Source organism: Pelodiscus sinensis, chromosome 7 (assembly GCF_049634645.1).
Source record: "Pelodiscus sinensis isolate JC-2024 chromosome 7, ASM4963464v1, whole genome shotgun sequence".
In the NCBI taxonomy this organism is placed as follows: domain Eukaryota; kingdom Metazoa; phylum Chordata; order Testudines; family Trionychidae; genus Pelodiscus; species Pelodiscus sinensis.
In genome coordinates, this window is record NC_134717.1 from 64547608 (window position 1) to 64658652 (window position 111045).

The 111045-nt window shown below is 47.8% G+C and overlaps 2 protein-coding genes across 7 annotated transcripts; one reads left to right on the forward strand and one right to left on the reverse strand.

Annotated features, from left to right (window-relative positions):
* Window positions 1-8911: 8911 nt before the first annotated feature.
* Window positions 8912-15179, forward strand: LOC102443979 (UDP-glucuronosyltransferase 1A1). The gene is made up of 5 exons (XM_006123654.4): window positions 8912-9803; window positions 11416-11547; window positions 11869-11956; window positions 12460-12679; window positions 14882-15179. Exons 1-5 carry the CDS (start codon window positions 8940-8942, stop codon window positions 15177-15179), a joined length of 1602 nt encoding a protein of 533 aa, XP_006123716.2. The 5' UTR covers window positions 8912-8939.
* A 21649-nt stretch (window positions 15180-36828) lies between these two features.
* SH3BP4 (SH3 domain binding protein 4) lies at window positions 36829-107174 on the reverse strand. 6 transcript variants are annotated; one of them, XM_075934102.1, is made up of 7 exons: window positions 107031-107174; window positions 102424-102503; window positions 64201-64343; window positions 53255-53516; window positions 48492-50854; window positions 38863-39051; window positions 36829-37370 (listed from the first exon to the last, which is right to left on the reverse strand). In XM_075934102.1, the coding sequence occupies exons 4-7, from the start codon at window positions 53370-53372 to the stop codon at window positions 37146-37148; spliced, it is 2895 nt and encodes a 964-aa protein (XP_075790217.1). In that variant the 5' UTR covers window positions 53373-53516; window positions 64201-64343; window positions 102424-102503; window positions 107031-107174; the 3' UTR covers window positions 36829-37145. The 6 variants fall into 6 exon arrangements, with proteins under 6 accessions (XP_075790217.1, XP_075790215.1, XP_075790216.1 ...); XM_075934100.1 differs by lacking the exon at window positions 64201-64343; XM_075934101.1 differs by lacking the exons at window positions 64201-64343; window positions 102424-102503 and having other exon boundaries at window positions 107031-107170.
* Between the last annotated feature and the right edge of the window lie 3871 nt (window positions 107175-111045).

A 111045-nucleotide genomic window follows, 5' to 3' on the forward strand; every position in this document is an offset into this window, starting at 1 on the left:
TCATTGCTCATTAAAAGTGCTGCCATATGGGTGGAAATCAGGTAAATATTGCATTTTATTAATAATCAGCAGAACTGACTTAGATGGGGCCTGTGTGTTGTGTAGTCTTGCCCGTCAGTGTGAAAGAAGCTATTTGCATATATATGCAACCACACTTAAGTTGCAGCCCTCGGCATGTGCTACGAGTATCGTGGCCCCAGGGGCTTCCAAAGTGGAGTAGCCCTAATCTAGGCTACTGGGTATTCTTAGGTATCTCTCTCCTAGTAGAGCCATTTCACTTTGCATAATCAAATTACAGATTTCTCACAGCATGGAACTTGAATGTGACTCTCTCACTTCCAGTGTGAGGGCCCTCACCATGACCTAGAGAGCATCCCTCTGGCACAGGGGCTTTTCCTGAGAATGTCTGGCCTGGGTACCAGATCTGGGAGAGGATCCACACCTGTTACTCCTCAGAGGAGAGAGGCATCTTCCCCCCAGCCTAGATGTTGATTGGTGGGGCCTGTCCTACAGGCGAGCTTGGGGCTTTGCCCACACTTGCACTTTCGTTGGTCAGGAGGTTAAAAAATGCACACCTGGCTAACATACATTTCACCAACAAAAGTGCTGGTGTGAACAGTGCAATGTCAGCAGCAGGGGAGATACTGCTCGGTAGGGGTGATTTATTATACTAGAGGGACGGTGGCTACATGACAATGCAGTTCTGCTGCTCTAAGTGGAGATGGAGCCTAAGGATCTCTCAGCTTGGCTTGCTGGTTTCTGAACATCCGTTGCGTTGATGCCTAATGCTTCCTCCACACTTCCAGGGCACCTCACTCAGGGCTGCGAATTCCACTGGACACCTAGCATCGAGGCATTATGCGAGGGCCCAAAAGCAAGCTATTCCAATGTGTCGGAAAGATAGAAAATATGGCAAAAGGCCTCATTGGCTTAACCACGAGGTCTTGCATGATCTAAAAATAAAAAAGGAGTCGTCATAAAAAATGGAAGGTAGGACAAATTACAAAGGATGAATATAGGCAAACAGCACAGGAATGCAGGGGCAAGATTAGAAAGGCAAAGGCACATAATGAGCTCAAACTAGCTACCGGAATAAAGGAAAACAAGATGACTTTTTATAAATACATTAGAAGCAAGAGGAAGACCAAGGAGAGGGTAGGCCCACTGGTCAGTGAGGAGGGAGAAACAGTAACAGGAAACTTAGAAATGGCAGAGATGTTCAATGACTTCTTTGTTTCGGTCTTCACCAAGAAGTCTGAAGGAATGCCTAACATAGTGAATGCTAGTGGAAAGGGGGTAGCTTTAGAAGGTAAAATAAAAAAGAACAAGTTAAAAATCACCTAGAAAAGTTAGATGCCTGCAAGTCACCAGGGCCTGATGAAATGCATCCTAGAATACTCAAGGAGCTGATAGAGGAGGTATCTGAGCCTCTAGCTATCATCTTTGGAAAATCATGGGAGACAGGAGAGATTCCAGAGGACTGGAAAAGGGTAAATATAGTGCCCATCTATAAAAAGGGAAATAAGAACAACCCAGGAAACTACAGACCAGTTAGTTTAACTTCTGTGCCAGGGAAGATAATGGAGCAAGTAATTAAGGAAATCATCTGTAAACACTTGGAAAGTGGCAAGGTGATAGGGAACAGCCAGCATGGATTTGTAAAGAACAAATCATGTCAAACCAATCTGATAGCTTTCTTTAATAGAATAACGAGTCTTGTGGATAAGGGAGAAGCGGTGGATGTGGTATACCTAGACTTTAGTAAGGCGTTTGATACGGTCTCACATAATATTCTAATCAATAAACTAGGTAAACACAACTTAGATGGGGATACTATAAGGTGAGTGCATAACTGGCTGGATAACCGTACTCAAAGTAGTTATTAATGGTTCACAATCCTGCTGGAAAGGCATAACAAGTGGGGTTCTGCAGAGGTGTGTTTTGGGACCGGCTCTGTTCAATATCTTCATCAACGATTGAGATATTGGTATAGAAAGTACTCTTATTAAGTTTGTAGATGATACCAAGTTGGGAGGGGTTGCGACTAATCTGGAGGATAGGGCCATAATTCAAAATGACCTGGACAAATTGGAGAAATAATCTGAGGTAAATAGGATGAAGTTTAATAAAGACAAATGCAAAGTGCTCCACTTAGGAAGGAACAATCAGTTTCACACATACAGAATGGGAAGCAACTGTCTGGGAAGGAGTACAGCAGAAAGGGATCTAGGGGTAATTGTGGACCACAAGCTGAATATGAGTCAGCAGTGTGGTGTTGTTGAAAAGAAAGCAAACATGATTCTGGGATGCATTAACAGGAGCGTTGTGAGCAAGACGCGAGAAGTCATTCTTCCGCTCTACTCTGCACTGGTTAGGCCTCAGTTGGAGTATTGTGTTCAGTTCTGAGCACTGCATTTCAAGAAAGATGTGGAGAAATTGGAGAGGGTCCAGAGAAGAGCAACGAGAATAATTAAAGGTCTAGAGAACATGACCTATGAGGGAAGGCTGAAGGAATTAGGTTTGTTTAGTTTAGAAAACAGAAGATTGAGGGAGGACATGATAGCAGTTTTCAGGTATCTAAAAGGGTGTCATAAGGAGGAGGGAGAAAACTTGTTCATTTTGGCCTCTGGGGATAGAACAAGAAGCAATGGAGGGCTTAAACTGCAGCAAGGGATGTTTAAGTTGGACATTAGGAAAAAGTTCCTGTCAGGGTAGTTAAACACTGGAATAAATTGCCCAGGGAGGTTGTGGAATCCCCATCTCTGGAGATATTTAAGAGCAGGTTAGATAAATGTCTATCAGGGATGGTCTAGACAGTACTGGGTCCTGCCATGAGGGCAGGGGACTGGACTCGATTACCTGTCGAGGTCCCTTCCAATTCTAGTAGTCTATGATTCTATGATATTTGGTCTCCTCGGGGCTCTGGCTGTCACCCCATGCACTACACCCTCCAAGCACAGTCTTTCAAAGGGTTCAAGAATTCTAGTATGGACATGACCTCCCACGTTGCCTATTTTAGACCTCAGGATTGAAATGTTGCTGGGGCGGTAGCATTCGGGATTGGTACTTCTCTCCCAAATCCCTCCTTAGTTGTAGCAGTCACCGCTGGCTTGCTGATGAGGAAGAGTACAATCGCTTCAAGCTTATTTGTGATGAATGAGGGCTAGTTGTCCAGCCTTGAGCCAGGCATAGAGCGGACAACTGTCACGCTATGCTGCAGTTAAACACCTACTGCTGCCATATCTTCTCCCAGAAGACAAACATCTACACTGCAATTTCACAGCCCACAGCCTGAGGCCCAGAAGCCTGAGTCAGCTGACATGGGGTTTAATTGCAACACTGACCTACCCTGGGTTCTTGTATCAGCACCAGCCCACATCAGCCCTGCCATGAAATCCTGAGACCTCTTGCTCAGAGGCCTTATTCGTTATGCTGACTCATTGTATAATATGGAATGCTGATGGAGGTGCTGTGTAAGCACGTAACAAACTCCACCAGGATGGGTTGGTATTGTTTAATATCCACCCTTTCATTACAGTTTAAAGCAGTATGCATGAACTCTAGAAACCCTTCTCAGCAAATATTTTACTTGAGAATTAATTGGGCTGAAAGGTCAGAGACTGCTACAGTCCCAGAGATCCTTACCTTTAAATGCTGCTCCAAAAGTTTGCCTGGGAGAAAGGTGGGTTTTTATCCCTAGCAGCACGACAGTTGCCATGTCAGGATATCCAGGAACCACTGGGTTCTCTCTCTTTTTCTCTTTGTGGTGTTTTGCTGAAGGTGGGAAATTGCTGGTTGTACCTCAAGATGGGAGTCACTGGCTTAGCATGAGTGCAGCAGTGGAAATGCTTAGGGAAAGAGGACATGAGATTGTAGTTGTAATCCCAGAAGCCAACTTGCTCATGGGAGCGTCAGAGCATTATACTGTGAAAACACATTCAGTGCCTTATACACAAGAATCATTGGATGAATTTTACCGTTCAGTAGGAGAGAGCATTTTTGGCAAACTGCCATTTCCAGAGAAAATAACAATGCTCCTTGGAAACATATTACGAGTTTCAACCATGTTCTCCTCTGCCTGCAGGCATTTCTTATATGACGAAGAGTTAATCAGATACCTTGAGGACAGCAAGTTTGATGCTGTCCTTATGGATCCTGTGTTACCATGTGGACCAATACTTGCTGAATATCTCTCAATTCCCTCCATATACTTCATGCGTGGACTCCCATGTGGCTTGGATTTCAAAGCCACTCAGTGTCCCAGTCCTCTTTCTTACGTCCCAAGGCTTTTCACATCCAATTCTGACCATATGCCATTTACACAGCGCATGAAGAACCTATTAGTCACTGCTACAGAAAATTTCCTTTGTTACCTGTTCTATTCAGAATATGAGAGACTAGCTTCTGAGTTTCTTCAGAGACAGGTAACAGTCCTGGAACTCTTCAGCAAGGCATCCATTTGGCTCCTGAGGTACGACTTTGTGTTTGAGTATCCCAGACCTGTGATGCCCAACATGGTCTTTATTGGAGGCACCAACTGTAAACAGAAGAAATCGTTAACCAAGGTTTGTAAATTATTTTGAAAAAGCTGAAAATATTACAAGGTTTACCAAGAGATTATTTGATGGTGTTTTTCTGTAGGCTCAATTACTACCTTTGGTGAGAACATCAGCCTTATGACTTATTGCACATGAGCCAAGGTCCTGATGACCTCACACGTGTTGACTCAAATAATGATGTCAAGCAGAGGTGCGGGTGAGGAGGAATGGTCCTTAAATCATTTGTCATCACCTCAGGATGACTTCTGCAGCATGGAAATAAAAGCCCTTTGAGGCCTTGATGGAGAATGGCTTTCCATTACACTGTGCTGTAGCCTGTTACTTTCAGTGTATTGCTCTTACAAGGAAGCTGCTGGGGGCCCATGGTGCTGATGATCATGTCTGGTGCGCCTGTACGTTGCCTTCATATCTGAGAAGAGGCAAAAGGGTTATATGAGACAAGTTAAAAGATTAAAACTTTATCCTAGGTTACTTGAGCTTTCCATGCTGTTTAGAACTACGGGGTTCTAGTCTCCCCACCGCCCCCACATACACACACACACGCTTTAGGTTTGGGAGCCTTGCCCCACCCCTCTGGGATTGGCTTAGCTTACGGCTTGTGCATCATGGGTTTTTTAAGACATCATGTGCTGCTCTAGGTGTCTGCAGTGGCGATGTAGGATTACTGCAGTGAGACAAGCAGTAGGGACTTCAAGCAGCCTGAGGGGCATTTGGAGACTCCCTCAATGCTGCAAAGCCAGCATGTCTGATTCTATGATGCCTGCTTGGAGCTAGGGACATGTCAGGGATGGGAGAGGAATATGCTACATTCTGTTGGTCCTTGGTAGTTTAAAAAAAATAATAAAAAAAAATAGTCCCTACAGAATTGTTCCAGCCATAAGAAGTTACCATAGTGCAAGAGCTGCTCTAACTTGAACCCATGGGTGAGACTAGCCCCCAGTCCAAGCATGTGGGATGGGGGAGGGAAGTAAGGGCAAAAGGCTGGATTCAGACCTGGTGCACTCGAATTCCCAGTCAAGTAAGCACAAGAGATGCAGGTTTCAGAACTACACTGTGAAACTCTGACTGCCCTAAAGGTAGTCACCATGGAAATGAAGAGGGACACAGCTATGGGAACACATGGTATTTCAATGGACCTGCCAGAAACTCATCTCCCTTACTGAGCATACAACAGGGCAGGTTAGTTTGGCTGCTAGCCAATGCAGATGTTCTGGCATCAGCCTTGCAGGGAGCATACAGCTTGCATGGGACCATACAACTTCCAGATGTTCAGGTAAGTTTTGTTCAAGGACATCAAGGCTATATAACTACCACGTAGAAACACAAACACTTGGCAAGATCAAGACATTTACAACAACAGTGGACTATCTAAACTAAGATCAAGCTGTACTGATGCAGATGCACCTCTAACTTTGCTTGCATTGGCACTATAGGGACAGAGAGCTCTTCTGTCAGTATAACTAAGCCATCTTCCACAAGCAGCAGTAGCTACATCAGAAGGAGAACATCTCCCAGCAACGTAGTGCTCTCTGCACCAGCGCATCTGTCAGCGTAGCTCAGAGGAGGGTGCCTTAATCACACCCCTGTGTGATGTAAGTCATAGTAACAAAAGTGCAAGTGGAGACAGAACTGAATAAGCCAGTTTTGAGACATGAGCCAGAGGCAACGAAGAGCATTTCTAAGGAAACAAATATACCTAATTTTTGAAGCCACGCCTTGTTCATTTTGTCTCAGACTTTCAAAAAAATCAGCCAGCTGAGAACAGAGTCACGGGTGTGACTTTTTAAAGTTTAGGCAATGACTGGGGATGTGTGTCGTGATCAATGCTGGGATATAATGGAAGTCTAGTTTCACCTCCATAATGAGAATATTCACCACTCTCATCATGGTGCAGCTGTGTCTTAATGTCAGACTCAAGGAGAGGGAACCTAACCCAAACACTCAGGCGGATCCTGAAAATTAGGTAACAAAGTTAATATTATTTGTAAGCCAACAAAACATTCTTATGGCTTTGATCACTGCCAAACTACTCCACTGAGAGCTCAATTTGACGGAGTATGTGGTGGACAGGAAACAGTGAGTAAGTAAATCTTAATGATTTTCAACATCTTTTTGTTTAAAGCACAAAAGCAATACCTTGGGAAGCGGTATAGCTTCTTTACATGTCTGTTATCCAAGTGACTTGCACAGAGTTACATCCAAGAGGAGATAATTTGAGCTGGGTGACAGGGTGAATAGTTTATTCACCAACAAGTTAAAAATCACTTAGGAAAGTTAGATGTCAGCAAGTCACCAGGTCCTGATGAAATGCATCCCAGGATACTCAAGGAGCTGATAGAGGAGGTATCTGAGCCTTTAGCTATGATCTTTGAAAAATCATGGCAGACAGGGGAGATTCCAGAAGACTGGAAAAGGGCAAATATTGTGCCCATCTATAAAAAGGGGAATAAGAACAACCCAGGAAACTACAGACCGGTCAGTTTAACGTCTGTCCCAGGGAAGATAATGGAGCAGGTAATTAAGGAAATCATATGCAAACACTTGGAAGGTAATAAAGTGATAGGGAATAGCCAGCGTGGGTTTGTGAAGAACAAGTCATGCCAAACTAATCTGATAGCTTTCTTTGATAGGATAACGAGCCTTGTGGATAAGGGAGAAGCGGTGGATGTCATATACCTAGACTTTAGTAAGGCATTTGATACGGTCTCGCATGATATTCTTATTGATAAACTAGGCAAATATAACTTAGATAGGGCCACGATAAGGTGGGTGCATAATTGGCTGGATAACCGTAGTCAGAGAGTTGTTGTTAACGGTTCTAAATCCTGCTGGAAAGGGATAACAAGTGGAGTTCCTCAAGGGTCTGTTTTGGGACCCGTACTGTTCAATATCTTCATCAATGATGTAGATATTGGGATAGAGAGTACGCTTATTAAGTTTGCAGATGATACCAAACTGGGTGGGGTTGCAACTTCTTTGGAGGACAGGGACATAATTCAAAATGACCTTAGCAAGTTAGAGAAATGGTCAGAGGTAAACAGGATGAGGTTTAATAAAGAGAAATGCAAAGTGCTCCACTTAGAAAGGAACAATCAGTTCCATACATACAAGATGGGAAGCAACTGTCTAGGAAGGAGCATGGCGGAAAGGGATCTAGGGGTCATAGTGGACCACAAGTTGAATATGAGTCAACAGTGTGATGCTGTTGCAAAAAAAGCAAATATGATTCTAGGTTGTATCAACAGGTGTGTTGTAAGCAAAACTCGTGAAGTCATTCTGCCGCTCTACTCTGCACTAGTTAGGCCTCAGCTGGAGTACTGTGTCCAGTTCTGGGCGCCACATTTCAAGAAAGATGTGGAGAAATTGGAAAGGGTACAGAGAAGAGCGACAAGAATGATTAAAGGTTTAGAGAACATGACCTATGAAGCCAGGCTTCATGAACTGGGCTTGTTTAGTTTGGAAAAAAGAAGATTAAGGGGGGACATGATAACGGTTTTCAAATATCTAAAAGGGTGTCACAAGGAGGAAGGAGAAAATGTGTTCCTCTTGGTTTCTGAGGACAGGACAAGGAGTAATGGGCTTAAAGTGCAGCAGGGGAGGTTTAGATTGGACATTAGGAAAAAATTCCTAACTGTCAGGGTGGTCAAATATTGGAATAAATTGCCAAGGGAGGTGGTGGAATCTCCCTCTCTGGAGATATTTAAGAACAGGTTAGATAGACATCTGTCAGGGATGGTGTAGACGGAGCTTGATCCTGCCTTGAGGGTGGGGGGCTGGACTCTATGACCTCTCGAGGTCCCTTCCAGTCCTATTATTCTATGATTCTATGAAATGCAATTTGGTGAGTTTGGATTTAAATCTGAATACTTAAAAAGGGGGGTGGGAGGGAATTCAGAAAAAAAGTTGAAATGTTTCGCTTCAAAATGCTGTTTCGTGTTTTTATTTTAAAAAAAGCAAACGAGTAATACACACCTGGAAACAAACCCAAAAGCTGAAAAATCAAATCAGCACTGAGTTCTGTGCCTAAGTTAATAATCACATGAATTGTTAGCAAAGCATCCTCTTAGATTTTCAGCATCTTAATGTTGAAATGATGCACAAATCCAGGAAACCAACTTTTCCCTACATTGCTTCAGTTTTTTGGTGCTCCCCTGTTGGCCAGTAAGATTGCGTAAACAACCTTTAACCAGCTAAAGTTAAAAAATACCTTGTGTGCGCTTCTGTAAACATTTAATTAATTGTAAACCAAACATTAGCTTAAGGATGAAAGGAATAAGGGTTGGAAGGCCAGCAGCAATGCAATTCTCCTGTGTTGCCTGCAAATGGTTTGGCACACATCTAAAGCCGCCTCTGCTGCACAAGTCATCTTTGTCTAGCAAGATGGTTTCTCTGTTTCAAGGGGTTCATCACCTACCTATCTGGCTTTTGCTTTTTATGTCCTTCTGGAGCCTTTCTGAAGAGGGGAAGCTCTTGGTGATTCCTGTGGACGGAAGTCATTGGCTCAGCATGCATTCGTTAGTACTGCAGCTTCAGCAAAGAGGACACCACATAGTCGTGGCTGCGCCGGAAGTGAGTGCTCTGATAGAGCCCTCAGAGCATTACACACTGAAAACGTACTTTGTGCCATATACCAAGGAGTACTTGGAAGCAGAATTTAGAAGGCTGGGCCATCAAGTATTTACCCCTCAACCTTTCCTGGAAAGGGTCACTCAAACATTCGCAAGAATAGGAAATATTACAACGTTCTTATTGAATTCCTGCAAACAGCTTCTCTCCAACAAAGAGCTCATCATATCCCTCAAAGAAAGTGCATTTGATGCAGTCTTGATGGATCCAATATTTCTGTGTGGACAAGCTGTGGCTGAGTATTTGTCACTACCTTCAATTTACTTCTCCAGGGGAATTCCATGTGGGTTAGAATTTCAGGCTGCCCGGTGTCCAAACCCTCCTTCTTACATCCCCAGATTTTTCACCCGCTATACAGACCACATGACATTTCCCCAGCGCATGTGGAATATCATAGTCAGCTCAGCCCTATTCTGGAGCTGTTCCCTTCTTTATTCGTCCCATGAAGATCTGATCAGGGACTTCCTTCAACAAGATGTGACCATGACGGAGCTTTTAAGTCATGCATCTATTTGGCTGCTGAAATATGACTTTGCGTTTGAGTATCCGAGGCCTGTGATGCCTAACATAGTTTTAATTGGTGGCGTGACTTGTGGCCAGCAGAAACCATTATCTCAGGTTAGTTCTTTTTTACAGCTAAAATTTGGACAATCCTACTAGTGCCTACTATTTGATAAAGCTTCCATTGGTTAAAACAAAATAAAAGTAAGGAGGCGATAGCATAGTATAAAAGTAAGAAATGTGATAGCATTATATAGATTTAGTATGCAGCTTCCAATCAGCTCCCTATTGTGAGCGTAGCTTTGGATGGGCCTCTTATGGCAAGTCATGCTCTGGAATTAGAGTGACCACTCACCTTGTTGCAGTGGGGGAGGTTCTTGGTTGGATATTAGGAAAAACTATGTCACCAGGAGGGTGGGGAAGCACTGGGAATGGGTTACCTAGGAAGAGTGTGGACTTTCCATCCCTAGAGGTTTTTAAGTCCTAACTTGACAAAGCCCTGGCTGGGATGGTCCTGGGGTTGGTCCTGCTTTGGGCCAGGGATTGGACTCAACCTCTTGAGGTCTCTTCCAGCCCTATGATTCTAGCTTGTTTGCCCATGGTCCAGTGTCTGGACTGCTGACATTCGCAAGTTCTTTGCCCGCTTGTTTAGGATCCAGTTGTTAACAAAGGTCAATAACAAAGATCACCAGAGTTTAACCATTCAACAGAACATATAATACATCTGATACAGAAGAATGAAGACAGCCAATCCTGGCTGCCCCTGAGAAGCCAGGGATTAATCGGGCAATGTTTACAAAGAGCTTTTCCCTGACAGTTGCATGAGCTTATTTAACAAGTTTGCCTTTCAAACCCCATGTTCAGTGCCTCCTGGAACATTTTTTAAAGGGTCTATATTTAAATTCACATCCTGGCATTCTCTCTTCCCCAAGGTTTTCAGGAAAATATAGTGATAAGAAATGGGACATTTATTCCTTGTTTGACTTACCTATTGAGTTAGCTTTTCACTAGGTCCAAATCCTTCATTTATGTCACCACAGTTCATTGTACCTTTCTGTGTGGTATAAGTCTACAAAATCTTCCACCTGTCCATGTCTAGGCAACTTTTAAATATCTTTTTATTCATTTGAAAAAAAGGAAAAATTATATGATTTTCAATATTCTCAAGATCCAGACAGAACTGATAAATCAGGAAAGGTAAAGTGGCTCATTTTTCAGGCTATTGTTTACATCATTAAGCTTTAAAAAAAAAATCCATGCTTCCACAATTGTGTGATCTGGAGAAACATCAGACCTAAACCTGAAGTTCCCGACACCTTCGGGGTATCTAAAGAAAACAATGTATTTAGCGGTTTTGGGGTGCCAGAAAATATATGACCTTGGCTTAATAGAGCTACTTGATTTGCACTGCATCTTTCTTTCCTGAACAGAACCTGAAAATGTTTCATATTTATTTATGACACTACAGTTTCTACTATTTCCACACTGAGTCTTGAGTTATGACCCAATCCTGCAAACACTTACACATAAAATCTTTACTCTGGGGAGTAGTCCCATAGGTTTTGACAATCATATGCCTATATTGTTTTTTAACAAGCATAAATGTTAACATATTTCCTTTCCTGGCTTGTAGAAGTGAGATCCCTTTGATTGCACAGCCCCCGAATTACAGCCCTGTGATGTGGATTAGAATGAAAAGCACTGACTAGAGGTTTCTCTCTATTTGCAGGAATTTGAAAGCATTGTGAATGCCTCAGGGGAACATGGCTTTGTAGTCTTCTCCTTGGGCTCAATGGTCTCTGAGATCCCCATGAAGAAAGCCCAGCAGTTTGCTGAAGCCTTTGGAACAATACCTCAGACAGTAAGAGGAAAAGAATATTTCTAGACCAACTGTTGTATATAGTCACTGGTTACAATCTGGTATTGGATTTTTCTTAACTCCTACTTAAATGTCTGCTATAGCCCTTAAAAATGTTTTCAATAACAAAAGTCCTGTCCCATCCCCTTTTATGTCAAAACAAAACCCCATCTCCACTGCTCAGCACACACCTGGATGAAACAGAATTTGTCCATCAAGGGTTCATCTGCTCTGCTGTACAGCACAGTTTACAGGAAGAGGCAACAGCAGAAGAACTAAAAGAGAAGTTCTTAATATTAATGATGCATTTATTATTTCCCACAGATTCTTTGGAGGTACACTGGACAACCACCACCCTATCTTGCAAACAACACAAAGCTAATCAAATGGCTGCCACAGAATGATTTACTTGGTAAGTCTGGGCAATTCTTGTGCCAACATTGTGTGATCATCTCATCTGACCTCTTGTGTCGCACAGGACTTCCTAACTCAATTAATTTCTGTTGGAAGCCACAGCAGATTTTTTAGAAACACCTCCACTCCAGATTTAAAAATTGCCAGTGATGTAGAGGTCATGAAGGAGGGAGAGGACATATACTGGGTCACATGCCCCCTACCAGTCCACATTTGTAGCTTGGCTTATACCGAGCACACTCAGTAATGCTGCTGAAGCTGGTTGCCCTCACTCTGTGCCCTCCCTATCAGCAGAGTCATTGAGACTCAACATTTTCAGCACAAAATGTGGATTTCTGGTGAAGATGCTAGTATGGTTTTAATGCAAAAACCCAGGTTTTTGTACAAAAATGGGCAAGTGTAGACATAGTCTAATAATGTGCCTCCTGAAGCTTAAAGAATTAACCCAAAATGTCTGAACAAACACTCTGCTACAGTCATATGTCTACCATTCCCTCCTAGCTCATCCCAAAGCCCGCGCCTTTATCACTCATGGAGGCTCGCATGGCATCTATGAGGGAATATGCAATGGAGTGCCAATGGTTTTGATGCCATTATTTGGAGACCAGATGGACAATGCTAAGCGGATAGAATCCCGGGGTGCGGGAGTGACACTGAATGTACTTGACATGACTTCTAAGGACCTATCGGCTGCATTGAACACAGTGATTTATGATAAAAGGTTAGTAACAGCATCTTCACTGTAGCATCTTCACTTTAGGGCTAGTGAATATACTGTTGGCTTCCAGTTAAATTGAACACGGCGCACTACCCTCGTCACAGTAAGGATGTTACATATCACTCAGCAATCAGAGTAATATACCAATGTGTTAGTGTAAGGGGGCTAGTATTTTCCCCATTATTACAAGACTTTTCTGGTCAGGGTCTCTAATTAAAGGTATCTAGAATGGGCTTCAGTGTGCAAGTGAGACCATGCAATGCTAGGGTGGGTGTGGCCTCTATATGATGGAAGAAAACAAAATTTCCAAGGTACATTGCATGTTTAAAGCCAAACGTGTCCAGCTTCTTGGAGAATGTCAAGATAGCAATAAAAATGTGCTGTTTTCCTCCTTTTGTATCCTCTTTTTCCAGGAGGTAAAGGGACAGAAAAAAAATCAAAAGCTAAAAATTTTACATGAATTTTCATCAAAGTCTAAGGGATCTCCTGAAAGTTCTAAAACAAAAATGTATTTGAATGTCTTTTTGAGAGAGGTTGACCCTTTTTCTTGATTTACTGTAATGTACTGTGAATGTGAGCAAAATGCTGCAGAATGTCAAAGATGGCCAAGCCTTATTGACTGCCTCTCCCATATCAGCTTTGCATCTCATTTGCATAACCACTCCCATACATGGGCTTAACCTGAGCAAAGCTATGATTGTGCTGCAGAATGTCACTAAAGTATGATCTCAATCACCATGGTTTACAGAAGTTAAGTATAGCATTAATTTACTATATTGACCATGTTTGCTCAGTCAACTTGTCTTTCTTTCTGTTTGGTAGCAGCAGCATCAGACAGTAAAACACTGCTTGGCTGGGCTTTACAAAGGAAATGCAGGTCATTGGGGTCTCTTGGCTTTCATAGTAGCTGTTATGGAACACACACAAAAAGGAACTGGGAAAGGCTTTTGAGTCACTCATTGCCAAGGCCCCGTTGGGCATTCACTCACCCTGCCAAGCTGGCTGTACCACACACGATTTGGTGGCCATCTGGTATGCCAGGGAAACTTAGACCAATCCCTTGACTTCAGTAGGAAGAGAACTTGGCCTTTTTAAATAGTTTGCCAATAATTCAGCCACCCACTTTCAACCATCAAGGCTTCCAAGAGACCCTGTCTACTTCTGCAAGTGCCTCCTTTATCTTTACCTAACAGAGATTTACTGCTACTGTCTTGGCTTCCTTTTCTGTAGTCCCCCCACCAGTCTGGCATGTACCCTCTCTGCTCCATTGGAAACTGCCCTCCTCAAGACCTTTGGGGATCCCCTTCTGGCCAGGTCTGGGCCTGACACTCCATCCTTATCCTCCTTGAATCTTCTCTTCTTTCAGTTTCACTGGCCAGTCCCTTCTACTCTGTTCTCCGTGGGCTTTCTTGGTACTGATCACTCTTGGGTATCTTAGTACATTATTACTCTTTGTTATTTGTACTGTTATAGCACTGAGACCTAGCTGTGGGTCAGGGTCCCCTGTAATGGGTGCTGTATAAATCCAGAACAGAATGATGGCGTCTCGCCCCAACACGCTTACAATACAAATCTGAGCCAAGAGACAGCAGGTAGCTATAGCAATGTGGGACGCACAAGGAAATAATGCAATATTATTACCAGGCAATATGAGAGACAGCTACTGCCTAGCTATTCTCAGCTTTTTTAGGCAACCCAGCAAAGGCGAGTTTTATGGATTGTCCTTCTCTCCCACAGAATACACAGAACTCAGTCCTGGACCTTCTCTTCTATGCCATTTCCTTGGGTACCTCTTCTGCTTGCGTAGCTTCAGCTACCATCTCTCAGCTGATGATTTATAAATAGGGCCCTATGAAATTCATGGTTCATTTTGGTCAATTTCATGGTCACAGGATTTTAAAACTCATGAGTGTCATGATTTCAGCCCTCCTCTTCCCCCATGGTCATTCTTCAGTACAACAGTCCCCCCACCAGACCCCTCCCCTTCCACTTTATGAGAAACAATCGAATCCCAGGCACAGCCCATTGTCCTGGCACAACCAAACCCTGATCTTGCTTTAAGTTATGATAAGAGGAAGCTGCATGCCAAGTTTGGTGGTCCTAGCTCTTACTGTTTAGGAGGAGCTCTTGAACAAATGGACACAGACACATATTTCTAAAATACATAGTAAAAGATTTAAAACACTTAATTTCTTTTCTTTGCAGCTATAAAGAAAATATCATGCGCCTCTCAGCCCTTCACCTCGACAGACCCATCCATCCTCTTGATCTTGCAGTGCACTGGATCGAATTTGTGATGAGACACAAGGGGGCACCGCATTTGCGGCCTGCAGCCCACGATCTCAACTGGATCCAGTACCACTCTTTGGATGTCATTGCTTTTCTCCTGGCTGTGGTGCTCGTGGCCATGTTCATCTCTTGGAAGTGTTGCCTGTTCTGCTGCCGGAAGTGTTTCTGTAAAAAAGGAAGAGTGAGCAAATCAAGCAAAACAAAAGCACAGTAACAAAGGGGTAAAGATGGGGCTTAGCTCCAGAGCTTTGGGAATGTAGAGCTCCTCTGAGCATAGTCCCAGGAAAGTAATTTCCCACAGTGAGCTCAGTAATTGTTCAACACATATTCTGTTTAAATAGCCACACAGTGTTCCGTCTTCCCATGTTTTGATTTTGTCTCCCATTAATTCAGAATGTTTGTGAAAACTTTGGTTAAAGCTTGTCTGATTGTTAAAAATAATTCACCCTGTAACACTATGGGGTGGTGCACAGAGTACTAACAGGAGTCCTCGGTTCCACTTCTGGTTGTGCTGGTCGCTCACTAGCTGACTACGGCTCTGTATCTCAGTTTTCTCATCTGTGCAGTGCGGGTAACAAAACGTCTACTGTGGCACTACTAGGGTGCCCATCACTCAGGTGAGTGTCTGGTGCATCATATTTATGAAGCATTGTGAGCGCTTTGGGTGAAAGTTGTTCCATAAGTTCCAAGGACAGCATGTCATCCTAGCAGCCCGTCGCCTGGAAATAGAGAATGGTATTTGTTCTGAGCAGTTTCAAAAACACTGAATATGAACAAATTTCCCATTTGAAGGTATTACTGAACCAGCCCCACCTAATCAAGTTTCATTCCAGCTGGAGCACTGAACCGTGGGCATCGGAGTCTAGTGATTTGATCTTTGTTATTGATACTCTGTTAAAAATAAACACAACAAAAATCAGTATAATTAAAGGGAAAAGAAAACAGCTTTTTTTCCTCATTTGTGGCATGATCCTCTCCTCTCATCTTCGTTAGAAATACTCAATAGGGTTGAGCATGCCAGATCTACATCCTCAGTTAAAACTAACATAAAAAGACCAGCTCTTAGAGCTACTGAAGTCTTTGCCATAGGGAAAGCAGGAAAGACCAAAACAACATAGTTCTACATGTCTGTTTCATTTTAAGGCATGCACAATAAAATTAGATAATCCATAAATCATCTTGTTGGAAAGCTTCAATATAAGACTTTTTTTTTTAAATCTGGAACAAAAACACAAGAACACAAAAACAGAGAGAGAAAAAGCAGACTGCTCCCTAATGCAGAGGTACAGCTTACCCTCTTTGCTCCAGGCTAGCTCCTCCTAGCTGCACACTTCCCTAAGAGTCCCTGGCTTGCAAGCAGGACCAGGAAACCTCAGAGTTTAAAGTTATGGCATGTGAAAATTGTGATCTATACAAACATATATATGTGGGTGAGGTAGGATGCACAACACAAGGAGCATGCAAAGTCATAGAATCATAGAACTGGAAGAGACCTCAGAAGGTCATCAAGTCCACCCCCTGCTCTAGGCAGGACCAATTCCAACTAAATCAACCCGGCCAGGGCTTTGTCAAGCCAAGGCTTAAACACCTCTAGGGATGGAGACTCCACTACTTCCCTAGGTAACCCATTCCAGTGCTTCACCACCCTCCTAGTGAAATAGTTTTTCCTAATATCCAACCTGGACCTCTCCCACCACAACTTGAGACCATTGCTCCTTGTTCTGCCATCTGTCACTACTGAGAACAGCCTCTCTCCATCCTCTTTGGAATCTCCCTTCAGGAAGTTGAAGGCTGCTATCAAATCCCCCCTCACTCTTCACTTCTGCAGACTAAACAGACCCAAGTCCCTCAGCCTCTCCTCATAAGTCATATGCTCCAGTCCCCTAATCATTTTGGTTGCCCTCCACTGGACCCCTCCTCTTCTTCTTGTTAACATGCCTGTAGAAACCTTTCTTGTTATCCTTCACATCCTTAGCCAGTCGCAATTCCATTTGCACTTTCGCCTTCCTGATAACCCCCCCGGCATTCTCGAGCTAGACCTTTAAACTCCTCCCTGGTCATTTGTCCAAGTTTCCACTCTTTGTAAGCTTCCTTTTTATGCTTAAGTTCACCAAGGATTTCCCCTGTAAGCCAATCTGGTCTCCTACCATGTTTGCCTCTCTTGCTACACGTCGGGATGGTTTCTTTCTGTGCCTTCAATAAGGCTTCTTTAAAATACTGCCAGATGCCCTGGACTCCTTTCCCCTTCATGTTAACATCCCAGGAGATTCTGCCCATCAGATCTCTGAGGGAGTCAAAATCTGCTTTTTTGAAGTCCAAGGTGTGTATTTTACTACTCTCTTTTCTTCCTTTGGTCAGGATCCTGAAATCTACCATCTCATGATCACTGCTTCCCAGGTTGTCACCCACCTCCACTTCCCCTATTAGTTCCTCCCTGTTTGTGAGCAGAAGGTCAAGCTGCGCACGGCCCCTGGTCGGATCCTTCAGCACCTGTGTCAAGAAGTTATCCCCAACATTCTCCAAAAACTTCCTGGATTGCCTGTGTACTGCCGTATAGGTTTCCCAGCAGATGTCAGGGTGATTAAAGTCCCCCACGAGAACCAGGGCCTGCAATCTGGAAGCTTCGCTCAGTTGTCCGAAGAAAGCCTCATCTACCTGATTCGGTGGCCTGTAGCAAACACCAACCACAACATCAAGGCTATTTGCTCCTTTAAACTTAACCCATAGACTCTCAACAGGTTTTTCTCCCTCTTTATACTGGAGTTCAGAGCAATTGTAGTGCTCTCTTACATATAGTGCAACTCCTCCTCCTTTTCTCCCCTGCCTGTTGTTCCTGAACAGTCTATACCCTTCCATGACAGCGCACCAGTCATGCGAGTCATCCCACCAAGAATCTGTTATCCCAATTAAATCATATTTCTTGGTCTGGGCCAGGGCCTCCAGTTCTTCCTGTTTGTTGCCCAGGCTTCTCGCATTAGTGTACAAACACTTCAGGTAACCAGTTGATTGTCCTATCTTCTCCATTCGAAACATGGGTCCTCCTTTCTTGCCCCTTCCTCTCTGCATTTCTTCCCGGTATCCGACTTTCCCACTCCCCTCAGGGTTTTGGTCACCGTCCCCCGACGAACCTAGTTTAAAGCCCTCCTTACTAGGTTTGCAAGCCTGCCCGCGAAGATGCTCCTTCCTCTGTTTGTTAGGTGGATCCCATCTCTTCCTAACAATCCTTGCGCCCGGAACAGAGTCCCATGGTCGAAGAAACCAAAGCCCTCTCTGCGATACCATCTGCGCAACCACGCATTTATGTCCTCAATTCGATGATCTCTGCCCAGTCCTTTCCCTTCAACAGGGAGGATGGAGGAGAATACCACTTGCGCTCCAAATTCTTGGATCCTTCTTCCTAGCGCTACATAATCTGCAGTAACGCGCTCAAGATCATTCTTGGCCGTATCATTAGTTCCCACATGGAGAAGCAGGAAGGGGTAGCGATCCGAAGGTTTGCTCAGCTTGGTAAGCCTCTCAGTGACATCCTGAGTGCGAGCTCCCGGTAAGCAGCACACCTCTCGAGATTCCAGGTCCGGACGGCAGAGGGATGGCTCAGTCCCTCTTAGAAGGGAGTCCCCGACCACCACCACCCGTCATTTCCTTTTGGGCGTGGTGGCCACGGAACCCCCATCTGTAGGACTATGCATCCCATGCCTTCCAGTAGATGGTGTTCCCTTCTGGTTTCTTCCTTGTGAGGTCCCTTCCAGGGCTTTCAGCACTGCAGAGCCTGTGGAGAGAGCTTGAAAGCGATTGCTTACCTCTATAGCATCGGGGGATTCCTGTGCTGGCCTTTTTCCCCTTCTAGAAGTTATATGCTGCCAGTTCTCTTCTTAGTCACGTACTGCCCTCTCTGGCTCTTCTGCCTGCCGTGCTTGAAGGATTAAATGCTGCCTTCTGTCGAGGAAGTCTTCATCCTCTCTGATCAAGCGTAGGGTCGACACTTGGGCCTCCAGTCCTCTAATTTTTTCTTCCAAAATGTCGACCAGCTTGCACTTGGTGCCGATGAAATCCGTTCTTTCTTCCGGGAGGAAGACAAACATGGCACACGCTGTGCAGGTAACAACAGCAGACCCATCACCAATCATTGCTGCTGTCCTGGAAAAGGGATTTAAAAAGAAAGGCAAAAGAACCTCCCGCCCTTCCCTCTCCCCTTCCGAACTCCCTCTCAAAACTCCCTGTTAGCAATCACCTGTTCGCAAGCTCCTTGGTAGCTTGCCCACTGCCTTATAGAGCCACTCCCCCTACCACGGTTCAGCCAATCAGCAGAGGCTTCTAGAATTCAAACTAATTAGAAGCCAACAGTTTCCACCAGCCAATCACAGCACAAACTCCATCAAGGGGAGGTGGGAAAAAAAAAAGCCTCACTCTCAAACACAGGGGAAAATAAATAAATAAATAAATAAACAAACAAAAAACAAAAAAGAACACACACCAACCCTCACTCACAAACACAAGCTCAGCTCACAGCAAGAAAGCCCCAAACAAAACACCCACTTCCCTCAAGACTCCTGTATCTGCTTCTCCTTCACCTGGAGAACTCCCTCTCAAAACTCCCTGGTAGCAATCACCTGTTCACCCCACCCTGGTTAAGGCTCTGTCCTGAGGTGGTTTTGGTCTGATCCTGCCCCCCATTACCCAGCAGAGCTTAGCTTTTCCCTTGCTAGCATAACCCAGGCCTCTGCTACTTCTACTGTATGCGGGGGAAGTTTCAATAGACTTGCCCCCCGAAGTGTTCTAAATGGCAGTTTGTAAAGTCCAACACCGTCGCTTTAAAATAGCAAAACCCTCAAACAATCACCATTGTAGGAACACACAACAGTGAACAAAGAAATATTGTCTCAATGCCCTGGGCCAGGATTTTGCCAAGGTTTACAGGAGGAAGTTAAGGACAAAAATATAAGCTGTCTTCAAACCCCCTCCACCCTTTACATGACAGGACAGATTCACCACTTCTCTGTCTCACGCCATTGTGCCAGATTGTGTGTACTAGAGATACAACCACAGACACAAGTTAATTGTAGCTATCAAATTCTGAACCTTGTGTGCATGGACATGAAGTTAAGAGGCCTCCACACAACTTCTGGAGACTCAACTAGGAGGAACCATTTGGAGACTTAAGTCCCTGGATCATAACTCCGATAGCCTGCATTCCTCTCTCTTCCTGTTAAGCGAAGAGCAGTTGAGTTTATCAGACAGGCATTATGAATACGCAGAAATAACACAGCCCCCTCTCTCACATGAGGGACAGAGAAGTGTGGAATTTTTTTTAAAATCAATCTGTAGTGCAAAAGGTGACTTCCACACAGACCAGAAGAGATGGACTGACCAACACGCCACAGGGTCTATTAAGGATGCGGAGTGTTTCACTTACAGCCAGTAGAGAGCATACTGTCCCTGCAAATACTTTCCCCCATTAAGGAAAGCTGCATGTGCACTGCAGAAGTGAAACCTTGGCCACAAAATAAAACCAGGAGTGATGGAAATCAAGTGTTACCTGAACAGACTGAAGCTGACAGGAGCATCATAATTCAGCCTTGCCATTGAACCGAAAGGCCAAGGCGTGTAATGGAAGTGATTGCTTTTGCTATCTATGCAGGTGAGGTTCCCCTGGAGCACCCTTTGCTCTGGTATCTATGCGTGTTCAGAACCTCCCTAAGAAAGGCAGAGCTAACACACTATGCCTTTGTTATTATGTGCATTAGAATCACACCCAGGAACTGCCTGAGAGAGGGGTCCTTCCATTGTGCTAGATGCTTCGCAGACAATGACAGGCCAAGCACAAAGGGGAAACAAGCACAGAGGTGAACTAACTTAACCGAAGTGACAGGACTAGACGGCTTGTGCCCTCTCTGGGGGGCACTGCCTCACAATCATCCATCGTTGATGCTTGAGATTCAGTGCCGTTCCCTAGCGTGCTCTGCACCGGGACAGAGAGGAAGCTCTCTGGTGGCGGTCTCCTTTGTGTGGGGTTGATGCAGACCGATTCAGCCCCCAGGTAGAGAAGAGCCAGGTCTCTAAACTCACCTCACTGCCCAAAACTCTGATGGGCTGTTCCATAGCCTGGAATGAGGTCAGCCCTAACCGATGAGCAGAAGAATGTCTGGGAATGATCATAGACAGTGTTGTAATCTCCTTGCAATATCTACTGCTTTTGCCGAATCCCCAGCTGCTGGAGCCATGTTTTTGCACAAGATTCTTAGCTTGCTTTTTTTAAAGACATTTTTAGCCCATGCAACGGGGAACAAAAGCTGAATGGTGACCTGCAAGGCTGAGCCATCAGAGGACACAGAAAATGAGCCGTGTCTTATTTGGTAAAAGCCCGTGATTTTTAAGCCTGACTCAAGGGGGATTAGCAATGGTACAACTGCAAATTGGGTGCATGTGGTGAGGGAAGTGTCCCTTACCTCTTTTGCCTTTTCCTTAAAGGCCCAGCCTGTGTGTTTGTCTGGGGAGCGGCAGACCTCCTAGTCCTACCACCAGCCTGGGGAGGGGAGACAGATGCTTCTTTGAAAGAAGTGCATATGCTGGGTCCTGGGACTTTCTCTCTGCTGGGGGGAACTGGGTTTCCCTCACAGTAACAACTGAGTTGAACATCTGCATTTTCACATAAAAAACTAGGACTGGGACACATCCAGCCTGCTTAATTAGCTTCATTCATATGAGCCCTACAATTGACAGGTGCTTCTGCTGCTGCTTATATATCCAGCTCATCTGATGAAGGGGGTTTTACCCACAAAAGCTCATGATCCTATATATTTTGATTAGTCTCTAAAGTGCCACAGGACCACTCCTTTTTAAAGTTACAGACGTAACACGGCTACCCCTCGGATATTTAGAGGCTGCCCACTGTATTTTGGTGAACACAGGTACTGCAGGAAGATTGCTCTTGCATATGAAAGCTCAGCTAGATCCCAATCCAAAGGCTACTCAATCCATGGAACCCTTTCCATTAGCTTAGGAGGGGATCATGGTGGACAAGGATACAGCCCCTGCTGGTCTTTAGAGGAGATCACTGGTTACAGGGAGCCCTTTGAAAGTTGCCTTGTCAAGGTTGCCTTAAATGAGAAATCAGAACTAGTTCTGTGGTTTGGCTGGAACTGGTATGGGCAAAGGTTTCTGGGTTGCTTTGGTGGAGATGACAGTGTGAATGGGTTTGGGGAGCATCTTCACAAGAGCTTTGAGCTGGGATGGGAGGCTCTGTAGAGGTTTAGTCTTAAAGGCTGGTCTACTACCACTTAAGTCATTGCAACTTACATGGCTCAGGGGTGAGAAAGTCAAGGTGTGTGTAAGCCAAAGGACTTGTCTACATTTGGAAATATGCTGGAATAGCTATTCCAGCATAACACATCATCATCATCGTCGTCGTCATCATCAAATAATTGTAATCATTCCTAAATAGTGGATTTGGTAACGTTCCAAGTGTTGATAAATCCATAGACTTTGCCCAGCCTGAGATTTAAAAGTGATCATTAAAACTGATCCCAAGTCTAGTGCAGATGAGCAGCAGATACTGTGCTGCACTATGCTAGGGCAGTGGCGGGAAAAGGAAGAGATTAGCAAATGCCCAGGACTCTGGGAGTCACCAAACTCTTATCTCCCTGATAATGTACTGCAAGTGCCCCGAGAGGCTGCAGTGTGGGGGAGCAGGCTGGTACAGAGCAATGTACAAATGCTGACCCAAGCTGCTCTGGCCTGTTTCTGCCTCTTATGAAACTAGGGAGAGGATTGAGAAACACCGCACTCCCTCCCACTGGAACCGTCAGGGCCTCTACTCCAGACACTGGGTACAGACTTTTGAGGTTCTGGGCCTAACTCCCCCTGTGTACAAAGTAATATGGCTTTGTCCTGTGTACCAGGGCTGCCGTGAGGACAAATATATGAAGAATAATAAGACACTTGGATACTGTACTGACAAGTGCCCCAGACGCCCTGGATGCAAAGAAGTAGCAACAGGCTGGAGTGCAACTTCCCCTCAATGAGGGATGCACAGTGAAGAGGTGGGAATTTGCACAACGAAGCTACAGCTGCACCTATGGACATGACGGGGCAAACACCTTGACAAATGGAAAGTAGTGGAGCAGGAGGGTGCAGAATTAAATTGAAAGTTTACCAGCACACAGTGGCCAAAACATAGAAACCTTGCACCTCACCTACCCTCTGGGCATTTGTTGTACACCCCACTGGTGTGGGTCCAGTTCTGCCCCAGGAGAAAGGCACTGCCCCCTGACTCTCCCTCACTGCTGCTAGCAGCAGCTTTGGGTTACCTTGGCATTCTCCCCTCCACGGCTCAACTTGGCAAAGCTGGCATGGCCCAGAGGAGCCTACAGGATCAGATGAGACCAGTTATCCAAGTGGCATGGCTGAGGCAAGACATTTGTAAAGAGGGGCTCTTCTTGGAGAGGAGACAATCCACCAATCCTGCCGATCTCCAAGCCCAGCAGAATGCCTGAAACCCTCCAAACCCATTCCCCAGGTGAGGGGAATTAGTGGGAACCTCATGCTGTGGTCTGTCTCAGGAGGCAGCTTTCATAATAAAGGACATAAGAAAAAGATTTAGAAGGGCAATATTGCCCCTCTGTCACTTGTGCCACTCTTAATCATCTCAGTCTCTCATCCTAGCCTCTCTGGCAGTGAAGCTTATGCCCCAGATTATCTCTCAGGCTGAAGTGTTCTTTGAGGTCCAGCTGGAAACAGATTTGCAGAGGAAGGGGGCTCAGTGCTTCCTGAAAATCAGGCCCTTTACCATGTCTCAAAGTAGGCATCCTATCCAGAAGTAGCCACAATCACTAAGCATGCTGGCTAATTTAGGCTTCAGTCTTTAGCCCCATGACTCTGGGTTATAAACCACTACAACCTCCTTGCAGGGTAATACGAGAAGAGAAGAGCTAGGAGGCGGAGCAAACACTAGCTAACTGGTAATCACAATGGAAAAGTTAAGAAACATATATTAAAGAAATAGTGAGATAGAAATCGGCCATGCAGAAATTCTCAGATGGAGCCATCTCCTTGCCTCCATGCAGTCTGACATGCCAAAAGCCCTAACAAATGTAGGACAAATATCACATGCTCACATAGAGCTAGTGAGGATCCCAAATAACCTCTGGACAAAACAATTTGTCACTCCATCGCTCTGAGCCTTAGCTTCCCTATCTATAAAATGGGTTTGAGAAGCCTCTTCTCCCCAGTCCTTGTCTGTCTGGTCTCTGTCAACTTTAAGTTCTTGGGACTCTCCATTAAGCTCTCCATGGCTAGAAGGGACCCCTGTGATGAGCTAATCTGACGCCCCCATTCTAACATAGCCCCAAGAACTTCTCCAAGCCAAGATGCTGCACAGATGCCTGGTGGGACAGCCGTGTTCTACTCAAACTAGTGATCAATAAACTGACGTTCCTGGGTTGAATCAGAGCTTTGGGACACATCCCTGACTGGTGTAGTACCCCTGAGCAAAAATAGTTCTACTGTGAGGGCTTTCTTCACCCCACACTGACCCATACAAGACCTTTGCTGGTATCTCTGCTGCTGATTCAAGCCCTCAGGTATCTGGCTGGGGTGAGACACATTCCAATGTGATGAAGCATTCCTGGGGGTGACTATGCAATATAAATCACCCAGGCTCCAGGGAGGGAGTCTCCAGAAGTCATACTGCATCTGACCTCAGGAACTAGCACGGCAGAGCAATGGGGCCAGATCTGGGTGTTGGTAGAAAAGTCATTCCCATGCAAATTAGGAGGCTGCATTTCACACACTGTTCGGAGAACTGGGATACACCAAAACTGGTTTTGGAGAGGCAAACTGCTGACCCTGCTCTTACAAGCAACTGACCTAAGAACACAGCTGTATCAGAGATCCAGGCCAGCCTAGCACCCTCCAGAAGATGCCAACTGGTGCAGCTATGCCAGCAGAACTCTGTTGCATAGACCTGGTCTCAGAAACGTCAGTGTGTCTGCAGTTGAGTAGCGCCCCACTGATGCTGGAGCAGGTCTGAGCACTACATCACTAAACAGCAGAACACGTCCGGGTGCTCAGGATTGCCGAGAATAAGGCCAGTAGGAGTTTAATTTCCTTGTCTGCAAGTATTGGGCTAAACCCAGGAGGCAGCATGATCTGTCAGCCAAGTGATTGTATGGCTCCTGATCCCAGGGGCACCCAGACAGATCTCTCAGTCGGGAATGTGCCAGTGCCCTATGCTTTTCCCAGTCTCTTGCAACAGTGCAGGATGCCGCTCCCACGTGAGCCCTTCCCAAGCTTGGATCTTGACTCTGAGGGAGCATCAGGGTGGGGCATCCAGTATCTATGTTCCTTACCAAAGCACTGAGGTCCAGCCCCCCCCGACAATGGAGCTTCGGGCTGGCCTCAGAACACATCACCAAGCCAAAACTTTGCAGCCCGAACACCTTTCGCCGAGCTTCCGAGGGCTTTGTTCAGCAATCTGTTTCCTGGTAACAGCTAAAGCAGGACAAACAGCAGAGCCAGGCATCGGCTGTTGCTGGGGAAACCCAACGCGGAGGTCAGCTCTTGGCAGGAACAGGAAGGACAAAGAGAGCTGCAGATTCTTTGGTTAATGCCGCGTGAAGCCAGCTCGAAGCTACCCAGGGATGGAACCGTTAGGGGACAGCTTTCACTGTTTGATCAGACCCAGATACCAAATGGGAGCCGCAGGGCTGGTGTCTGCTCAGAGCCACAAAGCATAAGACACTGACTGCCATGTGATGGAGCCACTTGACATGTGACCATCTCAGATCAGTTTCATTGTATTCAGAACACAAGCTCTTCAGACTGGGAATTCTTCACTAAGCCTCAGGGCCGGAAGATCCTGGCCCCTTTTGGTGTTACAAGGGCTTTCAAGTGGAAAAAACCTTCCACAAATTCACGTCATTTCCCTCTCCTATAAAAGCCACAACTGTGACAGCATCGCTGAAGTTAACATGCAACATGCAGTCCCTATGGCTGCTTGCCAAGCAAACCCAATAAAAAACAGTGATAGAAACGTAGCCATGTTAGTCTGGTGTACCTGAAGCAAAATACAGGACTATGTAGCACTTTAAAGACTAACAAGATGGTTTATTAGGTGATGAGCTTTCGTCCCACTTCCTCAGATCAAATAGTGGAAGAAAATAGTCACAACCATATACAGGCAGTCCCCGGGTTACGTACAAGATAGGGACTATAGGTTTGTTCTTAAGTTGAATTTGTATGTAAGTCAGAACTGGCTCCAGATTCAGCTGCTGCCACTGAAACTGACCAGGGGCTGACTACAGGAAGCCGGAGGCAGAGTTGCTCTGCCCCCAGCTTCCTGGAATCAGCCTGATCAGTTTCAACAGCTGCTGAATCTGGAGCCTAGGACAGAACAGCTGGGGCGCTGCCCAGTAGGTTCCCACAGGACCAACCCGGCAGCACCCCAGCTGCTCTACCCAAGGTGTCCCGCAACAAAAGCCTGGTCTGCTGGGGGGTGGGGGGGGGCGCACTAGCTGCACCCCCCCCAGCACACCAGGGAGACCCGAGCAAAGCCGCACAGGCGGAGGGACCCCGCCGCCCATGTGGCTTTGCTCTTGTCTCCCTGGTCTGCTGGGGGGGGGGGGGGTCCAGCAAAGCCGCTAGACCCCCCCAGCAGACCAGGGACACCCAAGCAAAGCCGCCACCTGGGCGCCTGGACCCCCCCCCGCCACCTCCAGAGCTGGCACGTGGCCTGGTCGATACCCAAATCACGAGTGCAAATGCAAAACCGGAACTAGTTCCCAGAACAGGAACTGCAGGATCAAGTCTCGTTATGGGTTATGCAACAGAACAGCTCCAAGTTCGCATGGATGACTCACTGTCTGGGAGGGCAGGCGCACCTGACAGTAATGAGCAAGATATTCTTAACCAGACTACTGCAGAATGCAAGGCAGGGATTAATTATCACCTGCAAATGAGTGTTATTTATAGTGAAGGGAGCAGGTTTGGAGAGAGCCAGGGGCTGACACAGACCCGTCACAAAGTCAAGTTCTGCCAAGGAAAAGAAACTTCCCAAGTGAATCTATAAGTACTGGGAGCAGAAAGGTCTGTACAGTTCTAGAACTGCCAGTCCTAGCTGGAGTGGGTGTGCCTTAAGTTACCTCTAGCTTTTTCCATTCATATGCAGAATACATTTTGTTCTGTTCACCAAAACATGTCCTATGTGCACCAATAGAAACACATGCTGCCAGCTCTAGGCACTCTGCTAATCAGGTAGGCAGCATTTGAATCTCTCCTGGGCAGCTGCTCAAGTGCTCAGCTTATAGGGAACACTGGACATGACCCAGGTCTACAATGACAAGTTATCACACAACTGTTTTCCAGCCTAACTGAATTCTCAGTGCAGTTCCTAGTGCACAAGGCTTTGTCTATATTAGAAACCAGCATCTCTTTTCCAGCTGCCCCAGCACCAACTAGAGTGTTAGGTGCTTTTAAAAATTGCTCCCAAGTAGATTTTGACACGTGATGCTGACTATGAGAGTTTTGCCAACCCCAATCATTTTTGGCGTAGTCGCTTCGCACGTAGCCTTGGTTAATTGGCATAGTTGCTTCGCACGTAGCCTTGGTTAATTTTTCCTCTCGCTCTCACACACCCCTCCCCCCCCAGCCACTTCAGACAGACCAAGAGCTGGATGGTTATGGAAACATCTTAGCTGACAGAGATGCGTGAGGAGGCTGTGGGTGCTCTGGTCTGTGTAGCTGAAAGCAGATTAGGGCTCTAGTAACTTGAGCTCTCGTCTGGGCTCAAGAGATCTGGGTTTTGCCACTGGCCTTCCAGGTGACCATGGGTGAGTCACTTGACACCTCTGTGCATCTGTGAAATGGGAGTGATGCTACGGACGTCAGATCTCCAGGTGAGGAGCGCAATCTACGAGCGAGGGGTTAGCAGCCTGGTGCCAAGGGGCAGCACTCGAGTTTGCTGAGTAGAAGGAGCAAAGCATGCTTTACCAACAAAACCAAACTACAGCCCCTTCTCTGCTCCTCTCGACTTCACTGGGAATCCTCTTCCATGCACCTGTCACCACGCTCTCAGGAACAGCACGCCGAAGGCAGAGCGCCCAAAGAGCAAGGAGCGAAGGACACAGACTTCCAGAAGGGCAAAGATCAGTTTACACCCATCACATCTGAGGCAGAACTTCCACTGCCAGACAAAGGGCTTTGTGCGCTGGCATCACAGCAGCCAGAGATCAGGGTGGAGTGGAGCCAGACAGTACGTTAGGTCACATTCGTGCTTTCGTTCATCGGTAGTTACAAGTATTATTGCATTGCTTCTCTGTCCAGCAGAACAATAAGGCCACAAACCCAGGATCTGTTGGCTTAAAATTCCAGAACCAAGGACACACCTTGTGGTCAGTTCCCCTCTTCTGCTGGGCAGCACGTCCTGTTCAAACCCTTCCCCACTACACACCAGCCAGCACCTCGACTGCACTACCTCTCTGGGCTGCTTGGATCAGGAGCAAGGCACTCCAAAGCTTTGGGTATCCTCATAAAAAACATCCTGCCAGCCAGCCTCCCTCTGCCCCCACCTATCACATCCAGGGGGAACTAGCAACCTGTCCCCACCTCCCCGGGTTCGTTGCCTAAGTCAATGTATCCCAGGAACGAAGCGAGAGAATGGAGGGTGTGTTAGCTTTGCAACCACAGAAGCCCAGATTCAAATCTGGCTTAAACCATCAGTGAAAATACCATATGGTGGGTTTGTCCTAGTGGCCATGAGTAACACATCACTCCCTCAACATAGTGAAAAAGCCCAAGCAATACCCAGGTTAAATGAAAGTGATGGTACAGCTGGGGGACAAGGTTGAGGGACCTCAGTAGTCACAGAGTCTGAAACTCTCACCTGGCCAGTCTGCAAGATGCCTGATGCACACTCAACCCCAGATTTCTCTTTACTAGCTAAGGCCATGTCTATATTTAACATATCAGATCGAACACCAGAAGATCAATTTAGTTGGCCTAGTTAAGACCCGCTAAATCGAACACTGAGGGTGGCTCTGGTCTGTGCCAGTACTCCTGGCAGTTATGAGGAGTAAGGGAAGCCAACGGGAGTGTTTGCTCCCATAAGCTTCCCTCTGTGAAAAAGGCACCAAGCTTGGCTTAAGGTAAGCTAAGGCTAGCTATGTATTTTATGTAACAAGTTGCATGCCTTAACCTGACTTTTCCAGGTCTAGTGTAGACCTGGCCTAAGACACACAGACTAGGCGTGGAAATGGGCAAGAAAATATTCCCTTCTGGATGCCAGTTTAAAACACTATCAAAATCCTTCGAGTAAATAACTACTGCACTAAGCAACCGATGGCCATTTTACATAACACTTTTGTTACTGAAGTGACATTGGCACACACAAAGGCTCTGAATCCAGTTACACGCTCGTCCTAGTCCCTTCAGTGCTCCATGCCAGCCACTCAGCTGAGGGACTGAACTAAGGAGAGCCCAGTGACACATATTTGGTAAAGCAAGTAGCATCTGTTGCTATGCAACCTTCTGTGGTTCATTTCTCCCTCGCAGCTGGTGACCAGAATGCGTCCTGGAGACTGAGTCTGTACCAGACACAACTTCACAATGCAGTTGCTGAAAGCTTTAATTAATGGTCAGCAGGGGGGCATCCAAAGTGGGGCACAACCCATGGTTAATTGCTCTCCAGAGCTACTCTTGCACTGTGTCCAGAGTTTGTCAAAAAGGCTCCGGGTCCTTATTTTTTGGAAGGGATGGGGGAGGAGGGAGGTCAAAGTGAGTGTGTTGCCTGCCATAGATGCTTTGGAAATCTGCAGGCCTGAGCAGACTAGATAAGGGAAAGCAGAGTTTAAAAAAAAAAAAAAAAAAAAAAGGCTGGGTAGAGTAAAACCAAGCAATTCACTTGCTCTGGCTGAATTCTCACAAACTCCTTTTTTTGGCAAAGCGTGAATAGCTGTGTAGGAAAGCTTACTCATATGAAACATCGGGAAAATGTTTCCCTACATCACACCCTTTGCCTTCCTTTCATTGAACATGGTGATTCTAAGATGCATACAGCTCAGGTTTTTGTCCCTTCCTCCAGTGCTTCCATGAATAATGTTTACGTGTGTTACACTCTATTATGGTTCTTTTATAACCCTTGTAATGATCATATTGTTCACCACTTGCGGCTAATTTGCCCCTCATGTTTTGCAATTTAATCCAAACTTTTGGTTTTCTGCCACTCAAGCAACATTTCCCATAAAAACAGGTGGCCATTTACAGCTCAGCAAGCCCTGATTCTTGTAGTCAAGTAACACAGACGGTGTGAAAGCCGACATTGCCAAAATACCATTGCTAAAGAACTCAGAAAAGCCTGTTATCTGAGCAAGGAGGCTTGATCCTAGCTGTGGCTGGGACGTAGTCATGCATCAACCGCGGGCGCTGCAGTTCAGACTAGGAGGATGGGCTCTGGTAATTCACAGGCACAGAACCCACATTTTACAAAAGGATCAGGGCTGATTATGTTGATTTAGGTCATTCGGACCCATGAGAAAAGAAGGGAGTTCCTGGCCCTGACAGGGGGTTGGATGGTCTAGTAATTATTGGCCATCTGTCTGTGCCTTGCTGCAACCAGGAACGAAAACCAATTCGAGCTTTGCAAGAGGCATTCTGTGCAGTCATAGCAGCATGTGAGTGCAGAATATGTACTGGGCTCTCACCATCCCCTCCCCCATTCTCAGCACAAGGGAGAGGGATCCCCTCCCCATCATCTTCCTCTGGGCTGCTGCTACTCAAAAACATGGAGACAGCACCAGCCACCAGGGTAAATCAGCTGTCCTGCTGGAGAGGAGACCGCCCCCTTGTGGTAGGCAGGGAGAACAGCACCTTTCACACAGAAAAGGGAGGTAACCAAAGGATGGGGGTGTCCCATTGAAGACGAGCACCGCCTTGCACCAATGAGAGTGTTGCCTCTGGTTGGCTGGGGCTAGGACACCGGGTAACTGCTGGGCACGGCAACTAGACAGACTTTCTGCATCCAAGTTCACATTCCCAGCATTCCTCAAGCATTTGAGTTTAAAAAAAATAAAGATCAAGCACCAACAGCCTCTTCAAGTGAGGGTTGGGAGTGCCCACCCCAGCAGCACAAAGAGGGAAGGCAAGATTAGATACCCCGGTTTCCCTGACATGGACTAACGGACATTTGAATCCCAAACAATAGCAGAGCAAGCGGACTGAAATTACCTGCAAATCATTGGCCATAGCAGCTGGCAGGGGATGGACATTCATAATGGAACCTTTGATCTTTGCCCCTAATTCCAGGGTTTCATTTCAAACGTTCTTGGAGGGCTGGACTTCCAGTGGCCAGAAACTGTGGAGGACAGCCGGCTTTTCAGAGATGTAGGTTTTTCTAGGAACACTGATAACCTAATGGGGACCAAATCTCTCCCTTCTCCTCCACCCCCAAATAGGTTCTTCAATCCTTTGGAGAAGATGAAAAATGATGTAAGAATCATTTTGATGGCTTAAGTAGAGAAGAAAGTTGTGAAATTCCATTTAGCTCCTATGATAGGTCCTGAGGGGGAAAAAATAGCAAACAATTCCTTGGAAGTTAAGCTATAAAAGAGCCAGAGAAACTTGTGATGGAGAGCTACTCACATGGAACAGATAACTCTCTAAGGCTGTGGACCAGGAACCTACATCAATTTTTCCAGCCCTTGTCCATAATCAGGGGACTCTCATGAGAGATGGAAGACGACAGTAAGGAAGTAACTAGGTGCTCACAGATGGTCGTAGAACGGAAGAAAAAGTGCAGCAATCCAAGCAAGATGACAGCAGCATGGGGCCCTCTGTGGGAACACTGTTTCCATACTACATTGCTCTCCGGTGCCCAGATACCTCCTGATTCCCACAGTGCTTTTGCACTTCAACTCACCAGCACACAGTAGAACAGACCCAGGGCTGCTCATGCCCCAGGACCGAATTCCCATTGGGAAGCAGTGTAGTGAGCCACAACCTCACCCCAGCAGACCACAGTGCTGCGGTGTGGGAGGGCATTCAATGCAGGAGCCAGCTACACCACTTCATGCCAACTCAGGGCTCCCCTGCACTCTCATCTGGCCGGCTGCTGGTGCAAAATAGCCCAGAGGGGAAGTTGTGGAGCATGGTGCTTTGTATTTCGGAGGCAGGGCACTGTACTCATTTTCCTAATTTTCTCAAGTTCTTGTTTAGTCCTAGATTTGAAGGCCAGAAGGGTCCACTGTCACGTAATCTGACCACCTATCATCTCTCATCCCTCTTACCTCCCCAACAATAGAGACTGTGCCCTACTGCATTGCCACTGCCTTCATCTCATGCCATTGTGGACACCTGTGTAAGCCCCAGGCATCACCCCTGAGCCTCTGCAGTGGGAACATCAGTAAAAGCTCAGGAGTGATGCTCACAGGGAGAACAGAGAACGTACCCAATGTGTACCCCCAGATGTCAGGATGTAGCCAAGTGCAAACACAGTTACCACCGGAAATCTGGCCTTTATAACCTGTTAATGCATTCTGCCAGCTCGGACCTCACAGCCTCATGTAAGTGGATGTCTTACATGGACGGGGTGAGTTTTCCTGTGGCCTAGAACTGTTCAGTTTTGCTGAGGTCCCGCTAGCTCTTGGAAGGTATGCTCCCTCAAAGTCATGGCCAAGGAAGGGTCAGCCAAACAAACAGAGCTGGACCCAACATACAGGGTCATCTTGCAAACATTTCAACTGAGTTGTGGCTTTGCAAAGCCTTCGATTTGCAGCAGCTGGATTTGGGGAATTAATGCTCACGGGAGGCTGGGGGGGTATATTAAATATCCCTGCCTCTTCATTGCCAACACCCACCAACAAATACCAATTATTCTAGCTCATGAGTCCAGCCTCCCTCTTCCCCCCACCCAAACCCTAAATTTGGCTTAAAGATTGTGAGATTGACAAAAAGATGTGGGTTCTTTTCATTTGCCAGCTGGCTTTGGCACCTGTAGTGATCACATTTTCAAGATTTCCCCCTTGGGCTGAGAAACAGAAACACTAAGTGCCCAACTGTTTCATTTCAGTGAAGAGGTAAACAGATTCTCATATGATCATCTGACTCTAGGAGCTGGGGTTTTAGGCGCCTCCGATATTGCTCGGGCCGCAATGCAAGGCAGAACACTGGGAAACTCTTTAGAAGTAGGCCTAACAAGCTGGTGCTAAGCAAGGGACTCCTAGATGGCACTGTGTTGGCATATGCCCAATGCTGGGACTCATCAGCAACATCTGCCATTCGTGCAAAGTTGAGCCGAAGGTGGGGTGGGCTTTACTGGGTGCATGACCCTCTGCAGTCACATGCCATCTAGCACAGCAGGCTGAATCCAACTCAGGCTGAATCCAATGCACTTGCCATCAGAAGTCACTATCAAGATAGTCCAGGTTCCAGAACACAGCACAAGGTCACTTCCTATATCCAAAAAGTTCTGCAAATGCTTACACCAGGCTCAAATTTGGCCAGATGATGAGCTCACCAGCTTTCTTATATTAACCATCTTACAACACGAAGGTCGGAAATGGGAAGCTGTTCTATCCTTGATGTCACAACCAATGATCCTGGATAAGTTAACACTAACGAAGGTGAACCTTGAGGAATTGCTCTGTTTTGATTTTATTTAGTTAGTTAGTTAGTTAAAACACGTGCAGTCCTCTTGGGCGCTTTTTAGGAATATTCCAACCAATGATTAATTACCTGCTCATTTTCTCCAGCCAGAAAAATGCAAGAGAAGCAGCCAAGTAATAAAAACGTCTGACAAAATACTGCAACACATACGGTCATTTCTCAGCCAGACAAACTACCTTTCATTTTTTAAAAGTAAAATGTTTTAGACTTGCCTAGTATTTAAATGCAAATACCATCTTGGGGCTGGAGAAGTGCAAATGATTTTAAAGCTTGGGAAAAAAAATTAAACCTATGCAGATATTTGCCTGTAAAGTTGTAGCCCTGCTTTGATTGTGAGGAGTTGTTTTTGAAGAGGGAAGTAGAATTTATCTGAGAATTTGACGAAAGCACAAAGCTTCAAGGGCAGTTTTCTAGCCATTGATTTTGTGTCTGTAAGGCAAGCCCCGGGGGGGGGGGGGGGGTTATGGGTCAACCAGTCACTGGGGGGGATAAGATCATTTAGTGGAAACCTAGAGAGATATTTCCATGTACTAAAATAGTCCTATGACTCAAGCAACTTCCCAGGAAACAGAGCATATCGAGACCTCGCAGGAGTGTTCAAACAGCAGCTTTAATTGTAATATTTTTCCCAATGATTTTTTTTAAACATTAGCTGTTAGTACAATAAGTGATTCCTGCACACACCCAAGTAATGCAGTGTCCACTCCCATGTTCCAGTGGTGGGTGAAAGGCATTTGAATGGACACCTGGACTCAACATGTGAAAGGAGGCTGATTTTTAAGTTAAAGGAGGGGAGAGGGAGGGAAAACACAGTGATTATGCAGTGATTACGCTGACATGGCAGCTGCTTGGGCTCAAATGATTCTCAAGGTAGGGGAAAGAACAGACAAGGCTGGTGTGGAATGGCAGGTTTCGGTTTCTGTGGAAGTGTTCAGCTGGGCATGCAGGACCTGAGGTAGTGAGAAAAACTGGACACACAAACTAGCTGGTCATTTCCCATCTTGTAAGACTCCCAGAGGGCTAAAGCATCTGCTCTGTAGCTGAAACTTTGCTACAAGAGTGATACGGCCACACAGCCTCCCCACAGTCTTCATTTGCAGTGTGTTAGACCCTCACTCGCCAACTACATCTCTAGGGAAAGCCCTTATTTCAGCAAGCTCTGGCCAGACCTCTTCAGATCCACTGGCCGGGTCAGGGCCTTGTACAGCAGAAGGCTTTTCAACAGCTAAAGCCAATAGCTTAGTGAAAAACGGAAGTCTGTGTTTTGACCAGCCATTTGCAAGCCCTCTGCTGGTGCACATGGTGTCATTTGGCAGTGTAAACCCATTAGCAGGCCCGTTCTCTTTGGCATGCTGAATGCTGTCGGAAGGCACCAGACTTCGGCGACGTAAGGTATTCCAGCATTTCCACCTAGCGCTCAGGTTGGTACACAAGGAAAAAAACAACCCTATTTAAGGTGGTTTGTTCCTTTCAGAATGAGGACCCCACAGGTGAGCATGACTGCCAGGTTTTGAGTGTGCTATGATGAGTTGCATAGGAAACACCTTAAAGCCCCTGAGGAGAAAATGCAGAATGTGAAAGGTGCTACTTTTCATTAGTGAGACTTGTTTCTAAGGGGAATTCTTTCAAGGTGAAATTAGAGGCACAAGGTCCATTAAACTGTCTCTCCATTCTTTGGAGAAGTGGGGTTTCCTTCTACTATATGCATCTAACTTGTCACTCTACTCTTGCTAGACTCCGGCAGGGCCTTTCCTGATACACGAGTCACTTGGGGTCACAAATACTTTAAATGTCCACCTCTTGGGGCCCAGGCGGACTTCTTTGAGCAGTTTTATTTCAGATGCAGGACGAGCCCTGTGACTCAAGCCAGCTCAACCGTTCAGAGCAATCCCACTGGATTGATGACTAACGCCAGTTGTAGGCCTCCGTGCCTGCTGGGAACTAGATAATGGAGTTAAAAAAATAATCGTGCCACTTTCTCCTGGCAACCTGTGATCACGGATCAGTCACTACAGCACCATAATGCTTCTAGCAAGGTCTCACCAACCTCTCTCAATATACAGATAAAGGAGTAAAAATATACTTCCCTTCTCGGTGATCAACCCAGCGGAAACGTCTTTCATAGGTAATGTTTTCATCAGTTTTCCATGCGTGTGGCAGCTTGACTTCCCACTTAAAAGTAATGTCTTCATTCTGTGCAAAGATACCTTTTCTGCCATGTAGAATATTTCAAAGAGAGGGAGAGGGGATCACTCAAAAGGGGTGCAGCTGCTAAAAAGGGTTGCAGACATCGCATGTGAAGGAACCCCAGACAGGACAAGATTTCAGCTTGGTGGTTCCTCGGACCAACAGGTATTTACGTGGTGGACTGGAACTCAGTGGCATCAACAACCCAACCCAAAGCTCAGGAAAGTCACAGGCAGTTTCACCACCAACTTTAATGGGCTTTGGCCCAGAGCTCTAAAATGTTCAGGGCTTGACTGAAAGGGCACCTAAGACAGTAATAACTCCCACTGACTCCAGTGAGCTTTGGGCATGATCCCATGGAAAAGGACTTTTAACGCAGTTCTCTCTTGACCATTTCTGGAGCATGCAGGTCCCCAGCCGAGATTGCTCTGAACTGTAACAAGCAAATCTTGGCAGTCAAGAGAGGGGAAGGTTACCTTCCAGGAACCTGGCACCTATCTGGTTAATGTCCCTCAGAAGCAAGAGAAGGAAGAAGAGGCGGAGGGAACACCATGGAAGCAGAAATCTTTTCAGCTTCTTCCAGAATGCTAAATGTAACAGCAGGCAGGAGGGATGCCTCCCTTTGCTCGAATACTAAAGGCAGCACTGACACGTCAGGTTCAAAACTGAAGTGGTACATTGTGTATTGCCAGATCTAGACATTAGAAAAGGTGTATATATAAAAATCCAGATCACAGAAAGCTATTGGAACAAAAACAGTACAACCGCTTCTCTTTGTAACACTTTCTCAGGGCACTAGGAGGTTCAGAGTTTCTGCAATGGTGAATATAAAACAGTGATCTTAGAGTCTCGCTATAGACAGTCAAAAGCCTCAAGGGGTAGGGGAGGTTGAGAGAAGGGAAAGGAGAGATTCACACTGTGCTTTGTTTTAAATACATATTTACATGACTCATGGTAAATTTTAGAAGTGATCATTTTAAAAAAAAGTTTCTCCGCAACTTAAAAATTCAACAACTCTCCCAAAGTGGTTTCAACCTTCGCTTCTCATTAAAAAAGTAAATATTTATTTGCAAATGCCTAAAAATGTGCGAGGTCTCCCTCCCCAATGGTTAAAATTCACAAATAGAAAGCTGTAGAACTCGTATCAGCCCCCAGCAGAGAAAGCCAGCTTTGATTCTTTCAACACGAGGGAGAATGTTCGAAAGAGGATCCACTTCAGTGTGCGATTCCAGTCCCAGTGCGAACCTTCAAACTTTGGTCTTCCAAAACTGTCAGCTCCCTCCCACTTCTTGTCCTCTGCTAAAAATCAGGAAGAGTTAAAACCTGCCAGGAATTCCTGCCATCAGATGGCAAAATCTTCATGCTCTGGAGGGCTGAAGGCAGCTGCCCGGAGAATGTCCAAGGAATTGACTAGGATCAGGGTCCCGGTTAGATGCTTCCAGCGCTTGGTGATGGGGCTCTTCATCTTATCCAGCCCTGTGTGCAGCTCCTGGATGACATCCCGGTAGCTGTCTCCAATCTGGCTGCTCCAGGTTAGCAGGAAGTCATACGCCGGTTTCCACATGGCCTGCATTCCGTGCCAGAGAGAAAGAGAAAGCAAAGCCAAGCAGAACTGTTACTGGGTCGTGATAGTTGCCCATTCAGGCCCTACCTCTGTAAAGCGCTTATCTCCATCCCTATTCCTAGAGCCCTACCAAATTCACCCTCCATTTCGGATTTTAAAAGTTGTCCATGTCATGATTTCAGCTAGTCACATATGAAATTTCACAGTGTTATAATTTTAGGGGTCCTGATGCAAAAAGGAATGGGGAAGACATATTGCTACCCTTACTTCTTGGCTGCCACTGGGGGTGGCACTGCCTTCACAGCTGGGTTCCCAGTCAGCAGATGCCACTCTCTGGCTCCCCCAGGTATGAAGTGCAGAAGTAAGGATAGCAATATTGCAACCCCCCTTAAAATAACCCTGCTGCTCCAGGACCCCCAATTTGAGAGATGCTGCTCTTCCCCATGAAATCAGTATAAGGAGAGGGGAAAAACCACTCAAACTAGCAGCTCTCACGAGGACAGGCCAGATTTCAGAGTCAGAGATGCATTTTTATGGCTGTGAATTTGGCAGGGCCCTATCTAATCAGCAAGGGACTTGCAAGAGGTAAATGCCATCAACTTCAATGAGGCTCAGCAGGCCTTTTGCTGAATCAGGACCCAAGTCCAGATTCAGGCTGTTTGCTCACCACCTCCAGATACTCGAGTAGCAAGGCTTCCCAGCCGCACACTCAGCCAGGTTGTGCAGAGCTGAGCCGGGGGAAAGAGGAGGACAACTGTCGGAGCCCTGCAGTGCTCAGCGCCCACCCCAGAACACAGGTCTTGATTTACCCCGACAGAATGTGAACAGTGATCCCCACAAAGGCCACTGGTTTGGGGAAAATTCAACTCCAGTAAGGATCAGAGGACTGGAGAAACAGTTACTCAAACCGGAAGGGCCCCAGGATTTCCATCGTCATGGACATGCTATTTATTTTTAGAACAGCAGCAGAGAGATGATTGAAACTGACTGTCCTCTGGCCCACCCCAAGAAATATAGCTACCAAGCCTACCCTGGCAGGCTCACTGCTCCACTCCTAGAGAGGAGACAGAGAGGGAGTCGCTCAACCACACACCCAAGGTTTCCGCTTGTGATGACTGACACTGTGCATGTGTGTCTGTCACACACAAAGTGTCAATCATCACAAGCGGTCAGCAGAAACATACTGTGCTCTGCCCCCCTTTCGGAAAGGGGCCGTTAGCTGTGAAGACAAGGAAATCCTCACTCCCCCTGCAGCACAGTTGCTCAGACTCGAGGCTCAATGGAGGTTCTCCTGCAGAGGCTGCTTTCAGGCAGCTCCATCTCGTAATTGAAGGGAATGTGACTAAGGCTCCCATCACCAAAGGGGCATCATTTGCGGACACCTCAGCCAAGACGTCCACACAGGCGGATCAACCAGCCCTCAGCACTGGCTTCCAGGCCATGGGACACAGCCAGGCACAGCAGGACTTTAAGGTCATGTCCAATCTAGTCTCACCTCACTGTCCACCACTCCAGTCTTGTCTCGGTGGGGGGCTTCATAGGCGTCCATCTGCTGCTTGGAGACCTTGGCTAGTTTCTCTGCCAGCTCCCTCCAGCGCTGCGCCACTTCCACCGCTGTGGTCAGGAGCACAAAGTCCTGAATGAGCCTCACCACCAGCCCCTGGCAGTCCATTTTCAGCAGGGCCTGACAGATGACAGAGCAAACCAGGCCAAGGTCAGAGCACACTCACAGGTTCCCCCCCCCCACAGCCATCAACAGCGTACTCCTGAGCTGTTGCCAGGCCAGACCGCTGAGACCAGTGACAACTCATTACAGCGATGGCCAGGCTTCATTCTTTGCTCTCAATTGTGGCAGTGATAAAGCCTATGAAAGAAGGAAGCCAAGACCTTCCCTACCAAAACCCAACTCAGCTGCCCCGTCTCTGAGCCCGTCATTCAAACCCCCTCAGCAATGTAAACTGACATGTCCCTTTCTAGCCACACAGCCCTGTCTGAGTATGCAGGAAAATCTCTTCAGTGCAGCATTAGCTCCCCTCCCCCATATGACAGGTGGTGAAACAGGGTCGCTGGACCAGCAGGAAGAATTATATCCTTAAGCGGATAAAGCACCCTGCCTCCACTTCAGAGGCAGGCCTGGGAGTCCCAGCCAGACCTGCCAGGCACACACATGAAATATTTTGCTCCATGCTGCAGTGTAAGCCTATAGGAACTGAGAAAAACAGCAGCCCATGATAAACACAATTAACTTAAGATGGTCAATATACCTTGGGAGGGATAACAACCAGAGAAGAACAGAACAGGGCTTTTGCTACAGAGAAAAGGGGACACACAGAATCAATGCACCCAGGCACTTGTTAATAACTAGAACATCTGCCAGCCAAGAGCCGCATGCCAGCATGGGGAAAAGCAAGCACAGATCTGATGCCAGTGCCAGCCAGCTGTATGGGCAGGTCAGAGACATAGGTGGTGTGATGGAAGCAGTCATGCTACTTTCCTTCTGCACACCCCACCTTTCAGTTCTTCAGACAGCCTCTAATCCCTGGAAAGAGGAGAGTTCACGGATTTAAGACCTGCCATTCCTGAAACCCTTCTCTGGGGGCACTGCAGTTAGGGCCTCCTGGAGTGGGAAGTTTTCTGGCTCTCCTACTTTGCCATACTTTAACCAGTATGGAACCAAATACTGAAGGAATCCAGAATTCCAGTGAAAGACTCAGCAGCATGTACCCATAACCTGATACTGCACAGGACTGAGCAAAAAGGGATGCAACCTGCAGAAACAGACCTACAAGTGTCAAGCAAGAGTTTCCAGCTGGCCTAAGAAATTAAGGGCTTACACAGTAATGATCAGAACACAGAATCACAGGTTTGAACAGGACCTCGAGGGCACATCTAGTCCAGTCCCCTGCATTCATGGCAGGACTAAGTATTATCAGCCTCACCCATATCAAGCATCTGTTTAACCTACTCTTAAAAATCTCCAGTGATAGAGATTCCACAAACTCCCTGGGCAATGTATTGCAGTGCTTCACCACCCTGACAGGCAGGAACTTTTTCCTAATGTCTAAACTAAAACTCCCTTGATGCAATTTCAGCCCATTGCTTCTTGTGCTCTCCTCAGAGGCTGAGAACAATTTATCACTCTCCTCATAAACTTATGTACTTGAAAAATCTTATGTCCGCTCTAAGTCCCCTCTTCTCCAAACTAAACAAACCAAATATTTTCAGTCTTCCCACAATACTCCAGTTGAGGCCCAATCAGCAGAGTAGAGGGGAAGAATTACTTCACATGTTGCTTACAACACCCCTGTGAATACATCCCAGAATGATGTTTTGTAAGTGTCACACTGCTGACTCATTTGGCTTGTGGACCCCCAGATCCCTTTCCACAGTACTTCCTAGGCACTCGTTTCAACTGATTGTTCCTTGCTAAATGGAGTACTTTGCATTGGTTCTTATGGAACAAAGAAATACCAGCCCAAACCAAGTCTGTGCTCCATCTAGTCCAGCATGCTGGCCAATATGAGATGTTTCAGAGATTTTTGCAATAACCCATTCATGGACAATTACCTACCTATGGGGAATATTTCATCAGAGACTCAGGAAGTTAGTGACAGGTGTGTGTTCTGAAGTAGGAGCGAGTTTTACCCCTTATTTACACAATTAAAAAAACAACTTCAGATGAGAACATCCACCAGCATGTAATTACTCCTCTCCTCTGACCTCAGGAACCTCTTGTGGCAATGAGTCCCCAAGGTTGCATAAATATTAATTTCCTTTGCTCGGTTTTAATGTTTGCTGCCTTTCAGATTCATTGGGTGCTCTGCGTCCTTGGGATAAAAGGCAGATGTTTCCAGACAGGCAGGGTGAAGGTTGTGGTTTCAGAGCTCCCCACAGACACATGGCAAAGAATTTTCACAGGGCTCTCAACTCAACATTACTGTGAATACCGAAATGCGACAGACAGGCTGAGAGGTGAAGTGGTAGCAACCCGCAGCAGCATTTTAACTTTAATAGTCAGGTATGTGCATGTGTTACAATTCATAAAATACTTCCCAAAAGATTTGTTTCCTTTACATAGTCAACCCCTGTAACTCCATCCAGCACCCTACAAAGAGAGAAGAGCAATGTCTAGTTCCTAATCTTAAACTCCCACCTCTCTCAGGGCGAAGTTTCCAGAGACCCACACATACATTTATCACTTAAAAGGCTCCTGTGCCTGCCCTTTGACTCTAGAAAGCAGCTTGGGAATGCCAGCATTGTCATGCCCTGTAGCCGGCAGAGGCAGGAGCAATCCAGCTGTGTCTATGGAATCACACCAGAGCTGATGCTGTGTTCCTGGATCAACAAGAGAAGCAATCAACGCTGCCGATAAGCAAACACAGTAAGAGATTAAGGGATGTAAAACTTTAGAAGGGTTATAAAAAGGCTCAGATAGGAGAGGAATGAACCACAGGAAAACACTGATGTGTCCTGCCGCCAATGGCCTAGCCCAAGGTCTGGAGTGACAATGCTGTATTAAGGATATTGGTCAGTGCCATCGTTTCCTAAGAAGAAAATTCAAAGCCAGCGCAACAGGAACTGGAACCAGTGTTTTTGACAGTTTCCAAAAACGGGATGGGAGGCACGAGGCAAACAAAATGGTTCAAGCACAAAGACAGTGCACTGAACAGGTGTGAACGTGAGAAGTTCACTCACTCCCTCCTCCCCCCAATCTCAGCCGTGACTGCTCTCTACACAGTCTCCTCTGTGCAGCGACCCTTGGAAAGGCCAGCTGCACCCAGCAAACACAGACCACAGCATCAGAAGCAAGAGCAATCTATCCCCTCTTGCAGCCCAGCCCCTCCACAGGCACACTGTGCTTGTCACAGCACTAGGGGGTGACAGAGCCCAAGGTACCTGGTGTAGGAGGGCATGCTTTATGAAATTGGCTTATGAATATGCATAACTTGAAAATGCTTTCCACAAAGCTGGTCATGTAATCTGTGTATCCCATTTTTGTGCATGTATCATTCTTGTGTGTGAAGTTAGACATATGGATCTGGTTTTAATTCTCAATGTGCTAATGAGGGCCATTTATGATGTATTAGGAACTTAATGGCTCAGTACTCAAACCAACAACCCATGAATGGTTTTAGTCTTCCTGTGAGCCCAAACTGGGGTTGGTCCCCGGAGGACATGTGCCCATGCCTCCTGGTAGTGGAATCCATCTTCAGTCTAGTACTTTCCCACGGGGATGGAGTGATTGAACAAAGGGTTCCTGCCTTGGAATGTCTAAGGAATGGAAAGCAGTCAGGTCTTTGTTTTCAGCTGGCCTTTGAAACTGCCTCGCCCACCCTAGGAGGATACACATGAAGAAACCTGAAAGGACTCTAAAGAATCTTGAAAAAAGCTGCAGACACAGGCCAGAGTGAAGATCAACAACTCTGACTTGAGGCATTTTATCTGAGATAGGAGCAACTGTTTAGGGTAAGAATGTGCATGTAACATGTTTCCTAGTGGAGCAGAACACTTGCTTATTTTAACTTAGTAACATACTTTGATCTGACTGTTCTCACTTGCAATCACTTACATCCTACTTTTTTATACTTAAAAACACCTTTGTTTATTATCAAGCCCAGTGTAAATTTTTTTTAGAGGGGCGGGGGTAGAACCACTCTGCATCTCTTTCATTGTTAAAGTTGGTGAACATCTTTATGATCTTGCTGTGTAGAACTTGCATACAGAGGAAGGAGGATTTGGGGTTTTGGTTTCCTGGGTGCTGAGCCTTCCCAGAGCTGAGCTGGTTCAGTGTCTGCTGCTCTGCAGGGGGGTGGTGACCCCAGCTCTGCGCTGTGACTGGGAGAGACCCTGACCCAGCAGGGCAGGGTGACGGGAAGCCCCAGAGGGCAGGAAGGCCGGTGTCAGTGGCATGAGCAGCATGCTGGGGAGAAAACCCAAAGGGGATTTCTGTGTTTCACCCCAACACAGGCAGGTTCTCTTCACCTTTTCAGGGCCCAAAGGCTGAAAAGATGCTGAGGGCTCTGACTCCCTGATCCTCTCTGCTGCGACTCAGCTGGGAAGAAAGGAGGCCTGGCGTTGAGTAGCACAACTGAGTCCCTAATTGTGCTTGAACACAAGTTTCTGCTGTGCTCCCTCGCCGACTGGGGTTAATTTGATAGGTACAAACACAGGAACTACACAGGCCTTTGCCAACCCTGCAGCAAGCCACTCTGCTTCTGCTCCCAGCAAGCCAGGCTGGTCCCCACCCCGCCCATTCTGCAGAACACTGAAGGGAATGAAGCAATAAGCAAAAGAAGTTGCTAGTTTAAAAAGATGAACAGAACAAAAACCTCTGATGCCCAGAGTGGGACTGGTACTAAAACCAGGCCACGTCCCATGGGGGCTGTGCCTGAGCACTGCTTCAGGCCATACGGCTGGGAATCCAGAGCCAACGAAGGCAACTCCAACCCTTGGGGTGAATCCCAAGTGCGAATGGCAACGGGCTCTCTACATAAGCACCCATTCTCCATGGCCATCACACGGGAGCGGGAGGACTGCAGGGGACGCACGATGCTCCCAGCAGAGAAGGGACGAGTTTTACACCCATTATACTTGGGCACGCTGCAAGGGAGCAGGGAATCACACCTCCAGCTCAGAGCTAGCCCTTGTGCTGCAGCCAGCCTCCTTCGCCTTCAGTCCCTAGCACGACGCAAGCCTGTCGACTCCTGAGGAACAGCGAGGGCCTGCGAAGCAGGTGGTCTGCAGACAAGATGGGCATGAACGAGCAAAGGAAAAGGATGGAGAAGAGCGTCAACAAGAGCTTAACGGAGCATCACAGAGGCCACCACACTGGCCAGCCATGTGTGAGAGACTAGACTGACAGGTGAGAAATAGGAGATGAACAGGAAGATTTGCTGGCACCAGACACGTTCACAGCAGCTGAATGGTTCATCCTCATGCACCTACATCTGTGAGTCCATTAGCAACAACGCACATGCCTCAGGCAGCGCCCACAGTGCGGCAGGGGCTGCTCAGGGCAGCTAGCGCAGCCACAGTACTCTGGATCATCTCTGGCCTTTGCACAACTCATCCAAACAATTCAATCCCACAGACACTGGCTGCCGGGATTAGTAGGGTCACAATGGCCCTTAATCCTGCATTCGGCTTCTGTAGTGATGCTCACTACCTCCCCTCCACCCAATGCAAGGCAGCAAAATCACGTTGAGTCGCCTCATAACTAACACTCCCATTCAGCAGTCCCATTTCCACTCACATCGGGGCATGTTGCTCTGAAGCCTGGCCATGGAGGTACTATTCTTACCACTGCTTGAAAGCACTATCTTGAAAATGGCCTTCCAAGTATTCATTAACCTCGGAGACACTTCCAGCCAGCCAAGAGACTAGCTAGCTTGGGCACCGCCCAGCGCCCGCTTTGATATTCAAATGCTGCTATTTCAAAGCCTTGCCAAGGCAAACCCATTGAAAATCCAGCTAGAGACCCGGGATTTGCATCCCACCTCAGAAAGGCAGAGAATCCCATTTCCAATCCTCGCTGGGAGGAAAATAGCATCTGAGCAAAAGGGGAGGAGAACTCGGGCCAAAGCTTTGGCTGCTATGGAGTGACAATAGCAAACACCAAGCTGTCTGCAGAATCAGACATCTCACCCCTCCTTACCCCCTCGCCCCCCCATTAACTTACTGATTCTCCTTCACACGCAAGTCTCACTTCAGTTTATAGAAAATCCATCAGTATCCCCAAAGGGAACAATGCTGATTGCAGATGGTGGAAAGCCACGGGCCCAATTCTTTGCCTCGGCTCATGTGGTCAGCGAAGCGGCTGGCATCCCGACTAGCAAGTGAGAAGTTGCACATGGTGTGAAGTTTGCCACACAGCTGACCCACACGTGCTTGCTGAGGCCCAGTGTCCTGCTCATGGCTCTGACTAGGGATGTGAATGGTTAATGGGTGATGCTTACCAGCTACAGGTTAACTCGTGGCCCAGGCAGGGGGAGAAGGCGCGCCAGTCCAGCCGGCTTGCCATACCACACATCGGGGGGCAATCTATTCTGATCTTCTGCATAGTACAGGTCAGAGAACTCCCCACAATAATTCATCAGGAGTCAGGGGATTCTGGTGCCCCCCGGGTAGAAGGAAAGGGGAAAATACAGCTGCTGAACATCTGCGAGGGCCCACACTGAGGAACAACAACATCTGGCCCAAACGAAAGACCCCACGTACAAGTGCTTCCCTGTAAGACCACAGGAAGAGGGCAGCCCATGGATTTTTCCCTCTTCCATTTTTAGATGCTCATTTGCCTGAAAACGCCACCCCCAATTTCAATTGAAGAGTTCTTTCAGCAGGAAGGAGGGGGAACCCCCCAAAAAACAGGCTTGCTTTTGAAGCAGAAGAGACTCTGGGGAACAGTCATGACTGCCAGACAGCACTGAAATTATGGATGGGTTTAACAGGCCTGTATCCGGGAAACCCAGGGTCACCCTTCCCTCCAACATCTGTTCCCTTTGAATTAGTGGGTCGGTCTCTCTCTCTCAGTACTGCCCCACGACATCACCACATTTCTCTTTTCAGCTATAAGAATAGCTCATGGCCCTTTAACAGCCTGCCCCATTTTGCGCTCCCCAGAAAGGGTTCTGTCTGAATTCCTTTCTACCTGTCCCTGCCTTAAAGTAGAATTCAGGCTTTTTTCTTTTAGGTGACACCAGGATTTTTTTAAAATGCTTCCATACCTCTGCTTTTGAGCAGAGCCCTTCTCAGCAAGAACCCTTTGGAAAGGTTGCTTCCTCTCTGAGTAAGGGCCTGTCTATTGACCATTTTCATGATCTCTGGAGACACATCAGCATTTGGGTTGCCATTTTCCATTCCTAGCACTGCGCTTCTGCACAAACATGACCGGATCTTCATGTCCGGATCTTCATGTCCTGGTCACAGGCCCATTTCTACAGGCTCTAGCAAGACTGCTGCCTGCATTTAAAGACACAAATGGAGGAACGCCACAAGCAGACATTAAAAGGATCCTTTCTCCAGTGGCTGGCAATTTAAACTGTTGTCCAAACAGACAGTGATGAAAATGACAGAGCAGTCAGTCAGTGGAGATGTTAAAGAGCCTGTGAGACAAGCACCTGTGAGGGATGCCAGTGGTTCCCAAACTTTTCGGCATCCCGCCCCCTTTTTGATTTTTTGAGAAACCCTCACGCCCCCTCATCCCCCATAATAGCAGCAAAACTTGAGGGGAAAAAAAAATCGCCTTGCGCCTCCTCCCCCCCTCCCCCCCCCCGAACTTCTTCATGCCCCCTTCCCCCAGTTTGGGAACCCATGGTCTAGACAATACTTAGCCCTTCCTTGGGTTCAGGGGACTGGACTAGACGCCTACTCAAGGTCCCTTCCTGTCCTATGGTTCTAGGATTTAAATATAAAGTAGCACCTGATCTAGATGCAACAAATAACGGACAAGGATTCCAGTGGTACCTTGAAGGCTAACGAGATGTATTTGTGCATAAACTTTCGTGGGTAAAAACCACTTTGTCAGATGCATCTTTTAGTCTTTAAGGTGCCACAGGACTCCTTGCTTTTACAAAGATGTGAGATATTACACATGGTGCTGCCTCCTTTCTACACATTTTGGCCTGAAACAACCAAGAAAAGATTTTGCTATTCAGTAATGAAGCTGCCATTTTAAAAACGTGATTTGATGTTGCCCAGTTATTTGCTTTTCTGAAAGGCACCATTTAAAGGACAAAAAATGCCACAGCGCTTGTCTAATAAACAAGTACTGAATGTCTGTGGCTTGTATCCCCAGAATCACACCGAGATCCACTCTGCAACAGCAAATTGTCAGTGGCATTTTTTTCCTAAGCAAGAAGCACAGGATTCAAGGTTCCCCAGAATACAATCAGAAATTTATTCAAACACTACTGATTGAGTCATTTCCAGATGTTCTGTAGGAGCAACCCATTCTTCAGGATGAGCTGCCTAAATTCAAGCTGCTCCAAACACGATTCAGCGGTTGCGTTTGATGATGATCAGGGAAAGGGAAGCCAAAAACAACATTAAGGATTTTCCTGCTGGTTATTTTTTTAAAGTCTGTTTTTTGTCCCATAAGCAAAGATGCAGAATTCTCTTTTCCCAGTAGCAATCTTTACAGCAAAATCTTTGCTATACCCTCCCTTGCAAGAGATGGTATACATTGGTTAACAGTCAATTAAAACAAGACAAAAATCATTTTTACATTTCTTGCTATGTCAGTTTGTCGTCTTTTTACAAACTTTTGCATAACCCCCTCCCCCCCCCACACACACACGCACACCCACCCCAAAACGCTTGATGCCTAACAAGCTTTTAAAACTGTTTGCTTTGAGTTGCTTACCCTCCATGGCTAGGAACTCATGTTCTTTCTTAAGTACATATTTATTCTTGCCCTGAGGGTATAATTAAACTCCCCATTTTAGCACTAATGGCCACTTTAAAGCCAGAAACTACTGAAGCTAGTGGAACTGCCAATTTCTTCAGCGGGCTTTGGATCAGATACCTTTAAAAAAAACACACATGCCCATGGACCTTCCTAAAACCCTGCAGAGGCTCTACACGCTCCCACCACTCAATGAGAGAAGGCTCATGAAGGGTGTCTATGACTTTGTAACCAATGCTCCTCCCTCCAACCGGGAGGTGACGCTTCCTTTGCATTTTCGTTAATGATATAACGGTGGGAAAGAGCCTGTGGAGGATGTTTTCATTGCCACCATGGGGCAGTCCTCCCCTATGCTTTACTGATCACAGTAATTCCCTAGGCTACCCTCACACTTAAGTCCTTTTCACTGGAGCCCACAAGGAGGCAAAGTTTTCTATTGGATGATGCACTGGATAGAATGCCTGGTTGTATTCCCAGGTCAGCCCCTGACCTAGGTGTGACTTGGACACATCATTCCACCTCTCTGTGCTTCCAGGCCACATTAGCTCTTCAGGGCATATGTGCTAGGCACTGCATATGCATATTGGGCCCCTGATGCCACTGGGGGATTTCTAGGCATGCTGTAATATGAATATAGTGAAGGATGGCCAGTTTCCCATTCAAACATTGCTGGAAAAAAAAACCAACCAGACACTTATTTGTATGGACTGTTCTGTTCTTACCGCCATGAGCTCCTTCTGGAAAGATTTCCTCTCCTTGTTTTCCGTATTATTGCAGTCTTCCTTCAGCTTCTCCAGCACTGAGGCAACCCGTTCCGACTCACTGTCCAGCTCTGCTCGACAGAAGAAAGTGAGTGGCAAGTTCGCATATCCTAAAGCGTCTGCGAACGAGCGCCAGCTGCTGATGTTCTCCATAAGCAGAGTCCTAACCGAGGCATAGATGTAGGTCAGAAACTTGCACGGCCTCAGGATTTGCTCAAGCAATGTGCTGGTGGTGAGATCAGGTCCAGAAAAATAGCTAGGCCTGACCTTCCCAACCACTAGCACGTTTTTGGCATGAACAAGGCCAATTTTCCCTTGGTAGTAGCCAATGTACCATTCCTTTGTCCACAACTGGCCTTTCAGTTTGATCTTCTCTTCACTGAGCAGCGCAATGACATCTCCTTTCTTGTACTCCAGCAAGTAATGGTTCTTGCTTTGGCGCACCACGGTTTTAAGCAGTTTGCCATACTTCAGGCTTGCCACCGGCCGCTCCTGAAAGACAGGATATTTGCTAGTGGCAGCCAGGGAGGACAGAATGATCTTCCCAACCTCATTCTTCTTGAGGAACCTTCTTTGCCCAGTGGACTTGATGGCACTTTTTGGAGGCGGCTGTGGCGTTTGCACGCAGAACTGGGTCAGTATGGCATCCTCGTCATCCTTGACCTGTATCCTTAATGTGAAATCTGAGAGCTCGTTGAAGTCATGGGACACGATGGGGAAGATGAGGCGGCTGACCTTCCCCAGCTTCATCTGGAAGCCTCGGACGATTTTGGCTTGCTCGCTGGCTTTCACCTCATAATTAGACATATTGGAAAACATGCAGAGTTTCAGGTCCTGCGGTCGGGACAGAGAGAACTGGTGCTTGCCCCACAGCTGCAAGGCCACAGGCGCCACACCGTGGATTTGCCGCGTCACCTCGGTCACTAGGAGAGTCTTTGGCGCACACTCATGTCCGAAAATAGCCACAATGGTTTTAAAAGAAGGATGGATGTGTTTGGGGCCATAGACCCCCACGGTGATCTTTTTACTGATATAGTCCCAGACAGTGCACGGGTAGACGACATTCTGTCCTTGGGCTACAACAGCCACGTACATACAAGGTTCCAGGTTATCCAACTGCACCTGAATCGTGTCTCCATAGGAATAGCTGAGTTTCATTGGTGTATAGGGTCCTTCCTTGGTGTCGCTCCGCAGGCACTGTAATCCCACCAGGCTCTTGCTCACCAGGTCATTCTTGACCTCTGCTGACACTTTCACCTCCAACATGATGGACGTTTTCACCTCCATGTTGCTCAGTTTAATCTCTAGCACGGGGCTTATGGTGCTGCATTTGTCACTGTTGAGCTCCAGGGGAGGGTCTAACAGGGCTTTCATGGCGATCTGCTGCGTTTCCCCAGGTGAGACATGTCCCTCTGGCACGTGGATGCTGATGTTGGTATCTGGGAGCTGAACTGCTCCACCAGAGCTATCCAGCTTGCAGACAATGTTGGTCTCCACAGGTTGCGTCTGACCCCAGCCCGGGCTCTGGCCAAGCAAGTCCAAGTCGTGGCACGACCGTGCCAGCTTCCTGTGGCTCAGCCAGGCAGTTCTAAAATCTTCTCTGCTCTGGAACTGCTCCGGGGTAGGGGACTTGAGCCCGGTAAAAAACCCCGACGAGGCTGGCATTTCTGATTTAGCTTGAAGAACTGACAGCTCTGACAAACTGTACGAGCGTTTGCTTCTGAAGAAGGGGTTGTCTCGCCGAACAGGTGGCTCGAACACCAATCCATTTGTGGATGAAAGTTCATCCAAGATGTTGCCTACACTGGTGTTCGTTGTGGAACTGGCCCCCGTAAATAGAGGAGCTGCCGTCTCAAACAGCAGTAAGTCCACAGTGGTTTGGGGGGTGCACTCTTTGTCTAAGCTGGGTGCAGTTTGCAAGTTCCCATTCAGAAACGGGTTTGTTTGGACCCCATTGAAGAAAGGGTTGTTACTGTAGGCATTGGAAGAGTTTCTCTTGACATCAGTCCACTCTCCAAGGAGATCCAGTTCTCGGACTCCTTCATCAGGGCTTTCGAGCAGATTGTCTATCATGCCGCTGTCAGTGAAGGAAGAGTTGCGGTAGTTTACAGGCTGGACGTAGGAGGAAGGTATGTAACCCATTTCCGTCGTATTGTGAGCATACCACCACTCGCCTCCCGAGGTATCCAAGACATAGAGGTGGTCACCCTTGGAGAACTTTAAGGTGGTGAAGTTAGTTGGGCAGTAGTCTTTGATTGCTACAACTTCCTTGGCATTTCCAAAAGGTGTGGGATTGTCTACCAGCAAGGCACTAGGAGAAGGCACTGCAAAATGAAAAGAAACAAGTGTCACAAGCAACCTGCAAAAGTCGTAACTGTTTTTCTAAGATGAAGGTTTAGTGAATAACTATCCAATTACTTTGACCAGCATGTTTTATCATTTTTACCCTCGGATAATTTTTTTTTCTTCTAATATCTTTAAAAACCACTCACCTAGTAGTTTGGATGCTTTGATATTTAGTGAAAGTGCTTCTGCCCTGCAGGTCTTACAAAGACAAAACAGTCAAAGGACTGGAAGGAAACAGGAGATGTGATTGGGCCAACCTCATCAAGCAGCCCACTCATCCAGATGAGAACCAGGGACTCCAGACTCCACATCCAGGATCTTACCTCCTGGACCTCACCACCTCCCTTTTCAACCAGGGTCCCAACAAGCTCCTCCAAGGGAGAATTTGGCCACTCTGCGCTCTCAATTTAGTGTGTAAAAAGAAGAAAAGGGCTCTGGGGAATGGCACAAAGGACAGGACTGAATGGGGCTTTCAAAGTTTTAAAGGATTCAGACACTGGGGATGTCTTTGACAAGCAGAATTGGCCTGTCCAGTCGATTTCTTAATCTGCTATTTCTTAATCTGGCTAAAAACAAACAAGCCTTATAGTCTGCACTCTGCTGCAGAGGCTCAGCAAACTCCTCAAATGCTCTGGCTGATCATTCCTTGTAACTACAGATTGCTCCCAAGCCTCCATTAAATAGTATCCCGAAGGGAGAAAGTCAGGGTGGAGGAGAAAAATCTGACAGGGAGAAGCTTTTGAGCTGCATGTCTCTGATCATCAAGAGTGATGTAAACAAAACACCAGCCTTCTAAAATTCCTGTCCCCTCGAACTGCCAGTGCGGAAGGAGAGTTCTTGTTTAACAAAAGATTTTAGGATTTATTTTCAAGGATACATATCTACAGATGAAAAAAAAAAAATCAGTCCTTCAGCTAGGCCTCTGATCCAGCAAAACCAATTAATGTGTCTCCAAACGTGTGCTTAAGTCCTCACTGCCTTCAGAGTGCTTTTCTTAAAGCACTAGTCACCTGCTACAGAGTTTCGTGCTCCAACTAAAATCAGCATATTGTGTGCTTTTCCCTCTACTTCCCCAGCTTTTGCTTTTCAAGGCTATTTAACGCAAATTAACTCCATATCCAAAGAGCAGTGGATGCAGTGCGAGCTCCCAAAATAAACTCTGCACCTTGCCCACTGCTGTACCATCAACAATTAGCCAGAGATTCAAAACTCATTTGCCATTGGAGCACTCAGCTGCAAGCCAAACTGGGTGTTATTCTCCAGATAAACTGAAAGCAATCCAATACAACACACAGATGGCCCGTCAGACTTCAGCTGTGTCGCACCCACGGATAAACCGTGTTTGCTGCAAGAGATGCTTGAGTAAAATCTGGCTCTCTCAGCAGTGTTCAAATATTTGTCATCTTGCTAGATGATAAACCAAAGAGATCGTGCCGAAGAGGGAAAAAAAAGTCTGTTTTCATAAGTACACAAACACAGCCCCAAAACAGGGGCTTCTAATATCTATTTTTAAAAAAGATATAGATTGTTCAAATTGGATTATCCTATTATCAAGGCTGAGGTAGAATCAAGATTCCACCCCCAAAAGGGTCATAGCCGTGACTGCCAAGGATGGGTGTGTGTATAAAGTCACTAGCCCAGTGTAAGTCTATGCCGCCTGAATAGAATGGCTCAAGGACAGGGAAGTCACTTCAGAGGCTATTTTGATAAGCCGTATGTTACATGACACTGTTAGAGCAGCAAAGAATTCAAAAAGTAAAGCCCCAATGGGTCTGTAAACTTCTTGGCAAAGACAGTAATCGACATTATAGACTGATCGGACATTCCCTGAAGTAACACAGGAACAAGTTTGAACTGTACATGTTTGTCCAGCCCTTGCAGAAGATGACCATGGAAATCAGTCAGGGACCCTAGCCTGTTCTCATTTGCTTCCACCATACCAGTTAGGGTCTGTGCCACACAGCCCTTGAACCCAAACTGACTTGACACAGAGTACTCCAGTCAGATCAGGCCATTTCTAAGCACTTACAAACCCTCCTCAGAACTTGTACCCCACAAGGTGGTGACATTTTAAACTCGAAAATTATGGAAACCAAACTGCAAGGGAAGTTCCCAGACTGGACTCACAAGAGCAAGATTCAATTCCCGGCTCTGCCAGAGACACCCTGTGTGACCTTGGACATGTCACTTCACCCCTTCACTTCCCACCTGAAAAGTCAATTACTACCATTCCTTTCTCCTTCTGCCCCCTTTATACGTCTTGTCCCATACTGTCTTATATGCGTATACACAGGCTTATGTCCAGAGCTACTGATTTCAGTCAGGGCCTCCACCTGCTGCCACACTACAACTATCAAATGCTGCAGAACCCCCCGCACCTTTGACATCGCTAAAGCTGGTTTCCGAAAACCCTTCGCTGAGGTCGATCAGCGTCCCCTCGGACTTGCACCGTGGGAGGCCACTGGAGTTGGCAGCACGAATCCTCTGGGCTGCCATCCCAAAAGCTTGCCCTGGCCTTGGAAAGGCTAGAGGGTCATGTTTCCTCCCAAGGTCTTGCTACAGGCATTAGACTGTCCAGCGTGGGAAATTCCAGCTTCCACGAGGGCTGCGCCCAGATGCAACTTTTACAGCTCGGCCAACCTGAAGGGAGAGTAAGAGAGAGAGGATTAGCGTGGGGGAGTCATGGCTCGCTTGCAGAAATGATCAGGTGACTGTAGAAAGAAGGAGTGTCTGGTTACAGCACTGAGCTGCAACTCACGAGATTTTGGTTTAAGTTCTCATGGATAGGGATGTCTCTCTCCATGTGTCTAGCACAACAGAGCTCGGCTCAAAGGTGCTACCCATAACATTTGCCAACAAAAATGGTTCCTGAATTCTCCTTGGGCATCGAGAACCAACTCCTATACCACTGCTAGTGCAAGCTACCCATCCCGAGGATCTAAAAGCTTTGTGACCAAGGACAACCTGAGTTTGGGCCTCTTCTCTTGCTGCTAATTACGGAGTCTCCCCCCCCCCCCCCCCCCGCCCGCATGGCAACCAGAGCTACTTCCTCTAAGCACCAGTGCAGGCTGTCAGCTCCGGGCTCTTTCTGCTCACTCAGAGGCACTGTGCAGGAGGTACATTACAATCCCATCGTACACATTGGTGCCTCTGATCTTCAGCTGTGGGTCCCTGAAATGCCAAATTGTTAAGAGTCAACTCACGGAGGGGGATACAAGGGTCATCTGCTGCGAGTTAAACTTGCCTGTTCCTGCCTCCTATTGAAGTACCCGGATTTCCTTGGCATTTCTCATTAAGATTTCATTACCAAGAGTCCCAGGGCTTTAGAACCTATTTTAATACAGGTGCCGGAGTGCATATAATCTTGTGCGCCCCACAGACCAGATAATGGCTAAGTGTCACAGGTCTTCATCAGCCAGCTCATGAGAGGACATGGAAACAGCTGACCCTAGAGACTGCCTGTCAGTGGTGCAGCTGCACTGCACTTTAATAATCAGTTAGTAACCCTCTGCAAACCCAACAGGCAGGAGTTAAAGCTGCCATGTAGGTAAATACCAGCCATTGGCACCACACACACTGGCACGTTTCACAGCATCAGCTAGATCAGTCGGAAGAGGGATTAGTATGCACCCAGGTCTGCGGTCGACTCAAGACAACTTGTTGCACATAATGCCCACAGATTTTTGGCAAGTTCGGTGCTTGTGCCCACGACAGATAAGAACTACCTCCCTCATCTCCCACCTGATCACTCCAGGTTTGCAGAGACGCTATCAAGCATTCTTTCCAACACAAACCTGTGACCATTCTGCCCTGGGCGGGAGTGTGACTCCACAGATCTCCACTTTCTGACTTGCGCAGAGGCAGAAAGTTTCTCTGCACTCAACCTTTAACTCCAGAGCTTGGTTAATTCTTTAATTTCCTTTAGGCTAAAATTCTGATGTCCTCAGAGCATTGGACAAACAAAGATTTCCAGGTATTTCGCATGAAAATGTCCAGCACTCCTGTAACTAAACATGCCTGGAGGTCCCAGATTAGAGTGCATTGTTCCCAGAGCAAACAAGGGAAATAAGTGACTCTGCCCACTTCCCTTAAGGCTGCAGCACAGAAGACTTCAAACCCTTTTCTGGCAGGACAGCTACAAACAGTCTTGTTTTTCCTTCTCTCAAAAGGAGTTTGTTACAATTCAATACTTGAAAACTCCTGTTTCTGTTTGGGGGGGGGGGGGATGCACACCTAAGGGAAGGGAAAAATGCAGAACCATCAAGTTTTCATTGTCTACCAATTTAATACAATCTAAATCTGCCCCCAGAAAGAGATACTGAAGCAAACAGTCAATAGTTACTTCTTTAATCGTAGAGCGCTAATGTTTGCTGCAGCTGACATTATTACCTGCTTATCTATGCTAAGCACGAATATCTGTCCTGGGCTTAAAAAATCCAAACCTACTCCAGACGCTTCCATAGCAAGTACTGGAGCCTCAGACCCCATTTTTTACAAGGTTTAAACTCTAATGCAACAGAGCTTAAGGTCTAACCCTTGGGATTATAAAGAATCTCCCTCCCAATTGCCCCGCTCGCTGCTTAGAGCCAGAACTTCTGCCAAAGCTCATAGGTGTCACAGAGTGAAATTAACACAAGAGTCTGGTCAGTTTCACTGCTCTATACCAAACCCTTTGAAAAGCAGTAAGAATCATTCATTTTCCAGCAGGGTTCAGAGACAACAATCTGATAAAAATCTCTGCAATGTCCCCCTTCTAACAGGCAGATAATGGTTGGGTTTCTAACATTTAATGCCCATTGTACAGATACGTAAACCGAGACACAGATCTTTTACCACCTGCCCAAAGACAAAAGGTGTTAATGGCAAAGCTGGGAAGAAAACCCCAAACCTCACCCCCAAATACAGTCCCTTTCATAAGGCTCACCGAAAAGCAGACTATCAGGTCCAGACATCTCCCCCAAATGCCACAGCCATCCAGGACTGGCTGGCAAGACAGCCCAAGCACTCTGCCAACCCCCCAGGCTCACACCACTGCTGCGCACACTGCCCTTGAGCACAGAGCGGGAAACGCAGACAGCAGAATCCAGCACACATTCTGAGCGCTCTCCAAAGAGACCGCAGAACTGAAACAAAGGGTAAGAGTTCAGACTTACAGCCCTCCGGGTGCTGCCAGGGAAGGGAAAAGGCTTACTGGAGAGCGCCTGCTTGGCTTCTGTTTGGGCGGAGTAGCCTCATGCTTCCTTTTCTCCCCCTCCCTTCACTGGGAGGCTGCAATCAAAGCAGGTGGAGCAATTCAGCCCCTTCCTAAGTGCACATCCCCTGGCTGCTAACTGACTTTAATGCCATTGCTCCCCACCTCACCCGGCAGGCCAGAGAGGTGTTGGCAAGATGCCCACTGAACAGCACTGGCCCTGGCACAATGAGAAACTGCTTTTCACAGCTCACCTGAGCAGCAGTGGCCCAACTTAACGCAGAGATCTGGGTGGCCTCCCCCAACTCAAGATTACCCCGTGCACCTGGGCCCCTAGTATCCTGGGATTGACCCAGCAACAGCTACACTGGATTCGGTTCATTACAAGCACAACCCCACCACCCAAAGGACGTTTCCCCCTCTCCCTCCCACCCCCAGTAATTGCCTTAGTTTCAGCCTTTCTGCGGCTTTTTGGGGATGGGAGGGGATTGAGCAACACCAACTCTTAATGGGAAGCAGCGCATTTCTTATCTCCCAAGGACTAATCTAAAGGAGGCAGTAAACAGTCCCCCCCACTCCGCCCTAGGCATTTCTGGATTCCCTCTGAGGGAATTCAAAGGCAGATACCAGTGGTGTCCTGAAAAGGATAACGCAAAACCCAGCCTTTCCGTTCTACATCTGCTTCATCATGCTTGTGCTCATCTCCCAGAGATGACAGGTGGCTACTCCCCCTCCTGTTGGTACGGCCATCAGTTTGGCACTGCCTACAATGAGCCAGGTCATCAGAGCAACATTTCTCAGGGTGTGGATTTTTCACACCTCTGCGAGATGAACTACTTCCAATGCACATTCCCAGGGTAGACTAGCCCTTAGCAGAGGGCCGAGCAACTGGCCGGCCTCAACTAGCCTAATTTGGGATGTAGAGCAACCAGCGGGGGGAGAGGGGAAGAGCTTCATAAATATTTAGGTTTGGAAGAGGGATGGCCAGCTGCAGCATTGGCAGCGTATGAAATAGATTTTCCTCACTTGCCCCAGGCAGCCACCGTGCATATATTCATCCCCTGCCCTGCCTAGCACCACACAAATCAGTTCTGCTTATGCTACATTTCACCTGCCCATTGCAGATGCGACTTGACTTAGTGATTTCACTTGGGACCCCAGAAACGCTAGACTATCCCCCACCACTCCCATTAAATGCTGTCTCTTTGCAGCCAGATGTCTTCGTTATTACACCGGTACCCTGGAAATGCAGAGGCATCCTTACCCAAGGCTGCAGCCCTCTGTTGTGGGTGCTGCACAAACATCTAGGAAAGGGCAGTCCTGGCCCTGAAGGACATATGCTGTAACGAAGAAGGAAGGCACATGATGGGAAGGGGGGCTTCAGTGTCTTGCCCCAGGTCACTGAGCAAAGCTGGGAGCAGAGCTCTTCTTTTCTGAGGCCCAGTCGACTAGACAACGCTGCCGTGCAAATAGCTGCCGAAGGTAATTCTATGGTGCCCGTCACCCTAGCATCTGGGCACCTTTCACATATTTGTTCTCAACACTTTTGTGGAGCAGGGCAGTGAGATTCTCTCCACTGTACAGAAGGGCAACTGAGGCATGGAGCGGTTAAGAGTCTGTCTACAGTACACCATGAAGCTTATGTGGGCCTAGCCATGTGGACACAGCCCGCACGGGTAGACGCAGACTATGCTTACAAAGGAGATGTTCCGTCAGAGGGCCACTGCAGAAGTACTCCTCTGTTGACAGAGGTGTGTATTGTTGTAATGCAGAGGTGTCTGCATTGTTACGTCAGTTGGGGGGTGATTTTTCCCCTCCACCCCCACCAATAGGTCTGAGCAGCCATAGCTTTACCAATGCTTAAATGTTATTTGCCCAATTAACACAAGAAGTCTGTGGAGGAACAGGGAATTCATCCCTGGTCTCCCAGGACCTAGGCGAGAGCCCTATAGACCGGACTACCCTTCCTCTCCTCTTCCACCAGCACGAACATGAGAACAGTTTGACATGCGGGGAATCAGCAGCCCAAAGCTAAAGCTGCTTCCAATACTTTTAAACTTTCTGCTCACAGAGTGGGGAGGGAGGGGAAGAAGAGAAGCGAAGCATCTTGTAACTTATAGGAAACACACACAAATCAGAACTCCTTAGATGGGGCAGGGCTTTGATAGGGGCGGAGGGGGAAGAGAGAGAGAGAGAGAGAGAACAGGAAACATGAAGATAAGCTGGCTCAGGGTGCTGTTAACCTGTCAGCGTGTCCCAGAGGGAAGGTGGTGTGTGCAGGCGGAGGACCCCATGCTTTGGCTGGAATGCAAGGAAGGGAATCTTAGTTTTGAAACAAAATACTTGTATTCAGTACATCTCCTCACCATCCTTCCCATCCCAGCATGTCTGGAATGCGGTTATCAAAAGGGGAGGAAGAGATGCATTAGGTTTGGACAGAAGATTACCCCGAAGTTGTGTTTAATTTTTGGTTTAAAGACACTGTTTCTGGCCATGTCACCCACATTCCAGATAGGACTTTTGAGATTTGCAAATAAACTGGGCTTGAGTGGGAACAACAGACTGTATTGATCCAAAGGTTTGGGTCAGGCAACAAGACAGAAAAGTAACTCCATTGACAAGAAGAAAAGATGGAGGTTGCTGGGGAAAAGAACTGGGGGGAACCTATTCCTTTAGAAGAGTAAATTTAACACACTGCTAATGTTTGGGATGTGCAATTAATCCAAACGGTCCTTGTATCACCTCCAATAATTAAATACAAGCAGAGGGGTTAGTGTTTCACAGCAAGCAATACTACAGAAAGCTGAATTAATAGTCCAGCAGTGAGACCCTTCAGTGAACAAAAACAATTGTTATAGAACTCTCTTGTTCATGGATCTCGCATATAAAAGGAGAAAGAGAAACATCTTCCAACAGCTTTATGTCCCTGTACTAACCACATCCTGGGTATCATGACAAGCTTGAGATCAATTATTCAACTAGCACCCATTTAAGTAGCAACCTAGAGAAGCATAAGGATTTTCCAAAAGGGAAGGGTAATTTACAAACATACTTTACATTCAGTCAGTTGGACTCTTCCATTCACCAATGTTCTCCACCAGCACACATTAGCCTCCGAGCCAGGAAAAAAGACAACCCTTTACTTTCATGGACACATGATCTGGAACACTAAAACCCAGCATAGAACGGAAGACTACCAGACCCAAACAGAAGCCCAGTTTACATACACTTCATGCTCTACACGGTTACTCAACAACCTTCCGCAACAACGCACAGACTGACATTCGCAAACAACAACAAGCGACACACAATCTCAGCCACGCTGAACACCATGCCATCCAGAGTCTCAAAAACAACCTGGACATTATAATCAAACCAGTTGACAAAGGTGGTGCTGTGGTCATTATGAATGAGGCCGACTATAACCAGGAGGCAACCAGACAACTCTCCAACACCATATTTTACAAACCTCCGTCCTCTGATCCCACCTCAGAATACCAAAAGAAATTACACTGTCTCCTTAAAAGCCTCCCGGGAAACAAATCTCGGGAACAAATCCACACAAACACCTTCTGACCCCCGACCAAGATTGTTCTATCTGCTTCCCAAGATCCATAAACCTGGACACCCCGGACGCCTCATCTCTGGTATTGGCACACTCACTACTGGTCTATCCAGCTATGTAGACTCTCTCCTCAAACCCTACGCAACCAACACCCCCCGCTATCTCTGAGACACTACTGACTTCCTAAGGAAACTACAAAACATCGATAACCTCCCTAATAACACCATCCTTGCCACCATGGATGTAGAAGCACTATACACCAACATCCCACATGAAGATGGATTACAAGCAATTAGAAACACTATCCCAGAGGACACCACTGCCAACCTGATAGCAGACCTATGTAACTTTGTTCTCACCCACAATTATTTCCAGTTTGAGAACTTATACCTCCAGATCAGCGGCACAGCCATAGGTACACACATGGCCCCACAGTATGCTAATATATTTATGGCTGACCTAGAACAACGTTTCCTCAACTCCCGTCCCCTTTTACCCCTTCTCTACTTACGCTACATCGATGACATCTTATTGATCTGGACGCATGGCCAAGAAACACTGGAGACATTCCATAGAGATTTCAACAACCTACACCCCACCATCAACCTCAGCCTGGACCATTCTACACGAGAGATCCATTTCCTGGACACCACAGTACAAATCAACAATGGAAAATTAGACACCACCCTCAACAGGAAACCCACTGACTCATACAGTTACCTACATGCTTCCAGCTCCCATCCAGCACACACCATACGATCCATCGTCTATAGCCAAGCCCTTCGATACAACCGCATCTGCTCTAATCCCACTGACAGAGACCAGAAACTTCAGGATCTCTACCAAGCATTTATGAACCTCAACTACCCACCTGGAGAAATAAGAAAGCAAATTGAAAGAGCCAGACAAATACCTAGAAACCATCTACTACAAGACAGACCCAAGAAAACCAACAATAGAACACCACTTGTCATCACCTACAGCCCCCAACTTAAACCTGTCCAACACATTATCAATAAACTACAGCCTATACTGGAATAGGATACTAAATTCCAAGAAGCTCTGGGAGACAGACCCATCGTCTCCTATAGACAACCACCTAACCTCAAGATGATTCTTACCAACAACCACAGGACATACCACACTAATACCAACCCTGGTACCTTCCCTTGCAACAAACCCCGTTGCCAGCTTTGTCCACATATTCACTCTGCTGATACCATTATTGGGCCTAACCAAGTGAGTTATAAGATCAAGAATACATATTCCTGCGCATCCAGAAATATAATTTATGCCATCATGTGCCAAAAGTGTCCGTCTGCTATGTACATTGGACAAACATCTCAGACACTTCGCCAAAAAATCAATGCCCACAAAACAGATATTAGACAGGATCACAAAGAAAAAGCAGTTTCTTGCCATTTCAACCAGAAAGGACACTGTCTCAACGATTTAATTACCTGCATCCTGCTCCAAAAGCCTTTTAAATCTGCACTTGAAAGGGAATCCTCTGAATTGTCATTCATGCTAAAATTCGACACTCTACGTGTCGGTCTCAACAAAGACAATAACTACCTTACCCATTACAAAAATAGCTTCCCCAATTATCACCTCTAATACCATTAGCTCACAGACATTTACCTTTCCCCACCTCTAGTATCATTAGCTCACAGACATTTACCTTCCTTCCCCTCCACCCCCGCATCCCCCTTCTGTTCTGAAATGTGATTTGTCCTTTTCATATGTGTTCACTTTTTTTTTTTAATTGTATCCTTTGACATATATGGCTGTGACTATTTTCTTCCACTACTTGATCTGAGGAAGTGGGTCTGGCCCACGAAAGCTCATCATCTAATAAACCATCTTGTTAGTCTTTAAAGTGCTACATAGTCCTGTATTTTGTTACGGTTACTCAAAGACACTGCTCCTGATTTAAGTACAGGGAGGGAGACAATACAGCTATCATTTTTTCCTCAACAAGAGCTGAAGCCAGTTTTCAATTCAGGAAAGGATCCCTTCCCCCACGGGCTATAATTATAGCTGTATAGAGCATTTTTACCTCTGTGTAGCAGATGCTGATGAAAAAAGGAAGGAGGGAGAAGTTTGGTGTAGAGGCCACAGCACTGGATTGGAATCAGGAGACGGGGTCAATCACATTGCTAAGTCATCATGCCTCTGTTTCCCCATCTATAAAACGGGGAAGATACTGACTTCCTTTGTAAAGTGCTTTGGAGAGCTACGGATAAAGGGCCACATAAATACTAGCACCTTAGGACAATGACTCAACATACCCAGTGGGGTACACAGAGCTCTTCTAGCAGGTGCATCAACTCATCTAGCATTCTGCCTAGTTTACAACAGGCAACATAAAAAACACTAGCAAAGTCAGTAGTAACTCAAATTTCAGACACTGACTTGTGTATCTTGCTTTAATACAACTACAACATTTATATTCCAATTGATGTATTTTGGTTACATGGTAAAAGGAAGTCAGCAATTTCTCAGTAGAGGGTGCTGTAACACCCGTGTATTGTGTCTGATTTTGTAAGTAAGTAGCTGAAGTGAGGTGAAACTTAGAGGTACACAAGACAAATCAAACTCTTGAATGGGGTACTGGAGTTTGGAAAGGTTGGCAGCCATTGCCTTCAGGTGATCACTTACAGCAGGGGTCGGCAACCTACTGCACGCTTGCCAGAGCCGATTTTCACTGGCACGCAAGGCAGGAGCTCAGTCCCACCTCTCCTCCCCAGGGCACCTAGGAGCCTGCACCACTGTTCCCTTAACGTGTGCGCCTACGCAGCAATGCACAAAAAATTCTAATCTAAGCCCGCCCACCTCTGCCCCTGCACTCCCTTTCTGCCTGCTCCTGGAAGGCGACTGTCACGGCTGCTTCCACTGGGGGGGAGGAGAACAGTCCAGGGCTGTGATGGGCATGGTAGCTCGGCCAGGGCCGCATCGGAGGCCAGCTGCAATGGGGGCTGAGGATGCAGTGTGGGGCAGCTGCTGCCGGCATTTTGGGCCAAGAATACGTGGTGGGCAGGTGGGTTGCTGCCACGGAGGGTGGGTTGAAGCCACAGCAGATGGGTTGCTGCGGGGGGGGGGGGGGGGGGGGGGGGGGGGGAGAGGCTTGAAGACAAAGGCAAGCAGGTTGGAGCTGCGGGTGGGTTAGAGCCAGGGATGGGCCCGCAGCCACATTGGGGGGCGGCTGCTCTGGCATGCCGTAGGTTGCGGAACTTTGACTCAGTGGCTTGTGTTCTGCTTAAAGCATCAAACTACGAGGCCAAGATCAGAGAACTCAGCAAGGAAAAAAAGCAAGGCCAAGGATCACACTAAGCGGTAAGTTCTGCATCTTAATTTATTTATTAATGAAGCTTCTGTGAGTAGGACTATTATTGACTTGACAAAGTATCACCAGCATGCTGACCCATAAATAGAAGTGAATAAGTTTAATCTTGGCATGCCACTTCGGAAACGTTGCTGACCCCTGACTTACAAGCTACTGCTTTGCCCCACAGAGACGAATAAGCAACAAAAATAAAGGGGCCATTCTTTAGCACCCAGATAAAATGTCCTGTTAATGCATGGAGGTCTGAAACAGTGACACGTTTCCTCATTAGGGGAACGTGTTAGCTATATCTTCCACAGTCCAGCAGTTGCAGGCTTCCCAAAGTTAGAACCTTCATGCACATTCTTGCATCTCCCAAAAAAATGCTTCCTAGAAAAAAAAAATGTTTAAGCTGTGAAGATGGGCATGTAAATTCTTCTGAATGGGAGTGTGAATTTAAAGCTCACACATGCCACATCAAGTCAAATGCAGCTTCTGTCTTGAGTCTAACACCCTTCCTCAATGCAAAGTACCTCGCTGTGATCTCAGGGTTAAAAGACTTGCACAAAACCCCAAATCCCTCCAGTCACAGTCTGTAAGCAGCCTTGCAGATCAGTTTCATTCAGTTGCTCCTATTCAATATAAATAACTCATTAATAACCCTTCTGCTTAGATCAAATTTCACAATGTCAATTCATTTGTTTCCCAGCTTCTAGACAACATACGTAAGCACATGGGAATCTCTGCTTTTGTCAACAAATTTCTAGCCATCGTAATAGCATGGAGTGGGAAAAAGCCCAAAAATGTGTTCCACTGGCACCCAAAAGACACGATAAAGGCGGCAAACCCATTTAAGAATCAATCCTTAAGCCCATGTCATGTTTGGGGCAGGGGACTTGGCCCACGAACTCCAAAGGTTTGTGAATGGCAATGTTGTGAAACTGAGATCAGCTCGATGTTTCTAAACACCAATGAAAGCAAACCACTCTAGAATCAGGTTTTAGAACTCCAGCCAGAACAATCAACGTGCAAGAACAAAAAGCCGACAGCCTGGGAGCGGGGGAAGCCAGTGGGGGAAACCAGTTCCACAGGTGGGCTTGCAAACAATTGTGCGTGTGGGACTTCAAAAGAGGTTAAAATAGAACAGGAAAAGCAACCCCATTTGTTTACCCAGAGTGAAAAACAGCATCCTGAATGGATGTGGGAAACAATGGATGCTACATAAGAAACCCGATCTACTCACAGAGCATGTCTGACCATTGCCAATGGGAGACAAGAGGTGGCAGAATAGTGGTAACTCAGACTGCAGAGAGGCACATGGACATGAGACTGGGGCCAGTTCAGAAACACCTGAAACAGTATCATCCTCCCTGGAGTGAAAGGAAACTGTAGGGTGAAAGGAGAGGGAAACGCATTAGCTACAGGGATCTGATCCATCTTCTCAAATTTAACGGCTGGTTTCATGGACAGCACATTTCATTCATCACACCCAAGAATATACTACATGATGCCACAGTACTTCTGCAGTAGATGAAGCCCAATTAAAAAAAAACAGTCCTGTTCTACAAATAAAGCATACCGGTTTCCAACAGCTGTCATCTGAAGAAGTGGGTTATGCTCAGGAAAGCTCACGATACCATCTACATTAGTGATAGAAATGTTGCCGTGTTAGTCTGGTGTAGCTGAAACAAAAAACAAGACTATGTAGCACTTTAAAGACTAACAAGATGGTTTATTAGGTGATGAGCTTTCATGGGCCAGACCCACGAAAGCTCATCACCTAATAAACCATCTTGTTAGTCTTTAAAGTGTTACATAGTCCTGTTTTTTGTTTCAGATACCATCTACATGTTTTGTTAGTCTTTAAGGTGCTAGTACTAGTCTATTTGTTGTTTAAGTTTTTCCGGTTTCCAACAGCAATTCTAGCTCCAGCTTGGTCAGTCTGTTTACCAAGGGCTGTGCTTTATCCTGAACGTTATGCAGAACAGAGACCTCTAGTGGTTGAACAGTACACTGCAAATAAACAATTTTACACAAAAGGACACACAAACAAGGACTGGATTAACAACCTGGAAAAAAAAATCAGTAATCAGATTATAGCAGGAGTTGGTGATGTTCTCAAGGGACCATGAGAACTACCTGCACACTTTAAAGGTTTGCTTAATACTGAGCTAGCACCTGAATAAACGCTAGTCAGTACACAGCCCAAACAAATTAAAAGTGCAGAGGTGAGATACTTAGTTGTACTATTCAAATTCACACACCTCGATTTAAGTGACTCACAAAAATGTTTTGCCCCTCCCCCACAGTTTGCTTGTGTTAGATTCTTTGTTTTCGCCAAGAGTCTGCACCCTGGTAGAAATCAGCCTTAATTTTAAAAGTAACTTACAAGATAGTTACAGTTTGGCACCAGTTTGTGCGGTCTAAAACCAACACAGAGGAAAAACAATCAGTGCTCTTTAAGTAACCTGAGAGTGACAATGCTTCTCAAAGGGATCTCTGTCTTCAACTAGAACAGCTGTCACAGAACACATTTGCGTTCCCAAAAATACAGGGCTTTGGAGAAAGCAGATTACAGAAATGAAAGCCCAAAGACAGCTAAAACTATTGTGTAAACAGCCACACTGTGCTTTGAGATGCACCCACACAGGCCTTGGATTTGCAGGGTTACATGTTCCACCACTGCGAATCGACAGCTCTACTGTAAATCAGCATAACTCTGGCTTCCATCAAGGAGGGTCTGCCCCAACAACTTGTGACTACAGATTTCCAAGGAAACGGATGAGCAATGTATCAAGCAGATCTTTTCTTTGGTTTATCTGTTTGGATATTAGTAATCAAGTTTTGGGGTAAAAGTTTGAGAGAGAGTTGGTGGTGAAAAGCAAATATATCCAAGAGTGGAGTTTGTCTCTCTCAAAGTCAGAATTCAGGGCAGGTATCGGCTTGCTGAAGACACCTAGTGAGAAAAAAGCCTGCTTCGGCCTGGTGTGAAATCAGCCAATTTAGTCAGGCTTTGGATAAGATATCAATGCTGCTTTAAAAAGACTCCCACAAGGGCAGCTGCAGATCTGGCCCTAAAACATTGTGTTTACTGGGTAAAAACTCCCAGGGCCTCCATGTCAGAGTTCTCTCATTTTTCTGTGTGGGGAATAAGTTTTATTCTGTGCACTGAGGCATGTAAGATGTGCACCACCCGTAGAAACACATGCTGCTGGCTGTGAGCATTCTGCTAGTGATCAGCATAAGGGATCCCAGAAAGCGGTGTTTTTCTGTGGCAAACAACATTCACATTTTTACAGAGAACTCTTCATTTTCACGTGTTCTGAAAAAACAAGCATTTTGCAGCAGAGCCTCCACGACCCCACCTAACCAGGATCAAGGCCAGCTCAAACAATCAAAAACTCAGATCATCAGGAGAACGGGTCTCGCGCTACCAGTTCAAAACCTGTAAATCTAACAATAAAACATGGCGGTCAACGAATACCAAGATATATTGTGACTAGGGACAAAGTTCGCTGTTTCATTTTAATCATGGAAAAATGTTAATTTTGGGGAAGGGGTTTAAAGTCAGAGATTGGGGGGGAGGGGTTATCACAGGAAAATTAGGGGAGTTAGGATGTGAGGTGTTCATGATACAGCAAAGCCCAGTTTTTACAGGACTGGCCCTAGCTCCCACAGAAGTTTTACTCTACAAAAGAAGTCATTATCACGAGCTTTGTTTTACTGCAAGCAAAAGAGGGGAATGGCAGACAGTCCACCAGTTGGGGGGAGAAGGCAGGTGTCCCAGATACCAGTTTGGTGCTCTAATCATTAGCCACACTGCACTTAAAGAGCACAGCTGGAGCGACTGGTGTTAAAGGCAGCAGAAGAGCAAGAAACCTTCTCCCCCATGGTGCTATAGCTCAACTAATTTCTTTCCACACCACTACAGGGAGAGCACCAACAGCTGCAATGAGGCAGGGCAGAGGGACATTAAGGAAGCAAACTGCCTAATTGGAGGAGAGAGATGGCCAATCATCACAGTTCTTTGCAGCTTTGGAGGACAAATCTCTTTTATAGACTAATTAAGCCTCAGGGCCCCATGAGATAAAAGCAAGAGTAACCAAAAGAAACTCACATGCCACAGCAACATTTTCTCTTGATGACAGTGCAATTTGTTGTTACACAGTGTTGTATCCTCTGGACCGGGGGCGGGGGGGGGGGGGGGGGCGCATGTCAGCTGGGGTCAAGCCCCCATCCATTATAAAAAAATGGAATAGCTACACAGAATCAGACCAGGATTTGTGTAGTCCAGGACCTCATCCCCAAAAGCTGTCAGCCCCAGCTGCTCCAGAGGAAGGCACAACACACACTGCAGTGGGCAATTACCAGATAACCTGCCCTGAGGGAAAGTTTCCTTCTGACACACCCCCCCCCCAATAGGCAGTGGTTGTTGGCTTATGCCCTGAAATAGAATGATGTATTTACTGCGCAGCCCTGTTTCCTTCTAAGAAATACACACAAAGTACCACCTGCTGCAACCTGAGGGCATTTTATTCCCAAAACGTCCCACATACCAGAAGTGAGGAAGCCCTGAGTTTGAGAACATCGAACCATGATTTCTAGATGAAATATGCACCATTACATTCTCGTCAGTTTAGCTGCTGCTCGGATCCACCTTGCATGTGTGACTATGAAGGATAAAGAGATGTACAGGCCGCGTGGGAAGTTAAAGCAATGCATAAAGAAGAGCAGAACAATAAAAGCAAGGGGGCAGAATTTGGTCCTGAACGACCCAAGCAAGAAACAGAACTATTTCTGTATAAAACATGGGTGTCTACATTTTAGCTTGATTGGGCAGCAGACTTACACTGCAGGAGCCAAGCCAGCGCATGGCTGGGAGATGTATTTGTAAGAACAAGCTGTTCTGCGGAGTGAAAACAAACAGCGGATGGGCATTGTAACCCAGTGCACTGAACAAAGGCCAGCCTGAGCCACAGATCTCAGCAGGTCAGAGAACACTGATTTCCTTTCCTTCAGAGACTCCCTTTTCACAGGTCAGGCCCATTTCTAACAGCACAGACATGCTGCCCAGACCTCTGCAGCTCACCACACAGACCACGCGGCCCTAGAGGAGAGGGCTAACCAGCGTTTTAAGCTGGCTCAAGGCCGGACAGGCCTCTGGTGTATTTTGCCAGCTGAAAGGCCTATGTTATGATGGCCACCTCTGGGCAGATTCCCCACACACCCCTCTTCTTCAACACGCCACTTTGGCTGGAATTGGGGGGGTTATACACATGCAAAGGGAACACCCACCTTATAGAAATAATCTGCAGCACCTGTGCCAGGGAATCCCCCAGATACGGGCCTTTCAGGACCCCTGCATCCCACAAAAGGGACGAGGCAGGGCTAGGGAGCCAGGAAAGGAGCGGGGATCTCACCCTGGGGGTGAAGCTAGTCTCCACTCACAAATTTTATTCTGTCAGCGACTGAGCCACGTCCCCATGGGGGCTCAGGTCGGCTTCACAGCCACGCTCAAGGAACTGAGCCTCTGTCACAGCCCTCACCAGTGTCAGCCTCATCTTTAGGTGGAGACGAAACTGGAGCCTTACTCCCCTGCCCTTCTGAGGCTTTAGAGGCCATTCAGTAATCCCAACTCTTTAGTTCTATCAACAAAATCAGCAAAACGTCTTCCCCACTATTAGCCACCAGGAGCCATTTGTTTTTAGACACCATCTGCCTGCCTGCGAGCGCAGGTCAAAACAATGACTATGTTCTGGGGAAAGCAGGGGGATGTAAAAGCCGCCTACAATCGTCAGCCAGTTAAACAGTTTGTCTAACCGGTTAAACTCTGGCCCGAATGCAGTTGCCCTACTCACCCCTGCAAAAATGCAGCCAGCTGCCCTACTCACCCGTTTCTGAGCCTTCTATTCATTAAGGGTACATCTACACTGCACCCTGAGCTCCAAATAAGCTACACAATTTGAGTTATGCAAATTGCGTAGCTTATTTCGAGTTAATTTTGAAAAATTGCTATTTCAAAACGTCCCTTAATCCTCACGGAACAAGGTTTACAGGGACGTTGGAATAGTGAGCCTGTTTTATTTTGAAATAATGGGCTTGTTTCAAAAAGACACGAAATAGCTATTTAGGGATACTGGAAGTATCCTAAAATAGCAATAAAGTGTAAACGTACCTTAACATTCCCAAAGGAAAGGTAAGAGCTCCCCCATCTCCAGTAGCACATATTTTATTACTGTAACCTGAGAGTTGTGAATTGCATTCTTGTCCAAGTCATTTGATTTCCCCTTCCTTGAACCTCTGGTTTTAGGAGATTCTACACCAAATTGTACCGGACCCTTCCATGTGTCCAGGAATCACCAATTAAATTAATCTCTGGCAGGCCACTCTGAAGCTAGTTCAAAGGTTTAAATTGAGACGCAGCCAGGATGTGTGAATTACAGGGCTCCTTGCGACCAAGTGCAAGTGAGAAACACCTACTCAGTTCTGCATTCCCAAGCCAAACAGATAAGGAATGAAATGTTTCAGAGATGTTTGACTGAGAAAGGAATCCAAGTCCCATTTGCACAAGCCATTCACTGAGACCTCAGGCCATGTCAGTTTGGAAATGGGACATAGGCCCTTTGGAAAGTTTTACCCGACTTCTCATCTCCCAAAAATCTCTCACTCTAAATTGCCAGAAGGGATTAATCTTTCCTCACGCTGCCCCTGACTTCAATGGATTTCACCTAAGGCACTTTTACAATGTTACACAGACCTATCACATGCTCTAGAAATAGGCTAATGTATACTCAAGCCTCTGAGAAGTCAATCTTTTAATTTCCTCCTCCCCCCTTCTTAGACCTCAAGGAGCCACAAGGGCCATTTATCTATATGACATCACCAACTGGATTCTGTAAGTTCATGAAAGAAACCTGCATTCACCATTCATCATCGAAGCTTCTACAATGTAGTTTGTTTGCTCTGTACAGCCTGCAGATACCACATCTAAGAGTTGTGTGTGCTCTCAACAGCTCAGGTGACCTAGTACATAACCCAGACTGCTGGACAGGAGTTTCATCCCTCCCAGATTGATCGATACTGCTAATTTTCACAGGCAGATGGGAATTCAGTTTGCCTGAGAGCAGGGAAACACGTCACCAAGGTATGTACAAGGATAGGGTTAGAAAGGGAGTGCGGATGGACGTTACTCTATGATGGGATTCCCACCTCCTTGTGGAATCTGTATGTCCTCTCAACTTTCCAGCCTGGGCTCTCACATCATCTTGCTAGCAACCAGCAGCAAACCCTCTTGGTGTGGATCTATCACAGCCCACACCCAGCCAGACTGCAGGAATGTTCCTAGAACCACACAGAGAAAGGCACCAGACAAATCCCACCCCCCTTCCAGCTCCAAGCACTAGACCTCAGGAATAAACTATATTAATGTATTAACTGGTTCACCTCTTAATCAGTGGCAAGTGGACACACCAGCTTTTGTCAAACCTGAGCTGATTTGCCACTCTTCTTACAAATTCACTGGTAAAGAAAAACAAGTAAGTTTGACTACAGAGATGGAATTTTATTAACAGTGTTAGGCAGAAGTCAGAGCAGCTACCAAAAGAAAATCTAAACTCTCAACCCTACTACACTGGGCAACAACTATCCCAAGCTGTTTTTCTCACCTCACTGGCTACTGCAGTCCATAGTACACAGAGTTCTGCCTTGAAACGTGGGCCAATTCCTTCTGCTGGAGTCTTCAGAGTGTCCTGCTTCCTTGCAGCATGGTGGGGCAGGAGAAAGGCCAAACATAGGTCTGCGTTTGGGTTTTATACCTTCAATCCCATGAGCTTGGGAAGGCCAAGTCCTGACATGTCTGGGGCACTGCTGAGTTTCAGGGGAAGTTGAGCAGTTCCCCTGGTGTGGCCAGAGGTAGGTGAGTCATTGCATTGTAGCTCTCTTGCTGGACAATGGCTACTTAGACCCTGCCCAGGTGTTGGCTGTTGTCTCTGGGAAGCAAACAGCTGGCTGATGTTTTAGTGACAACCACACAACAGAGTTCTCATGACTTCGTATGCATTAATGACATGTATATGGAGAAAGAGAAGTCTTTCACCAGACCACAACCTTTCCCGATTCCTTGACATGGCACGCTTTATCTGTGAGATTGCAATGATATAAAATGGAGGAATATGGGGGTTACAAGGCGCTCACCCCCCAAGGTATAAAAGGTCAGATATTCTATGGCTTTAAACAAGTAGCTTTGGTGAGGATGATCACCCCTAGAAGCTAAGAAGATACGCACAAGTTTCACATTCTTCATAACTGATTGGAAACCTCACACTAGTGAAGCTCATTAATATTCAGTGATGCTTGGATAACAAAGCCAAGATCAGGAGACTGCCGTTGCAAATGCCGTGGATACATCCAGGAAGAGAATGCCGTCCCCTGAGGATTTTACAGTCTGCATAGGTTGGGCAGCCAAAAGGGCAGGAGGAAAAGCAGCACCAGTTCCTGGTTGCAGATGGGGAATTGCGGAACAGTAAGATGAAGTGACATGCTCAAGATAGCACAGCACGGCTAGTCACCGAACCCAGCAAAACTCAGGATCTCAACCCCACCATGGCAGGCAGGAAACACATTGATCAGACAATTCAATAATAGGAAAAAAGGGAAAGTAGCTCAGACAATGCATGGAGGAGGTAGCTCAGATGTACAGGTAGATGCCTAACTTCTGAAGAAAATGCTGGTGTGGGCATCTACAAATCACTACTCCATGATGCCAGCCATAATGAATTTCAGGGCTGGAGCAAGACCACAATTAGTACGTGTTTACTGATGATGTTTTGAACAAACTCACTCCCCTGAATTGGTGGAAATCATTACCCAGGCACTTTGAAACAGAGTCCTTCAGAGGCTAAGCCAACTTTTCATGGCAGCAACTTCCTCTTCAGACACAGAGAGAATATTGTCATCGTTTAGTAACTCAAAGGCAAGAAATCAGCCGGGTGTCGAAAGAGCAGGGACACTCGTATTTCTGTTTCAGTCTATGAATAAAAGTGATAGGGGGAGTGGGAAAGATGAGAACTAGTTGTAGAAGTTAAGGCCATTGAATTTTCACAAGGGATATTAAAATGCACTTATCCAAGTAAACATGTAACCACTGAAATTTTCACGGTTACACTAAGGGCAGGAGACAGCTCCTGCCTACTCCCTGCACTGCACTTTCACACCCCTGGTTTTCACACAGGTTAGCAAGTTGAATTAAAGATTACCAGACTCAAAGGGTTACTTCAACTTCTGGGAAAGCTACCAACTGCCTCGTCTCCCCCCCAGATTCTCTCTCAAGTTAGTGAGCTCTTGGTAAGACCACATCTTTTTTGGGCAGTGAAGACAAAACCTACATGATACAAGTGAATGGGGGAAAAACCACAAGCAGTTCATTTTTTCATCCTTTGTTCATAACATGCAATTCTTGTAATGGATGATCTACTACAGACAAGGATCCTAACATCATAGCTACTTCTTTCTGCGCCAGTGGAATAGAGTTCATCTTGGGGGGGAGGAGAAAGGAGGGGATGAGTGTGTTTATTTTTTGGTTGGTTCCAGCGTGTCAGTGGAAGAAGCTTTCCAGTAAAATATGCTTTTTCCAGAGCAGTGGATCCACACTAAGACACCAGAATTACAGCTTAGCAAAGTGCTATGGCCTCCCCCTGGTCTCCTCACATATGGAATCATTTGGTTTTTGAAGCTGTGTAGCCTACGAGCCAAGACAGACAGATGGGGCCAGGCATCTGTCAGAACTTAAGTGCTAGATCAGTCTCTCCAATTGTACATATCAAACACTAGTCCATCTTCTGTTGGCTCTAAGTGACTCACGTGGGAACACAGAAAGCCTGTTTGCTTTGCTGCCCTAGATATAAGGAAGGGGGGGGGGTACCTTTTAAACTCAAAATGCACTGTTCAGCTACAGACGTGATGATGCCATATCCACAGTTAGTGCCTTATTTAAGCAATTCTTAACTTTTTCACTCAATGTGAACCCTTTGCAAGGCTGCTTCTCTATTAATCTTTTCTCTTGCTTAAAAATCCCTTAAAAGCTGGCCTGAAGGATGGGAAGATGCAAACGCAATGGTAAAAACATAATACATGTTAAGCAAGAATGTAGATAAGCTTCAAAATGTAGGCAATGTACAGCAAAAGTGTGAACATTTTAGTTGGAATTAATTTTCTGAAATAACATAATGACTTCTGACTTCATCTCAGAGCATACATTCTCATCAATATTTCACTTGAAGACAGTTGCATTTTTACTTCAGTTTTCAGTTACAAAAATTCTAACTCAAGGTAATACGGCTAGTCACAGAAAGTGTTTTTCACTGAACTTCAGGTTAAGTTGATAAAGGCCCTAAATTCCCTAGATAGAGAAGCTTCAACTGTCAGCACCATTCTTACAGAACTACCTGTGATAAGCAGGTCATCATACTTCATCTCAAGAGTTTATTGTGTAAAGGCTAGACTTCTTGACATTCTACCTTAGTCCACAAAATTTTCAAGCAAACACAAAAACACTCATTTTCTGCACCGAGGAAGATACCAGTAAGCATTCGGTCACCTCCAAGTCACTTTCCAATGAAGATGCAGGCTTCATCTACAATGAGGTTCCACGGCACCAGTTTAACTGCATTGGTGCTTGTTAGAGTTACATTGTAGCTTACCCCCTGGTGCATTACACTAGTGCTAACTTCACTTTGCACTAGTGCTGTGTGTCTGCAGGAGGGGTTTGCACCCAGCCTAACACATATCGATGTCGTGCCAGTGTTCCCTACGGTAGGAAGGCCCTTCGTGAACTGCAAGGCCCTTGTGAACCACGAATTCTGTATTTACCCGAGGAGCGTGGAAACTGAAGCCAGGGATTCATGAAAAGGGCAGAGTGTGGAAGCCAACATTAGAACATGCTCCAGATCACAAAACTGCTGCTCTAAGCTATAACGGGGTTTTTTTTTTTTTTTTTTTTTACTAGCCAAAGGCTTCAAACACAGTTTATGAAGACCTGAAAGTGTTAAGAGGTTTGCCTTTTATTTACATTCTCCTCTGCCCCCAAAGAATCAGTTGGGGTATGTGAATTGGCCAACCTAGCAATGCTAATCTTCAATGGAAATGGGAGAGATCCTGTCTTTGTGGGAAGGAGACTAGCCTGGATCTCCTGATTTGAGGATTGCTGCCAGGTCTCTACTAGGAAAAATCCCTTCTCCCAACACAGTGAAACCAACTGAACTCCAAGTAGGTAACACTAAGACATAACTGCCACCTCTTAGGGAGGTGGAGTACCATCCCTCCTGTCAGCGTAGGTGGTGTGCCCACCAAAGCTGCAGCATCTGAAGTTGTAGACTTGCTGTTGGGTACATCCTTCAATTGTCTCTGGCAAACTCCAGATCTTTAGTCTCATAACCTTAAATTACACGCCTGGAACACTCGGCAGCTGCTACTCGATTTAACAATTCATGCACAGCCTTCATCTGAGCCAGGAGGGGAAACATCTGTACCACATTAACTCCTGATTTTACCTGTCCTCCACCAGTTTCTTGACAGAGGGGTGCTGGTGGTGGCTGGTGCTACAGAGGGGGGTCAGACCAGATGAACTGGTGGTCAGTTCTGGCCCGGAACTCTAGAACTCTGGTGTAAATCAGCATAGCTTCACAGACTTCAATAGCACCTCCTTGTTTTACACCAGCCCAGGTTCCAGCACTTTAATTCCACCCAGAGTTGCTAACCCTTGCGATATTTGAGGTTCCACCTAAACGCCCAGCTCCGGAAAGCAGATGACGATGAGACATGGCGAGTGAGGAAACATCTTTTATTGGACCAACTTCTGCTGAGGAAAGAGACCAGCTTTCAAACTTGCACAGAGTTCTTGTCTGGTTCAGGGAACGGTTTATTTTCACCAAAAGCTAAAAGTTCACACAACACTGCTGCAGAGAAATGTTTGAAAGTGAGACTCAAGTGCACCCTGCTAAGGGTTTAAAAAAAACTAGAATGACCCCAACATCAGAACTTTTTAAAAATCTCACCCTTTTCAAGCGAGCCTCATTATTTCCTGAGCCTAATTTCGTGAGATGGACTTGGGGATTGATGACCTATGCTTAGGGCTGGGAAACCTGCCCCCAATGAATCCTGGACACCCTGCCTCCACGCCCACAGCCAACACACAGGAACAACAGCTGCTGGTTTTAGATTGTAAATTCCCACCTCGACAGCAGCAATGGAATAGTGACTCAAGGAGGAGGGAGAGTGACATTTGATACTGCTGCCTCAGTTCAGATTTATAAAGCAGAAACAAATATTTTCTCCTTCATGGATATAAAAGACTCTTTTCTTAGAATAGGGTGTTAAATGCAGGCTCTTGGTAGATCTAAAAACACGCTAATGCGAACTCCCATGCATGCAGTGATAAGTTTTTGGGAGCGGCTGGTGAGATAGAACAAAGGAGGGTATTTTTATCCAATTTGCTCATTTAAAAAAGCTTGAATTGCCAGAAGAGGAACTAACAGAATGAAGTACAGGATTCCTCATCAGACTCTCCTTCCCTGTTGCAATTCAGCTTAGTCGCCTGGCATCAACAGCGTGCTCCCAATAGGTGCAGCCCGACTCCTCCAAACAAAACACACAGGTAAGCAGAATCACGCCACACCAGGTACCCTGCAACAAGCTGGAAGTGGAATGAGGAGTCTGAAGATGGAGATAAGAGTTGAAACCCTCAGAAGAAACAAGAACCATGAGGAAGCCGAGAAGCAAGTTGACTGGCAGAAATAGAGAAGTCATTCTGCGAGCAAAGGCTGGACATGGGAAACTGCCGGGAGGAGGCGTCTGTGAAAATTCTTGCCCCAGAGCAGTGAGTCAAGTGCCACATAGCACAGGCCCTGCCTCTAGTGCAACTCAGTGCAACTCAGTTCTCCTCGACTCTTTAGACATCTACACAGGCCACATCCTCCATAGCACCCTGCAGCTCCTGAGCTGCTCAGTGGGAGCTGATCAGGTCTGAAAACCTGGCCGTGTGGGCTCCAATTCCATGCAGGGTTTCAAGCTCTTTGCCTTGGCTGATGCTAAAAAGGGCCAATCCAAACTCGTTCTCCACAGGGCACAGCAGGAGATAAGCAATACAGGCAGTCCCTGACTTATGAACGGGTTACGTTCCAAACACCTAGTTGTAACTCGATTTGGTCGTAAGTCGGAAATATCCTTAAACGTGCTGCCCGCACTGTTTGAAAAACTTGACGTACATGGCTCTCAACTCGAAATTATAATGGGGTTAATGGGAGGTTGGTCATAAGTACGGATGGTCGTAAGTCGGTGTGTTTGTAAGTCGAGGAGTGGCTGTAGTTTGTCTAAGCACGAGGCAGGCTCTTTGGTTGAGCTACACCACCTGATCAGAACACCGGTATACATGCGCACCAGTCACAGACAACGCATCAAACTTGGATCACAATCCCGCAAAGCACCTAGCAGCACAGCTCCCTTCTTGGTCTGTGTTGAGCAGCATCTACTGGGGTACAGGTCACAGCGAAAGCTCCCATGGGCCACCACGACACAAACCAGTTAGCAAACCCAAGAAACTGAAGGTTCAGAGCCTTGTTTTGGGCCAGGTAGCAACACTTGTGAAACACTACCACACACACACACACACACACACACCCACCCTACCTCACTCACTGCATTGGCTTTCAGAATCAACCAGGGAAACCCCCAAACGCTTTTTGTTCATTCATAACAACATAAGAACCACCAGACTGGGTCAGACCAACAGTCCATTAGCCCAGTATCCTGTCTGCCAACAGTGGCCAATACCAGATGCCCCAGAGAGAGGAGAAACAACAGGTAATCCTCACGTGACCCCTCCTCTGTCACCCATTTCCAGAGAAACAGAGGCCAGGGACACGATTCCTACCCATCCTGGCTAATAGCCATTGATGGACCTAACCTCCATGAATCTATCTAGCTCTTTTTTGAACCCTGTTAAAGTCCTATGATAAGGGGATGGTTGGATGAAATAACATGATCTTGGTAACTAATTGACCATTCATTACCAGTTGGAAATAGGTCAATGGAGGGATGATAGGAGTTGCTATAGGGAACTTTCTGGGTGTCTGGCTGGTGAGTCTTGCCCCCATGCTCAGGGTTTAGCTGATCGCCATATTTGGGGTCAGGAAGGAATTTTCCTCCAGGGTAGATTGGCAGAGGCCCTGGAGGTTTTTCGCCTTCCTCTGTAGCATTGGGCACAGATCACAGCTGAAGGACTCTCTGCATGTTGGGGCCTTCAAAGTATTTGAAGGCTTCAATATCTGAGACATAGGTGAGAGGATTATTCTAAGAGGGGTGGGCGAGATTCTGTGGCCTGCACTGTGCAGGGGGTCAGACTAGATGATCATAATGGTCCCTTCTGACCTTAAAGTCTATGAGTCTATGAGTCTATGAGTCCTAGCCTTCACTGCATCCTCTGGCAAGGAGTTCCACAGGCTGACTGTGCGCTAAGAAAAACTTCCTTTTGTTTCCTTCCACCAAGAGAAGATGGCTGGACAGCCTGCCATAGATTTCAAGGCTTTGAACACCAGCACCAAATCTTTCAAACCTGGGGGCTTTAAGTTTGGTTCCTACATAGAAATGACTGATTGGGAGAGAGAGGGTTTTTTTAAACAGTCAGGCCACACCCATTTTGATATCAGGCCTTGATTCAGTAAGCATTTGTTTCACCTGAAGCACAACGGGAGTCCCATCACTGTTAAAAGCTTTTTAGCACATGCTTTCATCTGACCAAATTAATGTAACTCAAACATGCCCTTGAAATTAAGCACCTGCCCTAGTCCAAGGCAGACGCGGGAGCCATCGCATGCACCTTAGTTTCTAACACATTGATCTTTATTGGACCAGACTATTGCAAATTAAGCTCCATCTTTCAGACTGTGCAAAGAGAGCTACCATCCCCACAAGCCCTCCACTCCACTGCCAGTGCAAACACACTTCACTGGGCACTGCATGGCACAGCTGGCTGCAACACAGCTGCCCTGCCAGGGGAGGCAGATTAGCAAGTATGACACCAGAGAACCCTAAACCAAGAGCTTCAGAGACAAATCCTGAGACCACCTGAGATCTCCCCCCGCCTTAATCTTCTATGAAATGAACAGAACTGCTCAGGATCACAAAAGGTTAAATCTCGGGCAATATACAATGTATAGCCATGTCAACGTCCTTTGTAGAGTTTCTAGTGTCATAAGACAAGATTCCTCTCTGGCTAACCGGCACGAGTCCTACAATTTACAGCAACAGAACCAATAATAAAACAATATATGCATGCAAGTCGGTCAAAGCCACTGGCCACTTGGCAAATGGAACAGAAATCGGTGTCTCATACACAGACGCAACCAATTATTAAACCCATCTCATCTGATTTCCGATAAAACAGGCCAGAGACCACCACCCAGCTAGTCCTGCACCTAGACCAACACCTTGCAACTGAGTTGTAGCATAGCTTGGCAAACCCCTGTCAAGTGATGATCTCAAACATTTCTTTTCCCTTCTCTCCCTCATTAACAGCAGATCACAGCAGCTGACATTCAAAGAATTCAATGGAGAGAGAGAGACTTCAAAGGCAGATGCTCAGAGCCACATGCTCATATGAGAAGCAAAGTTTGCTTCACTAGACCAGAGAACAGGAGCGCTGGTTCTGTTCCCAGCCATGAGTACAACTGTGCTGTCAGACCCTGGGATCTACAGACACTGCTACTCGCCCATAGACTGTTTCTTCCTGTCCATCCCACAGAGATGCCGCTTCCTCCTTTTGACATGGACTGCAACCAGGGCTGCCCATCCACGTGACTGTGGCTGGCACATCACAAAGACTGCATTTGCATTCCATTGGGGACTTCTCCTTTAGCAAAGGTCGATGGTTAGAGCAGAGGACAGGGGGCACAGACTTTCCAATGCCTCTTGGCTCCTGTAGCCCTCTGTTCCTCAAGTCTGTTTGCTAAAGAGGGGGGTGATAGCAGCCACATGGGCACTACAGGACTGGAAGGGAGGCTGAGTCCGAGTGAAAATGGGTTCAGAATGGCTACTGTCCAGTTTAACTTTGGGATGACAGTTTCTTCAGCCTGGCCTTTGACTAGGGGTGTAAGACTAGTTGACTAGTGATGCAATTCGTTGCTCCCCCCCACCCCTTCTGCCTCTTTCAGAGAGAGGAAGCAAGGGGGGGGGGGGAGCAGGAGCTAGTGCTGGGGAGTGGGTGGGGGAGAACGGGCTTAAAAGGTGGTTCCCCCCAACACCATCTCTGCGGGGGGCAGGGGAGGTAGAGGCACAGTGGAAATGGAGCAGAGACAGGAGCTGTCTCTGCTCTCGCTGCTTCTGCTTTTGAAATGTACAAGAGCTCTGGCCGGGAGACGCCAGACGGGTCCCCAACTCCCTGCGGGGCTTCCTTTTGGAATGTGCAGATCCCCAGTGGGCCTCTTGTACATTTAGAAGGCTGAAGTGCCGCAGGGAGCGCAGGGCAAGCTTGTGTGCGTGGAAAGGAAGCCCCATGCTCTCTGTGGGCCTTCCGCTTCTGCACTGTAGCAAGAGACCGTAGAGCCCTTGCTACAGTTCAAAAGCAGGGGCGCCCTTATAGACTAATTGAATAGTCGATGGAAATTCTATCGACTATTCAATTAGTTAATCTAAATTTAACATCCCTAGCTTTGACCCATTAGAGGTTGGGGAGGAGCTGGAGGGGGGGGGGGGTGTCATTTGAGTAAAATCTTTTTAGTTTGAATTTTGGGAGGACAAATTCATGGTTTCCAGTTCAAATTATAGTGACTTTTTTGTGGTTTGTACAATGCCTAGCACACCAGAGTTCTAAGCCAGGACTGGGACTCGTAGTAGCTATGGTAATGCACACAAATAGGTTACACTTGTCACACAAATAGGCATTGTATGATGTGCAAAGTTTGAAATAATCTAGCTCTCTCATACAAATCAGGCATGTCTGAAAGTAAGGGACTATGCCGGCAGCATCACACATTCTAGGACACACTCACTGTATTTGCCGGCAAAGTGCATAGCTGCTGAGGAATTTACCAGCTGTGCTAGGAAAGGCAGATGAGCCTTTAAGGTTTACGAGCCTATTACTTCGAAATTATAGGGTTCAGTTCTCCCTCAAGGCCTAAAAAAGCACACATACAATCCTAGCATTAAGGCAGCATTAAGATAGTGAGATCAAACACACACTCAGAGCAGGGAACTCCAAGTGCAGTGGCTGCTCTGACAACACTGACACGGCCCCAGTGCCATACTCCCATTCCGCTTTGGCCCCAATGTGCTACCTCAGTCTGATAGTGGCGAGCCCCTGCAGGGGTGACAGGGGTGCCCTGAAACAGTTTTGAGAGCTTTCAACCCACAAATGGCACTTGATTCATGAATAGTGATAGAAATGTAGCCGTGTTAGTCTGGTCTAGCTGAAACGAAAACAGGACTATGTAGCACTTTAAAGACTAACATTTGATCTGAGGAAGTGGGTCTGGCCCATGAAAGCTCATCACCTAATAAACCATCTTGTTAGTCTTTAAAGTGCTACATAGTCCTCTTTTTTGATTCATGAAGTTACTAGTCAGGACCAATGAATGGGCCCGTATTGATGTTTGTGAATGGAGAGAGGGGAGGGGTTAGGGCATTGATTGAGACAGACTCTCTTCCTACCGTGATAGAAATGTAGCCGTGTTAGTCTGGGGTAGTTGAAGCAAAATGCAGGACAATGTAGCACTTTAAAGACTAACAAGATGGTTTATTACCTGCAGGGATATTCACAACCAGGCAGACTCCTGCATCAGCATCAAAGGCCTGAAGAGAGGTTGAGGACTCCTGATGCATCGGAGAGAACATTACACCAGACCCCTGGGGAGCAGGGCCCCTTAAGAGTCTGTAGCACCCTGGGGATGGGGTAGCAGACTAGGAAGGGAGAGAATGTCTACGGAGCACTGTTCTTTCTAAATGACCCCACAGTGGGAGAAAAACGAATCCACAGAAGTTCCAACAAATATTGAGCTCCCAAAACTGGTCTGGTGAAGAGAAAAGTCTCAGAAACTGGGACAAAGACCCAAGAAAGCAAACAGTGGAGGAGGGGCAGAAGGGGGGGGGGGGGGAGAAAAAGAGAGAATCTTCCTTATGCCCATGCCAGGTGAATAGACACCTTGCTCCAAGGACTCCGCAGCAATTCTGGCACACCCTCCCCTCCTGACACGGTGTGCAAATGGGGCCTCGCGCCTGCCAACGTGCAATCAGCAGCTAACAGAAAAGGAACCAGAAGAGCAGGGGCACCTGGCCCAGATCTGCGGCTGCGAGGCATAAATTAGCAATGGTTGCGCAAATCATCTTCTCACCCATGCTCACACCCGCCAGGATGCACCAGAAGACGAGTTATACTCACCGGGAACAGGCAGCACTTGGAAGCCAGCCACAGGTTGTTCCTAATCACGCTTCCACGCCCTGCACCCTTTATAACTCTACCCTGGGGCCACGGCGACTGAGCACTGACGCCAAGAAGGCGGAACAGGGGAGGCAGCTCTGCCACAGAGCATTTTCTGTCTTGTACGTGAGGAACACTTATTATTCCCCTATTAGCCCGAGTGCTTGGAGACCCAGGCTCAGAGCAGTCAGAGGAGAGGAGCCGACAATGGTTCTCTCTCAGTTTTGAGACAAGTGGCTCTCCTATGACCACAGAAATGCCACCTCCCCACGTGGCAGTAGGTCGGGCTAAGGAAGTATTCACCCACTGAATTGAGGAGGGCAGAGTTTTCCTCCCCCCTGTAGCTAAGCGTTCAGTACTGGCCAGCCTTAAGTGCTGCGTCTCTAAAGGATGTAGAAACCTTTCCTTACCTTACCTCCTGGGGGTAGGAGAACAGGTTTATCAGCACCTCTGAGCGGCTCACTGGCCACAGGGAGGAGTGCAACAGAAAAGCCTTCACATGAAGGCTAAAACAGCTGCACCGAAGTGCTCATGCCAAGTGCACCTCTCATCCATCCTTTCTCTTGGAGAGTCGGCCACCCGAGGCTCAGTCTGGATTAGCACAGGTGCTCTGACAGGATGGCAGCACGGAAAGGCACGGCTGCAGCATCCCCACTTCAGTCATGAAGCCACTAGGGAGCAGGAATCAAGCCCAGACCTCCTGCTGCACTCCCACAGCAGGGTCACTGGGTTGGTAGGAAAAACACACCCCACACAGCCACTAAGCAGCAAGCAATTATCCCTGTGTCTTCGCTAACAATCTGGCTAGTGGAGACTCTCCTGAGCGAGTCCCGCAGACACCGAGAGCTAGGCCTGGACTTGCTTTGCCAAAAAGGAGAGAAGACTCGGCACAATTGGCCACCCATGCTCTCCCCTTTGGAGCCTCTCCATGCTGCCAGGGTATTTGGAACCAACCCTGTGCCCGGCAAAACTCCCCACCAAGACGCCTGCTCCTCTACTCCGTCTAAGCGTGCCATTCCCAAGCCATGTTCCGCAAGCAGCTGGGCTGGGACCTGGTCAAGTGATAAGGATGGTTCCAGAGAAGGTTAATAGCCTTGGTACAGCTCACCTAGAGCGAAACTCTCTCTACAGCAGGGGTTCTCCAGCTTTTCCTGCTAGGCCCCCCCTGAAATATTTCAGGCTTTGGCGATCCTCCCCCAAACACTGTACTGTGCTGATAGGAGCACTGAAAGAGGCGGGTAATCGTTATCCCTCCACTCAGTGGCACCCACGCTTTCTGAAAGCGTGAAGAATTCAAGTTCTGGTGGGGATGGCGTTTACCATAGCACCACACCATGCCAGTTCAGTGCTCCCTGTAGGCTGAGCACTCGGGAGGCAGCTCAGGAAAGTTCCAGGTGCCACCCAGATAATTAGCAGAGTGCCCGCTGCCAGCAGCAGGTGTTTCTACTGGTGGTGTGCACTTACGCACATCTTGGTGGCCATAACATTTATTCCACACAGACAAAACATTAGAGCACGCGTTGCATGCCATTCTTATTTCTCTACTGCTGCGGGGTGATGCTGCTTTCTGTGCTGGGTGCCTACCCAGCACCTCCAGCAGCAGCGCAGAAAGGTGGCAATACCATCGCCTCTCACAGCCCCCTACAATAGCCCAGAACCCCCTTCTGGGTCAGACACACTCCCCTACACCTTGCTTCTACGCTGTCAGCCCCTACACGTTTAAAGGCGGCCAGAGAGATCTGATCTGAGCACTTCCAAAACTGGCTTGGTACCCTTCCATCCCTCAAAATACAGCTGAGTCAGGTGTATAATGAGCAGCGATAAGCAAACAAAGGCTAAAAACACACGGCCCAGTAAACACCTTTCCTGGGGACCAGGGTAAGGAATCCTGTTTGCTCCTGAAAGACCTCCACAGCCTTCTCTCTCACTAGCTCTTGGGCACTGTTTTCTTGTCTACACACAGATGGCCAGCCCCTGAAGTGCTGGGCTCCCCGGAACAGGGCGGGTTTCTCTCCGGCAAGAACAGCGTTTCAGAGCTCTGTCTCCCCAGGCACATTCTGCATCCTGGTACAAAGCAGCAAGCCAGGCTGAACCGTGACCAATCGCGGTCACACTGGAGGCAGCCACTCGCTATCCCGTTCCCATCAGGAATGCAGGGAAACTAACCCCTGTGGTGGGAGAGAAAGGGGAAGTATGCAGGAGAGAGCGCGAGGGAGCTCTCCAACCGCATGCCTGGCATGCCAAACGGAGGCCCTGATCAATCCGGGCAGGCTGGAGAATAGGTGGAGACAGAGAAAAGCCTAAGTAATTCACTCACTTCATTCCAAGGAGCCACGTTCAGTCACAATGAGGTCATACAGGAAACCAAGCTGGGGAGGATGGGCAGGCATGCGATTTATCCTGCCCCCCAGAAAGAAAAGGAAGAGGCATTTCATCGGTGAGAGAGACCCCTTTCCCCCCAGGCAATTGCTCTGTACCACCCTGTCCATCTTCAATGAGTCTGTCGATGCCATGTAGCCACCAAAAGCCAATCAATGCCCCTCCCCCTCAAACATCACAAACACAGTTCACCCCAGACAGTCCCACGGCAGGATGGAAGATATTCCAAGGGAGGTTGGTGACGGGAGGGGTCACGTGAGGATTACCTGTTGTGTCCCCTCCCTCTGGGGCATCTGGCATTGGCCACTGTGGGCAGACAGGACACTGGGCTAGATGGACCTTTGGTCTGAATGGCTGGGAGTGCCAGGGACTCAGTCAGCATTTCTCAAGCTTAACAAAAATCAACACAGCAGCACCATGTACTAGCAGGGTCTGTCCGACGGCCCCACACAGCCTCCCTCCAGCTGAGCCGTCGCCCAAAGAGCGGCCGCACCATGGGGGTTTATACAGCAGCTTAACTCCCAGCTACCATGGAAGGGAAACGCTGATGCTCCCAAAGAGGGGCTGGCCTCAGAGCAGGTTACGGGGAGCTTTTAGATGCTGTGGGCCCAGCACGCCTTGGAGGATTGAGACCTTGATTCCCTGCTCTACGGGAAGCCTACATGGAGAGCTGAGGGCAAGTTTGATAAGCACGAATGAAAGGTAAATTGTGTCAACTCAACCAGAGCTGGTAAGTTAATGGCAATGAGAGAGGATCAGTGTTAGGTGCACGTCTTACAGGTGCACGTCTTACATTCCATCTCTAATCAACCAAAGCAATTAAATACGTGCTTAAGTCCCACTGAAGTCAACGGAGTCCATTTATAGTCGTGTATGCTTAGAGTAAAAACGCTACACACCAAATACCTGCCTTTGTAAGCAGTGCAAGTTTCTACCCTTTCATCCTGACAAGCAAGCAGAAGTCGGGTTGTGGGAGTCATCTCCCCCATCCCACCTGGAGTTCTGCATCTCTCAAGTTGATGTATCCCCAGTAGGGATGTAAAATCACATTTAATTGGTTACCAGTTAAACACAGTAGGAGCATAAAGTCTGGTCTACACATGTTTTTTTGTGTTGCCATAAGTATACCAATGAGGAGTGCAATGACTTCACATCCCATAGTGTAGATGTGATTACACCAGTATAAAATGGTACCTTTTACCAGTGTAGCTGCATCTAGACTAGGATCCCCTCCACTGGTACAACTCAGCGAGAGCCTGTTGGGGCAGACACCAGTGCCTGTGGGTCAGAGCTGAAGTGCTCTAGCAGCCAGAATTATACGGGACCTGTGTATGCATGAAGTACCAACAGATGGCAACACATGTCACTTTTTACAATTGTTGTCAGTGGCGCACTCAAGAGAGAGAAGTGTTGGAGCACAGGAGAGTTCTACGCCTAGAAACTAAACTACAGTAGGACGCTTGTCATTGCGGGAGGGGAACATTTTAAGTTTGCTTAAATAAATATCAAAACGGAACCACCACCACTGCCATCCCCTCCCAAGGCTGCAAACCACCAATACGAGTCTTACGTTCCTGGGGGTCTCTCTCAAAACCCTGGGTTCTTGCATACCACATGAACATCTCAGCGCCTGTCATTTAACTATGTTTCTAGCCCTCAGGCTTGCAGAGGAAAGCTGGAAAACGTGACCTCTAGCAGTTCCAGAGTTGGAAGGCAGATAAAAGCCTCCAAATGTTTATTATTGTTGTAACTCACTGGGTTTGGACTCCTTGGGGCCAGCAACACTGCACCATTGTTATTCCACCCCGCTTCTCAGAGGGGAAGCCCGCAAGTACCAAGTCTATTGTTTCCAAAATTATTTTGAAATCTTTTGGAGGTTGCCTCGCAGGGGGCTGTGCTAGAAACATTTGTGGGTATGGCCAGGTCAGTTAAGAGGACTTGTAAGGACACCTCTACCAGCTGAACTCCTAGCTTAGCTGTTTTACCAGTGGACAAGGACATGTGACCATGCTGCTTATTTCACCCGCTGAACTGCTACTTGGATTGGAAGCTGCTTGAGGCAGGGACCATCGCTCTGTTCTGACTGTACAGCTCCTTGCAGAACAGGGTCCAGATTCTTAATTAGGCTTGTGGTCACTATGGCAGTGCAAAGAAATTAAGCTGTACTTGCCAGTACAAGCCATGCCCACTCAGGTAGACTGATTGGCACAGCTGTACTGACAAACTACAGGCAGTCCCCAGGTTACGTACAAGATAGGGACTATAGGTTTGTTCTTAAGTTGAATTTGTATGTAAGTCGGAACTGGCTCCAGATTCAGCTGCTGCCACTGAAACTGACCAGGGGCTGACTACAGGAAGCCGGAGGCAGAGTTGCTCTGCCCCCAGCTTTCTGGAATCAGCCTAATCAGTTTCAACACCTGCTGAATCTGGAGCCTGGGACAGAACATCTGGGGCACTGCCCGGTAGGTTCCCACAGGACCAACCCAGCAGCACCCCAGCTGCTCTACCCGAGGCGTCCTGCAACAAAAGCCTGGTCTGCTGGGGGGGGCGCACTAGCTGCGCACCCTCCCCCCCCAGCAGACCAGGGAGACCCGAGCAAAGCCGCACATGCCGAGGGACCCCGCCACCCATGTGGCTTTGCTCCTGTCTCCCTGGTCTGCTGGGGGGGTCCAGCAAAGCCACTGGACCCCCCCAGCAGACCAGGGACACCCGAGCAAAGCTGCCGCCTGGGCGGCTTTGCTCGTTTGCCAGGGAGCAAAGCCGCCCAGGCGGCGGGACCCCCGCCGCCTGGGCGGCTTTGCTCCTGTCCCCCTGGTCTGCTGGGGGGGGTGTCCAGCGGCTTTGCTGGACCCTCCCCCCCCCAGCAGACCAGGGAGACCAGGAGAACCTTTTCTCGCCCCGGAGGACACGGGTGGCAACTTGCCGCCCGTGAGCTCCGGGGCGAGAAAAGCCCCGTTCGTAAGTGCGGATCCGATACAAGTCGGATCTGCGTAAGTCGGGGACTGCCTGTATTCCCAAACTACAGAGAGTCTCGGCTGGATTTTGTTGGACTGGGCTTCTGCAGATAGAACCGAGAACGGAGGATTCAAAGGAAGTTCAGTAGATAAAGGAATTCAGCAGGATTTCGGCACACACACTATCAGCAAACCAACATGACATCTGCACCAAGAAATCATCCTAAAAGGCAAGACAATTTCACAGCAGACCCCAGATTTTTTTAATGGGTAACTTAGCAGAATCACAGTCAGTTCCAATGCACTTATGCAGAGTAAACATACTGTGATGATCAGGGGGAAAAAAGCGCCAAAATGCAAGTTTTTATAAGCTGGAGTTTTACTACGTCAAAGAGGTGTAAAGCAGAATATGAAGAACTTAAAAATCTTCCCCGAAATGTGTTTTTCACATTTTCTTCTGTGTTATTCATTTGAGGGAAAGAAGAACTCTAGGATCACAAGCCAAACCCTTTCATAGTGAACCCTAATGTTCCATGGTGCTTACCCTAATCTCAAAGCAGCAATCCCCTTTCTGCAGAAAATAAATCACTGTCTCTAATTTAAAAACCAGATGGGGAATTTAGCGCATTCAGAGAAGCAATTAGTAACTTCTGCTACTATAAAGGTACAAAGCACTGCAGCTGGTAAGGAGACCTTTTCCCGTAAGTGTATCATCAACATAACACATACATCCCAACCATTTCAGGTACTACCTTAGTAATAAAGCTTTAAAACCAAACCCCTCAGTGCTGCGGTCAGCGTGCACCACCCTTTCCAGACACTGCAAATCCATCATGGCTCTTCCTATCTTGACTAGCTTCACTGGGCAAGGGCGAGGACTGACCACTCAGCAAGCGCCCTAAAGGGAGGCTGAACGTGAACCAGGAGATGAACAGGGACAGAGAGAAACGCCTCTACACGCACACAAGCCTACTGCAAGACCTGATCAAGGGCTGCTGCATGTTAGGTTTCTCAACATTTGTTTCTGGTTTCACAGCTGATCCTCCCTTCACTGCAAGCCACACAGGCCAAAAATCCCAGCAGGAGCCAAAGTGCCCAGGAGATGCAATGCTCACAACTGGTCTGGCCCAGAGGTGTCTCAGACCAAAATACCGGGTCAGAGTTCAAGCACATCGGGTTTCAACACCCACCAGGCAGGGTAGATCTTCTCATGCTGCACTAACCCAAGAGCATGGGGGTTGGCCAAGGCAAGACATTCACGTCACTCCTCCAAAGTCTGCAGAGGGCTGCAAGATACGTCCACACTGGTGATCACTGGCAACTAGAAGAAAGGCAGCAGGCCTTGTCCCCAAGCACCACTACTCACACCCTGCACTTGCTTCTTGGGGCCTTGTCTGAGAAAGCTAAAAAGGAACAGACTAACCAGACCCTATAAGACAACCCAACTCGTACTGAGGTCAGCGCACAAATTTACTTCAGTGGAAGTACAATGGGGGGGGGGTTCCCGCCTACCTTCTTCCCCCCTTCCCCCGCCATGAGTCTTGGGAGATCTCAGAGTTTTATTCCTACTTAATGCTGAGAGGAAAAGTTTCATAAGAGCAAATGTTCGGTGCATCACCTCCCTCCAATTCTCCCCAAAGAGGCTTCTTGCCTACAGGAAACCCTTGCCATGTGCAATGGATGCATTCCTGGCAGCACTGTGAATGGCAAAATTTGCGAATACTGGGAGCCGCGGTTCCCGGCCCCCGTGGCGAGCTTGCCAGGCTGGGAGATACCCGCAAATCAGTAAACTACAAATAGCAATTCCACAAATTGCGAGGGTCTCCCGCAGGCCACTCATCTAGCTCTAGCAGCAACAGAAGCAACCCCACATAATCCGCTACTCCAGCCTGGCATCGCGCCACATGGGAAGTTGAAAGGAAGAGCCTGATCAGGCTGCACAGTGCCCCGCTGGCTGGGCAAGGCTGGCGCCCCTAGAATGCTATTGGCGCTGTCCATCGAAAGGGCTCAGCTCGCAGGCACAGGCCTGCTGCAGGCACCAGGACGGGTGCCGGGGAGATGTGCCAGGGGCTCATGCCTCACTAAAGGCCAACGGGCGGTGGGGAAATAAGGCCTGCATAAATGCTCTAGGCCCTAGAGGGTCTCCAAACTTTTCAGCCCGAGGGCCGCATTAACTATCAAACAGCAGTGCGGGGGCCGACTACACACTTGAGGTCCAAATAAAAAACAATCAAAACATGGATGTTGTTTTTAATTATTTATTTAATATTATTGTATTCAGTTATTATTTAATAACACATTGATACACTACACATGAACACCTGTATTAGTGTGAATGGTGAAATTGTTTCCTGGATGCCAAAATAGCAGACATTTCTGGCTTTAGATTTGTTGTCCCTAACATCAACAGTGACCTGAGATTATCATTGGACAAGTTTGTTCTCAAATTGTTCTTCACGTATTTCATTCTTGAAAATGTTTGTTCACACAGGTATGTTGTTCCAAAGATTGAAAGGTACCTTGATGCAAAAGTTTTGACATTAGGAAAGTCTTCCTTGGGCAAAAACTGGTAAAAACCCACCAGTCCTATTTTGAACTTGTCCCTAAGGAGGTCATTTGCTTGCAACTCAATGACTTCCAGATGCAGTTCGTCTGGGCAACTGGCCACATCTGCTTCAAATGGGTTTTGAAACAATCTCACTTCTTCTGCCTTTGAATCCAAAAAGGTCTCCACGGGCCGCATGAGAGGGCCTCGCGGGCCGCATCCGGCCCCCGGGCCGTAGTTTGGAGACCCCTGCTCTAGGGCATCATGCTGCTTCTTTTCTCACCATCGGCCTGCGCGATGCCGGGCTGAATGGCTACGGACATGCCCCAAATGGTTTTCCTGGGCCCTAGTCCATGGTGAGCTGCACGATTTTTAAAAGTAAACAAAAATAAAATATATACAGCAGCTCTGAAGTCCCTGCCCAAGGGACGTGGTCTCCCAATGCCCGTTATAGCAAATGGAAATTGGGTGTCCCAGATGCAAATCTCCACCCTAAATGCTGGATCCTGGCGGCAGCAGCAGGGCGAAGGGCCCATGAGTGAGAAGAAAGCAGGCCAGCCGCTCGGCTGGTACCAATCCGCACGGTTCCACTTGAGCCAACAGGACTGTTCTAAGGGACTACCTGCGTGCAGCTGGCAAGGTATCCGGCGCAGCACGTGCCCTCCAGCAGGAGCAGCCTAAGTCCGGGGGCTGCAGTGAGTTAGTTACGGGATCAGAGTTCCAGAAGGTCTCAGAGGAACCAACTCACAAACGCCTGGTTAGAAGGTCCAGGCTCAGGTCTTTGTTGGGACAGGTCTTCTCCAGACTCCAACCCCAGACCCAGGCAGATGAGCCAGCCCCGTCTGCTGCGCGCAGGCACACGGCAAGTGCAACATTAGGCCTCCACAGGCTAACGGACCCTGGGGCATTTTTCCAAGCCTAAATTCCATTCGTTTGGGCACCCGAAGTTGAGAGCCAGCCTCTCCTCTTCCCCATACAGAAAGGCAGGGGGGTCTTCACTCCCCACCCCACAAAACCATCTTAAGCAATAAGCTTCTTGAACACCAAATGTTGTGTGGGGAATCCGGACCAGGGGTGTCTCTCCAGGATGCTCATGTCCAGTCCAGCCTCCTCCACTCCCCACCATTCCCCTTTGATGGGCAGCGGGGCACTGGGAGCAGAGTTGTGACAGATTAGCGGCGATTCGCTCCCAACATGTACGAAACAAAACCACGGGAAGGCGGTGCTGGTGCATTGCCAAAGTCCTGTTTCCTTTGTATGGCTGGATGCTACAACGCACAGAAACTATGCACGGGGTGGCGGGGCAGGTGCTGTCTCCTCTGCTCACCTTGGGGAACAGGCACCCCCAGGGAGCCAGCCATCTGTCTGCAAGAGAGACAGCCACGCTGGGCCCTCCTTTCAGATTCCAAAAGGGATTGTTTTGCAGCTTCCCTCTGCAGCTAACTACAAAGCCCCCCAGGTGCCTTTTCATCTGCTTTGGACAGCACAACTTCCCCAAGCTGCGTGCATGCTGGGTCCAAGCACAGAGCTCTCGGCTTCATGCCACAAGCCTCTAGGGCGTGCCCATGACATGGAGTCAAGGCGTCCTACACTTGGACAAAAATCAAAGCTCTCCCCCTGAGAGATCAAACCATGCACCGGTTGTTTAGGTTACGCCTCCAGGCGGCAGCCAGAGGCGAGGCTGTGTTATGCGAGGTACAAAGTGACAGGCCCAGGTCCAAAGAGTTTATGAGCCAAACAGACACGGGGCTGAAGGGACACAGCAGCACAGAGCAGTCATAGACTTTAAAGTCAGAAGGGACCATTATGATCATCTAGTCTGACCCTTTTTCACGGCCATGTCACAATGGCAGCTCAAAGTCATCCTATAATCAACCAGGACTCCAAAGTCCTTCTCCACCTCCGTTACTTCCAACTGATGTATCCCCAGCTTATAACTAAAATTCTTGTTATTAATCCCTAAATGTATAACCTTACACTTCTCACTATTAAATTTCATCCTATTGCTATCACTCCAATTTACAAGGTCATCCAGATCTTCCTGTATGATATCCCGATCCTTTTCTGAATTGGCAATACCTCCCAACTTTGTGTCATCCGCAAATTTTATCAGGACACTTCCATTTTTGGTGCCAAGGTCAGTGATAAAAAGATTAAATAAAATTGGCCCCAAAACTGATCCCTGAGGAACTCTGCTAGCAACCTTCCTCCAACCTGACAGTTTACCTTTCAATATGACCCGCTGTAATCTCCCCTTTAACTAGTTGCTTATCCACCTCTCAACTTTCATATTAATCCCTATATTTTCCAATTTAACCAATAATTCCTCATGTGGTTCTGTATCAAATGCCTTACTAAAGTTGAGGTAGATTAGATCCACTGCATTTCCTTTATCTAAAAAAAAAAAAATCTGTTACTTTCTCAAAAAAGGAGATCAGGTTGGTTTGGCACGATCTACCTTTTGTAAAGCCATGTTGTAATTTGTCCCAATTGCCATTAGCCTCAATGTCACAGCAGCACAAAGCAGTCAAATGACTTGCACAAGGCCCAATGGAAAGGGAGTGGCAGAGACAGGAAGAGACCTTCTGGAAGCCTGAACAGCCCCCTTCCTAGCCCTTTCAGCTGTAAAGCCTGGGCCTCAGCCAGGAGGAATCCTGCATCCATGTATTAGCCAAGAGAGCTCATGGGGACGCACCCATAGAATTGGTTTTGATGGACACAGAGCAGCCCCGTTCGAGAGAAGTGACACCCAAAGTTATTCGAGTAGGATAACAGCCCCCCCGGCCAGGAGAGTCACTCCCTACCATGATATGCCAGTAGCTAAACAGGGGCCCAAGGTTTGCAGCACTAAGTGAGTAGCAAGATCATTGGCCAAAGCAGCCATGACACACACACACAACCCTTCTTATTTACTCTACAGAAAGGGTTGGTTTCTAATTCCCTCTCATCTCCCACTTTTTTCCCCAAGGGTGGGAAGCAAACATATTGAGACCAGAGAGATGGGAGCCAATGCATCAGATGGAGTCCTGCAAGGTGTGATCTGGAGATCCCCTAGAGATGAAGCTAAGAGTACACAAGAGAGGTCTCCTGGGTGCGCACAAGCCCAGTTCTACTTACACCCTGGAGAGCTCATACATATGTATCTTGCTAAGTGACAATAGCGAAGAGAAGACATTCCAGCTAGGTAGGGATTTTCTCTGATTTTTTTTCCTTCTGCCATTATAAGAGGTGCTAAAAATGAAGGACTAAAATGCATCAGAATTCTTAAAAGCCAGGAGTTTCACCCCTCCCCAGACAGCACCTCCTTAGCATGAGTTCTAATCACCAGCACTGGTGAGCTGAAAGCAGATGTTTGGCTACCACACCGTTTCCACTTGGAAGGGCACTCCGTCCCATTAACTAGGGATGTAACAGAGCAGTCGATTAACCGATTTACCAATAAGTAAAAGCTTATCGGTTAATGCTATAGACTGCATGCATTCCCCCCCCCCCCCCGGCTTTTGCCAATAAATTTTTTAGCAGGTTGTCCAGCAGCCCGGCTCAGTTCTGCTTGCGCAGTGTCCAGAACCTCCCCCTGCTGCAGTTCTGCATTTAAAGTGTATTAGAAGCCAGGTGGGCAGGCAGCCCGGATCAGTTCCGGCTCGCGCCAGGTCCAGGAGCTCAGACCCTGCTGCCAATCCATGCTACTGCCTCTTTATCAGAGGCAGCAGCACTAGACAACAGTCAGCTGGTCCACAAGGGGAGCTGGTTTTTTAAAGGCAGAGCTGGTCCACAAGGCAGAGCTGACACTCTGCACTGCTGCCTCTAATACAGTGGCTGCTGGCCCCGCCCCCAGGGACTATAGACTAGTCAACTAACCAATAAAAATTCATGAGCTTCCTCGACTATTCAATTAACCGATATTTAACATCCCTACCATTAACTCAGATTAAGCTGTACCTTTACTTTGTCCCCAACCGAGTGGGAGCTGTCTGCAATCTGAGGAGCATGTACAACTCAGTGCGATTAAAAGCTGGCAGTAGTAAGTCTTGAGTTCTCACCTGAAACACTGACTCAGACACCTGACTCTCACTGCAGACTGCGTGACTGGAACTGGGGCTCTATTCCTGACTCTGCAGCTGGGAAAGTCATGTGCCTGTCCCATGCCTCAGTTTCCCCATCTGTGAAATGGGAGATAAGACAGGCTTCTGCTTTGTTAAGTGCTTTGAGCCCCACTGATGCCAATACCACTTAGCAGTTATGCTAATTACCACCCCACAACTCTACAAAAGGCCTGAGAAGCACACCACCTACTATGGGTTCTCCCACACCCACACAGCTCTGACCGGTTGATGACAACAGAGACTCTGTAAGAAGAGCTGTACCTCTAATACTAGCTGGCATGGACAAAATACTTGTTTTTACAGCACAGTGGGGCTCCCAGACGCCCACTGGGTGAAGTTTTGACCTCCAGGTGAGTGGCTGTGCTTGAGCACCGTACCAACAGAGTGGGGGGAGGTTTGAGCCAGGGGCTGCCCTAAGACCTTAGTCGTGACACCTTCCCAACACACACACACACACACACACACACACGTCTTTTCAAACAGCCTCCTGGCAGTCCATGGCTGAAGGTTTTTTGAACTCTCATCTATTTACCCTCCACATTACAGCAGTGCCTTTGGTGCACAGAACTCACCCCGCCCCACCACCCCGCTTGCTGCAGAAACAGTCCGAGACACACTCTGCCCCAACGAGCTGACAGTCTATAATTAAATACTTAGCTCAGCTAACCAAGAGCACATTCAGCCCCCTTGCCGGGAGAAGGGCTCCTCCCGTAAGCAGGAAGAGGCGACCCTAACGCCTCGGTCCATTTTTCCACACTGACGTTCTCTTCCTACCTGGCAGGATACCAAGTGCAGCTCTCCCTGGACAAAGTGACCCCCCCAGACATTCCAGCCCCCCTTGGAACTGTCCGCAGGTGGGGATGGAGGTAAGATGCGAAGGCCACGTCCCTTTCATTGCACCGACACTGCATGTATAGAAAGTACCATTCCACTCCCACCGTTGCAAGCGACATGTAAAGTTCCTCTCTCCCCAGGAGCCAAACCTCCTCCTCCCGGCGTCGCACCAGCCCCTGGAGGAAAACCCAGGCACCCACTGATTTCTGGCTGAGAGACGGATGGCGCGGGCGACTTTGGAGCTGGTCAGTTTCAGAGGCCGGCAGGGCGAGGTACCGACAGGGCGTTCGACAAGGCACCGCCAGCGCTGCTTAGCAAAGCCAGAGTTCAGGTCAGTCACTCCCACAGCAGGCGGACACGGTTAACATATCAATCGCAACTATTCTGGGCAGAGGCTGGTAGTGCGGCTGTGCAGTTATTACTCAACTGGCTGACAATGCACACTTGGAGGGAGTTCAGGGTTTCCACTGGAGAGCTGCCGACTTGTTTACAGTACAGTCGATTTCAAGGGCCAGAATATACTGACAGTGGGCTCGGTCTAGATTTATCACACACCACATGCCCAGTCACAGCCAGTGGGAGGAGAGGCCAGATGCTCACAAGTGCTTGTCTAGCCGGTTGGAGGGCAATGGAGGCAGGCTCTGAAGGCTTGAAGGTAGGGACCTTAAGGAGACCGGTAGAAGATTTTCCCTTTGGACCCAGAAAGATCAGCCTACTCCGACTCACCCCCTGCCCAAGACACGCACGTCACCAGGGAAGGGCACATTCTAAACACGGCCAAACAGGAAGAGGCCCAGCCCTTCTGGACCAGAAGAAGCTCCAGCAAACAGAAAACAGAAAAGCGCCTCCAGACACTCAGTGCCTGTCCCATCGCACTTCTAGTTAGCTTCCAGCTTGACTTCCGCCAGTGACACCACGCACAGAAAATTGGGGATTGTGAGAAGGCAACTTATTGGGTTTTTATGGCCGGAGGTAAGGAGAACGCCTCGCTAGCTTCCACAGTTCAGAGCCGACCCACACTTGCAGCCAGAGAACCCTGCGCATTCATTGCAAAGGCGGTTCCCACCCTCGGTACAACTGACCGGAGGGCTATTTTTAAACGCTGCAGTCAGGATGCTCTTGACTGGGGAAAGAGGGTGGTGAGAGGAAAGAGAAAGCGAGGAAATGCCATGAATGTGAGGAAGAGTTTTGGCAGGGCTGACTTCTGCCTGGTTTTCCCTCAAGCTAGTTGCTGATGTTTAGAAGTGGGAGCAATCGCAGGAATGAAATTTGATTTTAATTACAGCTCTTGGAATTCTCCATCCACAGGAGCTAGTTCACAGCCTTCTCCTGGCTTTATGTCGGGGGAGAGGAGGGGAGGAGGGAAATCTTTTTTGGGTTGGGGGCTGCTGACCCACAGAAAAAAAAAATCAGTCAAGGGCTGTGCACAAAGGAGAAGCCTCCAAAAAAACTAACCTCATTGACATGGCCCCTGACTGAGAAGGAGAAAGACACTCCTCACATTCCCCTGCACACCAGAGCCTAATGGGGCCCAAGATAGTAGATTCTGTCTGCTCCAGTCCCACGGTAGGCGCAGGCTCCCCAATGCTAGGTGGGGCAGCCCTGAGCCTCAGGGGCCACATCCGGCCCCCAGGCCTGCAGTTCTTCACCCCTGCTTTCTGTGAACCACAGAACAGTGCAAATGTTAAACTTTAACTTCCCCCATTAACACAGGGCTCATAATTGAAATACTGTTTTGATGTGCTTGGCTAACTTGCAAATATCCAGCCACTCCAAACCACCAAAATTCAGCATAACAGCACAACAGACTTCATGCCACAGCACCTAGCAGTGAGTTTCCTCAGTCCTGTTTCTCAAGGTATATTCGGAAACAGCAACAAAAATTACCACAAATTCGAAGACAAGAATATGAGAACCACTGCATGATGGTTGATCACTTCAATTGAGATCTACACCCAAAACGTAACTACAGCCTTTTAAATCCAGCAATGATAAATCCAGGCAATTTAAGTCACCAAGTGGAAGCCCTCAATTTAAAGTCACTGGATTTTAATCAACTTTTCTATTCATACTTTAGTTATTTTCTAAAGAGAGATGCACTCTGTTTATTTTTTATTAGGTAGTTTCAATTATAGTAAGATTGGACCTTCACAGACTGTCTTATTTGAGACTTTTTTCCTTTAAAATAAGCCTGGATAAAAAAGAACTTGAAAGAAAAGCATTGATTTTTACACGTGGCAGCAAAACCTTGAAACTGATTTTGCATTAGAGTCTGAAAGGATGATCTTACAACATTAAGCAACCAACCAGCATGGGTATTAAAGGATCCTGAAGTTTATAAATAAAAGCTGAGCTCTCTTCAAATATTGCATTTTCAACCTAGGAGGTCCCTCATGCTGTCAACTGCCCAGCATGGGACTCTTAAGAGCACTGGCTGAACACATCCTGTTCTGGTGGCAGGGATGAGCGATACAGAGACAATGCCCATTTCAGTAACAATATCAAAAATTAAACCTAATCATAAACTGGCTAAAGTCTGTGGGACTTGCTCAGAGAAGAGAGTGAAGTAGGTGAACTAGAAGAATTGCATCGCTCCACTGAAGAGGCCTTCGCGTGACTAAAAATACTAGCGTAGCAAATCTTAAATGTTTTCTGAATTGCCTTCCAGCTGAACGAGCCATGAACAAAGATGTTTGCTGTGTCAGTCAAGTGACAGCACCAACGTTATTACCTAATAAATCCTATCTATGCAGAGACTGCCACAGCTCTTCATTGAAGGCCACACAACCACTGCCTTCCAAACGTCTCCCCCCATCAAGGCCTCTTGGATCTTGTTTTGAGCCAAACCAATTTGACTAGGCGGAGAACCTGACCAAGTACAAGCAGTGATCTGGCAGATTTACACTCTGCAATATGCAGGCAGACTACATGACATTACTGAAGGGAACCAACCCAACGTAATGAATGCATAGCACTGTAACTGGAAATGCTTGCTATCTGAAAATATTTTGAATCAGCTAGAACATATGGTTTAATTTTGTGGTAAAGATGCCCGATCCCAAAAAAAACAAACAAAAACACAAAACCCCAACCCCACAACACTCTGAAGCATACCCAGATTTATATTCAATAGAGCAACGGTGGCCTGAAATCGGAGAGAGGAAGAAAAGGAAATCATTTTTAAAAGGCTGAAGGAAATTATGTCGCCCAGAGAATTCTCCTACTGCAAGTTTCATTTGGACTTTAAGATGGTTTCTAATGGGCCGATATCACTGGCCTTAAAATCCACACAAGTGCCTACAGAAACTAGAAAAGTTACACACGTATACAGACAGGAAAATAACTAAGCCTCAAACCTGTATTTTGAAAATATATAGACAATATAGCTAATAACTTTATTTTCTCATCAGCCATCTGTACCCACCTGTCGGAATCACATGAAAGACAACAGCAATACATAACTATATTTGCCCAGATCTGCAGACGAGGAAAGCTGCTCTCTTTCCCCAACAGAAGTCAATCCAACAAAAGATATTCACTCACCCTCCCTATTTATCTGCCACCCCTGAAACACATGTATCCTTTTGGCCAGTTGTGCTCAAGCAGTATGTTCATCAGGATTCAGGAACAGCAGCATCACGTGCAACAAAGAAAATTTGAAATAACCTCGAAAACGAGCTTAGACGTCTTAGCACTGGATCCCAAGCTGATTTCTTTAAACAATAAAGCCACTCTAGGGACCTTACCAATTCACTGGCTGCCCAGTGGTAAGTGATGAACACCCAGCACCAAAAATCATTCTATACAACCACCACCTTAATGCCCCTTCAACAGCCTCCATCCTCAATCATGTCACAAGAAAGCATCACCGCAAAAGCTAAGGCCGAAAACCATTTCCCAATAGAATCCAGCTAACCCCCCTTCCAGTCACACAGATACTTCTCCTAAATTTTTTCAGAGATGTAGAATGTAACGACCATAGCTGGAGTTGCGTATCTTAATTCAACCTTTAGCGCAGGCTTGGTGGTGGGCATGCTTTGTGGGAGCAGGTCTGGATAGGTAGCACCAAAGGGTAGTGAGTTTTAAGTCCCATGCTAGGATCAGTGCTGCTCAGGCTGGCCAGCTGGGGAGAGAGCCAATGAGTTCTCCTTGGTGCCCACAGATGGAAGTTAACAGTCTCAGGACACTCTGAGGATACCAAGGTTACCCCAACGAGTGTACCCCCAAAGTCTCCCCTCAATGAAACAGGCTCAAATAGGCCAGGCTGGCTTTGCCTACTGCCGGAGGGCCCAAAGGCTGCAGCATTGTCAGACTCCTTGGTGAAATGCCAAGGCGCAACACAAGCAAGGAAAAACCCCACATCCGGCGAGTTCGGCTGTCTACGCTGCTGAGAACAAATCTCCCACCTTGTATCTGGAAAGCCAGGCATTCAGGCAAGGGAAGAAGGGCACTTACAGAGAAAATGGGAGATGGGCAAAATATTAAAGGAAAAATGTATTTCAAATCATCTACTAGCCCTAGCAAAAGAAGCCATTTCCACCCCCCGAAAGGCACTTATGTCGATTATTTATTGCCTCAGAGCATGGGCGGTAATTTGTATTTCTGAGAGGTACGCAGCTTGTTAACTAAACACAGGAATGTCATTTGTGTCAATATATGAACCCCCTGGGTACGGCAGGTACATACATGAGATTCATGCCCTTAGTGGTGAATGCTACAAGAGACACCCAGAACCAGAACATCTAGGGGGATTTGGTAGGGGAAGAGTCTCGCATCAGCTCCCATGACCATGTTCTTCATCCCTTCCATGGATTACAAATGCTACTTTCCCCGCACAATGATGCCCCAGGGCCTGAATGCTGAGGTATGGGCGGGGTTAATACAGCTGTTGTAGTCATGCTTTGCTCACATGCTGTGAGAAAGTGGTAACTAGAAATGCCAGTCCCTGCGGGTAAAACCAGGCAACAACATCTGCTCTTCATAAATACAGACGCTCATAACGGAGCAAAACAAAACGCTGTTTGTAATTTAAAGAAATCTCATTGGACATATGCTTGGTAACAGGCAGACACTGTTACCAACTGATCGATCACCCACTTACTGTTCAAGTATCTCTAAGTTGTGCGGGGGCAATGCCAAGCATTCATACAGGCTCAATGTGGGGGGAAGCATGGCCTATTGGAGAGAGCAGTGGGCTGTCAAGTCAGAACACTTGAATTTGGATTCTGGTTCTTCCATTGCTCTTGTGAGACTTTAGATAAGCCACTTGACCCTTCTGTGTATCGTGTCCCTACCCATCCATTGTCTCCATGGGCTATGCTGACTGCCCACTTTTCAGGGCAGGGGCGGTCTCTCCCATTGCACGTACAGACCTCATACAATAGAGATTCTGACCATGACTGTGCAGTACTGTAATATAAACATCAGTCAGTCACCTGCTTGTGATATGTGCACATCTGTTCCACAGCCCTTCTCACCTGCCCCAACCCTCCCCCCCGTTAATACACACCAGATGTTAGTTTAACTCTGCCTCAAATATAGTTGCCATGCAACAAACAATGCTAGCGGCAACCACACAAACACACTTTGCAAAGGGAAATGCTGCACGGTAAAGTGACCTAGACTTGCACCATCCACATTTCACTCTGCCTGGTGCCAGGTCCCCCTACAAAAGCACACAGGCAACATGGTGTTACTCAGGGCCAGGCTCTTCGTGGGTGCCAATCAGTAAGGCCCCAAGGACGTCACTATGTTAAGAGGTGGGACGATAGGAAGATGTTGAATCCAGATTGTCCCCTAATGAAACTGAATGAGACTGAGAAGCCCACCAGATCTAAGCTACAGTGAATGACACCTTTCCTGGAATAACCACAAGTTGGCTGTGGAGATGGACCCTCCTGCTCTAAACCAGCACCCACGTTCATCACCAAGAAACCAATGTTTACCCCACAATGACACTCTGATGGCCCTACTGGAGCCAAGATTCCAGGAACTGAACTGAGCATCTCCAGAGCTGTAAGAGCTGATGCAGTTTGAGCTGAAAGAAAAAGGATCCCTAGAGTTGAAACTGTGATAGGCGGTGGCTACCTTGGGAAGATTTGGCCACAAAAGTGTCATCGACATGCAAAAGTTGCCAAAAATGAAAATCAGTCAAACTGGTTTTTCTGCCTCCCATTGTCGACATTTCATGGCCACATGGCTCACTCCCTTGTCGACAGAAAGAGCAAAGCATTGTGGGTAGGCACCCCACAGTGTGGTGTTGTGGGAAGGCAGAGCTGGTCCCTGCATTTCGTGGGATTCCCTCAGAGTTCTGTGAGCTCTCCATGCTCAGGAAGGTCAAAGCAGCACAGCCAAAAATGAAAAGGAAGGTCTCCAGCCTCCCCCTACAACAGCAGCCTGCCTGCCGCTGGGTTCCTAGCAGGGCAGAACAGAAGCACTCCAATGATTTGTTCCCTGAACGGAGCAGCTCACTCAGCTGTCAGACACCCCAGAGCTGTGAAAAGAGAGGGGCACATGCCTGCAGAGATCACCAAACACTGAGCAGAGCCATCAGGGCAGGTACTGTGCAAGACTGGTGGAAGCCAGTTCTTCGACAAAAAACAGCAGAGTCCACATTGGTTCTTTGTTGACAATAGAGAGAGGGGAAAAGACAAACATCTCTCACAGAGGTGGAAGTGTGTTGCCAAAACTGGGTATTTTTCCCAACAAAAATTGCACTGCGGTGTAAACGCTCTTACTGTTTAGTCAACAAAAAGCAGTTTCTGGCAACAAAACACGCCAGCGTCAACATTGCCTCTGTGGACTGGACACAGAGCGGGACCTGGATCATCCATTCACCTATGAGCTGCAGCGGCAGGCAAGCATTCGTACCCTCCCATCACTGTGGATAGAGAACCACAAGCAAAGAGCGTCTCCTGCCACTGTCTAGATGGGCCAGGGTTCTGAAGCACTTTCCCAACCTTCCAGTGTTTATTCAAGAACCACCCCCCCTCCAAGCTCTCTCCTCGATGCTGCTGGGCAGGATCCCCTTAGCAATAAAGTGCTGCAAGGCTCTGCCTGGAGGTAGCTCCATATCCAGCGGACCGGCTGTTTGCAAAGCGCAGGCAGAAAGCCTCGGGGAGAGAGAAAGGAGGGAGCAAGTAACAGCACACAGGGTTGGGGAGGGGAGGTTCTGTTTATTTCAAAGGCATCTACCTTTCAGAACTCCTAGCCTTCCTCCCAAGTCTGAATGCCACGCAACTTGCAACACCTGCTTGGGGGAAAAAACCCTATGAATATGCTCTTTTTTTAGATACACGTTTGTTCTTATTTTTCCTGACCGCCAATGATCCTCAATGCATAAACCAATTGCCTCCGCACAGAAAGGCTTACACGCTACCGTGCAACTAATGAAAAGCTTCTTGTTATTTAAAAAAAGAAATGCATTTAAACAGAATATGCTATTATTAAAGAATCAGATTAAACGGTCTCATCAGAATAATCCCAGCAGGTTCATAAATGCTCTGTTTCACAAACCCATTTCTGCTGAACGGAAAATATAATTACTTTGTTGAGCCCTGAGTGAAGGACTGAGTGTAATTACTCCATCATGTACTATCCTGATTTGCATTTGATGGAAAGTAACAGCAACGTGTTCCAATACGTACACCTCTCTGGTTACAGAAAGCCACGAGACAGGAACAAATCACTCCCTGCACCTTGTGAGCAAGAAGATTATGCCGCTAACAGCAAGGCTAGACTTCCCCTTGAACCAGTCAGAGGCTGTGTGCTTATAGCACTTGGGAGACCTTCCAAGACTCACCTCTGCTATTGGCCAGCTGAGTGATGCCAAGCAAATCACAGCTTCTCTGTGTGCCTCAGTATCCCCATTTGTAAGTGGGGATAGTGATTCTGAACTCTTTTGTAGAGTGCTTTGAGGTCTGCAGCTGTGCATCCTCATTTTCTAATCATCTGCACAGCTGTGAGCGATCTACAGCAAAGGGCCCCTCCCCTCTCCCATTCATCCCCTACGGCTAGATCCTGGCACAGAAAAAGTTAAACACCAATGTTTTAAAGGTGCATCCTAACCAAGCTCTTCTTGAAAAATCCCAGGCTGTGTCAGTGGCTCCCACACACTCGCACTCCCCGTACCATCCACTACCCCCTCCATCTTCAGCTGATGGGACAGAATTGCAAAACATCTACTCACCTCACCAGACTGGCTGGTACCCAGAGGAATCTCGGGTAGCCAGCTCTGTCCTCTTCTTCCTGCTTTCTCTTTCTTCTTTCCTGAAAACACAAGTGCTGGAATCTGATCGCTCTGCAATCAGCAAGCTACATGTCAACTGAACGTCATTATTCTTCCACCTAAGGTCTCAAGTAACTCTGCTCTTTTTAAACTCCTCATCTCACCCTTCATAGTTTTGGTCATTCAGCTAATTTTTATCCATTGTTTAGAACACACTACCCTGTCCTGGCTGGAGTAATGATAAAAAAAAATGCATTCTCTGTGGGGTTTTGTTCCCATTGGTGGTGCACATCTTCCCATTACCTCGATAAGAAAATTCACAACAAAATTCAGTCTGCACATGGATGGAAAAAGTGGAGAGGAAAACCAGCCGGGAGTCTCCTGGCATTGGGCTCCATCTCCTGGAAGCCCTTGCAGCCAAAAGGGAGATCAGGGCTAACCGTCCGGCAGCTCAGTAGTGCTAAGGCAGGCTCCCCCTGTCCTGGCCCTGCACCATTCCTGGAAGCGGCCGCACACTGCTATGGCCCCAGGGGGAGGTGGTGCAGGGGGTCTCCTCATGCTACCCTGATTTGCAGGCACCACCCCCCCAACTCCCACTGGCCATGCTTTCATGTTCCCGGCCAATGGGAGCTGTGGGGGCGCTACAAACAAAAAAGATTTTAAAGCTAGCAACAACCAAACATTCCCCAAATTAAACCCTCTCCGGGATGCCGGAGCTGTAGTGGCACATGGAGAGATTATGGAGACAAGCTGGGTGAGGTGAACACCGCTGCTACCGTCCAGCTTACCAAGGAGCCAAGACACTGGTTTGCCTCCCAAGTAGTTTAGCTGGGAGCCAAGTGTCTTTGGGAAGACAATGCAGCCTCCAGCATCCCTCAGAGAGAGGACTCCAACTCGGGCCGGTCTTTCAACTAGCCCAGCCTCATGGACGTCAGAGCGAGTGTAGCTCACACCAATGGACGTGGCCCTGCAAACCCTCAAGCGAGATCCTCGGACACACGCAGCTGCAAGCAAGCAAGCAAGCAGTCCCACCGGGCCAAATCCTGACCCTGAGCAACCAAGGACTGGTTTGCCATTTACTTCAGCAAGACCAGGATTTCAGCCAAGCGGCTGCTCCCCCACTTGGATTCAAGCATCCAGAGGACTTGGGTCTCATGCACAGGACTGGATTCACAGCAGCAGTGCAAGCTGCACAGATGGGTACCAGGCCTGGGCAAAGAACGACAAATACAATCACAAGGCAAAGCCTGCATTATGCCAGAAGGGTGTGTTCTCACCTCAACACGCATGACCTAATGGTCACAATGCAAACCAAAAGGGCGAAGGAGAAATTGAAATCTCTGAAATCTAAGCAACAGTCCAGCCGCTGCAGCCCAGGGCAAGAGATAAGCACTGACTTGTATCTTTCAGATTGGCGCTCTGGAAAGATGTTTATTTTAGCAGATGATTATAACCCACAACAGGTACGCCTCAGCCTGCTGGCAGCAACTCCCTCAGACAGAACCTGTGTGTGATCACCCTTCAGGGATTGTGCAAGGCCCATCCCCTAGACCAGAGTTTCAGTTTCACCGGGCAACCTAGTCTCCCAGCCTTCGGCTGGGGGGCTGGATTCCAGGGTAGTTCTGTTCTTCTGGAGGAAAGGAGGAGGAAACGTGCCAGACTTCTGCAGAGCTGGGCTCTCATTTTGCTGGCGCTTTTAGCAAGCAAGTTTTATTTCAAGCAACGCCAGGAGTGTTGTTCACACACTACCACACGCCACAACACCCTGCCACACAGAAACAGCAACAGCCAAGCCAACGCAGACAGGCTCACTGTGTCACACGGAAAATTGAGCTCTGTGTGCCAGTACCGGGAGCACCACAACCTGTGTGGCCTTATACAAACTCCTTCTTTGGGTATGTCTACACTACCCCGCTAGTTTGAACTAGCGGGGTAATGTAGGCATACCGCACTTGCAAATGAAGCCCGGGATTTGAATTTCCTGGGCTTCATTTGCATAAGCCGGGCGCCGCCATTTTTAAATCCCGGCTAGTTCGAACCCCGTGCCGCGCGGCTACACGCGGCACGGAGTAGCTAGTTTGGATTAGGCTTCCTAATCCGAACTAGCTGTATTCCTCGTGGAATGAGGAGTACAGCTAGTTCGGATTAGGAAACCTAATCCGAACTAGCTACTCCGTGCCGCGTGTAGCTGCGCGGCACAGGGTTCGAACTAGCCGGGATTTAAAAATGGCGGCGCCCAGCTTATGCAAATGAAGCCCAGGAAATTCAAATCCCGGGCTTCATTTGCAAGTGCAGTATGCCTACATTACCCCACTAGTTCGAACTAGCGGGGTAGTGTAGACATACCCTTTGTTAGGGGAAGAGTCATCCCTGCCCATCCCGCACTACCGTGGTCATCCACGGGATGGTCAGAGTCTGCGAAGAACTCAGACAGAAGCAGAACAGCTCCAATGACATGGGTCAGATGGCAAAGGGCATGTACCATATTTAAGTGTTAATAAGAGTCTCTAAGACAGGAGTAAGGAACCTGTGACCCCCAGTTTGCCTGGATCTGGCCTCCTGAGTCTTGGGGCTCCCCTTCTAGCATTGGGAAGCCTGCGCGAATGCTCCGCCCCTCCTCCCCCCATCCTTCCACCTTCCTCCTGTGGGGACAGAGCACACAAAATCTACTAGCCTTGGTGCCCTCCCCAAGGCTCTGGAGCGCGAGGGGAGGATCTCTCTCCATTGTGTGCCCCCCACTGATTTTTCTGTGGGTCTGTGGCCCCCAACCCAAGAAAGGTTCCCCACCCCGGTCTAAAAAATAGGAATAAAGAGCCCCACAGCCACATTACTGCAGCCCATTCTGTCCAGGGAGGTTTGTTGGTTCAGGTCCGTAATTAGGAAGCGAGTTAAGAATTTCAGCTGACTCAGGCGGGCTCTGGTACAGGCCTGGTGTCTACTTTACTTATCTGCAAAGCAGCTAATACTGGCCTGGCTGCTAGATACAGAACCACCAAAGCCTCCTGTCTCACCCTGGTACATCCTAGCCACCCCTGCCCAAAGCCCAGAGCCGAAGTAGCCAGCAAGCTCAGTCACAGCAAGTTCAGTCTTGACCGGCAGTTGGGTTTAGCGGATGGACTATCGTGGGGAGCACAGGGCCAATTTTTAAGAGCCAGACTCTATCGGATGGACTTGTGTTGTCTGTTCAGAGAGGCAAAGGGCAGAAATAACCTGGGCCGTTTTAGGACCTTCACTACAGGCCAGCTTTTCACTGCTGTTGGTCTAGCTGCAGCACCTCAAAACTCCACTGCACGAGGGAGCAACAGGCACTGTGGGTGCCTGCTCCAACCACCTTCTAGTATAAACTGGCATGCCAGGCCTCGGCCAGGGCACCACTGCCACGCCCTCTCTCCGGTGGGAGTGTTCAGCACCCTTAGCTACAAGTGGCTAGGCACGTGGAGATGAGCACTACGGGGCTCACCACACGGAACTCTCCTCATTCAACAACATATCTTCATTGCCGTCCTCTTAGACAACTAAGCTAAGTTTCTGACAGATCACGCACCAAAGCCTGAGAAGGACTGACTGCCCGAGCGTGCTGGAGAACTAGCAGACAGCGCTTCCCCCTTTACGCAGGGCACAAGTGTAGCAGAATGAAGTTTCTCAACAGCTGCTGTCATCACATTAACTGAGAAGATGAGACATGCAGCACTTGTGTGGTGTCGGCAAGCAATGGAGATGGGATGTGATTCCAGTACACCTACTGCAACTTAGCTCCAGCCAAATGCAAAGGATGAGAAACCCCTGTTCCCTACCTGCCAACTAACCTGTTTAGACTCAGCAGGGCAGCTGTGTGAGTCTGTAAGTTTGACAACAAGCAGCAGTCCTGTGGCACCTTACAGAGCAACAGATACCCAGTCGGATGAGCTTTGGTGGGCGAGGAGAGCACAGGAATGCTCTGGAGGAGGCAGCTGACAACCTGTGCTTCCTTGGGCCAAACTGAAGCGCCTCAGGAACAGCCTGGTAGCTCGGGTTTCCATTCATTACCACGCAACCGGACATGGGATCGGTGTTTTGCCGCACGACTTGTGTGCGCGGGGGGGGGGGGGGGGGGTACACCACGCGGGCTGTGACCCACCAAACCAAGCTGAGCATTCAAGAGCCCCCCCGCGCAAGGTCGCCCCGCCGAAGCCAGCTGCCTTTGGGAACTACCCAGTAGCCCCCCAGGAACTGAAATTAGGGGGGGGTTCGAATTTACGGGGGTCAGGGCCGGTGAGGGATGAGGCGGGCTGCATGGCACCATAGTGCACAAGACTGGGGGGTGCTGGGGAAATTCGGGGGGCTCTGCTTCAGGGCCCCGGCAGATGCTCAGCTGGGCCGGGGGGGGGGGTTCAGTGAGACCGCGCCCCCGCGCACAGGGCCAGCGTCCCAAAGCGGCGCCGGACCCCGCTCCAGCCGGCCGGGTGCACACGGCGGGGGTGCACAAAGCAACGCTCCCACGCCGGCCCGTTTACAGCCCAGGCTCCAGCCACTTCAGTCCCGGGTAGCGCCATCAGCAGCCCAGCCGCGCCAAGAGTCGCCCCACTTACAGCCCAGCCGCCGCCCTGACTCCGGAGCGGCGCGCGTCCCGTTCACACCGGCCCGCAGCTCGATCCGAATCGGCCCCGCCCGGGGAGCCGCGCTGATGTCACGCGAGGGCGGGGCCGGCGGCGGCCACTGGCGCGGCTGCGGGGCGGAGCGGGCGGCACGGAGCCCACGTGCACGGGGGCGGGGGGAAGGGGCGGGTACATCCCCCGCCCCGCTGGAGCCCGGCTCGCCTCTCTGGGAGGGAGGCGGGTGCACCATTCTTCGTGCAAGGGGGAGGATCGGGCACCGTGCGCACCATTCTTCGTGCAAGGGGGAGGATCGGGCACCGTGCGCACCATTCTTCGTGCAAGGGGGAGGATCGGGCACTGTGCGCACCATTCTTCGTGCAAGGGGGAGGATCGGGCACCGTGCGCACCATTCTTCGTGCAAGGGGGAGGATCGGGCACCGTGCGCACCATTCTTCGTGCAAGGGGGAGGATCGGGCACCGTGCGCACCATTCTTCGTGCAAGGGGGAAGATCGGGCACCGTGCGCACCATTCTTCGTGCAAGGGGGAGGATCGGGCACCGTGCGCACCATTCTTCGTGCAAGGGGGAAGATCGGGCACCGTGCGCACCATTCTTCGTGCAAGGGGGAAGATCGGGCACCGTGCGCACCATTCTTCGTGCAAGGGGGAGGATCGGGCACCGTGCGCACCATTCTTCGTGCAAGGGGGAGGATCGGGCACCGTGCGCACCATTCTTCGTGCAAGGGGGAGGATCGGGCACCGTGCGCACCATTCTTCGTGCAAGGGGGAGGATCGGGCACCGTGCGCACCATTCTCCGTGCAAGGGGGAAGATCGGGCACCGTGCGCACCATTCTTCGTGCAAGGGGGAGGATCGGGCACCGTGCGCACCATTCTTCGTGCAAGGGGGAGGATCGGGCACCGTGCGCACCATTCTCCGTGCAAGGGGGAGGATCGGGCACTGTGCGCACCATTCTCCTGCAAGGGGGAGGGTCAGGCACTGTGCACATGATTCTCCGTGCAAGGGAGAGGGTTGGGCACTGTGCACACCATTTTCCGTGCAAGGGAAAACAATCTCCAGCCTCCTTCCTCTCCCCGTCTGGCCTGTGCTTGAGGAGAGGAGCATGGCGCGCCCTTGCATTTCCCGACCAGGGACTGGCAGACGCTGGCATTCCAAACCGCACCATCGTCCGCATACCCGTGCCTTTGAAAAGCGATATTCCGAATGCTCAGTAGCTAGAGCGGCAGGGGTGGACACCAGTGCATGGGGGGCTGTGGTGCTCAGAGAGGCCGCCCATAAGGGCAGCTGATCTGTGGGGCTCACTAGTGAGGATAGTGCTCGACTGCGGTGAGTAGTTATCAGGAGACACGCAAGCCCTTGTGTTTGAGAGCTATGATGTAGAAAGTGGCTTCCTGTTGTGCTGCAAAGCAAGGGTGGGTGCCCCTGTCTGATGTTGTGTACCCACCGCTCTGGGGCACTTCCTGCCTGGAGCTTGGAAGGAAACATGAGCAGGCGTCCCTGGGGTTATTCTGTCTGTCGCCCAGCGGAGCTGAGGGCAGAATCTGACCCACTGTCTTTTATTTGCCTGGAATGATCCATGGCTAGTGCTAGATTTTTAAGGCCGGAGAAGATCATTAGATCTTCTAGTCTGACCCTCAGCACCTCGCACTGTGGCCCGGAACAGGATGCTCAGCGGGCCAGATGGAGGACGGATCGCTGAGAGGTGAGATGTGGCTTTGAGCGAGAGCGGAACTGGGTGTAACCTGGTCAGATGTGAGGATTAATCACCGTGACCGTCAGGACCATATTGTTATTAGTCATTATCTGTGTTGCAGTCACACCGGGCGCTCATGTGCTAGGCACTGTGGAAACACATAATAACCCGGAGTTGACACTCTAAATAGAGAAGCCAGGAAACGAGTGGGAGGGGAAAGTGTTTTGTCCAAAGACACTGAGACGGCTGAGAGGAGAGCCACAGGTACATATGCCAGGTCTTCTGACTGCCAATCCAGCACCCTGTCCACTAGGCTTCACTGCCTCTCCATCAGGCTGATTGACCCTGTCATATAGGCATTCAACTGCTCTTTGGACATGCATGTCATCTTGCATCTGCACTGAGGACCAGGTGGGCTGCATTTGCTTTGAATTTACCCTCCCCCTTTAGGGCCTGGAGTTCTGGAGTTGTTCAGAAAGTGCTTGTCGGGGATTTTCCAGGGAGTCAGGTAGTGCCAGGTGAAGCATATGAGTTGGAGGCATCTCTTCAACAGCTGTAGCTTTCTCCTCCCTCCCTTACAGATGGCTGCTGGAACTGATTTGGACATTGATGCTCCTGTACCGCCCCTCGGTCCCTGCAATCTCGCTACGCTTTCGGTTAGGATTGCACAAGCACTGGATCACTGGAAACAGTCTCTACTACCAGGGCTAAACGTCAGGTAACTTCTTGCCTGACCTTGGTAACACAGCTGCCTCAATCTGCCCTCACAGGACTCCCAAACCCACACAGTCATGATAAATTATAAAAATCACGGGATCGGCTCAAATACCATGAGATGTCTAGAAATAATACATTTGGGTTTGTTTATCTGCCTTCTGTTTTCTGAGCTGTTCGAGTCCTGGGCAGGTGGGTCACTTTTCAAGCATTCCTCTGCTACCGTGGGGGCTCGAAACGTGTGTGTTTTAAATCAGTGACAGGTGGGTGTTTTCTCGTAATCACTTCCAGCAGAGCTTTAAAGAAAACACCCAATATGAGATCATGGTGAAAACATGAGAGCTGGCAGCCGAGTTCCTGCCTTTCCGATCTGCTCCCATTCTTTCAGATTTAGTCAGAGACTAAGTCAGATTTAGCCAGATTTAGCCAGATTCAAAGGGGATCCCACGGAGGATTCTGTGGTCACCTTGTTTGGGGAGGCAAAGATTAACACCTGAAATGATCGTGAAAAGATTCAGCCGGAAGATTGCAGAGACACAGCATTTCCTCCAGGTATTTTCAAGGCACTTGCATTATAAACAAATACAATGACAGTCTCCTTTACAATCAGGCTTCTTTACGGAGCACTGACTGGTTAATGGGGATTGAGAGCGGGTGTACATGCAACAAATTCCCACTTTAAGGCCCTTTTTGTCCTGGCAGCGGCAGCATTGCCAGCTTGGGGGTTTTCTTAAAAGCTTCAACTCCTGTCATTCCGTATTTATGGGAGATTCGCGGCTTTCATTCACAAAGAAAGTTTCTCACCTTCATAGTTGCAGAGAAAAGCTAGAAAACATAAACCCGGGTTTAACACCCGCCGGCAAATCATAATTAAAAAAACCCCCAAATGTACAGTTTGATTTGGCTTTTAAGCCTCGTGATTTTTAAAGGCAGTCTCATGATTTTTTTTGAGTGAGACTCACAATTTTTGAATGGTGGGGCATAACAGCGCGGGGTGGAAAGGCCTCGGTACAAATCCGAGCCAGACCCAGTCAGTTTCAAATACTTAGCACAAGAATCACTTTCCCTTTAAATTAATCAGGTTTCACTTCTATGACGTGTGCTAAGCCCATGGTCTGCGACGATGACCAATATTCTCTTATTGTTTCCTTGTTCTCCCCCATCCAGTTGTATCTGTCTGGAGTCTCTTCTCTTATACTTAGATGGTAAGTTCCTTAGGGCAGAGACTGTCTTTCTGCGCTGTGCTAGTACTGCACTGGCACCATGGGGTCTGGGTCCGTGGTTTGGCTCATAGGCACCGTGATAAACACACACAATCGTGTCTTTATCCTTCCTAATGAAATGTGGGCATAAGTCTCCCTTTTCTATTGCAGATTGCCTTCAAAGTACCTGCCGTTCCTTGAAACTTTTCTAGAATAAACTATCATTGGGGAGCAAAAGTTTGCTCTTGAGTCCTTTGGCCATGACCCAGCAAAGCCTTTAAGCCCATGCTTAACTTTAAGAACTTGTAAAGTCACCAGGACTAGTCGTGTACTTATACTCTAAAGCATGATCCTCGGTGCTCTACAGGATCAGGGCCAAAAT

What these genes read in the sequence shown, in the direction of transcription:
- LOC102443979 (XM_006123654.4), top strand. Translation starts at nt 8,940, where the DNA reads ATGGTTTCTCTGTTTCAAGGGGTTCATCACCTACCTATCTGGCTTTTG. An exon ending in TTGGAACAATACCTCAGACA is followed by an intron (nt 11,548 to 11,868) that starts GTAAGAGGAAAA and finishes TATTTCCCACAG; the next exon opens with ATTCTTTGGAGGTACACTGG. An exon ending in ACAGTGATTTATGATAAAAG is followed by an intron (nt 12,680 to 14,881) that starts GTTAGTAACAGC and finishes TTTTCTTTGCAG; the next exon opens with CTATAAAGAAAATATCATGC.
- SH3BP4 (XM_075934100.1), bottom strand. Translation starts at nt 53,372, where the DNA reads ATGGCAGCCCAGAGGATTCGTGCTGCCAACTCCAGTGGCCTCCCACGG. An exon ending in CAGCTTTAGCGATGTCAAAG is followed by an intron (nt 50,855 to 53,254) that starts GTGCGGGGGGTT and finishes TTCATTTTGCAG; the next exon opens with TGCCTTCTCCTAGTGCCTTG. An exon ending in TCCAGAAGGAGCTCATGGCG is followed by an intron (nt 39,052 to 48,491) that starts GTAAGAACAGAA and finishes GTCATCTGTCAG; the next exon opens with GCCCTGCTGAAAATGGACTG.